The sequence below is a fragment of the Periplaneta americana genome, chromosome 1, assembly GCF_040183065.1.
Source record: "Periplaneta americana isolate PAMFEO1 chromosome 1, P.americana_PAMFEO1_priV1, whole genome shotgun sequence".
Classification (NCBI taxonomy): domain Eukaryota; kingdom Metazoa; phylum Arthropoda; class Insecta; order Blattodea; family Blattidae; genus Periplaneta; species Periplaneta americana.
The window spans coordinates 4966655-5105000 of NC_091117.1; the positions used below are offsets into that span (position 1 = coordinate 4966655).

Genomic DNA, 138346 nt, shown 5'->3' on the forward strand with positions numbered 1-138346 from the left:
AACCTAGGATACATCTCGATAGCAAGCTCAACATGAAAAAACACATTAACTTGACAGCAAAAAGAGTAACTTCCAGAAGCAATATCTTGAAACGTCTAGGAGATATGAAATGGGGAAGTACACAAGAAATATGTAGTTACTAACTAATTGCTGTTCCAAACTACCAAATCAAAAGATTAGAAACTTTACAAAATAATGCACTGAAAATTGTAACCGGAGCAGAAACAGCACTGGAATTATATACAGAAGAGATAATAAAAAATGCATCAAAACAGTCTTAAAATTAAGCACAATAAATGATGAACTACACACAGAACAGTGTGATATTCTAGTGAAAACATAAACACTTCCAGTGGTGAGAGTCGAATTGTCACTTAAAAATATACAACTTAACTTTGAAGCACGAACTGCAGTCAAGTCTACAAATCCTCTGGCTTGAATACATGGAATATGAACCATACATTCATATGTTAGAAAAAGCAAAGAAATGAGAAACTACCTCAGAAAAAACAATTGATACGAGATATTTTTACAGATGACTGGAAAATAAACCGATCAGAAGGAACAGGAGCTGGTATGCACTGTAAACTTTTCTCTCACTACGTAACAATCAGCCTAAGTACTACAAATTTTGATGCCAAAATAGAAGCTACAGAATTTACACTGAAAAATCTTATATTCACAACAAATGAATTTCAAAGAGCAGCTTTGCTGGTGGACACAAAATCTGCTATTGCAGGGATAGCATCAAACAAAATATTGGAAATATGTGAGCTTATCAAGCAACTTATAAACACAGGAAAGAAAATAGCATTACAGTGGTTACCATCTTATGTGAACCTTCTAGGAAACGAAATAGCAGACAAATTGGCGAAGATGGAGCAATCCTATAACAAAAACATGTCAAACTATCATTCCACAGCCTCAAATCTATTATGCAAAGAAAATATGAAAACATATAGAACAAAAACAGAAAACCACATCAAAAAAATAAACCATGGGAACAGATAAAGAACAAATATCCACAAGCAGCAAGGAAAGATGCAACAACAGTGTTCAGACTCAACACACATCGGCACACATCAACATCAAGGACTCATGAGCATGCAGCATCTGTGAAGATCTAACCATGAACACAGACCGTCTACTGCAATGCAGTGCAAGAGCATAGAACCCAATTTACCGGCAGTCTACTGGGATGCAAGAAAGAATGACGTCTAACGAACAATAGTGGAAGAAAAAAAATTATCTTCGAATATTATCGCAGAAGGGACAGTGTTGTTAAAACTAAATTTATATTGCTGTTAACACAGTGTTTGCAATGTACGCTTTTGAGTGACGCTCTCTAAAATTGAAATTTTCAAAGACTTTTAATTGTAATCTTCGAGTGAATGCTAAGTGATTGTAAAATGAAGAAGAATGAATTTTCCAGATGCAACTGAGGAAAACCACGCTAAATCTCATTCGAGCTAGGTACCAGGTAAGCAGTTTGATTTCCAAGTGTTTTTAAATTTCTATTTTTACAGGATTTATATAATTTTTGTCATCATCATCATCATCATCATCATCATCATCATCCATTCAAGTAGTAGGTCTAGTGGCTGTTACAGTCTCCAACCATCTCTTGTGAGGTCTTCCAATAAGTCTTTTCCCTCGTGGTGTGCAGTGAAGCATGTCTAGGTCAGGCCTGCACAAACAGCGCTCGACGAGCACGCGCGCTCCTTCAGAGCGGGAGAGCGGTGTTTACCACTTGCCGAAACAGAGAGGAAGATACGTCAGGATGACATAGACTTGCTATAGGTAGAGGAGAGGGAAACGACCACTCAGCTATCTAGTGGAGTGCAGTGTGTAGGCCTATTCTCAGTAACTGTTTCACGTTGCTTACCTACTGCTACAGTACAGTATGGAGGAATCTAAAAGACGGAACATAACATTTAACATTTAACGATTTACAGTTCGAACTTATTGATCTTCAATGTGACCTAAGGGCTAAAGATCGTTTGAATAATACTACTAGCCTGGTTGAGTTTTACAAGACTAAACATTAGCAATAATAACCACGACTACACAGGCTGGCTGTGATAATGATTGCTATGTTTGGCTCAACATTTATATTTGTGGCTGCAAAAGGGTATCTGTCGGATACAGGGGGGAGAGCCATTAATCCTTCCCATTGAAGGCTTTAAGGAACCAACCTGGACAAATACCCAATGTCCCATCCCTACCTTCCCGTGGTGCAGCTATTAGTAAGCATAATTTTACGAGCTGAACTAAAGGGTGGGGCTACTCATCCATTAGCACTGGTCAGCTTGATGAGTTAATGACTGAATTTGGTGTAATTTTCCTCTATCCAATACCTAATTCCCTCTTTACCCTTTCCTATCCAGCCCTCTGACTGAACTCTTACTTTCTTCGACCCCGACGGCATTAGAGCATTCGAGGCCTAGGGGTTCATTTCCCTTTCCTTCCTCCTCTTCCTACTTTTCTGTTCCTAGTGCTGACCTGCTATGGCACTAAAATCGTCCTCCAGTGGTTTAAGGAGGGAAAGCTGGTGATCAACAAGATCTCCCAGCTAGGTCCAGTGGACCCATCGACCAACAGCAGGTGTGGTCCTCCAGACATTCTGGGAGTTGTGTGTGAATGAAGTAGCGACCAAAGCGTTAAAATATGGTGTTCACTTAAATCGGCTACAACTTGCCATTTAGTAATCTGTACTTCAGTGGCTAGTCATGATAATATCTTTGAAAAATATTGGAGTGCAAGAGGTCAAATGACTTTATTGTCAAACGCCTGGCATTAGAAAACAACAACAACATATTTGTGAGCAACTGTTTTCTATAATCAACTTTAATAAAGGCAGACATCGAACATCTGTAACTGATGTTTCATTACGATCAGTAGGCTACTGTTCCTTTCAGCTGCCAACAGCATAAAACCTCGTTTTGATGTACTGATAAATAAAAATATAACAAAATGATATTGTACATTTAAGTAGCTATAGAATTTCTATTACTTCTGTAAAATAAACATTTCTTTATTAATTAATAATAGTCCAAGATAGTTCTGCAAACACTGAACGGGAATTCATTTCATAAACATTCGTAATAGTACTTCCTTTTGTGTACATTTTGTACGAGATCACCCCTTCTTCCAGTCCACCCTTATACAGAGCGCAGCTAATATCTGCATTCCGCTCATGAGCTGTGAGCCGGCTCGGAGAGCGCAAACCTTGTGTAGGCCCGGTCTAGGTAGTCCGGTATGCTCCATTCTTTGCACATGCTGAAGCCAGTCTTGTCTGTACTGATGTAGATATTGTACACTACGTGTTGTTTCTAATTCGTCTGCAATGTCAGTATTCCTCTTGTGATCCAGAAGACTATAGCCAGCAATTCTTCGTAAAAATCTTATTTCTCCAGCTGCCAATCGTTGGTCATCTTGGAGTCGAACAGTCAAGACTTCACTGCCATAGCCGAGAACTGATTGTGCCAAAATTTTATATAATTTAAGTCTTGTATGTTTTAGACTTTTGTATGTAACTTACCGGTACATCATTATTAGTGACTTTCACTGGATTCTAACGAATGAGCAAAGTTGGAATAGGAACCACTTATTTTGTTTTGACTTCTCGAATTCATTGACGCTATGAGTTAAATGACTGAGAAGGGGAATTTAGAGATTTCACTTGGCCTTTGGAATCCCAGAATGTTGGTGGAATGGGTGCCTTGACTTTTTCAAGTATTTTCTGCAGTGGCGAGCTGTGGACAAAAATTAGGTGAAGCACTGCATGTTTTTATTATTATTATTATTATTATTATTATTATTATTATTATTATTATTATTATTATTATTATTATTATTTTCTCGCTGTTATTTACACTCGCTTTAACATCTCTGGTCATATCGCAAATTAATCTTCTGTGTGAAATCCGAAGGCCTGTGTACTATTGTTGAGTACTGGTCCTATTGTTGTGAATTAGATGGCGACTGTATTACTGATTTGTTATGAATATGATCTCGATGATGAATGAGGCCGATGATATTCAGGGATGTTGTGGCCCGAATTTCCTGGCATTTGCCTTATGGTTGAGGGAAAAACCTGAAAAAACCTCAACCAGGAAATTCAACCCGACTGGGAATCGAACCCGGGCTCTCTGTAGAGACCAGCATGCTGCCCTCTACACCACAGAGGTGGTCTATTATTATTATTATTATTATTATTATTATTATTATTATTATTATTATCAATTGCATATCTTTACAATATTACTCATATTATTCCAGGCTTCATTTATATGATTTCATTAATTCATTTGTTCTTCATTCCATTTAATTGCTATTATTTTAATTATCTCACTGAACTAATTTTAATAATTATTTGTGCTACTTATTTGTTGCATTTGGTCAATTGATTAATGTAGGGTAGACTATTATATTAACTTATTGTATTTCATGTCATTGCCATTTTCTCTCATTCATTCTCATCATCATTTGTTGTTTTGTATTTTGTGCTAAACTGTAATTGGCCTTCTGCTGTTGTTTTGCACGTTAATATTCTAAATAAATAAAATAAATAAATAAATTATTATAATTATTATTCCTTAGGAGAAGATGGGCTAAACATAGAACTCTTTAAATTCCGGCCATTACACTTAGGCCCTAATAATATTGAAATTCCTTACTCACCTATCGTGAAAAATGTAGGAATATATTTTGATAACGAATTAAGTTGGAATTACCAAGTAAACCGCACTTGTAAAAAAATTTGCTCGTCTATTCACTCGTTAAGTTGGTTCAAGCATTTCTTTCCCGTGCAACTGAAACAGGCGTTAGTTCAAACACTCGTAATGCCGCACTTTGATTATTGTGATGTGTTGTTCACTACAAATTACAACGTGTTCATAATATGTGTATAAGATATGTGTGCAATGTCTGACAATATGATCATATTTCACCATTTTTCGAATTTTAATCTTGGCTCTGACTCAACGATCACAGAACTTTACACTGTCTTTCTCTTTTATTTCAAATTCTGTGCACCTCAACTCCAAGTTATCTGTTGTCTCGTCTTGTATATTTATGTTCCAACCATAACCTAAATACTCGATCTCAGATCACCGGCACATTGAGTATACCTCATCATAACACTTCCTGATACTCTTCATCATTCAGTATTTCAATTTCTCGTCATTGGCTATTGTTTGTAATCTATGCTATTTTTATTACTTACATTATTTATTGTTCATTTTCTTCTTGTTTCCGCCTATCTGTAGTACAATTTTGAACCCCTGACTACGAGAATTGCTCATACAGGGGTAAATTCATTTAATTAATATTTTTGTTTTAATACTTAATATGTCCATTATTGTTTAATGTATATATATAATAGTTATTTAATATATTTTTATTGTATTTAATATATATAGTTGTTTCGGAATATGTATGATCAGACTTTCCTGTGTTAAACTCCAACGTACCTTGTTTACATGTTTCGACCTATTTATGGGTCATCTTCAGAACTGGTCGTTGTTGGTCTTGGCGCCTCTTGTTCTGTTTCCTGTGAGGGTGCGTTCGTGTGGTATAGTGTAGAGTCAAAGAGTGTGTGTGTTTTGAAGTTGAGTTGTGTGTTGAGAATTTCGTTGGGGTGTGTTTTCGTGTGTCTGTATATTTCATATTGTTCTAGTGTGTTTAGTTTCTGACTTTTTGGTTGGATGTGTAGTATTTCCATGTCTGTGTTGATGTCTCTGTGGGTGTGGTTAGCATTTGTGATGTGTTCTGCATAGGCTATGTGGAGGTGTTGTGTAATCAAGATGCATATTTTTTTTTTTTTGTATTAAATGATATCAATTGATTGATAACAAATAGATTTACGTAGTATAGACGCTGAAGAAATGGGTTTCTGAAGACAAATTTTTTTCTACTGATAGGAAAATTCTCTTCTGTGCAATATGACTTATTACTTTAAATTGTTTTATGCTCGACCATGCCGAAATGTAGTAATTATACACCTGGTAGCAGACCTTTAATGCATGTCATTAAAGTACACCTACTCATTAAAGGTCAGGTCTTTCAGCCAATGACGACTCAGGTTACAACTGTTCAGCCAATGACAGGTCAGCTTTCTACCGTTATAAAACCGCAAGTATCGATTATTCTCGGATATGCAATCGAAAGAGAATTAGCGAAAAGTCACGGAGGCTAGAAATCCAATACTGCCGCAGAAGGTTATGTTCTGTTACTATAATAATTAGCGTTAATTGTAAATAATATTCAAATAAATTCAATTTGTCATCTCGTTTTTCAATGTCTAATTTAATTTCAATGTTATCTCTGTAGGTTCTTATGGCCTAGCAAGGTCAATGTGGACATCTGTTCCTCGGAAAAAATCAATACTTTCGCGTCTGCGCACATCTCACAACATACGGGACATTGCTCAAAAATTAATAATATCAAGTTAGAAATATGGTCGAGCATAAAAAGTCGTATGAAACTCGCCTATAATGGTAATTAAGAAGCTCGTATGAAAATTATGAAACTCGCTTGCGGTCGTTTCATAAATATCCGTACTCACTTCTTAATTACCTTCATTATAGGCTCGTTGCATAATGTAGGGGAGACTGTTGTACCTTTAGCATAGTGTACCTTTGAACATTTTTTGTTTTTTAATTTTTACTGCTACCTAGAGAACTCAAAATGAAGTAGATTGTAGAGAAAGCCGCTAAGTAGCTCTGGTCGTAGTTTTGGTTTGATTTATTGCAAAGTGTGAGTTCCGTAGACAAAAGAAGTTTTTTTGGTACCAAAAGTAAACATTTCGTTCATTGATATATGTTTTCTAACACAAAACCAGATTGGATTTGTTAATATCTTTCAAGTACAGTGTGTTCCCTATCATCTGGTGAGTAATAACATATTTTAATTTCCATGATTTATTTGACTCTCTTAGATTTCGGAGCCATATTTGTTTAAACGTGCACCCTCTTGTACCTTTGAACACAAAACATCTTGTACCATGGAACATGTTCCAAATTACACGATACTATCGGTTTTTGTTTTTCTTTTATTTTAAGGTCATGTCACGAAGTAAGTCTGGAGTTAAGAGGTCCCCAATTGATTCGGATGCCTTGAAGAAACCTGTTGAAGCAGTTATTGCTTCTCCAGGAAATAAAATCTAAATCAGAGAAGCCTGCTCTGGTTTATGATTGCAAATACATTTTAAATATGATTGTCAGTTTTTACAGCTATATTCCCCCCTATATTCCATGTGTTCCAGCTTGCAAGAGTGTGTGTTCCAAGGTACATGATCCTTTTGTACCTTCGAACACATTTCATATCCCTTCATTTTATTTTTTTCCATCCTTAATAGATCTGTAAAACAGGAAAATACATACAGGAAGTTGTAAAGGAATCTTCAATAATTATTTCAAGCATTTTTTCATTTAAAAAATTTCATTTCCCAAAATTTAAAAAAATAAAATGTGAAAAGTGTTTAAAGGTACAACAGTCTCCCCTACTATTAATTTATAATATCGTATTACTAAACCTCTAAAATGTACTTTTTACTGCGTATATTTCAATTTTTAGCTCATATTTCGATCCTGCATATTTTCAGGTTTTCAGTGCATAAAGTTCCGTGGTCTAGTGATAAATATTGCTTGAGAGAAAGAAAGTGTGTGTGTTTATATGAGAGTGAGAGAGACGAAAGAAGTATCGTCCATTTAGAATTGGTAGCTAGCTTCAAATGTGATGATATCCCTACATCCCTCTTAATCTCCTCAGTCCTCACAATCGAACCCATTATTCTGTAACTGGCCAGTAACCGAAGCACTAAATAGTCTTCTTCAGCTACACTGTCAAAACATTTTCTCATATTTCGCAACCTCACTCTGCAACAGAACATGATGGCAGCTACTGGTACGCTGTCAAAACAGATTGCATGTTTATTAATAAACCTTAAAGGCTCAGTGGTAGTTAAATTAAACACATTTCTAGCTTATCTGAACACAATGACATTGTTTTCATTGGTCATATAAATGCATATTTTACCATATTTTAGCATAAAGTTATATTTGATCAAAAATGGTATAATAGTACATTATGCAACGAGCCTATAATGAAGGTAATTAAGAAGTGAGTACGGATATTTATGAAACGACCGCAAGCGAGTTTCATAATTTTCATACGAGCTTCTTAATTACCATTATAGGCGAGTTTCATACGACTTTTTATGCTCGACCATATTTCTAACTTGATATTATTAATTTTTGAGCAATGTCCCGTATGTTGTGAGATGTGCGCAGACGCGAAAGTATTGATTTTTTCCGAGGAACAAATGTCCACATTGACCTTGCTAGGCCATAAGAACCTACAGAGATAACATTGAAATTAAATTAGACATTGAAAAACGAGATGACAAATTGAATTTATTTGAATATTATTTACAATTAACGCTAATTATTATAGTAACAGAACATAACCTTCTGCGACAGTATTGGATTTCCAGCCTCCGTGACTTTTCGCTAATTCTCTTTCGATTGCATATCCGAGAATAATCGATACTTGCGGTTTTATAACGGTAGAAAGCTGACCTGTCATTGGCTGAACAGTTGTAACCTGAGTCGTCATTGGCTGAAAGACCTGACCTTTAATGAGTAGGTGTACTTTAATGACATGCATTAAAGGTCTGCTACCAGGTGTATAATTACTACATTTCGGCATGGTCGAGCATAAAAGCATTTTTTGGCCATATTGTAATCAATAGTTTTAACAGTACTCCAAGTACCGTATTATTCACACGTTTTGTATCATTAATGGCAAGAGTTTTTGTTTGCATTTGGTTATTTATTTTGGATTTCCTTTTCTTAGAAATATTTTATTATAAAATGAAGTTTGAAGGTAACTGAATTCGCCAGCAGTAAGTTGTCAAAACACAGAGGACAAAAGAATGTTAGGAATATGGCTAGATTGTTGCTGATTGGTCTCACCTTCACTCCCTCACCCCTCCCACACATGTGACACTTAAGAGGTTCCAACTACATTATTGCCAGGTATTAATTCACCCTATTAACATAGCTGTAAAATAATTAGTCACGTAGAGGACAAACGTTAGACATTTTTCATCCCTCTTTCCCCCTTCAATTTTTATAAGCTGAACAGTCTAATATGACCAATACAAGGAGTTAATATCAAAAAAAAAATTTTGTAGAATGGTTAATATAGTTTTCTAACTAATTTCTGGAAAATATTTAATTTATTTTGCGTCATATTTTCTAATTTTTATGTCATATACAGTAGCGTGCAAATTAATCCGAACAACGTAATTACTTATGCAAAAACACTCAAATGGGATAAAAAAAAGGATCTAAGACATACCTCAGTAATCTATGTGGCCTCCCTTGTTCCTAATAACAGCTCTGAGACGATTTGGCATGGATTCCACTAATTTCCCATAAATATTCTTCATTTCTTCATCGCGAAACCATACACCAATGAGGGCAGAATCATCTTCTCCTTTGTAGAACAATCCATTTTTTGCATTCTTCTTTTGCAAATTGACCACAAGTGCTCAATGGGGTTGATGTCAGGTGAGTTGCCTGGCTAGGGGAGTACCTGAATATTCTTCTTGTTGAAGAATTCTGTAGTTTTTGAGACGTATGGCATGGTGCCAGGTCTTGTTGGAACACACCTCTGCCATCCGTAAATGATTTTTGCAGCTGGGGTACGATTCTGGTTTCCAATAAGTGAATATATTTGTCAGAATTCATCATTCCCTTGATAGGCATTAATGCTCCAGGCCCTTCATGTGTAAAACAACCCCAAAACATTACTTTAGGGGGGCATTTGGGTGGTTGTTGGAGATGAGCTGCTGTTACTTTTTTGGATCCTTTCCGTACGTAAGAAACACAGTGGCCGTGGACCTCGAAATGAGACTCATCGGAAAAAAGTACATTCTTCCAGTCATTCACTGTCCAGTGTTGATGTAATTTTGCCCACATTAAGCGTTTTTTGCACATAACAGGGGTTAGCAGTTGCTTCTTAATAGGCTTACGAGCCCTTCATCCAGCTTCCAAAAGTCTACGCCGCACTGTTGTGACGTGAATATTCGCCCCAGTGGTAGCCATTAACTCGCGGGTTAAGTCGACAGCAGTTAGTCTTGGATTTAATTTACTTTTCCTGACAATTAAACGATCATCTGCAGGTGAAGTCTTCCTTTTCCGGCCACAGTTTCCTTTTTTCTGGGGTGTGATGGATCCAGTCTCCGTGTATCGTTTTATGATCGAATTAACAGTACCCAAACCGATGTGACATTCTGCAGCAATTTGCCTCTGTGTCATAGAAGAATGCTCTGCTAATGTTATGATTTTAGACCGTTTTCGTGAAGTTGTATCCATATGTGAAGACGACAGAATGTACACAGGATTGCAGTATTAAGTCTTCAACACAACTGAAATGCTAATAAGTACAAAACGATAGGCAAAATGTCGCATATTATAAAAAAAAAATGACAGACCTTCAACAATGGAATTACACGTACTACAGATGTCAATTAAAGCGGTATGAGCAGCTGTGAGGCCAACAATGACAGAAAATGTAAAAATATGTCGTGTTCGGATTAATTTGCACGCTACTGTATATATATTTTTTCTGGTATGAATACATGTATATTTCCAGATATTTTAAGTCATAGAAATCCGAGCCCCTAGTTACGATCTTTCTTTGTGAATCACCCTGTATAGTAGTTAATGATTATAATTTGTTTTTTTTTTCAGCCTGTCAACAATCGAAATTCGTTGCCACCTTTGCAACGTGTTCCATTTCAAAGTCCCAACAACAACCCAGAGACAACTGGCTCCTTCCACGACAGCCAAAGCAATCATTTGGAGGAGTTGCTGGACTCGAGGGACGAGATCATGGTGGAGAATGACTTCGAGATGAAGTCGTCCTTATCTGGAAGCAAGAAGAGCAGCAGCGACTCTGACGATATCGATGCAGACATCGACGAAGCATTGTCACTGCAGTCTGCCAAGCCCGAGCTGAGGAAGCAGCAGAGTAAAAAGGTGGGCTCTCGCCTCAACTGATTCTGGTTTTATTTTCTCCTCTCTGCTTATGATTTTGTTTCCACAAACTGTATGTCGTATTATTAAATAATAATAATAATAATAATAATAATAATAATAATAATAATAATAATAATAATACAAGATTTACAATAATAATAATAATAATAATAATAATAATAATACAAGATTTACAATAATAATAATAATACAGTGAAACCTGTTCAAGACGGAAGTGACATGGTCCTAATTTTTTTTCCGTTGTGGACAGGTTTCCGTATTATTCAGGTGTTACATTAAAATGGAATATTTTATCATTCGTATCCATGAAAAACAACATAACATGCCGCAAACTGCAAGAAGTACAAAATATTCCGTTTATTACTAATCACGTTAAATTAGCTTCCTGTCGCTTATTCAGTTGGTGAATCACTTTGGTTAAAATCTCTTTTTCTGTATAAATTTTATGGTAACTCATTCATCAGTCATTAAACACTGCTGAAGTTTACTGATCTCATTCAGTTTAATATTTAACACTGTATTACAATAATGTTCAGTATATCACTGCACATTATTAATTACCGTGATTAGACTAGGAGCCATCCATTAGAAGCCTTGAATTCTGGTTTATGTAATTTATTTCTCAGTTCAATGGCTTGCTTTGCAGAATAGATCCAGAAATTGGCATGTTCTTTGAAAGGTCATGAAGAACCCACTTCCACAACAGTTCGTCTATTTCCACATAAACAGTTGCTTTCTGGTTTCTTTTAAGTCACCAATATTGGCCGCAAGCCACTCACTCGTTATGAACTTTATCTTTAAAGTGTCACACCTGAGTTTTCCACAACTGAACTTCAATATTATTTCACATACACTTCGCTTCTAATTTTCCTTTAAGTTGATAACTTTCACTTCGTCACTTAATGTTAATGCCACATTTTACGCAACTTTTTTACCAAGAAATCACTACACTTGCGCTCTGTCTAGCTACGACAATATATGGATGTGAAGCATTGACAACCTTTGAAGGCACTCGTCTGCCTAGTCAACAGGCAATAAAATTTATGACCGACAGGCCAACACACCCTCGCACCCTCTAAAATTTTGCAAGGAAAACTTGTTTTTTTTTTTTTCCTTAGTGACCTGCATATTTCGTATACTCCTTGAAATTACACGCTGTTTCAAAATATAGTTTAAATTAAAGCAGTGGGCCCAAAATATTATTTCCGTTTTGAACAGTAGCAGGCAGTTTCCGTTTCCGCGTTGGACAGTTTCCGTTTTATTCAGGAAAAATTACACATAATACATACGAATTTCGCCGGGACCAATAAATTGTTCCGAAATAGACAGGGTTCCGGATTATTCAGGTTCCGATTTGACCAGGTTTCACTGTATAATAATAATAATAATAATAATAATAATAATAATAATAATAATACAAGATTTACAATAATAATAATAATAATACAAGATTTACAATAATAATAATAATAATAATAATAATAATAATAATAATAATAATAATAATACAAGATTTACAAAGATTTTATTGCAAGCAAGAATTAAATAATAATAATAATAATAATAATAATAATAATAATAATAATAATAATAATAATAATAATAATAATACCAGTAATACAAGATTTACAATAATAATAATGACATTGGCACACAGATTAATTAATATACCAATGAACAATGACAACTACACTGAAGAATTAAACACAATAAAATATATAGCACAAGACAATGGATACAACCCTAACATAATAGACACACTAATAAAAAAGGCAAAACAAAAACAGAACAAACCAACACAAACAGCACGCGAGAATAAATACATAACATTAACATATCACAATACCAATACTCACAAAATTGCAACTTCATTCAGAAAACTAAAATACAAGATAGCATACAAAACAATTAACACAACACAGAAATATCTAAATAATCACATTAAATATTCAAATAAATATAATTCAACTGGAGTTTAGAAACTAAAATGCAATAGTTGCCCACATTTTTACATAGGACAGACAGGAAGATCCTTTCACACAAGATACAATGAACATATTAAAGCTATAACCAAACCCTACATCACATCAAATTATGCAGACCACATTATCAACAATAATCATGACTACAATAATATAGAAACAGATATGGAAATTTTACACATCACACCAAAAAGTTCACAGTTAAACATCCTAGAACAGTACGAAATATATAAACATACAATAACATACCCACAACATATACTTAATACACAATTACAGTTCAATACCCACACATTATTCGACGTCATGATACGTCATAACACACAAACAACCAGCCCTCACCATAAGAGCAACATACCCCCATCCCTACAATCGACAAATGCACATCACAGAACTCAAGATCACCAGTAGTTCAGGAGACACTGATGAAGACGTAACATCACATCGAAACGGGCCGTCTGTCGAAGGTACCATATATACCTTTTTTAAAATTTTAACACTTTTTAACATGTGACTAAGTAATTTTATGTTTTTAACAAACAAAGTGTTAACGTGAACTTTAATCAATGAATAATAATAATAATAATAATAATAATAATCATGACTCATGTAAATTTCACAGACATTTTATTTTACTTAAAGCCAGGAATTCTACTGATAACAATCTTCTAACAATGCAATATTTTTTTAACATAGATATCGATAAATATAATCGATAAAATCAATACAACATTTATACAACACTGCACTCGAGCAGGATTCTTACTTTGTATTTTGAGTCTATTATTTAATTTGTTTCAGGAAATTATTTCCAGTGCACGTAGTAAAGTTCTTCAGACTTCAGAAGTTGAAGATGAAATCAAAGATATTGGCGACAAGTCTGATGAAAATAAGAGTGAATCCAGCAGTGATGATGATGACGAAGATAACTCTGATGTCAAAATAGAGTCTGAGAAGAAAGGTTAAATATAATATTCTTGTCCAAGCATGTTACTTTTGCTGTATTATAAAAAAATTCTGATATGAGAAGTTCGCAAATGAGAAATGTTTTTTCGAACAGTACCATCAATAGGTTTCTTACCCATGCAGTTACTTGCAGTTTGTGCTTTATCAACAGGCTATAGGAGGTTCTACTGGCACTTTTGTCTAGTTTTAATGTCTTCTAGTGTAATAATTGAAATCATGTATTTTCCGTAGTAGCTGTCCTCTTTCCACACACACCCAAATAAATTCGTAGGGATAATTATGTTTCTCAGGTTTCTTGCAAATCTTTACCATACACTACATTCCATAATCTACACAAGCCTTCGTACACTACACTAGAATAATTCCATATTTACTTACTTACTAACATTACTACGTTTATAGAAGTAGATACATTTTCCGGGCTGAGAGGCCGTGGTCTATTAGTTGGTTTTATACCAGACGTTTCGTCTGCAACTGCGGCAGACATCTTCAGTGGAGTGGTATCCGAGGTCGCAAGACTCTTCTCGGCGTACCTGAGGCAACTGATCCTGTGTCTGGTTGTGCGAGCGTATTTATAGTGCGGCTCGCGGGCCGAGGCCTGTTGTCGCTGCGGTCCGCGCCGCTTTGTTCGCTGCTCCCGTTCTGGGTTCCGTCCTTTTGTTGTAGTGGCTTCTTATCTGTTCTGTTTAGGACCGGGTACCAACACTTGTTTAGCATTACGCCTTCTTCCTTGCGATTAAAGTTGTTGTTATGTTTATGTATTTCGATCGCTTCTCTATGTAGGCGGGGGAAGAAGTGCGTCGAGAAGAGTCTTGCGACCTCGGATACCACTCCACTGAAGATGTCTGCCGCAGTTGCAGACGAAACGTCTGGTATAAAACCAACTAATAGACCACGGCCTCTCAGCCCGGAAAATGTATCTACTTCTATAGACTCCGGCCGTGAAAGCCTACACTGCAAGATTACTACGTTTGCAGTGTGAATAAATACATACAAATGTCTTTTAAGGAACCCGGAGGTTCATTGCCGCTCTCACTTAAGCCCATCATCAGTCCCTATCCTAAGCAAGATTAATCCAGTCTCTACCATCATATCCCACCTCCCTCAAATCCATTTCAATATTATCCTCCCATCTATGTCTTGGCCTTCCCAAAGGTCTTTCTCCCACCGGCCTCCCAACTAACACTCTATATGCATTTCTGGATTCACCCATACGTGCTACATGCCCTGCTCATCTCAAACGTCTGGATTTAATGTTCCTAATTATGTCAGGTGAAGAATACAATGCGTGCAGTTCTGTGTTGTGTAACTTTCTCCATTCTCCTGTAACTTCATCCCTCTAAGCCCCAAATATTTTCCTAAGCACCTTTATCTCGAACACCTTAGCCTCTGTTCCTCTCTCAAAGTGAGAGTCCAAGTTTCATAACCATGCAGAACCGGCAATATAACTGTTTTATGAATTATAACTTTCAGCTTTTTTGACAGCAGGCATTTCCCATATTTATTCTGTGTTTAATTTCCTCCCGAGTGTCATTTATATTTGTTACTGTTGCTCCAAGATATTTGAACTTTTCCACCTCTTCGAAGGATAAATTTCCAATTTTTATATTTCCATTTCGTACAATATTCTGGTCACGAGACATGATCATATACTTTGTCTTTTATGGTTTTACTTCCAAACCTATTTCTTTACTTGCTTCAAGTAAAATTTCCGTGTTTTCCCTAATCGTTTGTGGATTTTCTCCTAACATATTCACGTCATCCATATAGACAAGCAGCTGATGTAATCCATTCAATTCCAAACCATGTCCAGTAAGTCCATACAGTATTCAGAAATCAATACAACTCTTCACACTCTTCAAAATAAAATAATCAGTTGATCACAATCAACAGAATGCCTTGCCACCATGTCCAACTCTCAAATGCCAAAAACGTTCAAAATGTGAAAATATTATACAACACAATTCCATCAATCATAATATCACCATCTTACTACGTAATAACTTACACTGATAGTGGAAAATAACCCAGAGGAGGCGATGACATCATAGTTTCCATTGTTTCTATGAAATTACCTTAAAAGTTCATAAAAGAAAAGTCCTGTTTCTTATAGGATTATACCTCAAAGCACTGCATACATTTTTATTTTATTTTTTATTTATTTATTTTATTCCATAGATCTTACATGAGCAATGAAGCTTTAAGATGTGGAACAAGTCAAAATTTTACAATATTACAATTACAATTTTTACAAATTTTTACAGTTTTACAATTTAGTAATTTTCTACAATTTTTACAATTTTATAGCAAGAAATGAGTCTGCCAGTGATAAGAAACTGCGGTTATGATTTTCAGAAGGCAGAGTGGCGAGATTCTTCAGTGCTCTTCGACGTAAGAAGCCAACTTCTGCGCAGTCTGCTGTTCTTGATGGAAGGCAGTCTGTGGAAAAACGTAAAAGTGAGCTATGTTCATGCTTCCTGAGGACTGCATTTTAGCATGACTGATAAAGATTTTAGTCTACATACTTAAAAAAAATGCATTCTTCATTGTCGTATAACATATTATATCTAAGTAGCAACTAATTTTAGTTTTTTAGGTTCTAAAAGTTTGGGTCTTGGTTACTAGTGAAGGCATGGTGTTTGTTTTTTCAAAGTCATGATTAACATTGTTATCTTTGGACAGGGGCTTCAAGTGAAGTCGGTGTTGTGAAGGATCAGGATATGACTGATGCTGAACAAGACAGAGGCGACAGTGGCAAATCAAAACACAGCATCGTGGGAAACGAAAAGAAGGTGAGTGTCAATATTCATTTGTTGAAAAGGACGTCTTTTGTTTTACTTTCACATATGCGCTGTCTGTTTTTAAGAAGTGTGGTTAATTTAAAAATCATTGAGGTTAAGGGGATCAGCCTCTAAAATAATTGAAAGCATATTCACGTCCTTTTCCTCCTGCCAAGAAATTTCAGTAGTTCATTAGCTTCTGTTTTACCGTGCCAAGTCACATTTCTTTGAACGTGTAATATTTGTGCTTGACAGTCGAGAAATCTGGTAACTTAATTACAGTAGGTCTTGGATGTCTGAAATTATTATAATTATGTTAAAAAAATAGTTTCGAATCCAGTCAGCCGTGATAAAACACAAAGAGGAACAAATGAATGTGACATAATAATAATTGTGTAATATTCTTTTTTATTTTTTTATTTTACGACTTGCTAAATGTTATATATTGTTAAAATTAATTCGTGTCGCGATATGACTTTTGTTATAAGTTAAAGCGACAATAAATAAATAAATAAATAGAAAAAAAATAAATAAATAAATAAATATTCATTATTACTCGTACACAAATGTGGATGATTAATAAAAGGGAGGAGTACAGAGACAGAAATAGTTAATCTAACATAGTCTAATGAATTTATTTTAATTTCCAAATGAATCCAATTCTCTGTAATGACACATTATTATTCATTACAATTTCAAACAACTCATTGGCGTCATGTTGATGTGTGAATCGTTTCGACTATCAATTGCATTGTTGTCCGCAGACTAGGCCTCCTGGAATGAGGAAGCGATTATGAAGTAGTTAACGAGAAGGCTCCGCCTTGTTAAATTTAAATGCGGGGAGTATGAAGACAGAAATGAAAAGAAATATCAAACTTTTATTTCAAATCCCAAACATCCTTACAATCCCAAACTTGCTCACGATAACAATCACGAACAGCATAAACATTTCACGCCATTTTTTTCTGTTTCCATTTTTTACCATTTGGTCGCAGTTCAATTCAGATTTCTTGCATTTTATTTAGTGTTTTTGTCATTGTTTCAAATTTATACTATTGGCCTGGATTGGTGGATAGAATTTGGTATTATTATTACCTTAGTGCCAAGTATAACATCCCTCTCTTCAATTGATCAGTGACAGGTTTATTTTTTGGTGCTCGGAATTCTTTACTAAAATTTACATATCATTTTTTTAAATAATTTATGTAGACTACTGGACTGTACCCGAGCACGAGCATATCCATACATATGTATTCATTTCAAATGTAAATTGTAAATAAATTTGAATTTGAAAATTTGAATATTATCTTTTGAAATTCAAAAAATCATCTCGCAAATTCTCAAAGATTCCCTGCAGATTATACAGTTTCATTTATACCACTCAGAAGGCCTTAATTAAAGATATGCTAATTTTACATAAAATCTTTTATTTATAAGTATAATTTTATAGTCATCTTCTAAGATTTTATTTTATAATTGATATAATCAATGGTGCTTAATTATTACATTTTATTTTTATAACAATATTCATATTTAATTGATTATATTTGTTTGCTATTAATTTCCGGATCCTCGTGGTCAACCTTAATTAAGGCCGGAGGAATTGTTTCTCTCTCTCTCTCTCTTGTTATTAAAATTGTTTTTAATTGTTGATTTTCAGTCGAGTACATGCTCGATGCTTTAGTGAAGAAAGGATCTTGGAATAAACTATTGTGTGAAGGTTTTAATTGCACCAGATTGGAGGATTGTGGACCGACGTAATATGAGGAAGAAGAAGAAGACAAAGCTCAAGGAAGAAGGGAAGAGAAAGAAGAAGAAAAGTCGGGAAGGAAGAAGATGGTGATGTTGATGTCAAAAAGGGGTATGGATAGATAAATGAATGAATGAATGAATGAATGAATGAATGAATGAATGAATGATAGCAAGTAAAGATGTGAAATATGTTTACAACTAGAAAGAATGTCGTGGAACATCAGTGCCACATGTATAATGTTGGCAATAATGACCAAAGACATTCTACTGGGTGAGTGGATGGTCTGTGAAACACGAGCTTGAAATCTCGTGAATTCCATGCCTTGCTTACATTTCATAGAATATTCGCTCACTCAGTACATAGTAAGTACGTTTTACTTTGAGTATTACTTTTTTTTTACAACAAAATGATGTATACATGTTATGAGATGATATATTTAATATTGCTTCATTACAATTGACTATTTATATGTGTTTAATGTAATATTTTCTGTGACGGTATGTTATTCTATAGATAGGAAGTGTGACAGTTAAATTGATATAGTGCCTAAATTAACTTGTCTGCTCAAAAAGAGTTAGTGGATTTCACTCTCTGACCACTTTTATGCAAAATTGTAACTACTGTTGTTACAGCACTGAGATCTTTGTAGTAGATTTTCTATTCTCTGTGACTACTGTATAAGGGCAGATTGAGAGGAAAGTAATTAATATATTATGGGTACTTTTATTTTTCTTAAGAGATATTGTCATAACAAGTACATTTATTGATTTTTTCATCAGTATTGATAAGAGAGCATATTATCTGTTTTAATGGGCCTAATCAAAATGTTTGGTGCTTACCATTTCTAGGGTGCCTACGTATGAAATCGTTCTAATTTTTTAGTCTGACTTATATACAGTAGCATCATATTATGAAGAGTTTTACATGCCGGGAATAGTAATGGAGTGAAGAAGTTTACCCGGGACAGATTTTAAACTTTGGCTGCTCTAATCTATAAACTTAGGATATTTTCAGAGATGATGAAATCTTTAAAAATTTAATAAAATCTTGTTTGTTCCTATTTCATAATTCCTGTTTATTTTGTCTCAGGAATTATATTGTGCAAAATTGATTCAGTTCAGAATTAGATAGAAGAACTGACACTTTGCAAGAAAGATTTTATTGGAAATTACTTATAGACCTCGAATTTTAGGATGCTTCTTCCCCCCCCCCCCAAGTATTAATTGAAAAATATTAAATGACATTTACTTTTCGTGTAAAAATACGAGGGTCATTTCATAAGTAATGCACAGGTTGGTAGAACTGTGAAATGAATGCAGCAACACCAGTGAAAATTACGTCAGCTGCACTTGAAGGATTGAGGAAGAAGCACGTGTGTTCGTTTCGACCATAGCATACTCTGTGTTTAGGTAACGAGAGCTAGAACTGGAGCCTACACGTGTCTCGGGTACTGTGACGATTGAAGATCAAAGATCAACCTCGAGCACAGAAGGCCAGTGCTATACTGCCTGCGCTACATAGTCCGATTCAGTGAATTATATCTTTCACACAACCGTTATTAGTTATTTGTACAGGCCTCCTTCCTGTCCCTCGTTTGAAGATTCACATGTTCTGTATGTTGTTATCGGACAAACATTTTCTTTCGATATTTTCTTATACTGAGTGTTCAGTTCAAAATGTGTCATGGCTCGCTGTATGCCGTCATGTGGCTAGCCGATGAGCCTAGAGAATTCAATCTTCCTACACTTCCGCAGCTCAGGTGTATAACCTATGAGGTAGAAGTACGGCGTTCATTCTGAAGAGTACGTACCGATACGTAGGTAACGCTTGTAGTGGCAGGAATGTGAACTGTTTGGAAATACGTACTGTCGGGATATGGGAAGAGGATTAAGACGATTACTTACGTATTTGTTGACATTAACTTCGACGGTCAACGTGGACACGGAACATTTGATTTGTGTTGTGGAATGTTACCGTACGCAACCCATGATAACAATTAATACCCTGTGTACGACTTGCCGGCGCAAAACGCAGTTCGAAAGAGGTTATGGTAGCACACAGACCGTACAGACCGCCATCTGTTGCTACGACGTTCAAGTTATACCGTACACGTTCTCAAGTTCAGATTGAAGAACGCCTTAAATAATAGGCAACTTCTCTAGCATATAAGCTGAAACTCGCTTCAAATCGGTGACCCAACAACAGTGACGTCATGACACACTTTGAAATGAACACCCAGTAGTGTATGTGTTATCACAAATGGAAAGTTATTTTTTTGTATAACAAAAACTAAACAAATTGAAGAAATGATATTGAATCTGGGTTAAGATTACAGTGATGTTTATGTTTATTGAAAGAGAAAATATTAACATACAATACATATATTAATATTGTAATACGATGATAAATTTATAGTCTTAGGATAGAATTTTTATATAGTGCTGTCAACATATTCATAGACCAGTGATATCATGCATCAGTAATGTAGATGGAACACGTTTAAAAGTGGCCAGGAGATCGGTATGCCCTTATTACACTGAACAATTTACAGTACATCTGCTTTCCATATGCAGAATGAGTGATGGCAGAGTTCACGCCCAAATGAAGGTATGAGAATTTTCGCGATCATATATAATGTGTTTACTTCACTGAATATTTTCATGTTTATAGATTTTTTTACTATATTATAATATAATAGCGTATTTATGTATATATTAATATACTGTCATCCTCTGAGGAGTTTAATGCTGAGAGGAATGCGGTTCCGACTAGTCTAGCGCGGTACTGGAGTGGGAGGGAACAGTGACAGCGGCAGTCTGGAAGGAAGTACAGTCATACTGAAAACATTCGCCCAGTTTACGAGAGCAGTATGCCTATTAGTTTTCTAACGCATTTTTGGCGAGATAGAGATACAACCATTCGTACTTATGTGTTCAGAGAAGGAAAGTATTGTAGAAAATTTTATTTATTTATTTATTTATTTATTTATTTATTTATTTATTTATTATTTATTTATTACTTATTTATTACTTATTTATTATTTATTTTGGTGAAATTAAGGCCATCACACCACCAGAAATACAAATACAATAAAAAAAAATCATAATACAACTACAATAATATAAATGAAAAGAAGAATCATACTACATAACATTTATTGATTAGTAGAATTGAATTAAATTTGTGAAGTAATCAATTTAAATATACTGTACTGCTGAACTCACTTGAGAAGTAAAACTACTTGATTTGTAATTTAAGATATCACCAACAAATGACTTTCGCATGACATTATAGGAATCTGTTTTTCACGATACCAATCACACATATTCTAATATTCCAATAGAATAAAACCAAAAAACTTTTCCACAGCATGTTTCCTTAAAAATGACTTGTAACGGTGAAATATTTAACATGAGTAATTCATATAATATTAACATAGCTAACATCAGGGAGAAGACAGAAGACTGCGTATTTTTGGTCGATCAATACTTCCCACTCCGCTCGGCTCGGCTTAGCTGTAGCAACAAAAGAATCTACCTGCAACCCCCCGCACCGATGGCAAGAATACCTCAGGTCCAGCGCTAAACTCGTCGGAGGAAGACAGTACTTCAAATAGATTTAGCAATAGGCCTACTCTTTTTGTTGCTAACCTCCAATCGAAGTTAAGCTAACTTAACCTAAGCTAATTCAGAAAGAGCAAATCTTACAACAAGATCCATGGTTTAAATGTCTATGGGCAATTATTCTAAGGCAAAAGAAACATTTATTTTGTATATTGGCATTAAAATAATCCAGAAATGCATATAGAGTGTTAGTTGGGAGACCGGAGGGAAAAAGACCTTTAGGGAGGCCGAGACGTAGATGGGAGGATAATATTAAAATGGATTTGAGGGAGGTGGGATATGATGATAGAGACTGGTTAATCTTGCACAGGATAGGGACCGCTGGCGGGCTTATGTGAGGGCGGCAATGAACCTTCGGGTTCCTTAAAAGCCATTTGTAAGTAAGTAAGTAAGTATTGGCATTAAAATTTTCTTGTTTGCATTTAAGCAATATATTTTTAAGTACCTATTTCTGTGGTAGACCACATTTTTATTTTCTCTGAATAATTTCGTTGTGATGTCTCTCACGTTTAGTCCTTCGATCTGAGATTCTTGGGTTCGAACTTGGCCAAAGGACGTGGAATTTCAAAGGGCCATAAAATCTTAGCTTGGCTCCTCTGGGAAGGAAGTAAGGCAAAGGGCTGCAGACAATATTTTACATTCATTTCTTGCTGAATAAAAAAAAAAGAAACAAGAAAGATACTGAATAATTTCGAGGGAAAAATTGTTCCGGAGCCGGGTATCGAACCCGGGACCTTTGGTTTAACGTACCAACGCTCTACCACTGAGCTACTCGGGAACTCTAACCGACACCGATCCAATTTTTCCCTCTATATCCACAGACCTCAAAATGGGCTGACAACCGTCAAGCAACCAACTTCGAGTGCACAATTTAAGTCACACGAAGTTAGTGTGCACTCGAAGTTGGTTGCTTGACGGTTGTCAGCCCACTTTGAGGTCTGTGGATATAGAGGGAAAAATTGGATCGGTGTCGGTTAGAGTTCCCGAGTAGCTCAGTGGTAGAGCGTTGGTACGTTAAACCAAAGGTCCCGGGTTCGATACCCGGCTCCGGAACAATTTTTCCCTCGAAATTATTCAAATCAACTTTACAGGGAGTTATACCTGAAATCTTGATTTGCAAGAAAGATACTCTTTCAGCTTTCCCAATAACGGGACTGCCTCAATGGACAAAGCATAACACACAGGCCCAGTTTGTTCAACCTTTGTTAAATTATAACAGTGTGTTATTCCATTTTAACTGTAAACTTAACAGTTGAAGCATTTCTTCAACTACTGTTAGTACTAACAGGCTGTTAAAACCTATGTTAATTTAACTGCCCAATTTCATGCAGTTAAATCATTTAACTCTCTGTTAGCATAGAAGTATCCAATATGGCTGGTGTGTTAGATGCTGAACTTATATATCTGGATTATTTAGAAAATGATATCCATGAGGGGTTGATTTCTGTGATTTGACAGACCAGAAGTTCATACAAAGGTATAGGCTATTTTCTGCCAAGCCTCACTTTTCGCTTTCAACTTAGATCCGTTTGTTTATTCTCATTAATTGGTTTATACTGCGAAATAATTTCCAGCAGAAGGTTTCTTTCGAACGAAGAGAAATTAGTCCCACTATTTCTTTTTGTTCCAGTGTTTTCCATTTCATAACAGCAATACCAATATGCCGCTCCACGCTATTGTGATACAGACGAGGAAAGAAGCAGAAATCAAACCTGAGAGAATAGAAAGACTTCTATCCTCTCTGAATCAAACAACGGAAACAAGCGAGAATCGCAATTGTCAGAGTTCAGAAAACAGAAGTGAGCCTATACTTGATTATAGGTTATGGTTAAACTCTAGAATCTCTGGTCCTAACAGAGAGTTAACAAACTGAATGTTAAAATGTGAAATGTAAAGTTGAAGAAACGCAATATTTTTAACAGCAATTCATACTTTTAACTTACAGTTAATTAACGCTATGTTAGGTGCATTTTAACAAAGGTTGAAGAAACTGGGCCACAGAGTGAAAAAAAAAAAAAAAAACAGACCACAAAAGAGAAATGTGGGGAACGAACAAGAAAGGGAAATTAAGTACAGGAAGGATAAGAGCGTACATATAACAGGCCAAGCATAATAAACAAATGGATTAGACGTTCAGATAAAAGATCTTCCTCTTTAGGACAGACAGTTCGAAGTATTGTTGAATAAAATACCGGTACTATCAGTACCGTTGCTTCGTCCATATTTCTGAACAAGATTCTTATTCCATCCTTAAATATTGTGTATGATCTTGGAAATTTTCATACGTGCTGTTTGATTGTTATACTTTAGCTGGCATATTATTCCAGTGGTAGTGGAAGAGTGGCATCAGAGACTTCTGGCCAGTTTTAAATTCTAGACATATAGTTTCGTTACAATTTTAGTAAATATGGAAGCAGTAAAACTTCAACTTTCACAGCTGTTAGAGAAAATTTTGTCCCTTGGGTATTTGTACAAAACTTCTTTCAGATCGGCACCAGTGGTGTGTTGTTCACATTCTGTGTTGTTGCACTTTCTTATGGTGATGTGTGTAGGCGTGAATGCCATGACTAAGTGCACTAACTTTACATTGTCCAAGCACCGTACTTCGTGTGATTAACTTGACTACTAGAAATGTGCTTCACAATATCCTTTATATACAGACTTACAGGAATACAATGTTCTGAAACTGTTTGTTAGTTCCCATTTTCGACGACAGAGTACAAATACCCACAGTTTCCTAGAAGTTGTTTGAAAACTCGCACATTGACACAGTGTTGGGTTGTATATGTGCACCACCTAAAACTGTACTTTAGTCCTAAACTCCGTACAGTTCTCAAGATCTCGATTTGTAAGTAGTGTGAGTTTTTTAAATGTTATGTTATGTACAAGACACAAAATATATAGTCATACATTTATAAGAAAATTTAATAATAGTGACATTTTCATATTGAAGATAAATACTTTATTTTTTAACAGTTTTATAAATAGTAGTAATGGTCAGGGCAGTTATTTCGAATTGTTTTATTTGTTATATTTTTATATTTTATCATTGTTGAATTGAACAAACATCGATGTTATAATTTGTAAGCAAGGAGCTTTCCTACAAAATGCTGCAAATAAATACCAAATTGACTCGAGGTGGCAACTCAGGTATGCCGTTAATGCATAAAATCATGATTTGTGTTCGAAAATCTGTGTGTTACTCTTGAGTTTTTTGTTTTTCTTTATTTAACTCTTATCCATTCGCCCTTTTCTGTTTTTTTTTTTTTTTGTTTCTTCAGATTTTCTCCTTTTATCTCCTTTTTAACTCATGCTGCTAATGATAATAATAATAATAATAATAATAATAATAATAATAATAATAATAATAATAATTTTTATTTATTTATTTATTCATTTATTCATTCATTCATTCATTCATTCATTTTATTTATTTATTTATTTATTTATTTATTTATTTATTTATTTATTTATTTATTTACTTATTTATTTATTTCTAATATTAATGTGCAAAACAACAGCAAAAGCCAATTACAGTTTACCACAAAATAAAAAACAAAACAAAACAGAACAAATGATTATGAGAATGAATGACAGAAAATGGCAGTGAGATGAAATACAATAATAATAATAATAATAATAATAATAATAATAATAATAATAATAATAATAATAATAATAATAATAATAATAATAATCCTCAATTTTTTTCTTTCTTTTTTTCCTGAATTTCTTTTTCTTTTGTTTTGTTTTTCTTTATTTAACTCTTATTCATTCGCTCTTTTCTGTTTTTTTTCCCTGTTTATATTTTCTCTTTTATCTCCTTTTTTAACTCATGCTAATAATAATAATAATAATAATAATAATAATAATAATAATAATAATAATGATAATAATAATAATAATAAACCTAAATTTTTTTCTTTCTTTTTTTTTCCTGAATTTCTTTTTGATTTGTTTTTCTTTATTTAACTCTTATTCATTCGCTCTTTTCTCTTTTTTCCTGTTACTTCATATTTTCTCCTTTTATCGCCTTTTTTAACTCATGCTAATAATAATAATAATAATAATAATGATAATAATAATAATAATAAACCTAAATTTTTTCTTTCTTTTTTTTCCCTGAATTTCTTTTTGTTTTGTTTTTCTTTATTTAACTCTTATTCATTCGCTCTTTTCTGTTTTTTTTTCCTGTTACTTCATATTTTCTCCTTTTATCTCCTTTTTTAACTCATGCTAATAATAATAATAATAATAATAATGATAATAATAATAATAATAATAAACCTAAATTTTTTCTTTCTTTTTTTTCCCTGAATTTCTTTTTGTTTTGTTTTTCTTTATTTAACTCTTATTCATTCGCTCTTTTCTGTTTTTTTTTCCTGTTACTTCATATTTTCTCCTTTTATCTCCTTTTTTAACTCATGCTAATAATAATAATAATAATAATAATAATAATAATAATAATAATAATAATAATAATAATAATGATACAGCAAATAGATAACTAGTATGAAATTTGGGGTAGATAGTTTATTATGTATTTCTCGCAAAAGTCTCAGAACCATTTGGTGTTCTTACAATATTTTGTTGGAAGGTTCCTGAAATGAAAATTGTCCCTTATTGAGACATTTGTGTTTTATATATACAAGAAATACTTTTCTTTATAAGGCTGGTTGTATTTAGTGAAAATAATAATTTGAATATGACATTTAGTTGCATGAAACATTGATATCAAGGAAAATTCGGAAGTATATCCATTTTATTGGTGATATTAGTATAACAGATGAGTTAATTGGTAAAAGACACTTCTGAACTGTGTTGTGTGTATGTGCTGATTTGTTCAGATCTGAACCTTTCACAAAATCATATTCACTGTATTTTTATTTTCGTGCCTACAGAGAAATGTTGTCTTCTTTTTTTACCCTGTTTATTGAACTCGAGGCAACTGCTCCCTTCACTTAAACTGAACTTGAATGTGCTTAACATTCACCCGATGTGTATCGGATATGATCAGTCTGTCAGATTCGTCACTTGTATGTAATACAGTTCAGTGGTGTCATTACCCCAAGTCTGGTTAAAATCGTTTCATGCTACTCAATATTTTTAAACCACGAATTATGATGGTCTGTAATGAAAAATGCTCATGTTTTTACATTATTATAACAGAAAGTTCAGATTTCTTAAAGTCTCGTGTACATCAGAAACAAGTTTTACTCAGAAAACATTGTTAGTTATGTGTACTACTGGACGATGACTGAAGCTTTAATTGTACTTTATAAAAGGCTGTATCGACGACTCTGTCCAGAATGTACACTGAAGTGTCCTTCTCCTTGGTTGATATGACCAATTGAAGATTTTAGAGAGAAATTTCTGTAACTATGAGTCTGACATTCGGGACCATTTTGCTTGAATACATAAAATAGTTCATTTTGTGTACCGGTATTTTTATTTTTATCACTGTTTACTGTATTTGTGTATATGAAGCTTCTTCTTCTCAGTAATTCAGTTTTAAATAGGGCTGTCATGAAACAAATTGCAGAAATAGAATGTGACTGTTTCCAGATAAATTATGCCCAGAGTTCCTATTACAATTTTTCAATATGGGGTCATAAAATTACGTACACCATGTCCTTTGACAGTAATGTAAGTATGTCTTTGCAGAATCTGAAGAAGATTATTCATTTCACTCCTCAGCATTTTGGTATTTAATTCAAACCTTAATTGGACTGAATGAATGACACAAAGAAGAAATAAATCAAAACACACGTTTAATATTTAATATTTTAGGGACACATTCCTTGACTCTTTTACCATCTTAACCTAACATATACCAATTTCCTCCTATTTATATATTCATCCAGGTCTCATTTTATAATAAAAATTTGGTAATTGACAGATGAAGGGATATTTCTGACGATTTGCATGATTGCTGTAGAGAAAACTGTGTTTGAAATTTTAATGAAACGTGTTAGATTTTATGATTCTTTTCATCGTTTTTTGTTATATTGTATTTATATATGTAGCAGTGTTCTAGCATATTAAATTAAGAACATAACATTGGTAAGTCATAATTTTAAATTTCGTATAAATATTTTTCTAACCACACCATTTTATGGTTTTAGGTATGTTGGGTTAAATCATTGTAATCTTTTGCAGCTGTAATTTAGAAAAGATCAATAGTCATTCATAAAGCATCAGTAATTGAATAGGAAAGCGTAAAAACGTTTTAAGCGCCAAATTAAAATTTTACAGGAACAGAAAAAGAAATAATTGATGCATAGCATCGTAACATTTTTCACAACCTCCTAGGTTCTGCAGCCTAAATTGAAGGTTTACTTTCATTTTCAACCAACAGAGTTCACTAAAATATGAAAAAGGAAGCATGTGCAACGTGTTTATATTAAAATATTGCAAGAGGAAAATAAACTGCCATTTGCAATTTTTTTCCGCTTAACTATTCGATTGTGTTTCAGATTAATGAAGTGAATTTCAGAATATGTCACATGTAATTCAGATTGTGCATTTGTAATTCAGAAAACATCAATTAATGTAATTTTATTCAGATTGTGCAATAAAATCGATATTGTTTGGTACTGGTAGTCATGACAACTGGTTATTTGTTTATGTGATTGTATATTGTAAAATAATGTCAACATTGAAAAGTTTAGTGTGACCAGCCTCATGGTCTAGTGGTCAGAGCTTCTGGCTACAGTTCATGAGGTCCCGGGTTCAATTCCCGGATAAAGTACAGTTCGTCAATGGTCTGGAATTTAGGTTAAATTTAGATTTAAGACCTCTCCTGGTGCCACATAATCATGATCGTGCTATCATATCACTGGGGTAATGTAACTCCACCTTCCATGTGCTGTGCCCCAAACCTCAGAAGTGGATAAGGAGAGAAGACCAGAAATATCGAAAGAAACATGGTATGGAATTTAGATATGATACTTTCTAAATTAAGTCGGATACTTCCTGAATTACAATATTGATGCTTTCTGATTTACAGATTGAAAAATCTGAATTACAGCTGGAGAAAGTGTAGAATGACCAATGAATATGTCCTTCAGCTCTTGAATATTAAGACAGGAATATACTATGAGCGTGTATGGGCAGAATTTTTCAACGTTAACGGCTTACATTATTATTGGATATGTTGCTATGTAATAATTTAAATACATCAAATAAGAATATTGACTTAAATTTCCTTACTTGTGCAAATCAAACATTTTGCCGAATTGTGTGATAAAAATTGTACAACATTTTTGTCTCGCAAACAGTCACGTCCTATTGCTGTGTTGAATGTGTTTTGTATCATTGGCGTAAATAACGATCCCACAAACAGGAGATGAAAAGAGGTTAAAATTGCAGAAAGAACTCTTTAACTTCTCCCTCTTGAGCACGTTAATTACGTCTATGTGTTGTAATGTATGCAGTTATTCAAAAGTCACGAAATATATTAAAAAATCTTGTAATATTATTGAAAAATATATTAAAAAATAATAATGCAGTTTTAGTCATAAAATAATGGAGTTCATTTTCATACAAACTTTCGTTTCATTTGTTTCACTATCGTTGCTATGGCAAGTGAAATAAACAAACAGCAATTGAAGGTACTGTCACAGTCTAGTATATAAGTCAGGAAGCTTAAGTTGTTGAGGGTACTAGGAACAATAGACTGTGCTGATACTATTTCGCATTGTCTGTAATGAGGCGATAGTAGCGATCCTAGTGGTTAGCAACTATCTATGGATGCATATTTACTACATATTGACCTTCGTGACTGTATATACTAGACTGTGGTACTGTATCGTTGCTATAGCAAGTGAAATAAACAAACAGTAATTGAAGGTACAATACTGTCACAGTCTAGTAGCCTATATACAGTCACGAAGCTTGAGTTGTTGAGGGTACTAGGAACAATAGACTGTGCTGATACTATTTCGCATTGTCTGTAATGAGGCGATAGTAGCGATCCTAGTGGTTAGCAACTATCTATGGATGCATATTTACTACATATTGACCTTCGTGACTGTATATACTAGACTGTGGTAGTGTTGAGTGAATTAATGTTTTTTTCCCCTCCAAGTTCATAACAGAAAATAATGGGTTTTCTTCTACAAATGCGAATGGGTTTTATTCAGTGTTACTACGGGTGTAATAGAGATTGTTCCAACACATTCAGAAGATTTAGAACTCTAAATGAATTAATGTGTGTACCCTGCAATATGTCGTCATTGGGGAAGCTTGTAAACGAATTTGAAAATTGTCATTCCGTGGCAGATAAAGAAGCATGATGTGAATGCTGCAATAGTTTTACAAGAAGTCCAGGAAATTAGATAAAATTCAGAATAATTATGTAACATGCAATGTGAATGAATCAAGTTGCTAGGCGACAGTATTGATTTGTAACAGAATAAAACCCACTCTTTTATGAACAAAACTACATTATTATTTTTTTACATAAGGCCTACTTATTTCTTAACAAAGAGGGTTTAAAATTTTCGATGACTTTTGAATAACTCTGTATAATAAAAATTGCAAGTGTCATAATGTCTTTAAATAAAAATTTAGGAAGCAGGCATTATGAATGTATGACCGAAAGATTGTAACTGCCTTTGGATAACTTAGCACTCTGATAGCAAAAGTCTGAAAATAAATGAACGAAAAAATTTATAAAGCTTTAAATTTCTTGTCTTGTCATTTCTAGAAATTTGCAGTCTGCGTTGTGTGTGTAATTTTTTTTGGAATGTGTTCAGTAATACAACAGCAGCATTAGTAGTAGTAGTGGTAGTATTTTATTTTAAAATGCTTTCAAGTGAACAGGTTACACAGCATGGGCAAGACATGACAGACAAATTTTTCCTGGAGCCCTCTATTATGAACAATGTTCTTCTGTATGCCGTAAACCTACAACATGGGTTTCCCAGCTTTACTTCCCTTCCAGAGAAAGCCCTGCTAAGGATTTTATCAATCAATCAATCAATCACTGTGGCACATCAAACCTCAGAAGGTTTTTGGTCTCAATCACAATTTTCCTGCAAACTTCTCTATCTTCTGCCATGGTCCTATTTCTTCCCATTTGTTACAGATCCCTTTGAACCTGATAATTCCAGAGGAATTTGGGTCTTCCCAAAGGTCTCCTTCCATCTGGTAGTTCTTCCCAAGTAACTTTTGTGAGGGATTGTGCTTCTCTTCTTATTATATACCATAACCAGACCAATCTTCTACTTTTAACTAGTGCTAGAAATCTGGTTCCGGGTTCCAAGTTCTAATTCCCTATTCTTCCTAATTCGCCACTGTCCGTTTTCTTGAATGGGGCCAAAGAATTTTATCGCCCTTTAAAAACCCATTGTCCACAGCTGGGTTTGAAATCACGACTCTCAGTTTTAACAGCGAGTATAATAACCCATCGTAGACGATTTCGTAATACATAAATTTATGTACATTTGGAGGTTTCATAATTTTCTGAGTAGTTCAAATTAAGAAACAGCCAAAATATTGAAAGAAGCAGAGTCATCATAATATGTTTCAGAATTTTAGAATGCAAAAATACGCCAAATTACGATTTTACCTCAGGTAATCATTATTCATGACTTTGTTACACACAATTATGAACAATTTTAAGATTTACATTTCCCATAATTGCTTATAGAAGCAAATGCCAATAACTTTTTTATCATAGTCGAAGATAAGGAGGTAAAAGTGATACATAGGCTACTATCTGTCTCTAGCATTGCTTATGGACAAAGCATAATTTTGGGGGATTATAATAAGTTTATTTGCAAATTAATGTACAAATCAACGTTTGTGTAAATGTTATGTTTCTAAATATAGGCATTCATTTTCCGATTAAACTTTTTTTTAGTATGAGCAAGACTGGAACATTTTCTGTGAAGTTCATTGAGTTCACTTCATGTGACAATGAATTCAAAAGATATCCGTTCCTTTTCAAAAGTGCAGAACAAAGTGATGGTAAACGTATTAATAATGATGAAGAACCTGTAGTATGGATAACAGTGTAAGTGTTGGTGCATCTGCTATTATAGTGGGTGACGACATTCAACCTACAACTAGTACCTAACCATACAAGTGATAATAAATGCTGAAGAGGAGAAATATGAAGCATCCTACATAATCAGTGATGGCACAGTTCTCTAGTTCACACAAGGATTTTAGGATTTTGTTAACAAAAATCTACAATATTGTTTTAATATAATTGACATAATGAATATTGTTTCAGAGGGCATAATGAATGTTTGTGTATGTACCAGTATATATATATATATATATATATATATATATACATACACACACACACACATATATATACATATATATATATGTGTGTGTGTGCGTGCGTGCATGCGTGCAAATTCGAAATGAGGCAGTGGAACAAATGGACAGTGTCAAATACTTAGGGTGTACACAGTAATTTAGTTGGGGAAAAAATAGTTACAGGAATTCACCTTATGAATTTAGCAAGTGTCTAATGGACTCGTACATGGTATCAAGTTTGGCATTGTCATTATTTCGAGTTTTCGACATGCATATATTTTTATTTCCCGGAATGGCATTCCTGCCCAACTAAACCACTGGGTCTACTATAAGCAGCAACATGAGCTGCTGCCAGGAAGACAAAAAAAGGAGCATCTTCTGCAGACCTCTGGAGAAAACCAAGGAAGAGACTAGTGGAATGTGGCATTGTATGGAGCAGAAACATGGACTTTACGACGAAGTGAAGCGGGCTTAGAATTATCACAGTCTAGTATATACAGTCACGAAGCTCAATACGTAGTAAATATGCATCCATGGATAGTTGCTAACCACTAGGATCGCTAATATCGCCTCATTACAGACAATGCGAAATAGTACCGGCACAGTCTATTGTTCCTAGCACCCTCACATCTCAAGCTTCGTGATTGTATATACTAGACTGTGGAATTATGTTGTCATGTAAACAAAAGCACGTGTTGATCTAAATGAGGGGTTGGAAAGCAATGGTGGATCATTAATGTTTAGGTGAGGGGTTTGGACTTTTTCCATTGCTGGTTGTCACAATAAAAAAATTAAGACACAACGTTTCGAAGGGTGGTTCTCCCTTCGTCTTCAGGTGGAAGGAAGGCGAGAAAGGAAAAAACCTACTGTTGGGATCGTTAGTCTACATATCTGTACGTAACGATCCCAACAGTAGGTTTTTTCCTTTCTCTCCTTCCTTTCACCTGAAGACGAAGGGAGAACCACCCTTCGAAATGTTGTGTCTTAATTTTTTGATTGTGACAACCAGCAATGGAAAAAGTCCAAACCCCCCACCTAAACATTAAAAGCACGTGTATGATGCCATTGGCTGATGGAAGTGATGGAACCTTAAAACTTTTGTGCTATTTGGCGTAGGTGAAAATGTAGTTCGCTGTATATTTCGCAAAATCAACCTATCATTCAATACAATCATAAGAATCATTTTCTAAAACAATTTCAAACATTATTTAGTTATATAATTATGAAAACATGTCATAAATTCATAATTATTTAACATATAATTATGGCATATAGCGCATGCGCAGAAATGTTATGGAAGAAAGGAGAAGAGCGGAAATTTAAATTTCAGTTTTGCAAGATGGCTGCTCGCATAGAATATGTTAAGCATCGGAAAGGCAAACCGTTGAGAAATGGCGAAAAGCAAATTGTTCTAAATGTGTTCAGTAAATTCTGTGAAAAGTATCCAACATTAAGTATTCAGGATATAGTGAATTTGAAGGCAGAGTTTACTGCTGTTTTTTCACCAAGCAGTGAAGGGCATTTATCTACACCGGGTAAAACGCATAAACGCAAAAAATCTGTGACAGAAGTGCAGTGTGACGAGTTTGTGAGAAGTGTAGTGCGTCGTAAAGTCCATTACTTTTTTTGAAATGAACGAGCCACCTAAAATAAATAAAGTAATGACTTTTATGAATAATGATCCCGACTTGCCGAACTTCAAGAAGGCAAGTCTTCACAATATTCTGCAGGAGATCGGGTTTGTGAGTGTGTACAGAGAAACAGACATTATTGTTGACCGCGAAGATAATTACTGTGGCGTAGAAAGTGTGGTAGAAAGTATTTGAGGAAAATACGAGAATATAGGCGAGAGGGACGTAAGTTACATTTTCTTGACGAGACGTGGGTCGACGAAAGTGTGGTTAGATTCTACCATAAAAGCAGGCTGACCACCGGGTTGAAAAATCCAACTGGGAAAGGTAGGTGTCTCGTTTTACTTCACGTAGGAAGTCAAGATGGTTTTATGGAGGGTGGGGAGTTCATTATTGAATCAAAGAAAACCGTGGACTGTCATGAAGAGATGACCGGCGACGTCTTCATAAATTGATTGAAAGGAATTTTTTCTTCGCTTGCACCTAACAGTGTAATTATTATGGACAATGCGTCCTACCATTGTGTAAAGTTGGATCGCGTTCCCATTAAGCAGTGACTGAAAAAAAAAAAGATATGATCGAGTGGATGGATGCGAAAAGAATAGGATACAGCACGGACATGGTGAAGGACGAACTGATAGAACAGGTAAAAATAGCTAACGTTAACAAGAAGTTCGACAAATACGTATGTTGTGGATTCTATGGCAGAACAAGCAGGTTATAGTGTTAAGACTCCCTCCTTATCACTATGTATTAAATGCCATAGAAGCCGTTTGGAGCAAAGTGAAAGGGATGTTGCCCTTAATGAAGTCAGGACCTTACTAAACGAAGGTTTAAAGTTGGTAACACCTGATGTGGCGGTCGTTCATACGCCATGTAGGAGAGGAGGCGAAATTCTGGAAATCGGACGCCTGTGCGACACCATTGTTGACCGGTTCCTTATCAACCCAGCTGAGTGCAGCAGCAGCAGCAGCGGAGAAGAGGAAGAGGGGAGTTTCCTGGAAGGAGTCCGTGCCTTGTCTGATTCTGATTAGGTAGGCAATTAAAATAGATATTTTATGTCTTTCGTACATGTTAGTAGGCCTCTGATGCTCTTAACAGACCTGTTCATGACATTGGATCTGGATTGCATTCATAATTACTTACTTTAGTCTTAATCTTTCGATTTTCTCCTAAGAACGTGACCTCGACCGAGCTATGACAGTAATATACAATTAAAAGTGACAGCCACATGGCGGGTAAAGTAGTGCCGCAATTCTGTCCAATCACAGCAGCTCGCGGATGGATACCTTTTGCAGCTTTGTTTACAGTACAACCAGCGAATAGGGATTATAAAGAATGGGCACTTCGGTACCTTTGATGTAGTCGGACTGATTTCAATGACCTTCAAGCCAGCTAAAGCGTCAGATTCTGCTTTCTCCCTAGAGTTGGCGCTAACATCACACCAGCTAGCAGTCGACACAGCGGAAATATAACACATATAATTAATACATCTAGGTACATTATGTACTCAAATAAAATAAATTGGATCCATAAAATAATAAATCCGTCATTAACTGTAATGTCTAGACTCTAGAGTTCCTTTATAATGAGAGTTGAGACGTTGACCCCCAACAACAATTAAAATATGTAATGATTTGATAGCGCTGAAAATGGAAAAAACAAAACTCTTACGAGAAGTAAAACCATATACCTATATTATATTATATACAAATATTAAACGAATTCGATACTAATTTTATAATGTATTATATTATTTTATAATATAATGTATTATATCTCAAATATAAAATATTATTATTACAACTAGTTTGTCACTGAGAAATAAGGAAAAGCTGTTAACTTGAATTTATTTGAAGCAAAGCGTTACTGGATTATGCAGTAAGGTAGGCGATTTTTGGATCCTGTGCCTTAAATCTATTTTCAATTATTATCTTAGCGTATGCTCGATTACACTACCTCTAGCGCTTGAAAGTGGAACTAGCCGCTGGCGCACAGAGAAACAAAACACAGGAAAATTCGCTCAGTGTCCATTCTTTATAATCCCTATTCGCTGGCTACATGGCGGATAAAGTAGTGCCGCAATTATGTCCAATCACAGCATCTCGCGGATGGATATCTTTTGCAGCTTTGTTTACAGTACAACCACATGGCGGTGGTACAACATATTCTTAGCCCGGAACAAATTCCCCCCCCCCCACCTCGCTGTTATTTATACTCCCTTTAACATCTTTGGTCATATCGCGAGTTAATCTTTGGTTGAAATCCGAAGGCCTGTGTACTATTGTTGAGACTGGTTCTATTGTTGTGAACTAGATGGCGACTGTATATGTATTACTGATTTGTTATGAATATGATTTCGGTGATGAATGAGGCCGGTGATATTCAGGGATGTTGTGGCCCGAATTTCCTGGCATTTGCCTTAGAGTTGAAGAAAAACCCTGAAAAACCTCAACCAGGAAATTCAACCCGACCGGGAATCGAACCCGGGCCCTCTGCGTAAGAGACCAGCATGCTGACCCCTACACCACAGAGGTGGTCCTGGGACAAATTATTTACTTAATATTTACATATGTGGAATGCTTTGTATGGAGTGTGGCATTGTATGGGGCAGAGACATGGACATTACGAAGAAGTGAAGAGAAGCGAATAGAAGCATTTGAAATGTGGATATGGAGAAGAATGGAGCGTGTGAAATGGACAGACAGAATAAGAAATGAAGCTGTGTTGGAAAGAGCGGGTGAAGAAAGAATGATGCTGAAACTGATCAGGAAGAGAAAAAGGAATTGGTTGGGTCACTTGCTGAGAAGAAACTGCCTACTGAAGGATGCACTGGAAGGAATGGTGAACGGGAGAAGAGTTCGGGACAGAAGAAGATATCAGATGATAGACGACATTAAGATATATGGATCATAATATGAGGAGACTAAGAGGAAGGCAGAAAATAGGAAAGATTGGAGAATGCTGGGTTTGCAGTGGGAGGTCAGTTCTTGGGCAGAAAACTATGAATGAATGACTTTTTATGCGTTCGTATGCTCGTGATAAGAATACGTATTCATGAATTAATTCATTTTATCATCCTGTTATGTTCACTCCTCCGCAAGAAAGTCATTCTGTGTTTTTAATGACTGAAACATTTCATCATTTAATTTGTGCACAAGTACATTTCGTAATGCTGTTTCGGGATACTGTGTAGGATACTGCAGTAGAAATAAATGAAATTGTCCACACCTGTGGAGTAACGGTTAGCGCGTCTGGCCGCGAAACCAGGTGGCCTGGGTTCGAATCCTGGTCGGGGCAAGTTATCTGGTTGAGGTCTTTTCCGAAGGTTTCCCTCAACCCAATATGAGCAAATGCTGGGTAACTATCGGTGCTGGACCCCGGACTCATTTCACCGGCATTATCACCTTCATCTCATTCAGACGCTAAATAACCTAGATGTTGATACAGCGTCGTAAAATAACCTACTTAAAAAATAAATGAAATTGTAAACATAAATGCTCCACCTCTATAACCATGTATAAAAAATGGTTGAAAAAACACCTTGGTGCTGCAGAGAGACACTCCAGAGTCCATCAAGTCTTCTTTGATTCAAGCTTGTTTTGTAATTGAAGACCTCACTGGAATAAGGGGTAACCAATAAATCTATAATACACATTTCAGGAGAAAAGAAAATAATTTCAGGGTTATATTTCTTTACATCTATATTTACTACGAGAACTGTTTGATTAATCAAGGATACAAATTTATTTAGCTATTGGATGCAGTAATTTATTGTTACGAATGAATGCTTCAAAATTACTTTTTGAATTTAAGTCACATATTTCATTACCTTGATGTTGCATTCTTTTTCTGGGAAGATCTTCAATTATGAGTAAAATATAAAGCACAGCAATTTCTTTACATCTTCTTAACCCTTAAATTAACAATGTAACCTATAGGATACAACAGGTTAATAGGCTATATGCTATAAATATAATTGAACTGGTAATGGAAATTACGGGAAAACGGCTGAACGGATTTTAATGAGTGACCCCTCATTTTTATGCCTGGCATCCAAAGTTTTTCGGAAAAGTAGTAGTTTTCAGTGAAATGTCAATTTTCCTACATAATTTTCCTATTTTCCGAAATCCATCTGTTGTCAGTTTTGAGAACTAATTTTATTCAATCACGGCCGACTTGATTGAATTTCAGAACAAAACACACACTACAATAAACAATAGGCTATTACACGAAGGCCATGACCTACAGGATTGCCGACATATTTAGAGCTCAATTCAATTTGTTATTAAAAACTGATTCTGCAGTGTATAATTTTCTGAGTACAGCTGTGTGTTGGATAATCAAATCTACGAAACTTGAGGTGGTTTGATGACATTATTACCATTATAAATTAAATATTATTATAGTTAATATCGTGATGCATCTATTTTTCATTAAGTGTACATAATATTGATGCTATATTGATCACATGAACGTGAAACGTTTTGTGGTTATGTAAGTAAATGTAGAGAATATCTTAATTTAGATCTTCATTTCTATAATTTACTAAGTGGCTGCTATATATAACTACAAAACTTAAGTAAGATAATAATATTGTTATTAAAAATCAAATATTTTTATACTTATTAACCCAATGGGGTTGGGTCATTTTCATATACTTAATGACGGCGTAGTGTAGATATTGATATGTGTCATTGTCTTCAGTATTGGCTCGAGAGAGCGCAAAAATTACAGTTCCTAAGGAAAGATCAAAAGGTATTACTTACTGATAAAATAAGAGGCCTAGAAAATTTTGTAGTCTCCAGATCATTTCAGCAATATCTCTTAGTAGGATAAAAAGAATTTACGCTCTACATTCCAAGTTCTACATGCAGCAGCTATACGAAAATGCTATTGTTTGAAAGCTTAGCAAATCTGACATTTTTTTAAGTTTTGCCTACAATCCACAATGACCTGAAATAGCTACTGCTATCGTCCTGACATTGATACTTGCGTTTTCGCGTTGAAACTCAAAAACTGAAGTTGGATAGGTTCAAGAAAAAGTATTTGGCCTAAAAAAATCCATTCAGAGGGAGTATGTTTCATTATTATGGAAGCAAATAACTATCAAAAAGACAAGTATTCTTCATTGAAAATAAATCTGAAAAATTTTTATTTGAACGTCTAACGAACTTAGTTTGCAACACTATTTGCTGCACAAGCCACTAGTATGCTATAATCTTAATAGAACAATAGAAAAAAAATTGGTAGGAAAATTAAAATTTCACAATACTATAATATTTTACAACATATTATAAAAATATGGACATTGCGATAGTTGTTTTCTTTACGGTCCGACACGGTTTAATAAACTAGAGTGAGAAATGAAGTTTTGCCAAGTTAAGTTAAACATAACATTCATGAATGCTGTAATGACAATAGAAGAAAAAGCACTGATTCAATATGAAAAACTTATTAGATTACCAGGAAACAATTGGCAGTCATACAGTCCTCTCTGTAGATTGAAAACTCAAAAAAGTTTCATATCCATTGTTCAAGAATTAAATCAGAAAATCAATATCCCGAATTTAAAAGAAAACTTACAAATTAAACCAAACCCTTTAACTCTATTAAATATAGAATATAATCTGAATTTAAGAGAAGAAATACTGAAATCAGAAGTAAGCACTGAAATAATGAAACAATTGTCTTTAGAGACAATTAATATTAGGTACCCTCCACAAAACTGGCTTCATTTATACACCGACGGATCCTTGATCTCCAGAGAACAAGGTGCCGGTGCAGGTGTTACGTGCTGTCTCTTCTCACTTTATAGATCTCTTGGATATGGAACAACAAGTTTTGATGGAGAAATCATTGCAATAAGTGAAAGTCTCAGGAACAATAGTCAATAGTCTGTAAACACACACTTTCATCTCAAACAGCAGAAATAACTAAAATGCTCTCTCAATTAATATCACTCAATAAAAGAATTATATTCCAATGGATACCATCCCATTGTGGAATCCTGGGAAACGAGAATGCGGATGCTTTAGCAAAGAAGGGCAGCACTGCTACTTACAGACCTGTTACTAAATCTACGTATTACTCTGTGAAAAGATTTATTAAATCTACATACTTAGACTTCAATAAACAAAATTTGATAACACAATCCCAAGGGAAAAAATGGAACTCTCTGCATCAAAATCCACAGTTAATTCCCGATTTACCACGAAAATCGTCTGTAGCTGCATTTAGATTGGCAACAGGCCAAACACCTGTATAGAATTGGAATATATCAGTCCCCTAACTGCCCATTGTGCAACTCAAACCAAGAAATGGATTCGGAACACCTCAAAATCTGTGCTTCATTGGCTGGCCATGATAATATCTTTGAAAAATATTGGAGTGCAAGAGGTCAAATGACTTTATTGTCAAACGCCTGGCATTAGAAAACAACAACAACAACATTCAAAAAATGACTTTTGCAGGAATAGAGAGGGGAGTAAAACGTATTTTAAGGTAGAAAATGAGGGATGGAAATAAATTCCTATGACAGCACTGGTTACTACTACTACTGCACGGAGACACACGAGGCTGAACTTCGCGGATCTTAGTTTGAGTCCAGATGCGTACTGCTGTTTTCTTTGTGCTCTGATTGCCCTTTTCTCGTTGCATGTGGTGCTCCTTGCGAACGACCGACCGCCCGACCGGTTCTGCAGATCGTGATAGAGTACGTCATAATGCGAGCTGTTTACATAACAGCCAATCATGTGTGCTGGGTCGTGAGGAGAGAGGAAGCAGGCGAACAAAGGAGAGCTGGAATACTAAAAACACTGCAAACTGTTTAATTGGCGCAACCAACGTAATGGGATAGCCGCGCTATATCGTGATGGATTAGGACAGCCAAGGGGTCGCGAACCACACACGGACCGTTGTAGCGCTTCTAACGAATCATGGGTTTCAGAAACAAGATTCATGCTTTGCTATGTTACCTGCAACCATTTTAATGTTCTAACGCGTATTTCTACAGGGACATCATTTTATTTTTACTTCAATTTTTATTGTACCTGTGTTTCTAAATGTACTCGACTCCCACCCCTTTCACTAATGTCCTTGCTAACGTCAGTCAAACAAACTTACGGCCGCTGTTGCTAGCAGTGAAATAAATAGTACAGGGTACAGTGTGTTTCAGAAATATGTTGCATTTTCTATAGAAGAAAAAGCTTATATTATTGAAGTTTATTTTAGCACAAGTATCGTGTGTAGCATAACTGAATTTATCTGTGTGGACTGAGCACAAGTGAAGATTAGAGTTACCGAAAGTACGGTACCCTATAATATGGTACGGTACTTAACAACATTATTTAAACAAGAGTTTTGTTTTACTGTTTGTAGGTATGAAGGACGATGATGGAAACTGGAATTACAATGTAACCGAATGTGAACAACAGTTTTTCTTGTTTTTTTTTTTTTACAGAATTTCCTGATTATATCATTACGGAATATTTTCGTAGAAATGTCATTAATCTGGTAGATAAATTTAGAGCAAACGAGTGTACAGAAAGGAAGAAAAGTGTAAGATGACCAACAAAGGTGACATAAGATGCTGTAGAAGATGCTAGAGAAAGGATGCAGCGAGGTCGTAATAACTCGGTCAAGAAGTTAGCTGTAGAAATTGGGGATTATTACGGAAGTGCGCACAAAATTCTCAGGAATAAATTAAGTTAGTAATATGCTGAATAAAGTAGATATTACATAATGTATATAACCGCCAGAAGACTTGAGTTTGTGAAAAAAATTGTTACTATTCTACTGTTTTCTGATAAAATACTGTAAAGTAATGACCAAACTGAAAATCGTAATACTATATTTCCCTGTAACATAAATGGATACAGTACTTTTCTCTCCTCCTATAGCTAGTAAAATGATTTGTTTACACATTGCACTAGCAACTCCAAACTCCTGTAATGGAAGGTGATAACAGTGTTTCCGAGTATAGCCAGGTTAATGTTAAAAATGTTAGTAAAAATAAAGTGATGCCCCTGTATCTAGTTACTACGTTGCATTTTCTAACTTCCAATCTCCTCTGTCCACGGTAATTCTTGGACTTTCTGTCTTTCTTCTTCCAGTTGAAATCCAGTCAAAAGACACACATAATAGTACATTATGCAACGAGCCTATAATGATAGTAATTAAGACGCAAGTATGTTTGTTTATGAAAGGAGCGCAAGCGAATTTCATAATTTTCATACGAGCGTCTTAATTACCATTATAGGCAAGTTTCATACGACTTTTAATGCTCGACCATATTTCTAACTAGAAATTATTCATACGTATTCATTTTATTTGTATCTGACAGAAGATCGGAAGTGACCTTGTTCATAGCTCGTGAATTGTGAGATGTGCGCAGACGCGAAAGTATTGATTTTTTTCCGAGGAACAATAATGTCATTGACCTTGATGTAATGCAGAGAATTGATTTAGAATTGAAAATCGAGATGACAAATTGAATTTATTTGAATATTATTTACAATTAACGCTAATTATTATATTAACAGAACATAACCTTCTGCGACAGTATTGGACTTCCAGTCTCCGTGACGTTTCCCTCGTCTTTCGATTGCATATCCGAGAATAATCGAAAACCTGAACTTTAATGAATAGGTGTACTTTAATGACATGCATTAAAGGACTGCTACCAGGTGTATAATTACTACATTTCGGCATGGTCGAGCATAAATAAAATTACTTACTGTGCACTCAAGTAAGAAGATAAACTTCAGTTTTGTGTTGCGCATAAATTGTATTTCATGATCCCAGAAAAAAGAAATACACCCGTCACCAGGGCGGCTAACCCCCCTTGAGCCGATATAACAACAGTTATATTTAAGTCTACTGAGTTATTTTATTTTTATGATTTCTGACTTTACATAACATGTAGATCACCAAAGCGCTCGCTAGGGATGAGAGTACATCTCTTGAATACCTAGAAGCGACCGAGTGAAGCTATAATAGGAAAAAAAAAATATTATTACGATGTACCAAAGTACATAGCCTATATTTCCGTGCAGAAATTCTGCGTCATCATATGATTATGGATTTATTTATTTATTTATTTAACCTGGTAGAGATAAGGCCATCAGGCTTCTCTTCCCCTCTACCAGGCGATTACAACTACAATATTAGGAATACAATTACAATTATAATTACAATTAATATTAAATTTACAGATACAATAAAATCAAAGTACTAAAAGATTAACTGATTAATAAAATATATTATATATTTTATATTTTATATATTATATATTTTGATGTACCGAAGTACATATGATATTTCCATGCAGATATTCTGCGTCATCATACGATGAAAGAGTGATGGAACGGAGAAAAATTCTCTCCGGCGCCGGGATTTGAACCCGGGTTTTCAGCTCTACGTGCTGATGCTTTATCCACTAAGCCACGCCGGAGAATTTTTCTCCGTTCCATCACTCTTTCATCATATGATGACGCAGAATATCTGCATAGAAATATCATATGTACTTCGGTACATCAAAATATATGATATGCGTAATAAATCACTTTGTGATTTAAGACGGCGCCCATACCGTCGGATCCCGGCCAACCAGTCACTCATTCGAGTGCACCTCAACACATGTATGGACTTCGGTCCTGCGTTCATAGACATCTATGACGTAGTGGAGAGGGCGGGCCGCTAGAGGGAACCCAAGAGATGGAGCTTAATCTGAGACGATTCTAACCGGCGTCGGGGTTGTATCTGGCGTGGCTTAGTGGATAAAGCATCAGCACGTAGAGCTGAAAACCCGGGTTCAAATCCCGGCGCCGGAGAGAATTTTTCTCCGTTCCATCACTCTTTCATCATATGATTAATAAAAGCTAGACAGTTTATTCTAAAAGTTAAGAAGAGATAAGCATTTCTTTTATTGTTTGAGTACAAATTAAACCTACTCTACGCAGTAAGAAAATGCTTAATAAGCTTGCTTTTGAACGCTAATAAATTCCGACAGTCTCTGATGTCACTGGGTAGGATATTCCACAAGCGCGAGAGCGAGATTGTGTATGATGATGAATACGATGATGTCTTATGTGTTGGTATGGCTAGTATGCGGCTATTTTGCGTGCGTGTGAAGAGATTATGGTATGATGACAGGTAAATGAAACGGAAGGCAAGGTAGGTAGGTGTAGAGGTGTGAAGGACTTGGAAAAGGAGAACAAGAGAATGAAAATTTCTACGTTCGTTAAGCCGTAGCCAGTTTAGAATTTGGAAGAATGGGGTAATGTGGTCAGCGCGACGGACATCGCAGACGAAGCGAACACAAGAATTATGAACAGGTTGTAATTTTTGCGACTGGTTGACATTGAGGTCAGTCAGTAGAAAATCACAATAATCGAAGTGGGGCATTACTTGTGTTTCCACTAGTATTTTCTTGAGTGATAGCGGAGTAATGGATGAGTGGAACAGAAAAATTCTCTCCTGCACCGGGATTTGAACCCGGGTTTCAGCTCTACGTGCTGACGCTCCATCCACTAAGCCACATCGGATTCCCATCGAATCCTCTCAGCTTAAGTTCCACCTCTTGGGTTCCCTCTAGTAGCCTACCCTCACGCACTGCGGCATAGATGTATGACAATGGCATAATGTCCACACATGTGCAGAGGTGCACCCGTTATGAGTGACTAAGTGGCCGGGATCCGACGGCATAAGCGCCGACACACGAAATAGTCAATATGAAAAAAATAAAGATTTATGAGGGACTTTAAAATAAAATTAGGTTGTATATAATATGTTGCTTGTCAGCGATGAGCGATGTATGCAATGGAGGGAGAAAGGAACTGACCACCCTACCCCACTATCTCCAGGCTTAGTTGCCTCATGAGCGATGCCTTATTGGTGTCACTTATGAGGTTTAAACCTGTCTTCGACTAAACAACAACATTTAAAATTAAGTAAACTATAGACTGGGACTAGTTCTGTCCAGTAGCGTAATACTATTTGTCAGCAGCAAAGATTTAAATACTTTTTGACCCTGACTATTCCTGTCTTGTGACAAAGAATTTGATGATTGGGTATTGATTGAAGTAGATCGTGTCGTGATGGGAAACTAGGAGTGTAAGGTGGGTAGCCAGACAATTAGGCGCGGAAATATTTAGAATTTCATATACCGTTGATTTTATTAAACCTCTTATGTCACTGTACAGAAAATAATTTTTCATGAAGGAGAAAAATGTAATTAAATACCACATAATGTCATTTATGTTCATCATATTCACCAAAGTTTTCTACCGTATTACTTCATATTCTTATGTAGATCCATTGATTTTTAATTAATTTTTTCTTCCTCCTGAAAAATTATTTTCTGTAAAGTCACATAGGAGGTTTCATAAACTCAACGACGGTACATTATAGTCGGCAGAGTGAATGGAGCTCTGATCGCTAGAGCTTACTATTATTATTAGTATTAGTATTATTAGTAGTAGTATGGGAAATGCGTGTTATTATTCGGTTGAGAAGCTCTTATCATCCAGTCTGCTGTCCAAAAATCTGAAAGTTAGAATTTATAAAACAGTTATATTACCGGTTCTTCTGCATGGATGTGAAACTTGGACTCTCACTCTGAGAGAGGAACATAGGTTCAAGGTGTTTGAGAATAAGGTGCTTAGGAAAATATATGGGGCTAAGCGGGATGAAGTTACAGGAGAATGGAGAAAGTTACACAACACAGAACTGCACGCATTGTATTCTTCACCTGACATAATTAGGAACATTAAATCCAGACGTTTGAGATGGGCAGGGCATGTAGCACGTATGGGCGAATCCAGAAATGCATATAGAGTGTTAGTTGGGAGACCGGAGGGAAAAAAACCTTTGGGGAGGCCGAGACGTAGATGGGAGGATAATATTAAAATGGATTTGAGGGAGTTGGGTTTGATGATAGAGACTGGCTTAATCTTGCACAGAATAGGGACCGATGGCGGGCTTATGTGAGGGCGGCAATGAACCTTCGGGTTCCTTAAAAGCCATTTGTAAGTAAGTAAGTAGTAGTAGCAGTAGTAGTAGTAGTAGTGATGGTGATGGTGATGGTGGTAGTGGTGGTAGTAGCTTTATTTTATTCGGTATAGCTAAGCCATAAATGGAAATCATTTGAGCGAAAAGAAACAAAACATCAGGGATGTCTTTTCTACATATAACACATATCCTTTCCCATGTTTGGCGCTTTAGAGAGGACTGAACTGTAACAAATTCACTGAATGACGATTTCATAATAATACGACTTTGGATTTTCACTGAGCTATTTTTTTATTCTGTCGCTACCATCACAATTAATTGTTGGTATGTTTCTGAGACATCCTGTACATACGAATATTGTTGTTGTTTAGTCAACTGTGCGAAGACAGGTCTGAACCTCACAAGTGATTCAACAAGGCATCACTTATGAGGCAACTAAGCCAGGAGATAATGTGGGTATGTGGCCAGTTCCTTTCCCCCTCCATCGCATACATCACCGACTAGCTACATACTATACTAATCAGATTTCAGATGTATACAAAAAATTGTTCTTCCTCTGACACATACAGTACTGGGGACTTGCACAGGGAATTATTTTCTCAGAGAACAATTTAAAAATGCCGCTCTATTTTCAGCAAAGAGTAGTATTTCCTTCATTTCAATTTTCTATTGTCTCTGAAGTCACGTTCCATCTTACTCGAAGAAAAATAATAGACTGTCTCTTCAAACTTTTCTCTTTCTGAAGGATATTTCAGCAACATATATTCAATAGAGAACAGATATTTTGCGGTTGAATACCAGACACTGACACTTCCATAGATATAGGCATATAAAATGAAAATCCGAGGGATATCTGCGGACAAATGATTAATCCGGGGACGAATTTTGTTCAGGGACAAAAATCAAATTTCGGGAATTTTATCGGAAAACGGGGACGACTGGTAACCTTAATTATTTTATGCTCGACCATGCAAAAATGTAGTAATTGTACACCTGGTAGCAGCCCTTTAATGGACCTCATTAAAGTACACCTATTCATTAAAGTTCAGGTGAAGATCAGGTGAAGGTCAGGTCAATGTCAGGTCAAGGTCACGTGAAGGTCAGGTAAAGGTCACGTGAAGGTCATTTCAAAGTCAGGTCAAGGTCAGGTGAAGGTCATTTCAAGGTCAGGCGAAGGTCAGATCAATTTCAGGTGAAGGTCAAGTCAAGGTCATGTAAATATCTGGTCAATGTCAGGTGTAGGTCACGTGAAGGTCAGGTGATGGACATTTCAAGGTCAAGGTCAGGTGAAGGTCAGGTCAAGGTCACGTGAAGGTCAGGTCACGTGAAGTTCAGGTCAAGGTCAGGTGAATGTCAAGTGAAGGACAAGTCAAGGTCAGGTGAGTCAGTTGAAGGTCAGATCATGGTCAGGTCGAGGTCAGGGCAAGGTCAGGTGAGGCCAGGCCAAAAAATTTTCGAAATAAAAAAAAATTCAAAATTTTTTAAAAATTCCAAAAATTTTCGAAATTCAAAAAAATTTTCGAAATTAAAAAAATTCTAAATTTTCGAAATTTTCAAAAATTGTTTTATTTCAAAATTTTTGAAAATTAAAAAAATTGCATATTCAAAAACCTTGAAATTTAAAGGAATGTCAGAATTTTCAAAATTCAAAAAAATTTTAAATTTTCAAAATGTTAAATTTTAAACAATTAAAGAAGTTTCAAAATTCAAATAATTATCAAAATTTTTCGAAATTCCAAAAATTTTCCAAATAAAAAATCTAAAAATGTAAAAAAATTGCAAAAGTTCTCAAAATTAAAAAAAATTACAAAAATTTTCGACATTAAAAAAAATCGAAAATTTCGATAATTTTGAAAAATTGTTCAAATTCCAAAATTTTTCAAAGTTAAAAAAATTGCACATTGAAAAATTTTGAAATCTAAAGGAATATCAGAATTTTCAAAATTTAAAAAAAATTGAAAAATTTTTCAACAATTTTCAAAATTTTGAAAACTAAAAAAATCTAGAAATTTTCAAAAAATTTTCATACCAAAAATTTTCAAAATTGAAAAAATTCCTAATCTGAAATTTTCAGTATTTTCGAAATTAAAAAAATAAAAATTAAAAAAAAAATGAGTATTTTTAGGTTGGGTTTGGTTACGATGGGTTGGGTTATGGTTAGGTCAGGTAAGGTCAAGGTAAGGTCAATGTCAGATGAAGGTCATTTCAATGTCACGTCAAGGTCAGGTGAAGGTCAAGGTCAGATGAAGGTCAGGTCAATGTCAGGTGAGAGTAAGGTCAAGGTTACGTGAAGGTCAGGTAAAGGTTACGTGAAGGTCATTTCAAGGTCAGGTAATTGTAAGGTCACGTCAAGGTCAGGTGAAGGTTATGTCAATGTCAGGTCAATGTCATGTGAATGTCAGGTCAAGGTCACGTGAAGGTCAGTTCAAGGTCAAGATCAGGTAAAGGTTATGTCAGTGTCAGGTGAAAGTCACGTGAAGGACATTTCAAGATCAAGGTCAGGTGAAGGTCAGGTCAATGTTAAGTGAAGGTCACGTGAAGATCAGGTCAAGGTCAAGCTTAGGTGAAGGTTAGGTCAAGGTCACGTGAATGTCAGATGGTCAGGTGTAAGTCATTTCAAGGTCAGGTCAAGGTCGTGTCAATGTCAGGCAAAGGTCAGGTAAAGGTCACGTGAAAGTCAGGTAGTCAGGTGAAGGTCATTTCAAGGTGAAAGTGAAGATCAGGCGAAGGTCATGTCAAAAGGCACGTCAAGGTCAGGCGAAGATCAGGTGAAATTCAGGTCAAGGTCAGGTGAAGGTCAGATGAATGTCATGTGAAAGTCAGGTCATGGTCAGGTCAAGGTCAAGTCATTGTCAGGTAGAGTTCAGGTCCAGGTGCAAGGTAAGGTGAGGCCAGGCTAAAAAATTTTTGAAATTAAAAAAAATTTCAAAATTAAAAAAAATTGAAAAATTTCAAAATTTTTAGAAATTGCAAAAATTTTCGAAATTAAAAAAATTCTAAATTTTCAAAAATTTGAAATATTGTTTAATTTCAATTTTTTTTTGAAAATTAGAACAAATTGCATATTCAGAAATTTTGAAATTTAAAGGAATGTCAGAATTTTAAAAAATTTTCAAAAATTCAAAAAATTTTTAAATTACAAAATGTTAAATTTCTTTTTAAACATTTAAAGAAATTAAAGCAGTTTCATAATCCAAACAATTTTCAAAATTTTTCGAAATTCCAAAAATTTTCAAAATAAAAACATCTCAAATTTAAAAAAAATTGCAAAAAGTTTTCAAAATTAAAACAAATTGCAAAAATTTTCGACATTAAAAAAAATTGGAATTTTTTGAAATTTTGAAAAATTGTTCATATTCCAAAATTTTTCAAAATAAAAAAAATTGGATATTGAACAATTTCAAAAATTAAAGGAATGTCAGAATTTTCAAAATTTTTCAAAATTCAAAAAGTTTTCAACAATTTTCAAAATAAGAAAAATATATAGAAATTTTAAACAAATTTTGAAAATACCAAAAATTTTCAAAATTGAGAAAATTTCTAATCTAAAATTTTCAATATTTTCGATATAAAAAAAATTTGTAAATTCCAAAAAAAAAAAAAATAAAAAAAATTTAGGTTAGGTTGGGTTAGGGTTGGGTTGGGTTATGGTTGGGTAAGGTCAAGGTCAGGTAAAGGTCATTTCAAGGTCATATCAAGGTCAAGGTCAGGTGAAGGTCAGGTCAAGGTCAGGTGAAGGTCAGGTCAAGATCACGTGAGGGCCAGATGATCATTTCAATGTCGGGTCAATGTCAGGTGAAGGTCAGGTCAAGGTCAGGTCAATGTCAGGTGATGATTATTTCAAGGTCAAGTTAATTTCAGGTCAAGATCACGTGAATGTCAGGACAATGTCAAGAGAAGGACGGGTCAATGTCAGGCGAATGTCAGGTGAAGTTAGGTGAAGGTCAGATCAATGTCAGTTGGTCAGGTCATGGTCAGGTCACGGCAAGTTCAACGTCAGATCAGGGTCATTTGAGGCCAAGCCAAAAAATTTTCTAAATTCATAAAAATTGCAAAAATTTACCAAATTAAAAATTCTAAATTTAGAAAATTTTGAAAAATTGTTGGAATTTCAAAATTTTTGAAGATTAAAAAAATTGCATAATCAAAAATTTTGAAAATTAAAGGAATGTCAGAGTTTTCAAAATTTTTCAGAATTTAAAGAGTTTTCAACAATTTTCAAAATTTAGAAAATTAAAAAAATCTATAAATTTTGAAAATACCAAAAATTTTCAAAATTTAAAAAATTCCTAATCTAAAATTTTCAATATTTTCGAAATTAAAAAAATGTGAAAATTTAAAAAATATATGAACATTTTTAGGTTAGGTTGGGTTGGGTTATGGTTAGGTCAGGTAAGGTCAAGGCCAGGTGGAGGTCAATTCAAGGTCAAGTCAAGGTCAGGTGAATGTTATCTCAAGGTCAGGTCAAGGTTAGGACAATGCCAGGTGAAGGCTAGGTCACAGTCACGTGAAGGTCAGGTCAATGTGAGGTCAAGGTCAAGGTCAGGTGAAGGTCAGATCAATGTCATTTGATTGTCAGGTTATGGTCAGGTCAAGGTCAGGTCGAGGTCACGGTAAGGTTAAAGTCAGGTGAGGCCAGGCCAAAAAATTTTCGAAATTGAAAAAAATTCAAAATGTTCATAAATGAAGAAAATTTTGAAAAATTTCAAAATTATTGAAAATTCCAAAAATTTTTTAAAATTAAAAAAAATTGGAAAAGTTTTCGAAATTTAAAAAAAAAAATTAAATTTGCAGCTTACAGCCGTAAAATATATGGACGTATTCAACATTATTTTCCTCCATTACTGAATCTTGTACAATAATTAAAATTGGTATATATGTATAACACTATCCTTGTGATATATATTTATTCGAATTATTTAACAGCAGCTGATGTATTACACTCATGAACAAAAATAATATTTTTACGATTTAAAAGAATTATTTATATATTTCTTTTTTTTTCAAAATTCGTAATGTTGGTAGTTCACTGCATAGTGATGAAGCGTTTCCCTCAAAACCTATGAACTTGCTAACGTTTTCATGTTCTCTCCCTTTTATTTTATTGCTGAAACTGATGTTTACAATATCATGCTCTTTCAGCTACATTCCTTAATAAATATTTTCTGTTAGAAGAAAAAACTGATATTTGACCATTTTTTAAGTGAATTTATTTTTCATCAGACAACTTATCAAAGATAGAGAAGTGATCTTGCATCATATTTTAGATATGTCATGCATAAATACACACAAAAAATGTCATGTCAAAATGTTGGGTAGTTTTTTAGTTATGTGGGAAACGCTTCATTACTGCACGGTGAACTAATTTTGAAAAAAAAAAATTGTAAATAATTTTTTTAAATCGTAAAAATATATATTTTTTTTTCATATAGCAGAAGTACAGTGTTTTACACATACTAATTTTCATTATTGTACAAGATACAGTACTGGAGGAAAAAATGTTAAATATTTCCAAAATTTTACTGCTGTAAGCTGTACCTAACCCCTTAATCAGTCTCAAGAAAGAAAAAGTCGGGGTAGATTGTGTCGGTAACATCCGCTGGCCTTTATTACGTGGATGCGTGTTGACAGTAAGAGGTTTGGAAAACATCGGTCTATGACTTAGCAACCATAAAGATAATGTTCTCCTCTTTTATAAAATTGTCAAAGCGTGCTAATTTTGTAAACATGAATTATTATTATTATTATTTTATTATTATTATTATTATTATTATTATTATTATTATTATTATTATTATTATTATGTTTCATAGCTATAAAAACTCTTCGCTGCCAAATTCAGGTCTTCTTCCAAACGCAAATTTAAATGTCATGTTTTAACATGGAACATTTAATTAGGCAATTATTCGGGGGAAAAGTCCGTTACCAATATTCTTTAAATATTCTACGCGCATCTTGCTGCTTAGCAATCCGTACATATCATTATTGTTAAATCAAATGAAGTTTGAATATTTTCATACAGTATACAGAGTGATTTATGAGGATTTACGAAGCTTATTTCCGAAGACATTCTGAGCAAAAAAAGTCATATAAACATTTGTCATAATCTCGATATTTTCAGAATTACACTAATTTGATATTGTTTGTAAAATACCTTTTTCCTTTAGTTTTAAGGGTAAAAGAATATTACAAATACAGAATGAACTATTCAGAATTATCACTTCTTTAATTGACTACTGTTTTTTATTGGGTTATTTTACGACGCTGTATCAACATCTAGGGAGTCCGTATACGCCAGTTTCTATCTGATTCTTTCCCAATTCACTGCGGGCTAAAGCAGGGAGATGCACTATCACCTTTACTTTTTAACTTGCTCTAGAGTATACCATTAGGAAAGTTCAGGATAACAGAGAGGGTTTGGAATTGAACGGGTTACATCAGCTGCTTGTCTATGCGGATGACGTGAATATGTTAGGAGAAAATCCACAAACGATTAGGGAAAACATGGAAATTCTACTTGAAGCAAGTAAAGCGATAGGGTTGGAAGTAAATCCCGAAAAGACAAAGTATATGATTATGTCACGTGACCAGAATATTGTACGAAATGGAAATATAAAAATTGGAGATTTATCCTTCGAAAAGGCGGAAAAATTCAAATATTTTGGAACAACAGTAACAAATATAAATGACACTCAGGAGGAAATTAAACGCAGAATAAATATGGGAAATGCCTGTTATTATTCGGTTGAGAAGCTCTTATCATCCAGTCTGCTGTCAAAAAATCTGAAAGTTAGAATTTATAAAACAGTTATATTACCGGTTGTTCTGTAGGGTTGTGAAACTTGGACTCTCACTTTGAGAGAGGAACAGAGATTAAGGGTGTTTGAGAATAAGGTTCTTAGGAAAATATTTGGGGCTAAGAGGGATGAAGTTACAGGAGAATGGAGAAAGTTACACAACGCAGAGCTGCACGCATTGTATTCTTCACCTGACATAATTAGGAACATTAAATCCAGACGCTTCAGATGGACAGGGCATGTAGCACGTATGGGCGAATCCAGAAATGCATATAGAGTGTTAGTTGGGAGGCCGGCGGGAAAAAGACCTTTGGGGAGGCCGAGACATAGATGGGAAGATAATATTAAAATGGATTTGAGGGAGGTGGGATATGATGGTAGTGACTGGATTAATCTTGCTCAGGATAGGGACCAGTGGCGGGCTTATGTGAGGGCGGCAATGAACCTCCGGGTACCTTAAAAGCCAATAAGTGAGTAAGTAAGTAAGTAAGTAAGTATCAACATCTAGGTTATTTAGCGTCAGAATGATATGAAGGTGATAATGCCAGTGAAATGAGTCCGGGGTCCAGCACCGAAAGTTACCCAGCATTTGCTCGTATTTGGTTGAGGGAAAACCCCGGAGAAAACGTCAACCAGGTAACTTGCCCCGACCAGAATTGCTTCGTACAGATTTTGTTTTTTCAATTTTAAATTAAAAATGACATCATTCTTACGTACTTATCACAAGAATTGTTACAAATGATACGACTTCTAGCAACTTGATTCTTTACAGTTTGATTATGCATCCTAATGTACAGTCTTGAAGAATTTACAAAAGTGGCGTGATTTGTAATAATTGTTGTGATAAGTGCGTAAGAAAATGTAATTTTGTAGTTAAAAAAAAAAAAAAAATCTGTAGGAATCAAGTCTGGAATTCACAATACCCTTAATTCGCGGGTGCTCGTGTAAAGGGGGTTAAGTATGATTTCGCTAAACTGGAATAAGTATAGATTTCAACGCTCCACAATTACTTTTTTCTTGTGTTAAAGGGGTTAAATCATTCTTCCGTCCATGATGCAGTTACAGTACTCCATATTTTGTGACAAAGGGGTTTTGTTCAGTACAAAAGGAGAGAAGTTTACATACCTTACAATTCGACTTAACCCCACTTACACGAGTACCCTTAATTTAAGTCTAGCTGGCGAAGTGTAGAATAGAGTTGTTTTTTAGTAGCTAACTGAACGGAATATTTGTCAATTTTATATGTGAAATTTTGACGATTCCTTAATCTCCCGTATTTTGTTCAAAAAGTTGGCAACCCTAATGATGATGATGAAGGTACAGGTGCAGTACTCTTGTTTCCACGCGTTAATTCGGGCGTTGTTGGGCCTAGATTGTGCAGCTCCGCTCGCTCTCACGATGAGGCAAGCGCCCACGACCCACTTCCTAGCAGCTCTCAGTGCTGCGCGGACGGCCGCGGCCACCAGACCCATGCTGCTCGTCCTCTTCGTGCTGCTGGGCGCATCGCAGGGGGGCGCTTCAAACAGTGAGTACAAAATGCTGCATTCTTATACATTCCTGAACTAATGAAGATCTGTAACACCGGTAACTTTGGTCAAATCTATCCATATTTGTTTAAATCATTTTCATTTTTCATGGACAGTTCAGACTAGTACAAAAGTCAATTCACAGTGAAGAGCAAAATCCACTTGACTTTGTACAGGGACATCATTTTATTTTTACTTCCATTTTTATTGTACCTGCATTTCTGAATGTACTTCACCCCACCCCTTCACTAATGTCCTTCCTCCCGTCAGACACACAAACTTACGGCCGCTGTTGCATTCAAAGTCTTCAAGCAGTGAAGTAAACACTGCAGTGTATAGTGTGTTTCATAAATATGATTGCGTTTTTCATAGAAGAAAGAACCTATATTAATAATATCGTACTAAAAGATTATATTCAAGAAACGATAAAGTCCACACCTGTGGAGTAACGGTCAGCGCGTCTGGCTGTGAAACCAGGTGGCCCGGGTTCGAATCCCGGTCGGGGCAAGTTACCTGGTTGAGGTTTTTTCCGGGGTTTTCCCTCAACCCAATATGAGCAAATGCTGGGTAACTTTCGGTGCTGGACCCCGGACTCATTTCACCGGCATTATCACCTTCATATCATTCAGACGCTAAAAAACCTAGATGTTGATACAGCGTCGTAAAATAACCCAATAAAAAAAAAAAGAAACGATAAATTCAATTTCATAGAATATGCTTCAAAATGTTTTTAATAATATGCGTACTGAATTGAAGCCTGCATTGTAATGAACGGCAACCATTTTCAGCAACTTGTTTAAAAATTCGGATTAGCTTTTTTTGAATTGAGGTGGCTAGAAGCAAAGGAATGCTAGTGACATTTGTAATAACATGAGTTAAGTGCATCCAGTGTAAGCAAAAGTATCTAAAATTTTAGTGGCAAAGGGATATTTTAATCGCATCAAACATTAAAATTTAAATAAAAAATTTCACCGTTTTTACAAAAGCTTAAATATTTAAACCCCATTTTCTCAAAAGTAACTTAAGTGCATTTACAGCCCTTTACTTATGACCCCCTCAATTTAAATGCACTCTCTATATTGTATGATAACATCAATAATTAATATGCTAAATAAAGTAGACATTACATAACGAACATAGCTGCCTGAAAAGTTGAGTTTTAGAAAAAAAAAATGTTACTACTCTACTGTATTTTGATAAATTTCGTAAAAGTGATGATCAAACTGAAAATCGTAATATCGTATTTCCCTACAACATAAATGGATACACTACTTTTCTCTCCTCCTATACCTAGTAAAATGATTTGTTTACATATTGCACTAGTAACATCAAACTCCTGTAATGGAAGGGGGCAACAGTGTTTCCGAGTATAGCCAGGTTAATGTTAAAAATGTTGGTAAAAATAAAGTGATCCCTGCATCAATTGTGCCAGCATTGTTAACACGTCTGAATTAAATTAAACGCTCCTGAACTGAAAAAAAAAATGTATACAGAATGATTCAATAAAAGCGTGCAAAAATTACACAGATCTGCGAAGCCAGATTAAGGAGATACGAGCTTACACATGTCTATCGATATCGATTTCTGTTTCCATATTAATTACATTTTTTCTTCTTTTGTGCGGAGGAGGGACCCGAAGGCTTGCACTGCAGCCTGAGACTTACTGTGCTTACCACTCCTATTCTGTGAATGATTGGGTAGCCGAACGGCCGAACTCTTGTGCAAGTACAGCACGCCGCACCGTGAACTTAACTCGGGTCATTGTATGGATGATGATACGTGAATTAATGATGGCGAATTGATTCCAAGGTCCAACACCGAAAATTACTCAGCAATTCTGCTGCAATTGGTTGAGGGAAAACCTTGGAAAAAACTCCAACCAGGTAATTTGTTCCAACCAGGATTTGAACCCGGGTCCGCTCGTTTGATAGCCAGACGTGCTGACCATTACTCCACAGGCGGACTTTACTTATACAGGGACATCATTTTATTTTTACTAACTTTTTTAATATTAACCTGGCTATACCTTCAGAGAACCGGAAAACCCGTTCGCTACCCCCTTCCACAACTGGAGTTCGATTATACTGGCGTAAAACACAAACAAATCACTTTACTAGGTATAGTAGGGAAGAAAAGTACTTCATCTGTTTACGTAAACTAGGAAATATAGCGATTTTGAATTCGATAATTTTAATTAGGATTTTTATTTAATCAAAATGCAGTACTGTATTAACAATGAGTGTTTTTACTCACGAACTGAGCTATCCATGCGGACGTATTCATTATGCCGTGTATATTATACTGTCTACAGCACATAAGCGTACAAAATAGAGAATGGAGTTAAATTGAAAAATAATAATAATATGGATATTTAAACACATTTTTGAAGATGGTAGCCATTCATTTCGATACAGGCTTTAGTTCTTTTTTGCATATTATCGCACTATAGACTATTGCATCTAATTCCAATTACCAGTTTCGTCCTTCGTACTAGTAACTCATGTTGAAATAATTCTGTACCTACTCTATAAAAGAGTACCTTATGTACTGTAAATTCAATCTTCACTTCTGCCCGACCCGCATAGATAAAATTACTCAGACATGTTATCTACTGTCCGTCCAAGTGGTTATGTCGTAGGATCGTAGAAAGGAGGGAAATCACGTGACAGTTAATTACTTAACGAGGCCCTTTTATTTAAGTTATTTTAAACAGTTGTATAAAATTACGTAGACGTCCAATTCCTAACAGAAATTAATGTTTTCAGAAAAGAGCTAAGACAGCCCTGCTTTTACAGAGGGCCGTGCAGAAGCAGGTGGGGGAAATCGGGATGCGACGTAGGCAAACGGACAGTACCTGTGCGAAAATATGATTCAATATTAAAATTTCTTTCGTCACTGGAAAACGCGAACATATTTCTGGAACGTACTATACTCAGTAACTCAGTTCTGTTTACTATAAGCGGCCTTGATTCTGTTTGGAAAACAGTTGAAACTTTATTAGCAGAAGGGGTGGGAGTGAAGTACATTAAAAAACTCAGGTACAATAAAAATTGAAAGTAAAAATAAAATGATGTCCCTGTATTTAATACCTATTTACACTTATTTACACAAATTATTTACATTTATTTACACTATAATATTTACATTTATTTATACAAATTATTTACATTTATTTACACTTAATCTTTACATTTATTTAAACTTAATATTTACATTTATTTATACAAATTATTTACATTTATTTACACTTAATATTTATATTTATTTACACTTATTATTTACATTTATTTATACAAATTATTTACATTTATTTACACTTAATATTTATATTTATTTAAACTTAATATTTACATTTATTTATACAAATTATTTACATTTATTTACACTCAATATTTACATTTATTTACACTTATTATTTACATTTATTTTTGCAATTTATTTACATTTATTTACACTTAATATTTATATTTATTTAAACTTAATATTCACATTTATTTATACAAATTATTTACATTTACTTACACTTAATATTTAAATTTATTTATACAAATTATTTACATTTATTTAAGCTTAATCTTTACATTTATTTAAACTGAATATTTACATGTATTTATACAAATTATTTACATTTATTTACACTCAATATTTACATTTATTTACACTTATTATTTACATTTATTTTTGCAATTTATTTACATTTATTTGCACTTAATATTTATATGTATTTAAACTTAATATTCACATTTATTTATACAAATTATTTACATTTACTTACACTTAATATTTACATAGAAGAAGAAATGTCAGAAGGAAGTGAAATAGAGAGAGGAGTACGTCAAGGATGTCCTTTATCACCTACTCTGTTCAACATCTACTTGGAGGATTTAGTGAAGAACAATTTTCAGAACATGGGAGAAGTGATAGTAGGAGGAAGAAGGGTAAAAACGTAATACGGCAAACGCTAAGCTCCGCCCACGACCCCTTCCACTTTTCCCCTACAAGCTCACCACACACTCTACGTGATAGGCTAGTGTTGTGTCGAATGCACATTTCATGTGGGTGGGGATAACTACCCCTACTGGCGTTCGCCGTATTACGTTTTCGCCGGAAGAATAATAAACTGCATAAGATTTGCTGATGATATGACGTTGTTAGCAGAAGAGGAGATGATACTAAGGGATATGCTACTGGAGCTAAATGACAGCTGTGAGCAGTATGGGATGAAGATAAATGCAAACAAGACGAAGATCATGGTCATAGGAAGAAAAGTAAAGAAGGTAAACTTGCGAATACTAAATGAGGCAGTAGAGCAAGTGGACAGCTTCAAATACTTGGGGTGTACTATAAGCAGTAACATGAGCTGCTGCCAGGAAGTCGAAAGGAGGATAGCAATGGCAAAGGAAGCTTTTAATAGAAAAAGGAGCATCTTCTGCGGACCTCTGGAAAAATAACTAAGGAAAAGACTAGTGAAGTGCTTTGTATGGAGTGTGGCATTGTATGGGGCAGAAACATGGAGTAGGACGAAATGAAGAGAAGCGAATAGAAGCATTTGAAATGTGAATATGGAGAAGAATGGAGCGTGTGAAATGGACAGACAGAATAAGAAACGAAGCTGTGTTGGAAAGAGTGGGTGAAGAAAGAATGATGCTGAGACTGATTAAAAAGAGGAAAAGGAATTGGTTTGGTCACTGGCTGAGAAGAAACTGTCTATTGAAGGATGCATTTTAATGAATGGTGAACGGGAGAAGAGTTCGGGGCAGGAGAAGATATCAGATGATAGACAACATTAAGATATATGGATCATATGAGGAGACGAAGAAGAAGACAGAAACTAGGAAAGATTGGAGAATGCTGGGTTTGCAGTGAAAGACCTGCCCATAAATGAATGTTCGTTTACGGAGATGGCTCGGGTTCGATTCCCTGTCGGAGTAAGTTACCTGGTTGAGATTTTTTCCGGGGTTTCCCCTCAACCCAAAATGAGCAACTTTCAGTGCTGGACCCCAGACTCATTTCACCGGCATTATCACCTTCATCTCATTCAGACGCTAAAAAACCTGAGTTGTTGATAAAGTCTCGTAAAATAACCTAAAAAATAATAAAAAAAAATATGCTGTATTATATTTCAGATTTGCTCCAGTAACGTCTTGTGACGTAGAACGAATATTTTCAGAGTACAAAATGTTCTTTGTTATTTGTTATAATGAGGCTAGAATCATAATTGTATACTTTGCATGTTATTTTTATGTCTATGGGTAAATTATTTTAGATTGGGAGTTACGAAGTTTATAATTACAAATTACTGTTTTTTTTAATGTTATTCGTTTATTATTTTCTTGTTCTAAGGCCGTGGACGATTAGAGCACAAGTTTGGTTACCAGTCGGCTGTACACAGGGTACGAATTAAAATTTCTGATGAGGGGGGAGTTATAAAATGTTATGTTTTATTTAACGACGCTCGCAACTGCAGAGGTTATATCAGCGTCGCCGGATGTGCCAGAATTTTGTCCCGCAGGAGTTCTTTTACATGCCAGTAAATCTACTGACATGAGCCTGTTACATTTAAACACAAATTAAATGTTATCGACCTGGCTCGGGATCGAACCCGCAACTTGGGCATAGAAGGCCAGCGCTATACCAACTCGCCAACCAGGTCCACGGTAGGGGGGGGGGATAGATTTCTAGACAGAGAATACCACACATAAAACTATTATTATCCTCATTCTATACGGCTCAACGCTTGGTCGCACTGAGTTGCTTGTCTTGCATCTTGGTCATAATAATAATTATATCCACGAGCAAGTTTAAGACAAGATGTGTAATTCCTAAGTTATTGATTGTTGTTAGCTTGCCGATGATAATACATCAATATTATTTTCTTTGCTTAATTTATACTGTACTTTATAAAGTATACTTGTAAGGTAAAAGGTAAAGGTATTCCCGTAACATGCCATGAAGGCACTTGGGGGGCATGGAGGTAGAGCCCCATGCTTTCCATTACCTCGGCATTAGAATGAGGTGGTGTGGTCGGCACCACGCTCTGACTGCCTTTTACCCCCGGGAAGGACCCGGTACACAATTTTATAGGAGGCTGAGTGAACCTCGAGGCCGTTCTGAAAGTTTGGCAACGAGAAAAAAATCCTGGCACCACCTGAGATCGAACCCCGGACCTTCCAGTCCGTAGCCAGCTGCTCTACCAACTGAGCTACCCGTCCGCCGAAGTATACTAGTATTGAAACAATTCTATTTTGTAAAGGTTGTTAGAAGTTATCATCCAGTCTGCTGTCCAAAAATCTGAAAGTTAGAATTTATAAAACAGTTATATTACCGGTTGTTCTTTATGGTTGTGAAACTTGGACTCTCACTCTGAGAGAGGAACATAGGTTAAAGGTGTTTGAGAATAAGGTGCTTAGGAAAATATTTGGGGCTAAGCGGGATGAAGTTACAGGAGAATGGAGAAAGTTACACAACACAGAACTGCACGCATTGTATTCTTCACCTGACATAATTAGGAACTTAAAATCCAGACGTTTGAGATGGGCAGGGCATGTAGCACGTATGGGCGAATCCAGAAATGCATATAGAGTGTTAGTTGGGAGACCGGAGGGAAAAAGACCTTTAGGGAGACCGAGACGTAGATGGAAGGATAATATTAAAATGGATTTGAGGGAGGTGGGGTATGATGATAGAGACTGGATTAATCTTGCACAGGATAGGGACCGATGGCGGGCTTATGTGAGGGCGGCAATGAACCTTCGGGTTCCTTAAAAGCCATTTGTAAGTAAGTAAGGGTTGTTAGAAGTTATCCCTGGCAGGGATGTTAATATGAATTTATGAGAGGAGGATAACTTTCCAACAGGGGGGAAATCCCTCCCTAATTGTCGCTCTCGCTCGCTGTGTTCGTTGCATTTGTCTTTCGAGTCTCGTCTCGTCCATCTCGTACGCTTCGAGTCTCGCTCATCATTCTCGAAATAGCATTTGGTCGGCGTGGAAAGATTTCGTAACTTTGAATAACATACATCATTGAAATAAATAACATTATAAATGTTTAAATGAGACAAAAAGACAAAACAGAACAGTATCTTAGTTATCAAAATGTTCTGGTTCTCTTATATGATATTACCTATCGTTATATAAATAAAAAAGAAACAATTCTGAAATAAATTTGTATTTCTAAGAAACATAAAACATTACATTAATATCTTTTTATTTGAGATTGCACACTTGATTTTAAAGATATGAAAAGAAAATTCCTAGCCTTTTAATAAGGGCCTAGTGTCCACGCCTGTGGAGTAACGGTTAGCACGTCTGGCCGCGAAACCAGGTGGCCCGGGTTGAGTTTTTTTCCGGGGTTTTCCCTCAACTCAATATGAGCAAATGCTGGGTAACTTTCGGTGCTGGACCCTGGACTCATTTCACCGGCATTATCACCTTCATTTGATTTAGACGCTAAATAACCTAAGAAGTTGATAAAGCGTCGTAAAATAACCTACTTATACTCTGAAAGGTAGAGATGATGTTTAAAATAGGCTACTTGATTGTTTATACATATATAACAGTTGTCATAGCAGATAAAAGTTGGGTCAGGTATAAAGAACTGCTGACTTTGGGACTTCGGGAGATGATCAATATCGAGTCTCGGCGTCTCGAAACACACTTTACGTCGAGGACGCGACATAATACAACACTGTTGTGAGGGTTTTCGGCTTTGCGGGCGCTGTTAGTCTCTTTTTCTCGATTGTTGTTCATCTCTAGTAGAGATATAGTCCAAGCTCACACAACTTAATAGTTTTGGTACCAGATTCCTAGCTGTGATTATGACAAACAGATGTACACAGACCAGCGAAAAGTGACATACGGTAGCAAAAAAAACATTTTTTTTTTTTCGGTATGAGGAATGGTGGTACAGTGCATCAGTTATTCATAGATTTCAAAAAGGCATATGACTCGGTTAAGAGAGAAGTTTTATATGATATTCTTATTGAATTTGGTATTCCCAAGAAAGTAATTAGAGTAATTAAAATGTGTCTCAGTGAAACGTACAGCAGAGTTTGTATAGGTCAGTTTCTGTCAGATGCGTTTCCAATTCACTGTGGGCTAAAGCAAGGAGATGCACTATCACCTTTACTTTTTAACTTTATTCTAGAGTATGCCATTAAGAAAGTCCAGGATAACAGAGGGGGTTTGGAATTGAACGGGTTACATCAGCTGCTTGTGTATGCGGATGACGTGAATATGTTAGGAGAAAATCCACAAACGATTAGGGACAACACGGGAATTTTACTGGAAGCAAGTAAAGAGATAGGTTTGGAAGTAAATCTCGAAAAGACAAAGTATATGATTATGTCTCGTGACCAGAATATTGTACGAAATGGAAATATAAAAATTGGAAATTTATCTTCTGAAGAGGTGGAGAAGTTCAAATTTCTTGGAGCAACAGTAACAAATATAAATGATACTCGGGAGGAAATTAAACACAGAATAAATATGGGAAATGCCTGTTATTATTCGGTTGAGAAGCTTTTATCATCCAGTCTGCTGTCGAAAAATCTGAAAGTTAGAATTTATAAAACAGTTATATTACCGGTTGTTCTTTATGGCTGTGAAACTTGAGAGAGGAACATAGGTTAAGGGTGTTTGAGAATAAGGTTCTTAGGAAAATGTTTGGAGCTAAGAGGGATGAAGTTACAGGAGAATGGAGAAAGTTACACAACGCAGAACTGCACGCATTGTATTCTTCACCTGACATAATTAGGAACATTAAATCCAGACGTTTGAGATGGGCAGGGCATGTAGCAGGTATGGGCGAATCCAGAAATACATATAGAGTGTTAGTTGGGAGGCCGGAGGGAAAAAGACCTTTTTGGAGGCCGAGACGTAGATGGGAAGATAATATTAAAATGGATTTGAGGGAGGTGGGATATGATGTTAGAGACTGGAGTAATCTTGCTCAGGATAGGGACCGATGGCGGGCTTATGTGAGGGCGGCAATGAACCTCCGGGTTCCTTAAAAGGCAGTAAGTAAGTAAGTAAGTAAGTAAGTAAGTAAATAAGTAAGTAAGTATGAGGAATGGTGAAAAGTTGATTTCCTCGAAAATCTCCAATAGGTTTCTCGCAGCACCACATTACTTTCGCTAGTCCCTAATGCGTGGTGTAGTGAGAAAATAAAACCAGGAGAATCGTACAAGGAAGAGGAAGAACAAGTGCAGTAGCAGCAGCACGAAAGCTTTCCTTGAACGCAGCCGTCGCCGTTACGCAATGCGAGGACTTCGCTGATTGTCATCAACCTGTAACTCATAAAAAATGGAGACTTTCCCAGCGTTCGTGACGACGGCTGGCCCCTCCCTTCCACTCCTGTGAATAATTTCCAGATTAATGTCAAAAGATTAGGCGGAAATCCGTCTGCTATTATGCACACATCAGCAAGTGCGGCGCGCTTCTTAGACGGGCAGCTCTGTACATACGTGTTGCTACACCAGCTCTAGTCTGGACTGGTCCTCTATTGGTATCAGCTGATATCAGTTGTATCACTGCTCTGAAACTTTGATACCACGCTCATGCAATGAGGCCCGCGTGTTCTGTATACGGTCTATTCCATATGAAATAGATCAGTAAAAAACCTCGCATTTTTTTAATACTCTAATTTTTTCCCTACTTATACAGGGACATCATTTTATTTTTACTAACATTTTTAATATTAACCTGTCTATACCTTTAGAGAACCGGAAACACCGCTTGCTCCCCCCTCCAAGACTGGAGTTCGATGATACTGGCGTAAAACACAAATCACTCTACTAGGTATAGGAAAGAAGAAAAGTAGTTCATCCATTTACGTAAACTAGGAAATATCGCGATTTTGAGTTTGATAATTTTCATTAGGTTTTTCTTTAATCAAAGTACAGTGCTGTATTAACAATAAGTGTTTTTACTCACGAAGTGAGTTATCCATGCGAACGTATTCATTATGCACTGTATACTGTCTACAGCACATTAGCGTACAATATAGAGAAAGAAGTTAAATTGAAAAATAATTATAATATGAATATTTAAACACAATTTTGAAAATGGTGGCCGTTCATTTCGATACCGGCTTCAGTTCTTTTGTGCATATTATCGCACTATACACTATTGCATCTAATTCCAATTGCCAGTTTCGTCCTTTGTACTAGTAACTCATGTTGAAATAATTCTCTACCTACTCTAAGTACTGTACATTCAATCTTCACTTCTGCCCGACCAGAAAATATAAAATTACTCAGACATGCTATCTACTGTCCGTCCAAGTGGTTATGCCGCAGGATCGTAGAAAGGGAGGAAATCACGTGACAGTTAATTACTTAACGAGGCCCTTTTATTTAAGTTAAATTAAACACCTGTATAATATTACGTAAACGTCCAATTCCTAACAGAAATTAATGTTTTCAGAAAAGAGCTAAGACAGCCCAGCTTTTACAGAGGGGTGAGCAGAAGCAGGTGAGGGAAATCGGGATGCGACGTAGGCAAACGGACAGTATCTGTGCGAAAATATGATTCAATATTGAAAGCTCTTTCGTCACTGGAAAACGCGAACATATTTCTGGAACGTACTATACTCAGTAACTCAGTAGTGCTTACTATCTGCGGTCTTGGTTCTGTTTGGAGTTGGAACTTCATTAGTAGAAGGGGTGGGAGTGAAGTACATTAAAAAACTCAGGTACAATGAAAATTGAAGTAAAAATAAAATGATGTCCCTGTACAAGGTGCTGAGAAGAGTCCATTTTCAAAAATATACTATCGAAAGTCAAACGGTTTTCGTATTATTGAGCGACAAATTTAGCGTATTTTATAAAAACAAGCCTCTTTCAGCGCTCAGAACTCTGGAACCATTTACTGCAGAACATTGAACGGGAGCTTGTTTTGAAGCTGACATTTGGTAGGTTATGTTGAGAAGTAATTCTTATTTTTATTGTACACAGAGAGACAGATAATCTGATTTTACTTGTTTTTAGGCTTTTTGATCATTTGTAAAAATGTAAAAAAATTTTGAGAAAAAACCTTGCATTATTAAGAGGGATTCGGCATTGTTTGCTTAGTGGCTCGGCAATAAGTTTCGAGGGTATTAAATAAATTATTTTCACACGCCTAGACTTGAACGGCGCAATACCGCACGCACTGGCCGAGAGCTGAAGATAAGCGTGCGTTGGGCGTCATTTTACTCCTGTGTTTATGAAAACTTGTGATGAAGCTAGCCCAGCTATGCGCTACTAGACGAAACATCACGTGTTTGTCTCCTGGCCTTGCTTACCTCGGCTAGCTCCCGCCTCACTGTCAGCTGGTTACTTCACGCGCGTACTATTTATTTTTTTTTTATATATTTTCAGTACTTTCTTATCAACATACCATCAGTAAAAGATATGTATTTATTTGTACTTTCAATGCGAAATCTAACCATTTATTTTAAAAATATTTTTTCGTTGCGAAAGGCGTCATAATGAAGAAAAATCTAAATTTCTCCATTTCCATAAAAAGTAAGAAAAACTGTTTACATGTCAATATAAACTTTAACTTCTCAGCATCAAAATAAACCATGATTTTGATGATTGGGTGAAATGGTTTCGGAGCCACAACAGTTTAAATTTGCTAATTATATGATCATACGATAAATTTAAATATTATTAATTTAAACACTATTAAGTTCTGATCCCTCAAACTTTGCACAGAGCATTATATCACAGTTGTCTACGGACAGAAAAAGTTTCATTGTATTTAAAAATTGCAAGGTCAATTTTCTCTATATTTCGGTCGATTTGAGATTGAATAGCCCATATGCTCTTCTCTTGTGTAGATGATTCCACGTTAAGAAAAAAGTATTTGCTTCACGGGCCTTGTCTATCTAATACTTTGTACAAGCTATGTGGAAGGTTGACGTTTCTATGGCAACTGGTCATTTGATGGAATAGCCCCATATGCCGAATGTTTTTTTTCCCCTTAATGTTGTTGTTTTCTAATGCCAGGCGTTTGACAATATAGTAATATGCGTTACAAGAGCGGTATGTTGAAGTTTTAAAGTTCGAGGAAAAGTTTGAAAAAGCGAAATGTAGTTGAGCTTTTTTTAATTTCCGAGAATTGAAAGAAAACATACCGCTCATGTATCGTACATTATTTTGTGCGAAGATCGTTTATTACATACCTGAAAGAGGAATTTCTAATTAGTTGCAATGAAATCTCCATCTTGGTTTCTGTTCAATGACGGCAAATTTGCAAAACAAAAATATCTATCTTCAACATTGTTGCTTTAAAATGTTTTCTGCGTTTACTATACACAGCAGACCGTGATATACGTCTGTCTTTTTTCCCCCAGTCTATGATGAGTCTGGAATCTTGTTGATTTTTTCACGGCTTCCTGAATGTTACTTGCTTCACGAATGCAGTAACTTTAGTGGAGTTGTAGAGTTTACTTAATTTTTGCAAATATTTAAAAACAATAATTAACAGTGCAATTTAGGTGAAATTGCAGTGGTAAGTTTCCAATTTATAATTATTACTATATTGAACGTCTCTAAAAATAATATGTTAAAAGCCTAAAGCAGTAAAATCAATATGTCACTTAAGCGGTAAGAAGAGGGAAATTGTTATGTGTGTTAGGTTGGGAATACTGAATGTGGAATTTTACATTTTCCGCGGATTGGTTTAGTGCGGAAACCAAGCAAATACGCACGATCTCGCACAAAAAGTATTTGCTTCATGGGCCTTGTCTATCTAATACTTTGTACAAGCTAAGTATGTGGAAGATTGGCGTTTCTATGGCAACTGGTTATTTGATGGAATAGCCCGATATGCCGAATGCTTTTTTCTTAATGTTGTTTTCTAATGCCAGGCATTTGATTATAAAGTCATTTGACCTCTTGCACGCCAATATTTTTCAAAGATATTGTCATGGTCAGCCGCTGAAGCACAGACTTTGAGGTGTTCCGAATCCATTTCTTGGTTTGAGTTGCACAATGGGCAGTTAGGGGACTGATATATTCCAATTCTATGCAGGTGTTTGGCCAAACAGTCATGGCCTGTTGCCAATCTAAATGCAGCTACAGACGATTTTCGTGGTAAATCGGGAATCAACTGTGGATTATGATGCAGAGAGTTCCATTTTTTCCCTTGAGATTGTGTTATCAAATTTTGTTTGTTGAAGTGAAATCCTCTACCTATAGTGGTACGAAAATTTAACCACCATGTCGATAGATCGGGGCTTATATATGGATTTCTTTTGCATCTATAAATTATGCACGTGTTTATGGGATTCTGAGCCTAAAGACTACTCAAATAGACAACTTCGTGGAATGGCTACAACAGAAAGTAAAGGGAAAACCACTCCATTGCGGATCGTAGTTTTGTAAAAAAATCGACAGATTGCTATGCTGCGTATCTTTACGTGCAATCCCTCCTGAACAGGTGCATAGAAGGGAAATACAAGGAGAACAAGGGAAATACAAGAAAAAACAAGAGAAATACAATGATAAGAAGAGAAATGTAATGGGAGAAAGGGGAATGCAAGAAGAACAAGGGAACAAGGGAAATATACTGAGAATAAGCGGAATGCAAAAAGTGTAAGAGGAAGACAAGGAGAACAAGGGGAAGATAAGGAGAGCGAGTAATACAAGAAAAACGATGGGAAGACAGGGATAACAAAGGAAATATATTGAGAACAAGCGGAATACTAGGAGAAGAAGGGGAATACAAAGTTAACAGGGAGAATACAAGGAGAACAGGGAAAATACAAGTAGAATAAAGGGAATCTAAGGAGAATAAACGGAATACAAGGGGAATACAAGGAGAACAAGGGGAATATAAGGAGAATAAGCGGAATACAAGGAGAAGAAGGGGAATACAAGGAGAATAAGCGGAATACAAGGGGAATACAAGGAGAACTAGGGGAATACAAGGAGAACAGGGAAAATACAAGGAGAAAAAGGGGAATATAAGGAGAATAGGGGTAATATAAGGAGAATAAGCGGAATACAAGGGGAAGAAGGGGAATACAAGAACAACAGGGAGAATACAAGGAGAACAGAGGAAATACAACTAGAATAAGGGCAGTATAAGGAGAATACAATGGGAATACAAGGAGAATAGGGGGAATATAAGGAGAATGAGTGGAATATAAGGAGAATAAGGGGAATACAAGGGGAATACAAGGAGAACAACGGGAATGCAAGGAGAACAGGGAAAATACAAGGAGAAAAAGGGGAATATAAGGAGAATAAGGGGAATACAAGGAGAATAAGGGGAATACAAGGAGAACAAGGGGAATATAAGGAGAATAAGCGGAATACAAGGGGAATACAAGGAGAACAACGGGAATGCAAGGAGAACAGGGAAAATACAAGGAGAAAAAGGGAAATATAAGGAGAATAAGGGGAATACAAGGAGAATAAGGGGAATATAAGGAGAATAAGGGGAATATAAGGAGAATAAGGGGAATACAAGGAGAACAAGGGAAATACAAGGAGAGCAGGGAAAATACAAGGAGGAAAAGGGGAATATAAGGAGAATAAGTGGAATACAAGGAGAACAAGGGGAGTACAAGGAGAACAGGAGAGGTTGCATTGTTATGTGGCGGTCAATTCCAAGTTACATCCCCATTCGTAGTGAGGAGAAACACTTAGTAACACATCACAATAACAATACATTGCTTTCGCTGTGCTTTTCGAAGAGGACTCAAAGTTGTATCATCATTGAAAAGTGAGCATCTTCTATATGTACCAAGCTTGAGGTATTTTTTCAGTTATTAATTCTGGAAAGATTGGTGTAGAAGAATGTTTCAAGTCTTCATAATTTTTTTCCGGTAGCCAACTACAACGCAGAACTGCACGCATTGTAGCCTATTCTTCACCCGACATAATTAGGAACATTAAATCCAGACGTTTGAGATGGGCTGGGCATGTAGCACGTATGGGCGAATCCAGAAATGCATATAGAGTGTTAGTTGGGAGGCCGGAGGGAAAAAGACCTTTGGAGAGACCGTGAGGTAGATGGGAGGATAATATTAAAATGGATTTGAGGGAGGTGGGATATGATGATAGAGACTGGATTAAACTTGCACTGGATAGGGACCACTGGCGGGCTTATGTGAGGGCGGCAATGAACCTGCGGTTTCCTTAAAAGCCAATAAGTTAGTAAGTGAGTACATGACTGGTTAAACGAAAAGTATGTACCAGCCAATCATGTAACATTTACAAAAAATAGATGAAAGGGTAGGAATTTTCAGGTAATTTTATGATGACTGTAATACACGGATAATATTACTTAAGTGCTTGTTTTCAGATTCACTGCAGAGCACTGCTTGCTATATTCGCTTGGAGACGGCAGAGGGGTTCCTGGAGTCCCCCAACTACCCGGACAGCTATCCCCCCGGTTTCGACTGTTGCTATGATATCGCCAGGCTCTCCTCCAGGCACTGCGGGGTCAAATTTCACGGTACATAGCCTACTTTAATATTACATACTTAATCTCAATATATTTCTCCAAAAATGTCTATTCTTCTGTCTTTGAGTTGCTAGGCAACGGGTTATTTTTTTACTGAATTACCGCTGCTGTTTTGAAGCCAATTTATTTATTTATCCATGACCATAACGAAACACATGCCTTTACTAAATACTTTTGCGTTTGTAAAGTAGGCTTTTATTCAACATTACTTTATTCCACTAGTGAGATAAAAACTTTACCTCACAGTTTGAACTTTATCTCACAGTTCATTAGTATTTTCCTAGTACCCGGGCACACACGTATACTTTTCCATTGAACTATTACTCAAGAAGTTAATATATTAATTACTAGATGTCACTACCTCTACTTCTTTATTACCATTTCTTAAATATACATACACTCAATCTCCTTCTCTTTTCTCTATGTGCTACGTCGTAATTTGTACATTACATCCATATCCATATTGTACATTGGTCAGTAATTGAGACTCGTTCAGACATGGTTTCTTGTAAATAGTTCTCTTAATCTATCACAAAATATTTCAATATCCGGTAATTTCATCACTATAGAATTTTGTTATTGTAAGTTTAATTTGTAATTTAGTAAATTCAAAAATATTCTTTGTTCTTAATTTCTATGATAAAATGTCTAGCTTTCATTAATCAGGTATTCTTGTCGTACTTTAATTTTTATTGTAATTGTAATTGTAAATTTAATATTAATTGTAATCTTATTGTTCATGTTATAGTTGTAATCCCCTGGTAGAGGGGCAGAGAAGGCCTGACGGCCTTATCTCTACCAGGTTAAATAAATAAATACTAATACTAATACTAATATCTAATATGCATCTTTTTAAAATTTTGTAATAATTTACCTTGTGGGATGCGAGGAGACTTGAATCTACGAAGTTGGGTTTATAGGATTTTAAAACAACACGCGTTAGCCAACTGAGCTAAACACACACGATGATTAATTAAGTTTTAATATTCCTCTTAAGTTCACAGAAGTAAAATGTGAAATTATTTTAATCACATTAGTTCCGTGAACACTTCTAAATAATCCCTGAAACTTCAAAAAGACGAAAATACACCTTTAAAGTGAAAAAATATATATTAAAATTATATAATTAATTATAATTTGTTATTTATACAACGCCTTAGATACCATTCTTCACTAATCATGGCCTCCTACATCATGACCTACCTAGTATACGTATCGATTCTAAAATCCATGCCATGGTATGTGATTACATGAGGACTTATTTTCAACATATTTTCTTTTATAAAACATAATTTTTCGTTATGGTCATGGATAGAATTACGTATGGTACTTGTGAGCGTGATCTTTATTGCGCTCGTGTAATTTAAATCTTTCCACTCGCGCAATAAAGATGCACTTACCTCACAAGAACCATAAATGACTATTATTATTTTGCTAATAATTGTAACATAAAATACAATATATACAGAAAAACTTTAGCTCGCCCCTGAAAGAGTAGAACTCGTGCTCAGGGGCGGATTCCTGAATTGAAATTAATAATTATACAATACAATTTGTCTTATGTCTACTATGCAATTATAGTATATAAATTTAAATTTACAATTTTTCAATTTTTATAAAATCCATACATAACTTTTTAAATTTAATACTACAACTATTAGAATTGACAAGATTAGGATATTTAAATATAAATTTGTTATATATTCTTGGGCCTAAATTACTACTATGATTAAATACTGTAACAGTGTTGCATTTTGGTTCAAACAATTTTAAAGAATTCATACCTTTTGTTTCATAACTATGAGAATGCAATTCAAAATTATTTCGATTTTTATGTATGAATTTTATTAATACAATATAATAAATTTGTCTTACGTTAAGTACATTAAAGTCTAAAAACAAATTTTGAGATGGAAAATCAATAGGTTTATGAAGACAATTTTAATTATTTTCTTTTGTAATAAATAAAGTGGATTAAAATTAGATTTAAATGAGCTACCCGATCCTACAATTCCATACATAATTTCCGATTGAAATAAACTTAAGTATATTGTGCGTAATAAACTTATTGACAAGTAATTCCTCAATAAAACAAAATAATATACTATTTTACGTAATTTATTACAAAGGTAATTAATGTTTTGGTTCCATTTTAAATGATTATCGAAAATTATGCCTAAATACTTACCTTCAGAGGACTCTTTAATAATCGGACATTTACACTGTATAAGACAACAATCAGAATTATGTAATTTGATACTTAATATAGATGTAGGAGGTTTGTTACATTTTTCGGATAATGAGAATGAAATAATTATGGTTTTATTTTCGTTGATAGAAAGATAATTTATGTCAAACCATTTTTTTTATTAATTTAAGTCCATTATTTGAGTTATTATATGCATCATACCAGGTTGATAGCCTGCTTTAAATAAAAATGTGCTACTCTTTTGTCTTTGAGTTGCTAGGCAACAGGTTATTTTTTTTACTGAATTTTCGGTGCTGTTTTGAAGACAATTGAAGCGTGTAATTGCATAATGTGTGTTGTATGCATTCACTAGAAATGTCAGTACGTTTTGTAATAATTTACAGCGGAACAGTTGACGATCGTTCAGACGGCAGAGGATGAGGGCTTCTGTCAGACGGACTGGCTGTCAGTGGACTCGTGCGTTCCTGAAGGGGGCAGCAGGTTCTGCGGGAACCTCACTGGCACCACATGTGAGTTCATCTCTCCAGTCGCGAAACACTGAATTTTAACTGCTTTGCTGCTTATACATGCATAAGTTATTTATACTTTTAAAACGTGTCACAGAGTTTTGCATACGTTAGTATGTTTGTAAACGGCTTGCATTGTGGGTATATGAATATATTTGTGTTGCTTCTGACCTTCAGAATATTTAGTCAAGTTGTTGAACTCACTATTATACAAAAAAAAAAAAAGCATTAATTCTAAAAAAAGTCCTTTTCTTTTCTCGTGAATATAGACTTTGTTTAAAAAGTACCACTATATTACATATACAGAGTGTTAAAAAAAGTATCCAATTTTTAGGAGCTGATAATATGCATCAAAACAAGAAAATAATGTCTAATAAACATGGGTCCTAAACACAAACTTGTTCAGAGGAGGTGCTGAATGTGACGTCCATTCATGGCAATGCATTTCTGTGCCCTACAATACAGCAGACTACCAGATAATCATACCGCAGTTGACACCCCTGGCGTGGAATACTGAAAACAAAAGTCTGGTTGCAGATATGAGCGGGGTTCAGCAGAGATGATGATGTGAATTTTGGTAATCAGCATGTGTGGGCTGATGAAAATCCCCCTGCAGTTGAAGAAACAAGGCATCAGCACCGATTCTCAACCAACGTATGGGCAGGCATTCTTGGTGATAGATTAATAGAGCCATACGTGCTACCACAGAGATCAAGTGGGGCTCGTTATCAGGACTTTCTTATTAACGTATTAAAACAAATGTCAAAGAGAGCGTCATCCCTTACGCTGAAGGGCAGAGGAATGCATTGCCATGAATGGACGTCACATTGAGCACCTCCTATGAACAAGTGTTCAGATCTCAGAAAGTATGTGTTGTAGGACCCATGTTTATTAGACATTATTTTCTTGTTTTGATGCATACTATCACCTCCTAAAATTCGAATCGCGGTCGGGGCAAGTTACCTGGTTGAGGTTTTTTTTCCGGGGTTTTCCCTCAACCCAATATGAGCAAATGCTGGATAACTTTCGGTGCTGGACCCCTGACTCATTTCACCGGCATTATCACCTTCATATCATTCAGACGCTAAATAACCTAGATGTTGATACAGCGTCGTAAAATAACCCAATAAAATAAAAAATAAAACCTCCTAAAATATTGGTTACTTTTTTTTAACATCCTGTATAAAGAGTGAACCATAAGTAATGTCATTAATTTCAGGGCGTTATTCTTTGAGATATTTCAAACAAAAAGTTTAATATAATTTTACTTGTTTTTGCTTCCTTTTCGAGATAATTTGTTTTATATGAAACATTTCATAGCGTGTTTTGGGAAAGCCATTGATTGAATTCCCAATATGCTCAGCCAATTTAAGAGAGCAGTATCTTATGATAAAAAGTAATTGAAAGAATTTTAATTTTCTCCTTAAAAATGTGCAAGTTTCTTCTCAGCCAGTGACCCAGCCAATTCCTTTTTCTCTTCCTGATCAGTTTCAGCATCATATATTTGTCGTGTTTTAAAATCCTCATTCATACAATAAAATATTTGCAAGGCATTGGAAATATACTAGTACCACAGTCTAGTATATACAGTCACGAAGCTCAATACGCAGGGAATATGCATCCATAGATAGTTGCTAACCACTAGGATCGCTACTATCGCCTCATTACAGACAATGCGAAATAGTACCGACACAGTCTATTGTTCCTAGCACCCTCACAACTCAAGCTTCGTGACTGTATATACTAGACTGTGCTAGTGCCTATACAAAAATGTGATCTTAACAATTAAGAAGACAGATTAAAAATGAAATATTTCAAGGAGCAAAAATGAGGTGCCTGAAGAAAATTGTTGGCTTTATTCTGTTGGGCCAGAAAAGAGGTTAAAAGTATTAGACAAACTAAGTTGAACAAACACAGCGAAAGAATTGAACAGAACAGGAACCGAAAACAAATTATGAGATGCCAACCTAAATAAAGAGAAAAGCGTCTACACCTGTGGAGTAACGGTTAGCGCGTCTGGCCGCGAAACCAGGTGGCCCGGGTTCGATTCCCGGTCGGGGCAAGTTACCTAGTTGAGGTTTTTTTCCCGGGGTTTTCCCTCAACCCAATATGAAAAAATGCTGGGTAACTTTCGGTGCTGGACCCCGGATTCATATCACTGGCATTATCACCTTCATCTCATTCAGACGCTAAATAACCTAGATGTTGATACAGCGTCGTAAAATAACCCAATAAAATAAAAATAAATAAATAGTCACGAAGCTCAATACGTAGGGAATATGCATCCATACATAGTTGCTAACCACTAGGATCGCTGCCCCGCCCCGGAACAATTTTTCCCTCGAAATTATTCAAATCAACTTTACAGGGTGGTGTAGGGGTCAGCATGCTGGTCTCTTACGCAGAGGGCCCGGGTTCGATTCCCTGGTTGAGGTTTTTCAGGGTTTTCCCTCAACCGTAAGGCAAATGCCAGGAAATTCGGGCCACAACATCACCGGCCTCATTCATCACCGAAATCATATTCATAACAAATCAGTAATACATACTGTATACAGTCGCCATCTAGTTCACAACAATAGAACCAGTCTCAACAATAGTACACAGGCCTTCGGATTCAACCAAAGATTAACTCGCGATATGACCAAAGATTTTAAAGCGAGTATAAATAACAGCGAGGGGGAGGGGAAACACTTCACAGGGAGTTACACCTGAAATGTTGATTTGCATAATACACGTCACTGTTCGTTAACAGAAAACCACAATTTAAGTCACACAGGGTTAGTGTGCACTCGAAGTTGGTTGCTTGACGGTTGTCAGCCTACTTGGAGGTCTGTGGATATAGAGGGAAAAATAGGATCGGTGTCGGGTAGAGTTCCCGGGTAGCTCAGTTGGTAGAGCTTTGGTACGTTAAACCAAAGGTTCCGGGTTCGATGCCCGGCCCCGAAACAATATTTTCTCGAAATTATTCAGGTTAAAAAATATTAGACAAACTAAGTTGAACAAAAACAACGAAAGAATTGAACCGAACAGGATCCGAAAACAAATTGTGAGATGTCAACCTGAATAAAGAAAAAAAACTAAGAGCGAACTGAAAGAACACAGTGTAGGAAAGAATTTAAACTGCACATATAGTGATAATAATAATAATAATAATAATAATAATAATAATAATAATAATAATAATAATAATAATAATAATCATCGTAAGTTTCTATCCTTCTTTTGAGGAGATTACCGAAATATCTCTTTCTATTTTAAGGCTTCTTGTAGATTTTTTTTAAGAGATATCCCACGAATGTATAAACATAAGTTTCTCTACCTGCTTTGGTAACTTACGATATGTGAGACAATATTCATACATTTCCAAATTCTCCCCAAAATTTCCTTATTTCTCGTGTATTCAGATTTATTCGTCCCATGAGACACACAAAACAAATAATTAAAATATCAACAGAGAGGTGGCCACCGGCGTAGCTCAGGCGGTAGCGTGTTTTTATGCTGATTCGGAACTGCACTCGGGCGTGAATACGATTTCAACTTGTGTTGATTACCTGGTTGGGTTTTTCCGAGGTTTTACCAACTGTAAGACCAATGTCAGGTAATTCGTTGCGAATTCTCGGCCTCATCTCGCGAAATACAATCTCACTAATACCAAAATAACGTAGTAGTTGTTACGCTTCCAAGACGTTAAGTCCATTGAAACCATGTCCATATGACTTACTTCCTCTACTATCTTTGTCCACTTTTATTTATGTCCAATTTTATTGAAGTCCACTTCTATTTATGCCCACTTTTTTACTGTCCACTTTTATTTAATACTGGATCAGCAGTATTGTTAGCTTCCTGTTTCATTGTTCATTGAAATTATGGAAACGGCTACCTACTTTCCTCTATAGAGTGCATTGAACCACAACCATAGATGAAGCAAAATTGATCCAGTCTAAAAAAGGAAAACCTTTGCTATTGTAAAGTTTTTGTTGTCATCATCATTCATACAGAAGTAATGGGCAAAAGGGATACTGGAGATGTGAAAAGAAGATATGCTTGGCGGGCATTTGAATGTGCGACACCCTATTAAAAGATCGTACCTACAAAATTTAAATCGAGTAGAAGAGATTGTTCGGAATTAGAAGCCCTTCAACGAAGAAGTAGGCCTACACATCAGAACTTACCTCAAGCTGTATGAAGATGAACAGGCAGAAGAAATTGAGTAGGGAATTGAAGTAAATTTGTAGATGGACATAATATATTTTACAATCATGTAGTGGACGTAAAAATGTGGACATAAAATTTGTGCAATTGGACTAAAATAAAGTGGACATATACTTCATTGGACATATATTTATGGACATAGTGTAATGGACATAATAAAATGGACATTAAAATTGTGGACTTTATAAAAAGGACCTAACGTCTGTGTTTCGTTGTTACAGCATTATTAAATAACCGACAATAAACAGAGAGGTAGAAGAAGGCGATTTAAAATCACACCATATGGACTCACACAAAACATATGCGGATTATAAACTTTATAAGTGTGTAAAATTCATTGTCCAGATTGAGGAATACGAAAAATATTTTGAGAAATGTCTTATTAAAAAAACTGAAATATACTCATTATAAAAATTAATTCTCACAGACTTTCAACAGTCTGGTACCTAGAACGCTACACGATTTGCATTACTTTCTAGCAGCAAGCCCGTGGATTCCAGAGCAATGAAGTCAAGGTTGCGACTCGCCCAGGAGCGATCCTTGCGCCATGAGGCCTTGTCATTTACCGCGTTTTCATTGTCTTTCATGCCGCATAGCCATTGTCTCTTTGCTAACATTTTTCTCGTTTCATTCACCTTGTCTCTTCCATTCACAACATGAAACGCACTTCGTAATATTTCTACGGAAATGTACGATGTAACGGACTCCATTGTTCAACTATTTCTTTTCTAAAAATTGCAAACAATCTGAACCTTCTTACTGCACGCTAATGAAATGTCAGACGTGTAATCGAACTGGATTAGTTTTATCCAGCTGTTAAGAACTCGGTTGATTTCGCCAATAAAGCTGCTTCCATGATACAGCGACTAACAAAAAGTAATAACAGTAAAACTGTTTTTACATACCATGATTCATCACCGCCTCAATCACCAATATCATAAACATTAATCAAAATCTAAAATCAGTTACCTGAACACAAGCCATCTACAAACACAATATAGAAACAGAAACGCAACAATAGTAACCACGGCCTACTGGTATACGCAGCGAATAGGGATTACATGGAATGAACAGTGAGCCAATTTTGCTGTTTTGTTTTCTGTGCGCATACGCTCCGAAGGCGATTAGTTCCACTTTCAAGCGCTAGAGCTTAGTGTAATCGCAGTCACGAAGCTCAATACGTAGGGATATGCATCCATAGATAGTTGCTGACCACTAGGATCGCTACTATCGCCTCATCACAGACAATGCGAAATAGTACCGGCACAGTCTATTGTTCCTAGTACCCTCACAACTCAAGCTTCGTAAATACTACAGACTGTGATGTAATCGAGCACACGCTGGAGTTCTTCGACAATAATTGAATATAAGAGTTGAGGCACAGGAGCCAAACATCGTCTATCTTGTTGCATAATCCAGTAACGGCTTTGCTTCCAATAAATTCAAGTTAACAGCTTCTTTCATATTTCTCAGTGATAAACTAGCTGTAATAATAATTTTATGTTTGTACATAATAAATTATATTATAAAACAATATAATTAATTAAAAGTACAAGTCTCCAGGTATCAAACAAATTTCAACAGAATTAATTCAAGAGGATGAAAGCGCATTATCTAACGAAATTTATAAACTTGTACTTGCTATTAGGGAAAAGGAAATTGTACCAGAACAATGGAAGGAGTCCATAATCGTACCTATTTTTAAGAAGGGGGACAACACTAACTGTAGTAACTTTCGAGGAATATCACTTTTGTTGACGTCATGCAAAATTTTGTCCAATATTCTTTTGAGAAGATTAACTCCGTACGTAGATGAAATTATTAGGGATCATCAGTGCGGTTTTAGGCGTAATAGATCGACTATTGATCAGATGTTTTGTATTCGACAGATATTGGAGAAAAAATGGGAGTATAAGGGTACAGTACATCAGTTATTCATAGATTTCGAAAAGACATATGACTCGGTTAAGATAGAAGTTTCATATAATGTTCTTATTGAATTTGGTATTCCCAAGAAATTAGTTCGAGTCCTCCCTAGGACTCGCGTTACGGAATGCGCGCTGGTCCGAGTCCTCATGGGGGAAGAAGTTTTCACATGAAATTTTGGCCAGTGTATGGGACCGGTGCCCACCCAGTATCGTGCTGCACTTGGGGAGCTACGATAGGTAGCGAAATCCGTTTGCGAATGCCAGCTATAACGGCTGGGGGTCGTCGTGCTAACCACACGATACCTCCATTCTGGTTGGATGATCGTCCACCTTTGCTTCGACATGTGGGCGTGAGGCCAGCAGCCGGCTGGTCGGTCTAGGCCCTTCACGGGCTGTAGCGCCACGGATTATTATTTATTTATCTAATATATTCGATTATTTGTCACCTGCAACTACAGTGCATACAATTTATCTTTCCACATTAGCGAAAGTAGAGTGGAAGCGGCAGTGCACAGCTGCCCACACGCTGCTCGCTATGTCCTCGGTTATGAGTAGGGCTAGGATTTTGATGACCTATAAATCATAAAATATGTCCTAAAAACAATGCATTTATGATCTAAAATTCTTTCAAAAATGCCCTTAAAATGGCCTAAAAATTGATCTTACATAATTGGCTCAGTAGGAAAAGTGGTTTTGTATTGCTTATTATTTAGATTTGTAATTAAATTAAATTTTACATAATTTTTGTAAGTAGTACACTTTAATTAACTATTTTACTTTATGTAGTTTCCATGTATGATCGTTCACCTCTGCGTCTGCATGTGGACGTGAGGTCAACAATCAGCTGGTCAGTCTTGGCCCTTCATGGGCTGTAGCGCCATGGATTTACTTTACTTTTAGTTTCCATGTAGTCTACCACAAGGCCACTCTTATCCGGAATTAGCAGGTATAGAGGAGTCTATATTAAAGGGGTGGTTGGACTGATCCATTACATGGGGGTGTACTGCGTTAAAATGGCAATAATTGTGTAGAAATACGATTAAAATATCATATAAAATAAAGGATATTAATGGACAAAATATGTAAAGAAAATATCAAAGGAAATACACATTATCTTACATTAATAATGGGGATTTATGACCAAAATTAAATGAAAATGCCTAAAAAATGACCGAATAAAACAAAAGATGCCCTTATGAGTTAAAACAGGCAAAAAATGCAAAAAAATGACCTAACAAATGTGTCTTAAAACATTCAGTTTATCACATAACATATAAATATTAAAGCGGCTATGTTTCTGGTCTACTAGAAAAAGATGCAATTTCATCAAAATCCTAGCCCTAGTTATGAGTCTAGAACACGCGAAATAAAACATAGAAAGGACGATTTCTTACAACATTTGAAATTGTGAAAGTGCTAAAAATAGTAATATGCGTTACAAGAGCGGTATGTTGAAGTTTTCATGTTCGAGGAAAAGTTTGAAAAAGCGAAACGTAGTTGAACTTTTTTAATTTCCGAGAATTGAAAGAAAACATACCGCTCGTGTATCGTACATTATTTTGTGCGAAGATCGTTTATTAAATACCTGAAAGAGGAATTTCTAATTAATTGCAATGAAATCTCCATCTTGGTTTCTGTTCAATGACGGCAAATTTGCAAAACAAAAATATCTATCTTCAACATTGTTGCTTTAAAATGTTTTCTGTGTTTACTATACTCCAGCAGGCCGTGATATACGTCTGTCTTTTTTTCCCCCAGTCTATGGAATCTTGTTGATTTTTTCACGGCTTCCTTAATGTTACTTGCATCACGAATGCAGTAACTTTAGTGGAGTTGTAGAGTTTACTTAATTTTTGCAAATATTTAAAAACAATAATTAACAGTGCAATTTAGGTGAAATTGCAGTGGTAAGTTTCCAATTTATAATTATTACTATATTGAACGTCTCTAAAAATAATATGTTAAAAGCCTAAAGCAGTAAAATCAATATGTCACTTAAGCGGTAAGAAGAGGGAAATTGTTGTGTGTGTTAGGTTGGCAATACTGAATGTGGAATTTTAGACTTTCCGCGGATTGGTTTTGTGGGGAAACCAAGCAAATACGCACGATCTCGCACAAAACATTTCCATCCACACGTTGCAGCTCTGCTTCTGAAATATTGGCTACTTCTCGTTTCTAGCAATTCTGTAACATTACGTAGAGCTGAAATGCTGGTAGCGAAGTGTTGGCACGCCTTTTTCAGATGACCCTGTATCTGTTCGCAGTCCAGTACTTGTTCCAGCCGGGCTCCAGGGCTTTGCGCCTCATCTTCCACAGCTCCCAGCAGGGTCCCGGCCCTGGGGCCACCTACAGGTACCGCCTGAGGTACAGCCTCCTAGACGACTGCACGGGACTGTTCCAGGAACCAGCGGTGTCCCTGATCCCTGGGGAGGCGGGCATGGCCTGCTACACCAGGATCCCTGAGAAGAGGGGCTCCATCAACACGCCCTTCTTCCCGGACTTCTACCCGGACAACCTGGACTGCGTCTACGAGTTTATCAGGCACGTAGAATATTCTGGTAAACAGGGTTAGTGAGTGACTGATAGAACTACTTTTTACGTAAACTTTGATCAAGTATAGAGTGCCAACTATTTGTTGACAGTGCAGTCTTAGCCACAAACGATTAGGGAAAACGCGGAAATTCTAGTTGAAGCAAGTAAAGTGATAGGGTTGCAAGTAAATCCCTAAAAGACAAAGTATATGATTATGTCTCGTGACCAGAATATTGTACGAAATGGAAATATAAAAATTGGAGATTTATCTTTTGAAGAGGTGGAAAAATTCAAATATCTTGGAGCAACAGTAACAAATATAAATGACACTCGAGAGGAAATTAAACTCAGAATAAATATGGGAAATGCCTGTTATTATTCGGTTGAGAAGCTTTTATCATCTAGTCTGCTGTCAAAAAATCTGAAAGTTAGAATTTATAAAACAGTTATATTACCGGTTGTTCTGTATGGCTGTGAAACTTGGACTCTCACTTTGAGAGAGGAACAGAGATTGAGGGTTTTTGAGAATAAGGTTCTTAGGAAAATATTTGGGGCTAAGAGGGATGAAGTTACAAGAGAATGGAGAAAGTTACACAACACAGAACTGCACGCATTGTATTCTTCACCTGACATAATTAGGAACATTAAATCCAGACGTTTGAGATGGGCAGGGCATGTAGCACGTATGGGCGAATCCAAAATGCATATAGAGTGTTAGTTGGGAAACCGGAGGGAAAAAGACCTTTAGGGAGGCCGAGACGTAGATGGGAAGATAATATTAAAATGGATTTGAGGGAGGTGGGATATGATGATAGAGACTGGATTAATCTTGCTCAGGAAAGGGATCGATGGCGGGCTTATGTGAGGGCGGCAATGAACCTCCGGGTTCCTTAAAAGCCAGTAAGTAAGTAAGTAAGTAAGTAAGTAAGTAAGTAAGTAAGTAAGTACAGTCTTAGACAAAAAACATGACCGGCTGCCATACGCTGAGTCTCCTCTGGAAGACTTCGGTTGATTTCGTGAGAACTTCGGTTTACACGTGAAAGAATTTCTTATTGATGACTTCGCTCTGTTTTTCCTTTGTTTTGTTTGTTCTTTTTCTGTCTGCTTAGACTAAATATCCTGAAGAAAATAGGTGTGCAGTGGAAAAAGAGAAGGTTGTTCAGTAATCTTTATATGAAACGAGTCAAAATCTGAATAGGATAAGAAATGTCAGAAGGAAGTGAAAAAGGCAGAGGAGTTCGACAAGGATGCCCTTTACCACCTAGCTTCTCAACATCTAACATGGGATTTAGTGAAGAACTGTTTTCAGAACATGGGAGGGGTGATAGTAGGAGAACTAGAATAAGCTGCATAAGATTTGCTGATGATATGGCGTTGTTAGCAGAAGAGGAGATGATAGTGAGGGATATGCTACTGGAGCTAAATGACAGCTGTGAGCAGTATGGGGTGAAGACGAAGACAATGATTGCCGAAAGAAAAATAAAGAAGGTAAACATGTGAATACTAAATGAGGTAGAGTAATGGGGTGTACTGTAAGCAGTAACATGAGCTGCTGCCAGGAAGTCAAAAGGAGGATAGCAATGGCCAAAGAAGCTTTTAATAGAAAAAGGAGCATCTTCTGCGGACCTCTGGAGAAAGAACTAAGGAAGATACTAATGAAGTGCTTTGTGTGGAGTGTGGAATTGTATGGGACAGAAACATGGACATTACGACGAAGTGAAGAGAAGCGACTAGAAGCATTTGAAATGTGGATATGGAGAAGAATGGAGCGTGTGAAATGGACAGACAGAATAAGGAATGAAGCTGTGTTGGAAAGAGTGGGTGAAGAAAGAATGATGCTGAAACTGATCAGGAAGAGGAAAAGGAATTGGTTGGGTCACTGGCTGAGAAGGAACTGCCTACTGAAGGATGCACTGGAAGGAATAGTGAACGGGAGAAGAGTTCGGGACAGAAGATATCAGATGATAGATGGCATTAAGATACATGGATCATATGAGGAAACAAAGAGGAAGGCAGAAAATAGGGAAGGTTGGAGAAAGCTGGGTGTGTAGTGAAAGACCTGTCGGGCTCAACACTATGAATGAATGATCTATTTATTTATTTTTTTATTTTTCCACTTATTTATTTATTTATTTACTTATGCATTTATTTATTTATTTACTTTTTTACTTATTTACTTATTTATTTACTAATTTATTTATTTATTTACTTATTTATTTATTTACTTATTTACTAATTTATTTATTTATTTACTTGTTTATTTACTTCTTTATTTATTTATTTATTTACTTGTTTATTTACTTATTTACTACTTATTTATTTAGGCTACTTATTTACTTATTTACTACTTATTTATTTACTTACTAATTTATTTTTTTTAATTACTTATTTGTTTATTTATTTATTTACTTATTTATTTATTTACTTATTTATTTACTAATTTATTTATTTATTTATATACTTATTTATTTATTTACTTACTATTTATTTATTTACTTATTTATTTTTTAATACTTATTTGTTTATTTATTTATTTACTTATTTATTTATTTACTTGTTTATTGACTTATTTACTACTTATTTATTTAGGCTACTTATTTACTTATTCACTACTTATTTATTTACTTATTTACTTATTTACTTATTTATTTAATTACTTATTGATTTATTTATTTATTGATTTATTTATTTACTTATTTATTTATTTATTTACGTATTTATTTATTTACTTAATTACTTATTTGCTTAGTTATTTATTTATTTAGTCATTTATTTATTTATTTACTTATTTACTTAATTACTTATTTACTTATTTATTTATTTATTTATTTACTTATTTATTTATTTATTTACTTAATTACTTAGTTACTTATTTATTTATTTATTTATTTATTTACTTATTTATTTATTTATTTACTTATTTACTTATTTATTTATTTATTTGCTTATTTATTTATTAATTTATTTACTTATTTACTTATTTATTTATTTACGTATTTACTTATTTACTTAATTACTTATTTATTTATTTATTTATTTATGTATTTATTTATTTATTCTAATTTTTTTTCGGGACAGACAGGCAATTCAGTTTTATTTCATAACGAAATACTTCGTCTACTTTTCACATTTGCTGTGTGAATAGGTCTAATGTGTCTAAAATTTGTTGTTAAAGATATCAGCATTATCTCGCGTGTTTTGTTTCAGACCAAATCCCTTCATTTGCGGCATCAGAATGCGTTCCATGAAGTTCCAGCTAGAGCCGTCTACGACGACGCCGTTCGGGGGCGCATGCGCAGATTATCTCCAGGCTCCTGGCTGTGGCTTCTTGTGTGGCTCCATAAATTTCTCTTGTAAGTTAATTCAATCAACACGTTTTCTGTATATTTAATTTCACAATACATTTTATCTTTCCCCGATCGCGGATGTGTAACAGACGCGACAATGCACAGCTGTACAGATGCGAGCGAGGAAAGATAAAATGTATGCACTGTATTATATTCCATGTTTGTTGAAGAAGAGAATCGCTAGGTAAACTGTATGACTTGTCTTTTATTGCACTCACTGATCTGCAGTTGTGCACGATGTGTACGTGTACAGTCAGCCTGTTTTCACTTTGTCATTTTTGGACAGGTCTGAACCGAAAATTTCTTTAGGTTAGGTATGGATTTCTCAATTTATTTTTATTTTATTTACGTAACTGTTTGGTCCACCAATTTTTTCTTTATGTTAGGTTTGGTTTCTCAGGTCATTTTTAGTTAGTTTACATGATATCTGGGTAAGGTTCTCAGACGTCCCGTTAAATACGGGTTTCGTCCCGTTTTTCGCTAATGCGTCCCGTTGTCCTGAGAAAAGTCTTCGGGACAGCTTTCCGTCCCGTATTTTAGAGTTCTAAACCGAGCAAAAACGGAAAAGTTACAATGTCTTTTTATATTATAAACTAGCCGTACCCGTGCGCTCCGCTGCACCTGTTAGAAATAAATATAAAGTAATTACATAATTAAAATAGGACATTTGATCCAGGGAACATTCGTGTTTGATAGAAGGATAAATCGTTTAATATGTTACTTAATTTAAATTGCATCCAAATAATTAAAATGCGATCATTTTGGTCCAGAGACACTCATTTGGTGCAATGACAATTCCTTTAACATGTTTCTAATTTTTATTACATGCAACCACAGTTTAATGAAGATTGACATCATTTAGATTTAATGTGTATATTTTATTTTACTTGTTATAGGTTTCCATTGAATTATGGTAATAACTTAATTTTAACCCTTGTTTTCTACGTATTCAGTAAATGGCGCTTGGCCCACTATGGTTCTGAACCCTTCAAATAACTTAAATTATATTATATTATATTATATTATATTATATTATATTATATTATATTATATTATATTATATTATATTATATTATATTATATCAGAAGTTACTGTAATAACATTATAGCATTATATCCATCTAGAGAAACTACACTTTCCAATGGTGAAATAATAATTAATTATACAAATCGGTTAATTTAGCTTCCGGTATTACTTCCTACAAACACAGAAACATTCTCTGTAGGCTATGTTTCATAGCTTTCGATTGTTGCTGTCCAAGGCCCCTTATAGACGAAGTCATTTGTTTTTATCTCAATACAGCACCTTAGATGGCGTTGTTATTGTAATTTTAAAACTCATTTATCTCATTAAATATCAGTCCTATCAAAATTTTATATAGTATAAAACTTATCGGAAATCATTTTAAAGAAACTTTTATGCAACATTTTTCACAAAAATCAATAATAAGCGAGATATTTCGATTTATTTAATTCAGGCCCCCTTATAACCGCCCTTTTAAATAAAGTATTTTGAATGCCATATAGCCTAAAATCTAAGTTACAACGAACTTAATTTATATTCCAATTTTCATATACATCGGTTCAGCCATTATCGCGTGAAAAGGTAACAAACATACAGACAGACATAAAAACAAAAATTTCAAAAATGCGATTTTCGGTTTCAGGGTGGTTAATTGTATGTGGTAGGACCAATTATTTTTGCAAATCGAAAATTACCAGAAAAATTTCGGCTACAGATTTATTATTGGTATAGATTACGAACACCACACTTCATCATTGCATTGTAGATGGACTATTATGAAACAATATTATTGTTGAGTTGTTAATTTCTCAAGGCGGCTGATGGCAACACCAAACGTTTAGATGAAGTCTGGGTGGATCTTTTTAAAAGTACTGAAGGAGAACTCTCAGATTTTAAGAGTTCATTATGTGTATCCTGGAACAAATGCGTATGTCGAAAGATTAATTTCTCTCATGAACGGTCTTTGGACTGATGAGAAAAATAAATTGTCTGTAAAAACAGTAAAATCAATCCTTATTGTAAAATAATTCTTTAGTGAGGGTTGTGTTGCTTTACATGACATGATTCTTGAAAATAAATATTTGTTAATTGAAATTCATTCTTTAGAGAAATATTGCAAGACCAAGGCGGATTGATTTATAAGAATATTGTCACTTGAGTAACTTAGTATATTTATAACTATTTCTGTAATAACTTAGTAAAAACAGTTTGAAAGCTACTTACACAAGGAAGCTGAAACTTAATGCAAATATGCTCCCTAACAATTCTGTTTATTTTTTATTTACTTGCCCTTAGTAAAGTATTTGTGTTGTAAACTTTACTACACACATACTTTGAAAGATCGGCATATTGTATGTATGTATGTATTTATTTACACTGCAAGTGGGCAAGCACCTGGTGGCAGTTTTATATACAATATTAACAATACACAATAAAATGTACAATACACAATACAATTTTACAACACATATACAATTTTATACACAATACAATAATAACACACAATATAATTTAACACAATAATAATAAAACATAAATAAAATACCTAATTTTACATTACAACCTACATTATTATGTATAGGCCCTACATAAGTTTCAATAGTCTTTCACTTTACTCTCATCTCACTCACTGTAGTGGCACTATGACGCATTTCACTGACACTTCAGCACACATTTCACTGACACTCTGTAACACATTTCACTGACACTATAGAACACATTTCATTGACGCTATAAATTATCACTGATCGGAACTGTTCACTGCACTGTAAAACCATAACTTCACTGACTCACCTCGCTTCACTGATACAACAGTTCAAATAAGTCAAATAATTGCATCCTTATGCATACTTATAAACAGAACTACATTTAAACTAAACATTTCTAGTCTAAGGCCCTCTTACACGCTATTTTTAAATAATTTACAATTCAAACCAAGGAAGTAACTCGTCAGCCTAGATAAATACATGTCACCTTAAAAAATTAAATGTTGAATGTCACCTTAATTTTAATTTTCACTTTATATACAACTTTTTAAATTATTCTTGAATCTCCTTAAAGAAGGACAGCCCTCAAAGACCGCTGCAGGTAGGTCATTCCAATCATTTATAGTTCTATTTAAAAATGAGAATTTACCTACATCCGTTTTCTGTTTCCTACATTTGATTTTAAAATCATGATCGTTCCTACCATAGTACGTTGGCTTTTCTAACCGAGCCGTTATGTCTACCCATGCTTTCTGACCTAGATGTGCTCTATACAATGATGTTATTCTAGTTTTCCTACGTCTGTTTTCCAAAGTTTCCCATTTAAGTTCTTTTATCGTATCGTTTCCATCTTCTCTTTTACCTTTAACAAATTTAGCTGCCCTATACTGGATTCTTTCTAAGGAATTTATCTGATATATTCTATAGGGATCCCAACACGTAGTTCCGTATTCCATTAACGGTCGCACTAACGTTATGGGTGGGCATACTAAAGTTACTCAGTGAAAACTGGTAAGTGTCCCGTATTTTTTTTCCAATATGTCTGGGAATAACAGTCTAGGATTGAAATGTACGAGTATTAAGAAAAAAGTAGCGGGAAAATGGTTTTAGAAAAAATGGAAGTGAATCTTTTAGACGTTTACTGATTGTTTATTTTTAGTTTTAAAAACATCGCCAATTATTTAACCGAATAACATTTTTCTGTTTTTTTTTCTCACATATTATTTAATTACCATTAATAATAATAATAATAATAATAATAATAATAATAATAATAATAATAATAATAATAATAATGTATCAAATATGAATGAGGTCTCGCCCACCTCATTGCATATTACTAGTCGATTTGTTTTATTACCATTAAGTACGAGAAAAATTCGTACCGGCACCGGGAATCGAACCCAGGACCTCTCAGCCATAAAGTCATTTAATATGCGCTCCTGTATATATATGACGTGTATCGTCTTAAATGCAGGCAGTAAGGCCGTAACATAATACTACGAGAGGAGTTCGGCCGGCGTCGTGGATCGTGTCCCGGCATGGCTCAGTTGGTTAAGAGCACTCAGCGCGCACAGCTGAGAGGTCCTGGGTTCGATTCCCGGTGCCGGTACGAATTTTTCTCGTACTTAATGGTAATAAAATAATAATAATAATAATAATAATAATAATAATTTCCTTACTTACAAATGGCTCTTAAGGGACCCGGAGGTTCATTGCCGCCCTCACATAAGCCCGCCATCGGTCTCTATCCTGAGCAAGATTAATCCAGTCTCTATCATCATATCCCACCTCCCTCAAATCCATTTTAATATTATCTTCCCACCTACGTCTCAGTCTCCCCAAAGGTCTCCCAACTAACATTCTATATGCATTTCTGGATTCGCCCATACGTGCTACATGCCCTGCCCATCTCAAACGTCTGGATTTAATGTTCCTAATTATGTCAGGTGAAGAATACAATGCGTGCAGTTCTGTGTTCTGTAACTTTCTCCATTCTCCTGTAACTTCATCCCTCTTAGCCCCAAATATTTTCCTAAGCACCTTATTCTCAAACACTAATAATAATAATAATAATAATAATAATAATAATAATAATAATAATAATCGCTCTAGTCATCATCTTATAAAAAGATTAGAGAAACACATGGCCTCTTCTGATCTCGAAGGCTAATATTATTTCTCCTTCCAGTCAGAGACAATGCAGAAAGGGGATCTTCTAAGTACAGTGGTAAATGTATAGAATACATGATGATGATTATGATCATGATGATGATGATGATGATGATAAGAAAGAATAAAGTTATGTGTAAGAATTAAATGCAATTTGAATGACAGGGACAGCCATGTACCAACCTGGAGCGACCAGCCAGAGGTTCCACTTCCACTCTGATGACGTCAACAGTCTTCAGGGGTTCCTTATTGCGTTCGAGCAGGTCTACCACTGCTGATAGCGAAGAATGAAGCCAAAGCTCTCCATGAGGTAATCCAGCTATTAATAGTACGAGTACATTAAGAAGCAAAGTGGTATAAGTGCATTTCAGTTACTTTTGAGAAAATGTGATTGAAAATGTTCAAGCTTTCGTAAATTCCTTGGAGTTTTGATTTCAAGTTTTAATGTCTGATGTTAAAAGATATATCCCTACTAGAATTTGTTTATGTTTTACCTTACCCTGGATGCATTTAACAATTTTTCTTAGAAAGGTTACTTGTATCCCTTCGCTTCTGACCCACTCAATTAAAACTGTACCCACAACTCTGCTTCGTGTCTCTTTCCATTAGAATATTTAGTACGAACGACGTGGGGCAGCATTACCTTGTTGTTGTTGTTGTTTTCTAATGCCAGGCGTTTGACAATAAAGTCACTTGACCTCTTGCACTCCAATATTTTTCAAAGATATTATCATGACCAGCCACTGAAGCACAGATTTTGAGGTGTTCCGAATCCATTTCTTGGTTTGAGTTGCACAATGGGCAGTTAGGGGAATGATATATTCCAATTGCAGTAGTACCTACAACATCGGCTAGCAAATGAAGATTCTAAGACGCAATCGTCCGTAAAAAATTGTGAAATTTGTTTCATCAGTATATATGAAAAGAATACATGTACCCAGACTATTGAAACAAATCTGTCAACAGTAGCTCAATACGTAGTAAATATGCATCCATAGATAGTTGCTAACCACTAGGATCGTTACTATCGTCTCATTACAGACAATGCGAAATAGTGCCGGCACAGTCTATTGTTCCTAGCACCCTCACAACTCAAGTTTCGTGACTGTATATACTAGACTGTGGTACGAGTATTACCATAGGTGCCCACAGTTCCATTGAGCTTAACGAATGTTGGGTAATTTCTACGCGAAAAATTAATCTTATCGTACATGAGTGTACTACTCTATTTTTCAGTGAGAACAGATGTTGTAGATATATATCTAAGCCTCCTGGAATATTAAATTCGTAGATAAAAATTTGAGAAAATAAAGACCTTAGACTGCCTTCGTGGTCTGTTGGTCAGCATGGTGGCTTGCAGATCCGAAGGTCCCGGGTTCGATTCCCGGGCTCAGCTCCCGGTGAATTTTTTTTGAAGAAGAAAAATTACCTGGGTGTCTAGAGTCTGGAATTTTGTATGATTGTGAGTGTGCCGGATTAATATTAATTAACCAATCGTCAAAATATAGAAAACCATTAGAACTGTCGCTGGGCAGTAACCTGAACACACGTTTCAGCGTCACATTGTTGACAAGTAACTCCATCTGTTAGCACAACCATAAAGCATCTAATAGATGCTATAGAGTTACCAAAGCTTCGCCTCGTTGCATTAAACAAGTGAACATCTGAGTTTGATGTAATATAACGCTTGGTCGTGAAATACGTAAATTATTATGTATTTGTTTTGAAAATTATTATTAATACCTCGTGTTTTTCTGGATATAGCACATAAGCACTTAAAACCTGTGTATAAAAACAATAAAGAAATAAATTAATCATTGGGCCACGTTTAGAAATTAGCAGGTTTTGACAATTTGTAAAAAATAGAGACTTATGTTTGCTAAGTCAGAGCCTGACTGTTCAAGCAGGAATTTATTTTTGCGGTGTTAAATTGAAGGAACAATTGAGGCGTTCCCTGGAACAAGAACTTAAGTACGAAATCTTGACTTTGTGATAGAGGGCATCAAACATTTTATCACAGTCTACTATATACAGTCGCGAAGCTCAATATGTAGTAAAAATGCAAACATGAGTAGTTGCCCACCACTAGGATCGCTACTATCGCCTCATCATCGCAGATCTCTCTCCTAGTAGACGACAAAATATGTTACACTTTCGTTGTGTTCTTTTGGAAAAATTAACACCTTCCTTCCATTATTGAAATATTAAATGCATAAAGTTTTTAATTTATTATTTTAATGAAGTATATTAAATTCCACCATAAACTCGAAGATACCTGCAAGAAATAGGTTTATATTTTTGTTTGTGCAAAACGAACTGAAATTTACTATAATCGCTTCACTCATTCAAGATTATAGCGATAATGAACTATGAAACCATAAATATTAATTTGCATTTCCCTTTACAACAACAATAATGGAAATATGAATTAATGGAGTAACTTACGTGTACCGGTACTTGTAGTGTAGGCTTACGCAGTTAACAAAGTGGGATGAGGTTAAGCAATAATAATCACACCAGAATTGGAAATAAAACGTGATCAATAAATTTCATTAAAACAAGCTTAATTTTTCTACGTCTCTAGTAAAATATTATTATGCCAATTATTGTATTTTAGCCATTAACATTTTCATTACAACCAATAACGAACATTTCACAAGCATCAATGTGAAATACGCAACGAGCTAACACTCGATGGAAATACGACACAGTCCAAAGTCGACCGTGGACAGTCTATTGTTTCTAGTTGCTAACCGCTTGGAGCGCTTTATCACGAGATTTGCAAAAAATCACCTCAAGCTTCGCGACTGTATATAGTAGACTGTGATTTTATGTCTAGTATAAATGCATTGCGCGAACGCTGTTCAAATATTTCTAGAAAGTGCTGTGTTTCCTGAAGAGAAATAATATTTTGTCAGGAGAGAGATGTTTTTTAAGGATTCAAATATGTATATGCTGGAAACGAAAAACGACATAACATACATTAAGATATTCCAGAATACGTCTCTCAATTGTCTAACTTTGTTTTCTTTTTTTTGTCATAAACTGCTCATTTTGTGCTTAAATATCCGATGTGTCTTTTTCAGTAGTTAGGGCCGATTTCACCAAAATGTTACTAATCCACATTTAACTTAAATACGGAAGTTAAATCATATTTAATTCGTTGCATTTCACCAAACTAATACGTATTTAAAATAAAGTCAATGAAGTTAATTTTATTCTCAAATTAAGTCACCACAGCCTTCGGAATCATCGTAAAATAGTAATTTCGAAGGCCATGAGCCCTGTCAATGTAGCCAGCAGTCTTTGTAGTAAGTTCATTTGTTACATTACAACAATAAACTATCATCGTAAGTGGAGGTAATATAAATCTGTTGTTCACGTCACTTCAGTTGCTTTATTTTAGGAAACAGGGGATTGATTAAACATTTCTTCAATAAATATATAATTTAAATAAAATTACGAAGTACTTTCCTATCAGTTGGAAATTCAAACTCACCTTCTATGCTATGCAGAGGATGCAATGTTTGTGTATTGTTTGAACTAAACCGCATTTTCAAATCTGTTTCGTCCGTTGTATTAAAATAATTTCCTCTTTTGGAAATGATCCTCACTCGTCTTGGTAAGAAATCATCATTTTCAAATATCAAACTCATCAATGTCCTCGCCATGTTGAACATTATTGTTGTTAATACAGGATTAATTATTTAATTGACAAAATATTGACAAATGAACTGAAATGTAGTTTAATTAGAGCTTAAAGCCAAATTTGTGGTGGTGAAATGCATTGTCCCTTTAAGTCTCAATTAAAAAGACATTAACAAAAGAGTATGAATTTTATTATAAATATAAATCATCATCATCATCATCATCCTTCACGAATTAGGCCTCTGTAGACCTGTTTCGGCCCCATCCTGGTCGACGATGTCCTCTAGGTTTATACCGCATCATAATTTTTGGGATTCTTGAATTTTCCATTCTTCTTACATGATCTAGCCAACTGAATTTGTATCTGCTGATTTTTTCTTCTACCGACTCTACTTCTAATTGTTCTAAAATTTCTTCATTCCTTTTTCGGTCTGTCCTGAAAAATTTCATTTCCGTTGCTTTGATTCTGTTCATGTCTTTTTCTTTAATGTCCAAATCTCGCTTCCGTATAAAAGGGAGGGTAATGCTAGTGTATTATATATTTTTATTCTTGTAGATTTTTGTATTAATTTAGCTTTTAATGTATTGTTTATTATTCCTAGAATTTGTGTAAATTTGGTAATTTTCTTGTTCACATCTTTTTCATTTTGATAAGATATTTCACAACCCAGATAATTGAAATTTTGTACTTGCAAATCAAGCTTTCAGGCATAACTCCCCGTAAAGTTGATTTGAATAATTTCGAGGGAAAAATTGTTCCGGGACCGGGCATCGAACCCGGGACCTTTGGTCCGATGCCCGGCCCCGGAACAATTTTTCCCTCGAAATTATTCAATTTTGTACTTGTTGGAGGCATTGGTTTATTGTGTATTATCTTACTTCTGACTGGGTCTTGTCCTAAAAATGCCATTACTTTTGATTTTTGTGCTGAAATTTCCATCCATATATATTTCCATAAATATAAATATAAAATTTTATTATAAAACAGATACAGAACCGAAAATTGAAACATTTAACTACACATTTCTCCTTTGCATTGAACAAAAACTCTTTAGAAAATTCTGGCCAGTTCAGATGTGTTTGTATAATTACTTTAATGCAAGGCCTTCTGTGTGTCTCTATTTCTATTGTTTCCAAAGCAAAGTCCTCGTAACGCGATAATATTTCAAATCGATAGCGACTTCGACTCGGCATTTTTTTTGCAGCCCACTACTACTACCACCATTACCATAAAAACCACCACCTGCATTCCTGCTACTCATTATACTACCACTTCTGTCACTTCTACTAAAGTTCTGCACTTCAATTCCAAGCAATAGTATCTCTGTCAAATTGAACTCTTGGCAAAGGAAAATGGTAGACTGTCATAGTCATGCGAAAGAATGATTTGAGTTATTTAATCCGTTGTTAAATGGTTGCTATGTTTATGTGTTAGAGCGTCTGAAACGATCTCTTATTATATATAGCACAATTTTTGTATGGTTTAGTTAAACTGCGTCCTTTTTTTTACAGATCACCACTTCTACATGGATTTGAATCAAAGCGTGGAGAGACTAGACGCAGCGAAGCTGGGCGCTTCCTCACCATTGCACCAATCTCTATTTTTGTATTTATTTTTATATACATCGCAATAAGGTAAACGACTGTGAAAGAATACCATATGAAGAATCACTTTATTTTATATTTGAGTTACCATTTATTTATGTATACTGGGTACACATAATTGTTGTAGAGTTAGTTCAAAGAAGAGTACAATTTTATTTATAGTGTAGTTGAATCAACAACGAGAAATAGGGCCAATCAAACGTATTTCTTCTCTTCTATAGCTCGTGGTGTCCAATCACCCACGAGTGAAACAATCTGTAATATGTTTACCACTATTTGCTATGATAGTTCAGGCTTTCATGGTGATTATATTCAGAAAAAGACTTTTGGGTATTTTATCATGTGCTGAAACTTCCATATTATGCGTTCCTATTTTCAAAGGATATTAAAATTAAGATGAAGAATGGTTTCATATTGAGCGAGATATGGATACCGATTCTACATATTCTTAAAAAAAATGACACAATTAATCGAATTCCTGTAACTGCATGAACTTTTTTTATGCTGTTCGTTTGTTATTGTGGGCATGATTGGGATTGTGAGAATGTTAGGGATTTGTGAGATAAGTTCGACATTTAGTTCAATTTATGGCAATTTATCTTTATATTCCCGTAATTTAAATTTAACAAGGCGGAGCCTTCTCGTTAACTACTTCATAATGGCTTCCTCATTCCATGCGGCCTAGTCTGCAGACAACAATGCAATTGATAGTCGAGACGATTCACACATCAATATGACACCAATGAGTTGTTTGAAGTTGTAATGAATACTATGTGATTACAGAGAATTAAGTTCGTTCGAAAATTATTAATACTGCAGTTAAGTATTCTATACATGTTAAATTAACTGTCTCTATTTTGATACTTCCCGAATTTATTAATCACGCCAATTTGTGTATGGATAATAATTAATTCATTTTGATGTCACATTCATTTGTTTTCGTTTTATGCTTTATCAGTGCTGGCAGGATTAGGAACTAGTTTATTTTAAACACGCCATAATTTTATTTTAGTCTTCCAAGGCCTACTGACAACATAGAATGATTTCGACGTTTATGGAACTAATTTAGTAAGATGTAGGCATATGTATAACTTTGCCGATATCCAATACATCAAATTCTTTATACAGTATATGAGGTGTGTTAGGTAATCAATATATCTATGTTTTATTTATTTGGCCTTCATTGTTTGAAACTATAATATGTAAATGAAGTTTCTAAGGATCCCGTGCCCAATTTTTTGGGGTAGTCAGGCGTAAATGGGCCAATGAAGTAGACGGTCTTTCATGTTTAGTTACTAATCTGAAGATGAAATATATATGCAGTTCTGAGACGTTGGATATATCTACTTTCAGCACGTGGCGTAATATCCAAGAATGTTTTTTTCTGAAGCATTTTGTTTTGTTAGTAATTTTCAGTAAGTTTTATTATTTTTATACAATACTCAAATACGGAGGATTGGAAATGAAACATTATATGTGTCATGGGGATGCTAGTTCTGTAAAATTATTTGGTTGTACACTGAACGAGTTAAAAATCTAAAGGTAATGTTATTGTCGAGCCCGGCATTAGTTCAGGTTCTCGTGTTATTAAAATTGAAGTCCCCACCTGTGGAGTAACGGTCTAGCCGCGAAACTAGGTGGCCCGGGTTCGAATCCCGGTCGGGGCAAGTTACCTGGTTGAGGTTTTTTCCGGGGTTTTCCCTCAACCCAATACGAGCAAATGCTGGGTAACTTTCGGTGTTGGACCCCGGACTCATTTCACCGGCATTATCACCTTCATACCATTCAGACGCTAAATAACCTGAGATGTTGATACAGCGTCGTAAAATAACCTCAAAAAATAAATAAAATATGGCGAGGTACACATGTTTCCTCCTGAGATAAAAAATATATAAAACTAATAACATGGATCATATGAGGAGACAAAGAGGAAGGCAGAAAATAGGAAAGATTGGACAAAACTAGGTTTGCAGTAAAATAATAATAATAATAATAATAATAATAATAATAATAATAATAATAATAATAATAATGATTTATTCTCTAACACTCAACCAGGAGTAAAACTGCGTTACAAAAAACACTATACATTTACAAAGTACACTACAATTTTATACAGAAAACTGAATAAGATAATAATAATAATAAAATGTATACAGCAAGTAAGTAGAAATCAGACATAATATATAACATACAGAAAGAAAGAAAGAAAGAAAGAAAGAAGCATAATAAAATGTGAACAGCAGGTCAAAATAAATGAGACATACAAAGTATAAAAAATAAGACAATTGAAAGACCTGCCCTTGGGAAGAACACTAAATTAAAAATTATCATTGGTAAAGCATTCACTTCATTATTTTGTTTTATTTGATTATACATTATCCATACATTTTTATTTCATAGCATTAATAAAAATAATACACTAAAATAGTAAACTTACTGCACTTTATATGCTATACCACGGCCTCCTTTATTATCTATGGATGACTTCATTGTCACAATCGATATGTGTATAGTCCTCACATCTCGCTGGACAGCATATACTCTCTGACCTTCTTCCCACATTCCTACGATAAGTGCACGGGTCATCTCAGGCATATAACATTATATATTTTTATAAAATGTATTATCAATAGATAATTTATTCAAAGCCTACACAAACAAGCTGAATGATATTCTGCTAGTAGGTTCACAATGCCTTCTGTATATCGGTACGTCTTTTGTTTCCCATCCAAAGTCTTCGAAGACGATAATAATTGAAGTCGATATTGATTTCGACCTCGAATGCTAGTGAACGATTCTGTAGGCTACTATTTATTACATTCTTGTTTGAAATAAACATTGTGAAATGATCATCTGGCACATATAACGTTTCGTTTGCCTTCCTTCATATTGTTTATTAAGATATGTAATTCTAGTCAAATATTGTAAAGTTAAATGTATTGAATTTGCCATTAGTTTAATAAAGAAGAAGAAATCGTGTGTAATTTATGCAGAGATCATGTTTATAAACCCTTCTGAATATTTCGCCAACAGATGTCATCAGTGTACGACTCAACAATGGAAGAAACATTCAGATCTCAGCATCATGCACAGAACATCTGACTTCTGTATGGAAAGGACGCATGCTTCTGTGTATCAGCAGAAGAATTATAACCGTTACATTATTTTGTTCTTTAAATTGATTCTGTCGTGTTTATTGGGGAAGAAAACTACATTAATTGTTTCCAGTAGGTCTACTTCTTTATTGGAGAAAATATTGTATTTTAATTGTTGTGAGGCATCATGAATAGATTGAAATATTAACAACAAAAATTGAGTTTGAGACGATCGGCGAGATATTCCAGTTTGAGTTAGAATTAGAAACGAGATAATTTTAGACAAATGGATGTTCAAAATTGAGATAATTTCTGACAAGAAATGGATGTTTAAAACTGAGATAATTTCAGACAACAAATGGATGTTTAAAATTGAGATAATTTCAGACGAGAAATGGATATTCAAAACTGATATAATTTCAGACAAGAAATGGATGTTCAAAACTGACATAATTTCAGACAAGAAATGGATGTTCAAAATTGAGATAATTTCGGACAAGAAATGGATGTCCAAAATTAAGATAATTTTAGATAAGACGTGGATATTTAAAATTGAGATAATTTCAGGCGAGAAATGGATGTTTAAAATTGAGATAATTTCAGACAATAAATGGATATTGAAAAATGAGATAATTTCAGACAAGAAATAGATGTTTAAAATTTAGATAATATTATACAAGGAATGGATGTTCAAAATTAAGATAATTTTAGGCAAGAAATAGATGTTTAAAGTTGAGATAATTTTAGACAAAAATGTATGTTCAAAACTGAGACAATTTCACACAAGAAATGTGTGTTTAAAATTGAGATAATTTTAGACAAGAATTGAATGTTCAAAATTAAGATAGAAATGTAGGTTTATAATTGTGATAATTTTAGACAAGAAAGGGATGTTCAAAATTAAGATAATTTTAGACAAGAACTGAATGTTCAAATTTGAGATAATTTTAGACAAGAAATGAATGTTCAAAATTGATATAATTTCAGACAAATGTATGTTTAAAATTTAGATAATTTCAGACAAGAAATGGATGTTTAAAATTGAGATAATATTATTCAAGGAATGGATGTTCAAAATTAAGATAATTTTAGGTAAGAAATAGATGTTTAAAGTTGAGATAATTTTAGACAAAAAATGTATATTCAAAATTTAGATAATTTCAGACAAGAAATGTGTGTTTAAAATTGAGATAATTTTAGACAAGAATTGAATGTTCAAAATTAAGATAATTTCAGGCGAGAAATGTAGGTTTATGGTTGTGATAATTTTAGACAAGAAATGGATGTTCAAAATTAAGATAATTTTAGACAAGAAATGGATGTTCAAATTTGAGATAATTTTAGACAAGAAATGAATGTTCAAAATTTATATAATTTCAGACAAATGAATGTTTAAAATGGAGATTATTTCAGACAAGAAATGGATGTTTAAAATTGAGATAATTTCAGACAAGAAATGGATGTTCAAAATGAGATAATTTTAGATAAGAAAAGGAGGTTTAAATCTAGTATAATTTTATACAAGAATTTAATGTTCAAAATTATGATATTTTAGACAAGAAATGAATGTTCGACATTCTTTATTAGCGTTTATTGCTTCTCGTACTGGGTTTCGCCTGTGACCTCCTGCATGTTTCTTTTAACACAGAACCTGTTTCTACAAATGTGCGATACCACAATACTATGGAATCGTATTTAGGTACATTACGCACACCATACTCACGTCGAAATTCCCTTTGAACCCTTTTAACACTCTCAAATTCAGCATACCAAAGAACACATTGTGCCCGCTGTTGATTTGTAGTAGCCATTTTAATCATCTACGATTTTCAATGTCCCTTCAGATTATGCATTGTTGGTTGTCATGGAAACTCCCTTCTTTTAATCATAATATAACCAGCAAGAAATTTTTCCTTCTATCATAATAGCTTTATAATAAAACTAGTGGCTTGTGCAGCAAATGCTGCAAACTAAGTTCATTAGACGTTCAAATAAACATTTTTCAGATTTATTTTCAATGAAGAATACCAGACATTCTGAAAGTTATTTGCTTCCATAATAATGAAAGATACTCTCTCTCGAGCCAATACTGAAGAGAACCACGCATATAAATATCTACACCACACCGCCATTAAATATATGAAAAAGACTCAACCCCACTTGATTAATAACTATAAAAATATTTGATTTTTAATAATATTATTATCTTACGTAAGTTCTATAGCTTTCAGTAACATATACTATATAGCCGCCACTCAGTAAAATATAGAAATCAAAATCTAATTTAAGTTATTCTCTACATCTACTTATATAACCCCAAAACGTTTCACTTTCATATCATCAATATAGCATTAATATATAATTAACGAAAAATAGTCACATCATGGCATTAACTACAATAATATTTCATTTCTAATAGTAATAATGTCATCAAACCACCTCAAGTTTTGTAGTTTTTAATATCCAATACACAGCTGTACCCAGAAAATTACACACCACAGAATCGAACCTGTAAATTATTTTTAGTAAGTTAAGTTTTTAATAACCAATTTAATTTGAGCTCTAAATATGTCAGCATTCTTGGAGATCATGGCCTTCGTGTAATATTGTTTACTGTAGTGTGTGTTTTGTTTTATTCTGAAATGCAATTAGCTAGTTCTCAAAACTGACGACAGATGGATTTTGGAAAATAGGAAAATTATGTTGAAAAATGGACATTTCACTGAAAACTACTATTTTTCCGAAAAACTTTGGATAACAAGCTTCAAAATGAGGGGTCATTTATTAAAATCCGTTCAGCCGTTTTCCCGTAACTTCCATTACCAGTTCAAATTATATATATATATATATATATATATATATATATAGAAATTAATGTTATCCGTATCCAAACGGATGAGACTATATAATCACTCTTTTTGGCATTTACGAAGAAGATCGCCTAAATTAAATTTACGATCTAATGTTGATAACCTGTATCTTTTTTTGTGCGAGATCGTGCGTATTTGCTTGGTTTCCGCACAAAACCAATCCGCGGAAAGTCTAAAATTCCACATTCAGTATTCCCAACCTAACACACATAACAATTTCCCTCTTCTTACCGCTTAAGAGACATATTGATTTTACTGCTTTAGGCTTTTAACATATTATTTTTAGAGACGTTCAATATAGTAATAATTCTAAATTGGAAATTTACGACTGCAATTTCACATAAATTGCACTGTTAATTATTGTTTTTAAATGTTTGCAAAAATTAAGTAAACTCTACAACTCCACTAAAGTTACTGCATTCGTGATGCAAGTAACATTAAGGAAGCCGTGAAAAAATCAACAAGATTCCCTAGACTGGGGGAAAAAAAGACAGACGTATATCACGGCCTGCTGGAGTATAGTAAACACAGAAAACATTTTAAAGCAACAATGTTGAAGATAGATATTTTTGTTTTGCAAATTTGCCGTGATTGAACAGAAACCAAGATGGAGATTTCATTGCAACTAATTAGAAATTCCTCTTTCAGGTATGTAATAAACGATCTTCGCACAAAATAATGTACGATACACGAGCGGTATGTTTTCTTTCAATTCTCGGAAATTAAAAAAGCTCAACTACGTTTCGCTTTTTCAAACTTTTCCTCGAACATGAAAACTTCAACATACCGCTCTTGTAACGCATATTACTATTATCTTTTTGTTTATTTTAGAGATAATAGTTTGTAAAAACTTTTTACTTCATTTTCATTCTTGTTTGACCTCGCCAGTATTCGATACCAAGGCTCCGGCGTACAAAGGCGATGAAGTCCTGTCGCCAGCTGGCCAGAGGAATTCCTTTGCTACATTCTCTGTGCAGTATAATTACATTTTAATCCGCTGCAGGAAGTGAAAGCTCTTTGTGCCAAGGTTTAGGCAGTTTCATGGAAGCGTTCCGACTGGAGGATGTCCTTGTGGTTGCTATGGAGATAAACAGGGAAACCCACCGCTCGTGCGGCATTTAGCATTTTATTCTACAAGCGTGCACAGGTAAGAGTGTGTTATAGAGTGACTGAGTTCATCTAGAAACCAGAAGGAAGTTAAACATCTAAACTGTGAGTATTTAAACTTAATGTGATTCATAACAACGTATGAAATCTGATATACGACAGTAGATCGCTCATTTAACAGTAACAACATTTAAATCAGACGATTTACTATGTGTAACTTTATTTACACCTGCTGTACAGGGTGATCCATTTAGGAAGACTTAAAATAATAACCCTGTAGCATCAGAATTGTTGCTATTTATTTTTGTGTAATCTGTAAACACATTATAGAAGGATAAGAGTTTTGACCACATTAGATTCAACGTGCCACCATTGCGTACACACAGGCTTATTTCTCCCTGTGTGGACAAACATCTCAGATACAGTTTTTCCCAAAGCTGAGACAATCTTTGCTTTAACAGTATCAATATCCTTGGGTCGCTATGCGTAGACAATCATTCATTCGTAGTTTTCTGCACAAGAACACTTCACTGCAAACTCAGCATTCTCCAATCTTCCTTTTTTTCCGCCTTCCTCTTTGTCTCCTCATATGATCCATATATCTTAATGTCGTCTATCATCTGATATCTTCTTCTGCCCCGAACACCATTCCTTCCAGTGCATCCTTCAGTAGGCAGTTTCTTCTCAGCCAGTGACCGAACTGATTCCTTTTTCACTTCCTGATCAGTTTCAGCATCATTCTTTCTTCACCCACTCTTTCCAACATAGCTTCCTTTCTTATTCTGTTTGTCCATTTCACATGCTCCATTCTTCTCCATATCCACATTTCAAATGCTTCTATTCGCTTCTCTTCACTTCGTCGTAATGTCCATGTTTCTGCCCCATACAATGCCACACTCCACACAAAGCACTTCACTAGTCTCTTCCTTAGTTCTTTTTCCAGAGGTCCGCAGAAGATGCTCCTTTTTCTATTAAAAGCTTCCTTTGCCATTGCTATCCTCCTTTTGACTTCCTGGCAGCAGCTCATGTTACTGCTTATAGTACACCCCAAGTATTTGAAGCTGTCCACTTACTCTCCATCCTCATTTCGGTTTACTTCTTTTTTGTTCGATATGAATGAATGAATAAATAAATGAATTAAAAAATAAATAAATAAATGAGTGATTGAGTGAATAAATAACAAATAAATGAATAAGTTAATTTTTAATAAATTAATAATAGATAAATGAACAAGTTAATATATAAATAAATAACAAATGAATAAGTTAATATATAAGTAAGTAACAAATAAATAGGTTAATTTTAATAAATGAATAATAAATACCGGTAAATGAATAAGTTAATAAATAAATAAGTTAGTGAATAAATAAATGAATTAAAAAATAAATAAATAAATGAGTGATTGAGTGAATAAATAACAAATAAATGAATAAGTTAATTTTTAATAAATTAATAATAGATAAATGAACAAGTTAATATATAAATAAATAACAAATGAATAAGTTAATATATAAATAAGTAACAAATAAATAGGTTAATTTTAATAAATGAATAATAAATACCGGTAAATGAATAAGTTAATAAATAAATAAATAAATAAGTTAGTGAATAAATAAATGAATTAAAAAATAAATAAATAAATGAGTGATTGAGTGAATAAATAACAAATGAATAAGTTGATTTTTAATAAATTAATAATAGATAAATGAACAAGTTAATATATAAATAAATAACAAATGAATAAGTTAATATATAAATAAGTAACAAATAAATAGGTTAATTTTAATAAATGAATAATAAATACCGGTAAATGAATAAGTTAATAAATAAATAAGTTAATGAATGAATAAATAAATAAATGACAAATAAATGGGTGAGTTATTATAGAAATAAATAAGTAAATTCCGGAATATTTATTATATATTTCTCGTGTTAAATGTTACTGTACGTGGTTAACATGTTTCGGTCTGTTATTGACCTTAACACGAGAAAGACATATAGACTAATACATATTCCGAAGTGATATAGTGTTAAAAGTTGTGTAATCAAGATGTATAAATAAGTAAATAAATAAATAAACAAGTGAGTGAATTAGTGAATACAATAGACGTCCTAAAGAATATGGAACACTGCCTATACGTTTATTTTCTGTACGACAGGGAACGCAGAATAGAGATGCTAATCTGCAGATATCTTGTTTGATCTGTATTGTGGCTATTCCATCTCATCTATGAACCTTAATATCTTTGTTAAAGCAGCTCTCATTGGCCGGTGCGGATGGAGCGCTGGACAGGGAAGGTTGCCGTGGTAACGGGCGCCAGTGCAGGGATCGGGGCGGCCATCGCGGCCGAGCTGGTGAGGCGAGGCCTGCGGGTTGCCGGGCTGGCAAGGCGCGTCGACAAGATTCAGGTATGGTGAAAGGAACTTCTGTCATCGAAGTTTAGGACTCATTTTCCATTTTTCCCTTTGGGTAGGTACGGTCTGGATGAATCCTAACCATTTCCCCCTATTACTACATATTTTAGTGGATTACAATGATTTTATAATTGTTAGGTTGAATTTTCTTACAATTAATTATCATTTTTATTAATATTTCGGCACCTATAGTCCCGTCGCTCTAATTTCCGGCAGCCAATCGCGTTGCAGGTCGGCTACATTTAAACGTGTGCGTCTTGTGATTCGCTGATTCATTTCTTAAGGCTCGATAAATACTTAATATAATCGCCCGCCATTTTAGCTCTTTCGTTGGCGTTCGCAGAAAGCACACGAAGACGTTATTTGTCGCTCAATTATTTGCTGAATTACATTGCGTTTGATTTATTATCATAGGAGCTACGACATGATAATGTTTAACGGCGTGGCAAATAGATTCCTCGTATGGTGGCTTGGCAACGTAAGAACAAAAATGGCGAACGATACTACCTACCTAGACTTTATAGAGCCTTCACTTTCTAAGACGTAAGCAAAGAGGAGGAGTCACGCCGGAAATAACAGCGTCGGGACTATAGCACTGATTTTACCTGCTTTCGTGATATTTGGGAACAGTTGGCAACATTGGAAACAAGGATATAGGAACTAATTTTACCTGAACCCCACTATAACCCACCGCTAGATTTATTCAATTAATTTGGTTCGATCCCTGGCGTTAACCTGAATGATACTTGTGCCAACAACTTAAAAAGAAAAGAAAAACAACAGAATTGTCCAATCGGTTTCTGTTTACACCGTTTTAGGTTTACATTATCCATTCTTTCAGGAAGGAACTTACTTACTTACTTACTTACAAATGGCTTTTAAGGAACCCGAAGGTTCATTGCCACCCTCACATAAGCCCGCCATCGGTCCCTATCCTGAGCAAGATTAATCCAGTCTCTATCATCATATCCCACCTCCCTCAAATCCATTTTAATATTATCCTCCCATCTAGTCTCGGCCTCCCTAAAGGTCTTTTTCCCTCCAGTCTCCCAACTAACACTGTATATGCATTTCTGGATTCGCCCATACGTGCTACATGCCCTGCCCATCTCAAACGTCTGGATTTAATGTTCCTAATTATGTCAGGTGAAGAATACAATGCGTGCAGTTCTGTGTTGTGTAACTTTCTCCATTGTCCTGTAACTTCATCTCTTTTAGCCCCAAATATTTTCCTAAGCACCTTATTCTCAAACACCCTGAACCTATGTTCCTCTCTCAAAGTGAGAGTCCAAGTTTCACAACCATACAGAACAACCGGTAATATAACTGTTTTATAAATTCTAACTTTCAGATTTTTGGACAGCAAACTGGATGATAAGAGCTTCTCAACCGAATAATAACACGCATTTTCCATATTTATTCTGCGTTTAATTTCCTCCCGAGTGTCATTTATATTTGTTACTGTTGCTCCAAGATATTTGAATTTTTCCACCTCTTCGAAGGATAAATCTCCAATTTTTATATTTCCATTTCGTGCAATATTCTGGTCACGAGACATAATCATATACTTTGTCTTTTCGGGATTTACTTCCAAACCGATCGCTGTACTTGCTTCAAGTAAAATTTCCGTGTTTTCCCTAATCGTTTGTGTATTTTCTCCTAACACAAACGATTAGGGAAAACACGGAAGGAACTTACATTTCTTTTGTTTCCAGGAACTCGCTCAGAGTTTAACCGACGCTCCTGGGACGCTGCACGCCATAAAATGTGACCTGTCCAAAGAGGAAGACATATTGTCCGCCTTCTCGCAGATCGAGGAGTTGGGAGGCGTCGATATTCTAATCAACAATGCAGGAGTCTTGTTCGAGTCTCTTCTGTCACGTACGTTAAACGAATACTCTAGGGTTTAACGTTTAAAATTGTATAATTCTTAGTCGCAAAAAGACACCCACAATATGATTTATATTATTATAATCATCATTAAATAAAGTAATAATCAATTTAGTTATTTTAGAGTTACCTTAGTTTTCCTACAGTCTTTCTTCCGTTAGTTTTGTAGTTTAAGTTTCATTGTATCAGGTTGTTATCCAACATCAGCTGACGCCACTTCAATTTTTATTTATTTCACTAGCCGTACCCGTGCGCTCCGCTGCACCCGTTAGAAATAAATATAAAGTAATTACATAATTAAAATAGGACATTTGATCCAGGGAACATTCGTGTTTGATATAAGAATAAATCGTTTATTATGTTACTTAATTTAAATTGTATTTGCATAATTAAAATGCGATCATTTTGATCCAGAGACACTCATTTGGTCATAAAAATTATTTTAGGAAATACAGGAAACGAATGTACAGAATAGCCTATCAAGTTTTCTGTGCATAAGAAGCTATTTTAATCTTACCTGTCCTCGATTCACTCAGAAGTTACTGTAATAACATTATAGCATTATGTCCATCCAGAGAAACTACACTTTCCAATGGTGAATTAATAATTAATTATACAAATCGGTTAATTTAGCTTCCGATATTACTTCATACAAACACAGAAACATTATCTGTAGGCTATCTTTCATAGCTTTCGATTGTTGTGTCCAAGGCCCCTTATAGACGAAGTCATTTGTTTTTTAATTCATTACACGTCCTTAGATGGCAGTTATTTTAAAATTTAAAACTCATTTATCTCATTAAATATCAGTCCTATCAAAATTTTTCAAGGAATAAAACTTATCGGAAATTATTTTTAAAGAAACTTTTGTTATGTAACATTTTTCATAAAAATCAATAATAAGCGAGATATTTCGATTTATTTAATTCAGGCCCCCCTTTTAAATAATGTATTTTGAATGCCATATATCCTAAAATCTAAGTTACAACGAACTTAATTTATATTCCAATTTTCATCGGAATCCGTTCAGCCATTATCGCGTGAAAAGGTAACAAAGATACAGACAGACATACAAACAGAAATTAAAAAAAAAGCGATTTTTGGTTTTAGGGTGGTTAATTGTATATGTTAGGACCAATTATTTTTGGAAAATCGAAAATTACCAGAAAAATTTCGCCTACAGATTTCTTATTAGTATAGATTAACAACAAAAAATATGCCAAAATCTCTTGTAATTGTGTCACGTGTGATCTTATCTGACACATTGCATGTGAAAAATTGAATAAAATCATCATATGATAAACATTTAGGGCCGTATTCATAGACATTTTTAGCGCGGGCTTCCGGTGGATGATCAGCGTTTTTCGTATTCATAAACCAGTGTTAACGATAGGATATGATTTGAATTCTGTACTAGTAACCAGTGGATAGCCGGGGCTAGCTTAGTACGCTCGTAGCGCGTGCTGCGAAATGTCTATGAATAGCACCCTTATAATTTGAAACATTTAAGTAAGAGATGACCAGTTCTATCGGTTCTCTCGTCGACTGCTAATATCGATTGTACTCATGAATCAATCGTATGTAGTTACGTGGTAATTTAATATAAATTTAGAATTTGATAAGTTTCTGTAAGATTAAGCAGTTCTATCGGTTCTCTCGTGTTCATGGTCGACTGATGAAGTCGATTGTACGTAGGGATCAGTTGTATGTACTTACAGCGTAATACGGTAATGGTTTAGAAATTGATACGTTTAAGTAAGAGCCAGTCGTTTGTGGTTATGTGGTAATATGATAAACATGTAGAGTTTGATACTTTTAATTAAGATATGTTGACCAGTTCTACAGTACATATATTTAAGAACTCAAATCATAGATTATCTATACTAATAATAAATCTGTAGCCGAAATTTTTCTGGTAATTTTCGATTTTCCAAAAATAATTCGTCCTAACATATATAATTAACCACCCTGAAACCGAAAATAGCTTTTTTGACATTTTTGTTTGTATGTCTGTCTGTCTGTCTGTATGTTTGTTACCTTTTCACGCGATAATGGCTGAACGGATTTCGATGAAAACTGGAATATAAATTAAGTTCGTTGTAACTTAGATTTTAGGCTATATGGCATTCAAAATACATTATTTAAAAGGGGGGCCTGAATTAAATAAATCGAAATATCTCGCTTATTATTGATTTTTGTGAAAAATGTTTCATATCAAAAGTTTCTTTAAAAATAATTTCCGATAAGCTTTATTCCTTGAAAAATTTTGATAGGACTGATATTTAATGAGATAAATGAGTTTTAAAATTAAAATAACTGCCATCTAAGGCCGTGAAATAAGAAACAAATGACTTCGTCTATAAGGGGCCTTGGACAGCAACAATCGAAAGCTATGAAAGATAGCCTCCAGAGAATGTTTCTGTGTTTGTATGAAGTAATATCGGAAGCTATATTAACCGATTTCTATAATTAATTATTATTTCACCATTGGAAAGTGTAGTTTCTCTAGATGGACATAATGCTATAATGTTATTACAGTAACTTCTGATATAATATAATATAATATAATATAATATAATATAATATAATATAATATAATATAATATAATATAATATAATATAATATATCATATATCATATCATATCATATCATATATCATATCATATAATATAATATATGTAATGTAATATTATATAATATAATTTAAGTTATTTGAAGGGTTCAGAACCATAGTGGGCCAAGCGCCATTTACTGAATACGTAGAAAACAAGGGTTAAAATTAAGTTATTACCATAATTCAATGGAAACCTATAACAAGTAAAATAAAATATACACATTAAATCTAAATGATGTCAATCTTCATTAAACTATGGTTGCATGTAATAAAAATTAGAAACATGTTAAAGGAATTGTCATTGCACCAAATGAGTGTCTCTGGATCAAAATGATCGCATTTTAATTATTTGGATGCAATTTAAATTAAGTAACATATTAAACGATTTATCCTTCTATCAAACACGAATGTTCCCTGGATCAAACGTCCTATTTTAATTATGTAATTACTTTATATTTATTTCTAACGGGTGCAGCGGAGCGCACGGGTACGGCTAGTAGTAGTAATAATTGTGAGAGTAATAGTAATTACAAAAGGACAATAAATTTTCTCAATGCAGTAAAAATGATAGAGTAATAAAATGTCAGTTCTGTTGTTTGCGGTAAATGTCTCTGGCAATGTTACCAGAATCCAGTTGCAGTTAGCAACTGTTCGTAAGTATGATCATTACGACATTCAATTTTTTCTTTTATTCGTGAAATATTCTTAAAAAAACGCAACTCCCGATTTTGAAAGTCCTTACATAAATTCAAAATCAGACGTTACAGTACTACAGATAAACAGATCGGTTGTTGTTGCCATGGCAATAAGTTACGGAAAGTTTATGGATTTTAGCGCTAATTCTGATATTGCAAACAGTCAGCTGTTTATAATAAATGCAAAGGTCTGGAAACTTACTGAGAGAAACGGCGACAGGGGCTACTCAATTTTTCGACAATTTTATAGTTACTATGGACAGTTAAATGTTTATATTCTGCTATGGTGACTCAACATTGTGCGAAATTTGAGGGGAGATTTCGACTTGTGCTCATAACCTTGTAAATCTGATGGAGCTTGAATTGATGTTTCACTTGTTACAGAGGGCAGCACCGTCGAATGGCGCAGTATGTGGGATGTTAATGTACTGGGTCTGTCCATCTGCACACGGGAGGCCTTTCGGAGCATGCGCGAGCGGCAGCAAGACCATGGCCACATGATCCACATCAACAGGCAAGTTAAAAACCCGCTATTGGCGCTAATTCTACTGCGAAATTCATGGACTTAAAGCAAAACGTTTCTGTGTAGGAAGAAATATTTTGTCTAAGTGGTAGGATTTTTAATCTTTCATTTGTTAACGGATGAGAAAACGAACATTTAGTTCTTATGTATTAGTTATTCTTTTGTTATGTGTTTTTGTCCATGATTTCAATAGAAACAACAGAAAGTCGAAGGAGAATGTGTGGTTGCCATAGAGATACATTTATAGACTGCGATGATGATCTTTCTTTTTTCTTAATTGTACCACAGTCTACTACATACAATCACGAAACTTGAGTTTTGAGGGTGCTAGAAACAATAGACTGTGACGGTACTATTTTGCATTGCCTGTAATGAGGCGATATGAGCGATCCTAGTGGTGAGCAACTATCTAATGGTTGCATATTTACTACGTATTGAGCTTCGCTACTGTATATACTAGACTGTGATGTAAGTTAAGTTGCTTTCCTCGCAGCATCGCAGGGCACTACGACGTCGGCAAGGAAGGCATGCACATGTACTCCGCCACCAAGCACGCCGTGACGGCCCTCACGGAGGGGCTGAGGCGCGAACTAGTGGCCCTGCACTCCAACATCCGAGTCACTGTGAGTCTCCGTCAAATATCTTACTTCTCTTCTCGTTCCTCTTTGTAACCTTGTATTCTGTATCTTTTATTTCGTTTCTTGTCTTCTTTTCCCTTTCGCTCTTTTTTTCTCTTTGAATTCCAGAATGTCACCCCGGAGATTTAAGATATTTTAAAACTAATAGCCTAATATAATAAAATTTATGTCTATATCTATATATATAATTTGAACTGGTAATGAAATTATGAGTAAACGACTGAACGGATTTTAATAAATGACCCGTCATTTTGAAGCTTGGAACCCAAAATTTTTCAGAAAAATAGTAGTTTTCAGTGAAATTTCAGTTTTCCTACATCATTTTCCTATTTTCCAAAATCCATCTGTCGTCAGTTTTCAGAAATAATGGCTTTGAGAGAATAAAACAAAACACAAACACACTACAATAAACAATATCACACGAAGGCTACGACATATTTCGAGTTCAGATGGCTCAGATTCTCTGACATCATAATACCAATATGTCGATCTTCATTTGTATAACTTTTTCAGAATGTTTCTGTAATATTGGTTATTAAAAACTTCAAGATTTACTAAAAAAAATTACAGGTCAGATTCTCTGGTGTGTAATTTTCTGAGTACAGCTGTCTGTGTATTGGATATTACAAACTACAAAACTTAAGAATGTTTGATGACATTATTACCAATAAAAATGAAAAATTATTATAGTGAATGCCATGATGTGAGTATTTGTAACTTATTATACAGATTGATGCTTTATTGATGATATGAAAGTGAAACGTTTCGGGGTTATATAAGTAGGCGTAGGGAATCTCTGAAGTTAGATCTTCATTTCTATAATATTTACTGAGTGACGGCTACATAGTAGTCTATACAAAACTTAAGTAAGATAATATTGTTATTAAAAATCAAATATTTTTATAGTTATTAATTAAGTAGTATAGGTCTTTTCCATATATTTAATGAAACTCAAGAACTGAAGATGTATAGGTTCAATAAAAAATATTTAGCACAAAGAAAACCATTCAGAGGGATATATTTCGTTATTATGGAAGCAAATAACTTCCAAAATGTCAGTATTCTTCAATGGAAATAATTTTGAAAAATTTTAATTTGAACTTCTAATGAACTTAGTTTGCAGCATTTGCTGCACAAGCCACTAGTATTAGTATATTGCAATTTGGTATGACTTTTCAGTAACTAAAATAACTTCTGTTATGTAGATAGATTTTCAGGTAGTTTCATTGAAGGATGGTGGTATACCGCCGATCCTGATTGGTTGAAATTTAAACCGTCTGAATTTTCAGTCTTGATTGTTAGAGTTAATGAGTCAGCTGCGCTGTATTTTTATTACTACATTTCAAGTTTTGTTTATATATTATTATTTCTGTTTACTAATATTTACTGATTTTCTTCTTGCTTCTGTATTGTCTTCTTTTATTTTCTTTTCCTTCATCTCCTTCTCTCCCTGTTATTCCCTTCCTCATTCTGTATTTTCTTTTCTTCTTGTATTTATAATCATTTAAAGTTTGTGTGACTGCAACCTGTGTATATTTTTGTGTAGCTTTACTTTGTATATAGTGTATTTTTTCTGTTTATTTCTATTATTGTATTTGTATTCGTGGTGTTGTGGAAGAGAAGGCCTCATGGCCTTAACTACACCAGAATAAATAAATAAATAAATAAATGAGTGAATAAATAAATAAATGAGTGAATAAATAAATAAATAAATAAATAAATAAATAAATAAATAAATAAATAAATAAATAAATAAATAAATAAATAAATAAATAAATAAATCAGTGAGTGAGTGAATAAATAAATAAATAAATAAATAAATAAATAAATAAACAAACAAATAAATAAATCAGTGAGTGAGTGAGTGAATAAATAAATAAATAAATAAATCAGTGAGTGAATGAATGAATAAATAAATAAATAAATGAGTGAATAAATAAATAAATAAATAAATAAATAAATCAGTGAGTGAGTGAATAAATAAATAAATAAATAAATAAATCAATAAATAAATAAATAAATAAATAAACAAACAAATAAATAAATCAGTGAGTGAGTGAGTGAATAAATAAATAAATAAATAAATCAGTGAGTGAATGAATGAATAAATAAATGAATGAATAAATAAATAAATAAATAAACAAATAAATCAGTGAGTGAGTAAATAAATAAATAAATATATAAATAAATAAATAAATAAATAAATAAAGCAGTGAGTGAATGAATGAATGAATAAATGAATAAATAAATAAATAAATAAATAAATAAATAAATAAATAAATAAATAAATAAATAAATAAATAAATAAATAAAGCAGTGAGTGAATGAATGAATGAATAAATGAATAAATAAATAAATAAATAAATAAACAAATAAATAAATAAATAAATAAATAAAGCAGTGAGTGAATGAATGAATAAATAAATAAATAAATAAATAAAGCAGTGAGTGAATGAATGAATAAATAAATAAATAAATAAATAAATAAATAAATAAAGCAGTGAGTGAATGAATGAATGAATAAATGAATAAATAAATAAATAAATAAATAAATAAATAAATAAATAAATAAATAAATAAATAAAGCAGTGAGTGAATGAATGAATAAATAAATAAATAAATAAATAAATAAATAAATAAAGCAGTGAGTGAATGAATGAATAAATAAATAAATAAAGCAGTGAGTGAATGAATGAATAAATAAATAAATAAATAAATAAATAAATAAATAAAGCAGTGAGTGAATGAATGAATGAATAAATGAATAAATAAATAAATAAATAAATAAATAAATAAATAAATAAATAAATAAAGCAGTGAGTGAATGAATGAATGAATGAATAAATAAATAAATAAATAAATAAATAAATAAATAAATAAATATTTTTATCTCCTCTTTCTGTATTTTTCTTCTCGCCCTCCCGCATTTTCTTCTCCTGTTTTTCTCTTCCTTTTATATTTTCTCCTTCTGCTTTCCCTTCTGCGCATCTTTCTCCTTTCCTCATTTTTTTTCCAGTTGATTCCTTCTCCTGCTAATTCCTTCCCTTCGTATTTTTCTACTTACTTTCTTGTTTTCTTTCTTTACTCTTCTTCGTGTTTATATGGAAAGTAATAAAGCCTCTTAACCCACAGTAATGGAACACAACCAAACAAGCGCGAAAATCAGCAGTTTGACTTCGAGGAGAAGGAATTTCTATACGATACTTTGTAGTGATATTTTATACTAATTTTCAAATGCCTCTTACAAGATACCGCAATGTGACAGCAAATTCCCAGTGTCTGCTGTATAGTTTTCATTTACTAGAATCTGCTAAGATATTCAATAAAATTCATTGACGTCATGATGGCATGCTGGTTGCAGAGCATCAGCCCGGGCTTGGTGGAGACGGAAATGTTTCTCGTTGGAATGGAGAGCATCGACGCCGAAGAGCTGTACTCCAAGTGGCCAAGCCTGAAGCCACAAGACATTGCAGATGCAGTGGTGTACGTGCTGGGCACCCCTCCTCATGTGCAGGTAGCCAAGTTTACGATCACAGAGAAATTGTTTTATTTTTTTTTCAGAATGCTTTTATAGATCCAGAATTTCAAGATTTTAAATTGATATCTTCATATTAAAATTCAATAGTTTGAACGTCATTGAAGTCCTAATTACTATTTAACCCTTAACCTGGCAAAACTTCATTTCTCACACTACTTCATTAAACCGTGTCGGACCGTAAAGAAAACAACTATCGCAATGTACATATTTTTATATGTTGTACAATATTATAGTATTGCGAAATTTTAATTTTCCTATCAATTCTTTTTGTGCGAGATCGTGCGTATTTGCTTGTTTTCCGCACAGAACCAATACGCGGTAAGTGTGAAATACCACATTCAGTATTCCCAACGTAACGATTTCCCTCTTCTTACCGCTTAAGCGCGACATTCATTTTACTGCTTTAGGCTTTTAACATATTATTTTTAGAGATGTTTAACATAGTAATAATTATAAATTGGAAACTTACCACTGCAATTTCACCTAAATTGCAATGTTAATTATTGTTTTTAAATATTTGCAAAAATTAAGTAAAGTCTACTACTCCACTAAACTTATTGCATTCGTGACGCAAGTAACATTAAGGAAGCCGTGAAAAAATCAACAAGATTCCAGATGCCGATGTTATTACTGCAATATGTTATATAAATAATATTGTTAAAATATTAAAATGAAAAATAAATCATTACATAACCTTACCGTTTGTTTTAAGTTCGCATTTATAGACTGGGGGAAAAAAAAGACAGACGTGTATCACGGCCTGCTGGAGTATAGTGAACACAGAAAACATTTTACAGCAACAATGTTGAAGAAAGATATTTTGGTTTTCCGAAGTTGCCGTCATTAAACAGAAACCAAGATGGAGATTTCATTGCAACTAATTAGAAATTTGTCTTTGAGGTATTTAATAAACGATCTTCGCACAAAATAATGTACGATACACGAGCGGTATGTTTGTTTTCATGTTCTCGGAAATTAAAAAAGCTCAACTACGTTTCGCTTTTTCAATCTTTTCCTCGACCATGAAAACGTCAACATACCGCTCTTGTAACGCATATTACTATTGTATCGTTCTATTAAAATTATAGCATATAGCCTATTAACCTGTTGTATCCTATAGGATACTTTGTCAATAATTAAGGGTTAACAAGCCTATCTCTAGATGGGCAGCAAAACGAACGACAAATCAACATGGCCATAATGCCCATATACAAGGGTTAGTTGTGCATAATTATTACAGAATAACCCAACTGGATCATCAAAATTCCAAAGATGAAAAATATTCTCAACAATATTTCATAATTAAAAAAATAACTATTGGGTTTTAAAAAACACGCAAATTATATATTGATATAGGCCTACAGGTAGTGTTTAGTTTAATTAAAACAAATGCTGTGGGCACAGTCAGACAACACAAAACAAAAGTACAGATTAAAAATAAAATTGAAATTAAGATTAGAAGTGAAGGGTTCCTGATTGTATATTAAACATGTCAGTTTTTGTTTCCAGAGGATGTGTATTCTGAGGAAAAAATGTTGAAATATAGTAAAATTATATTGGCGAAGTGTGTATCTCCCCCCACTATAATTTTGCCCGTTTTTGCTTCCTTTTCGAGTTAAAAATTGTTTTACATGAAACATTTCATAACGTATTTTGAGAAAGCCACCCACTGAATTCCCAATATCCTCAATCAATTTAAGAGAGCAGTGTATTGTCATTAAAAGAATTTTAGTTTTGTCCTTTAAATGTGCAGAAATTTAATCTGAACAAACGCAACTTTTCATTTGCAATATTATATTGCGATGCAAGCGTGGTCAGTGCATTATAACAGAATCGAGGAAAAGTCAGAGAACTCGAGACGAAGTCGATTCTTGTTTTTCCGAGAATCTATTACGCACTTAACACATGTATTGCATACTACTTTTGGCCGATCTTAATAAAAAAATAAATTAATATTACTTACTTACTTACAAATGGCTTTTAAGGAACCCGAAGGTTCATTGCCGCCCTCACATAAGCCCGCCATTGGTCCCTATCCTGAGCAAGATTAATCCAGTCTCTATCATCATATCCCACCTCCCTCAAATCCATTTTAATATTATCCTCCCATCTAAGTCTCGGCCTCCCTAAAGGTCTTTTTCCCTCCGGTCTCCCAACTAACACTCTATATGCATTTCTGGATTCGCCCATACGTGCTACATGCCCTGCCCATCTCAAACGTCTGGATTTTAAGTTCCTAATTATGTCAGGTGAAGAATACAATGCGTGCAGTTCTGTGTTGTGTAACTTTCTCCATTCTCCTGTAACTTCATCCCGCTTAGCCCCAAATATTTTCCTAAGCACCTTATTCTCAAACACCCTTAACCTTTGTTCCTCTCTCAGAGTGATTAAACATTTTTAATTTAAATAAATAGTTTGTTTTTGGACGCTAACATTTTCATGTGCGATCGCCATTTGTTATTTGTCGATAAGTGTCATTCATTGTTATTATTCGTATTTATTGATAGGTGTCATTCATTTGTTATTATTCGTATTTGTCGATAGGTGCCATTCATTTGTTATTATTCGTATTTGTCGATAGGTGTCATTCATTTGTTATTATTCGTATTTATTGATAGGTGCCATTCATTTGTTATTATTCGTATTTGTCGATAGGTGTCATTCATTTGTTATTATTCGTATTTGTCGATAGGTGCCATTCATTTGTTATTATTCGTATTTGTCGATAGGTGTCATTCATTTGTTATTATTCGTATTTGTCGATAGGTGTCATTCATTTGTTATTATTCGTATTTATTGATAGGCGTTATTCATTTGTTATTATTCCACGGCGATTGTGAAAATGTAATAAAATAAATTATACAAAGTTTAGTTTTGTTTTCAAAGAAGTAGGTAGGTGACACATTAATTATATAGTAATATAAATAAATAAAATAACATATAGAAAATTTTTGCAGGTAACACATTAATTGTACATCAGTGTAAATAAATTGCATACTTGTAGAGGTTAATGTTTGAATACGTATTTTACTCTGTGGATGTTTCCGCGTTCAGCCACGACCTCACGAGTGGCGCTCAGAGCAACAACCGGAAGTCATCAGAAATGGTTTCCACGTTTACGTCTTATCTACATTAATTTCTGTTTTGTTACAAATCTCCACTCCAATAAATTAATTTAGAAAGAGTACAGGTACAATAAGACATTTTTATTTCCTTATGTGGTGCGATGTTTATTTGATTTATTTACTTACCGCACTGTGTTGTAAGTATAACTTACAAGGCCTACTAACAACATCGATAAGGTTGTTAAAAAACACGATCTGCCAAATAGGAATTTTACAATGTTACACGGTATGCAAGTTCAGAAAAAAGTCTGGTTTTTTGGGCCTTGTCTAGTACATTGTAGAAGCTTTGTGGTAGGCGGGCGTTTCTATGGCAACTGGTCATTTGATGGAATAGCTCCATATTCTCAATACTTTTTTCTTAACGTGAAATCCACTATAGACAGTATATGTAGCCTATAATTTCTACAATTTTATAGCTGGTATAGTTTCATAAAGGGAAGTTAGGTGCAAATTTCATTTCTTGGGTTTGCAGTCCATACCTTCTTCTCTTTTGTTTCAGATCCATGAACTGACGATAAAGCCAGTGGGAGAAATCAACTTGTGATCAGAATCTCGTCTGGTTGAAACTCAATTCTGATGCAACTGATGCAGATCCTGCAGTTTCTGAGCAAAAACATCATTTTTCAGGATACTCCACAGCGAAAAATCACATGGCGTCAGGCCTCATGATCTTGGTGACCATTCTGTTGTGCCACGAAGACCAATCCATTCATGGAATTGCTGGTTCAAGAAGTCCCTCACTCCTACACCAAAATGAGGTGGTGCTGCATCCTGTTGCCATACCAACTGCATATCGGCAAAACGAGGGCTGTTTTCAAAACATGATATCGGAAAACAGTTGACGCACGAACATGGTTGCCAACCCACCACTTATTACACAGCTATTCGTTTGTTCATCTGTATATGTGTACAACCATGAATGAATATATAATAGGATGCGAAACTTACTGAGTTTCCCGTAACACATACTACAGGCGCTGTTGTAGAAATTGATCTTGCTGCCACCTGTTGGGAGGAGGGGCGTTATTACATCTAGCAGCGCACCAAGTAGCGAAAAGAGTAACTAATTACTCCAGGCATTTAGCAGCGCACCTGGTGACGAAAATGTTAAACTGTGCAGAAAGTATTCCCTCCCACCCTCATCGATATTCGAAACTAACCCAATTTAAAATAAGACATTTACAATTTTATTCCTCACACCATATTCTACTGAAAATTCTTACCGGAGCCAACAGGAAGATAAAAGATACGATCTATTTTACACTAACCAATTAAAATAGAACCAGACAGAAACAAAAAATAAAGAAAAAGGTTAGATAATTGGGATTGTATTCTTTGGGTATTTATTGTACAGCACAATGGAAAAGTCTGCAAGAACTACTTAGATAGTTCAATTTATTATATTACTATTACTTTACAATACATTCAACAACACTATTTTTACAACGTCCATAAACACCACTGCTTACATACACGTAGTATCACTTTATGTTCACTTATTAGCAAGTTTCTGTCTGCCATCTCGTCTCTTCGAGCAATATCTCGAACAGATAAATAGAGAACTCTGGGTAACGTACCCAACACGTAGTTCTAATGTTCACCACTACGACGTTGGGCGCTGATCATCTTATTTCAGCCCCCCGCCGCCAGATGGTGCTGACCGCAGTTTCAGATCCTATTATATATTTATCCATGGTACAAGTATGAAACCTAAGAATGAATGTTGGGGAAAGCGACTTTTGACCCACCTTGTTTTTTTAGAAAAATCATTAATATTTATTTACAAATCATATTTAATACTAAATATGGACAAAAACAATTAATACTAGCCGTACCCGTGCGCTCCGCTGCACCCGTTAGAAATAAATATAAAGTAATTACATAATTAAAATAGGACATTTGATCCAGGGAACATTCGTGTTTGATAGAAGGATAAATCGTTTAATATGTTACTTAATTTAAATTGTATTTAAATAATTAAAATGCGATCATTTTGGTCCAGAGACACTCATTTGGTGCAATGACAATTCCTTTAACATGTTTCTTAATTGTTATTACATGCAACCATAGTTTAATGAAGATTGACATATCATTTAGTTTTAATGTGTATACTTTATATTACTTGCTATATGTTTCAGAAGTTACTGTAATAACATTGTAGAATTATGTCCATCTAGAGAAACTACACTTTCCAATGGTGAAATAATAATTAAACAATTAATTAGCTTCCGATATTACTTCATACAAACACAGAAACATTCTCTTAGGCTATGTTTAATAGCTTTCGATTGTTGTTGTCCAAGGCCCCTTATAGACGAAGTCATTTGTTTTTATCTCAATACAGCGCCTTAGATGGAGTTGTTATTGTAATTTTAAAACTCATTTATCTCATTAAATATCAGTCCTATCAAAATTTTGTATAGAATAAAACTTATCGGAAATTATTTTTAACGAAACTTTTGTTATGTAATATTTTTCATGAAAATCAATAATAAGCGAGATATTTCGATTTATTTAATTCAGGCCCCCTTATAACCCCCCTTTTAAATAATGTATTTTGAATGCCATATAGCCTAAAATCTAAGTTACAACGAACTTAATTTATATTCCAATTTTCATCAAAATCCGTTCAGCCATTATCGCGTGAAAAGGTAACAAACATACAGACAGACATACAAACAAAAATTTCAAAAAAGCGATTTTCGGTTTCAGGGTGGTTAATTATACATGTTAACACGAATTATTTTTGGAAAATCGAAAATTACCAGAAAAATTTCGGCTACAGATTTATTATTAATATAGATTATAAGTATTTTCGTTGAAGTCCCGAAATCGATTTTTTTAGCATTAAACTACTTCTCTTCTATATTTCTTGTAATGATAGAGCAAAACGTTTCTCCATATTTCTTTGGAAAACAAGCGATCCAACCCATCAGCAAACGTCTCTCCTGGCAAGCCACTTCTGCCTCCTTATCTTTGTGACGTCACGCTCGTATGGTGTTCCGTCCCCCGTGTGAAAGAGGCCTGATCCTTCTCCAAGTGTGTTAATGAATTCCAGGCACCCTCGCATCTGATAAGTGTCTAACAGCTGCCACTTGAGAAAGGACGTCTTGAGTGTGGTCAACATTCCTCTTGTCGATAAAACAATCTCGGCTTATAATTGTATGTAACAAGAAAACGGTTCCCATGGTGACACTACCCTCGATTAAACTAGCCTGGAAACGGGTCGCTAGATATACTAACCCACTCTCAGCTGGGATGCCCACCTTGGGGGCCATGGGCCGCATCTGACTCGCAGTGTAGTCTAAATTCATTTGCTTAATTACAATTTATTTCTTCTACAGTCAGTTGTTTTTTCATTTTTGTTGTATTTAACGTCTAGTTTCATGAGGCCGTGGAAAAAAATAACACTGTCGATATATTAGGACATACAAATTAAGTCCTACATTACTTACTGGCTTTTAAGGAACCCGGAGGTTCATTGCCGCCCTCACATAAGCCCGCCATCGGTCCCTATCCTGAGCAAGATTAATCCAGTCTCTATCATCATATCCCACCTCCCTCAAATCCATTTTAATATTATCCTCCCATCTACGTCTCGGCCTCCCCAAAGGTCTTTTTCCCTCCGGTCTCCCAACTAACACTCTATATGCATTTCTGGATTCGCCCATACGTGCTACATGCCCTGCCCATCTCAAACGTCTGGATTTAATGTTCCTAATTATGTCAGGTGAAGAATACAATGCGTGCAGCTCTGTGTTGTGTAACTTTCTCCATTCTCCTGTAACTTCATCCCTCTTAGCCCCAAATATTTTCCTAAGCACCTTATTCTCAAACATCCTTAACCTCTGCTCCTCTTTCAAAGTGAGAGTCCAAGTTCCACAACCATACAGAACAATCGGTAATATAACTGTTTTATAAATTCTACATTATAGAATTTCATTAATTAATGTCTCTCAACCTATTATACAGAATAAAATTGTTGTTAGTGCATTCCACGTATTTTTTAATCCTTCAACATATTACTGTGAAAAATATAGGGAAGGTGGGATTTACAAATCATTTATTTCTCATGTTAATCCCTATTTTCATTAATTCTTTGATAGTTTTCTACCCAAGGGAAACCCAGAATTCTCCAATTATTCCTATTTTCTGCTTTCCTCTTTGTCTCCTCATATGATCCATATATCTTAATGTCGTCTATCATCTGATATCTTCTTCTCCCCGAACTCTTCTTCCGTTCACCATTCCTTCCAGTGCATCCTTCAGTAGGCAGTTTCTTCTCAGCCAGTGACCAACCAATTCCTTTTCCTCTCCCTGATCAGTTTCAGCATCATTCTTTCTTCACCCACTCTTTCCAACACAGCTTCATTTGTTATTCTGTCTGTCCATTTCACACGCTCCATTCTTCTCCATATCCACATTTCAAATGCTTCTATTCGCTTCTCTTCACTTCGTCGTAATGCCCATGTTTCTGCCCCATACAATGCCACACTCCACACAAAGGACTTCACTAGTCTCTTTCTTAGTTCTTTTTCCAGAGGTCTGCAGAAGATTGTATTGTATTGTATTTATTAACATTCCATGGTATTCATACAGTGCTTACAGCTAGAATATGGAACAAGTCAAAAAACTTAATACTATTATAAAGTCTTAATTTATAGTCACAGTCTAGATGAAATATATACAGACGAGATTTACAATATAGTCTACTAGTACAACACAAAGTTTTAGTATCAATTTCATGTCATGAATTCACCTACAGAATAGAAGGCGTGAGAAATTAGGTACTTCTTTAATTTGGTCCTAAATAATCTTATGTTTTGAGTTTCATTTTTTATATCGATAGCGGGGCTATTAAAAATGTTTACTGCCATATAACGCACTCCTTTTTGATAGCACGATAGACTTGCCGATGGAGAATGAAAGTCATTTTTTACGTGTATTTATGCTATGAACTGTTGAATTAGTTACAAAGTTTTCACGATTACATACGAGGAAGATATTAATGAAAAGATATACTGACAAGCCATGGGCATTATTTGTAGTTTTTTTAAAATAGTCCTACAAGATTCCCTAGATTTGGCACCTACTATTATTCTAATTACCGGTACTGTTTTTTGTAATAGGAATGTACTGTTACTATCTGTGGAATTTCCCCAGAATATTATTCCAAAACTCATTGCCGAGTGGAAGTATGCAAAGTATATTGTTTTTAAGATATTGATATTTACTATCTTTTGCATAGATCTAATAGCAAAACAAGCTGAATTTAGTTTGGGGGTAATTTCTTTAATATGATTTTTCCAATTTAACACATTATCGATTTTTAAGCCAAGAAATTTGGTTGTTGTTGTTTCTAATAGTGATCTATTGTTAATTATTGCGCTAGAAATTTGCGACGTTGAATTTGGACAGGATTTAAATTGAAAAAGCTCCTTTCTCTATTAAAAGCTTCCTTTGCCATTGCTATCCTCCTTCTGACTTCCTGGCAGCAGCTCGTGTTACTGCTTATAGTACACCCCAAGTATTTGAAGATGTCCACTTGCTCTACTGCCTCATTTAGAATTGGCAAGTTTACTTTTCTTCCTATGACCATGGTCTTCGTCTTGTTGGCATTTATCTTCATCCCATACTGCTCACAGCTGTCATTTAGCTCCAGTAGCATATCCCTTAGTACCATCTCCTCTTCTGCTAGCAACGTTATCATATCACGAAATCTAATACATTTTTTGTACATTATGCAACGAGCCTATAATGGTAGTAATTAAGACGCGAGTATGTTTGTTTATGAAACGAGCGCAAGCGAGTTTCATAATTTTCATACGAGCGTCTTAATTACCATTATTGTCAAGTTTTGATACGACTTTTTATGCTCGACCATATTTCTAACTTGAAATTATTCAAAAGTATTCATGTTATGGTTATCTAAGTGAAGAGCGGTACTGACCTTCTAAATTGTGAGATGTGCGCAAACGCGAAAGTATTGATTTTTTCCGAGGGACGAATGTCATTGACCTTGATATAATCTAGAGAATAACATGAACATAATCTTGATATAACCTGGAAATTGATTTAGAATTGAAAAACGAGATGAGAAATTGAATTTATTTGAATATTATTTACAATTAACGCTAATTACTATAGTAACAGAACATAACCTTCTGCGACAGTATTGGATTTCCAGCCTCCGTGACTTTTCGATAATTCTCTTTCGATTGCATATCCGAGAATAATCGATACTTGCGCTTTTATATTGGTACGATGGTGATTTCTCATTGGCTGAACAACTGAAGTATAATGAATAGGTGTACTTTAATGAGGTGTATTAAAGAGCTGCTACCAGGTGTATAATTACTACATTTCGGCATGGTCGAGCATAATACTACATTATGCAAAGAGCCTATAATGATAGTAATTAAGAAGCGAGTATGGATATTTATGAAATGAGCGCAAGCGAGTTTCATAATTTTCATACGAGCTTCTTAATTACCATTATAGGCGAGTTTCATACAACTTTTTATGCTCGACCATATTTCTAACTTGATATTATTAATTTTCTTTGTATCTGACCTTGACCAATGTCCCGTATGTTGTGAGATGTGCGCAGACGCGGAAGTATTGATTTTTTCCGAGAAACAGATGTCCACATTGACCTATCTAGGCCATAAGAACCTACAGAGATAACATTGAAATTAAATTAGACATTGAAAAACGAGATGACGAATTGAATTTATTTGAATATTATATACAATTAACGCTAATTATTATAGTAACAGAACATAACCTTCTGCGACAGTATTGGATTTCCAGCCTCCGTGACTTTTCGCTAATTCTCTTTCGATTGCATATCCGAGAATAATCGATACTTGCGGTTTTATAACGGTACAAAGCTGACCTGTCATTGGCTGAACAGTTGTGACCTGAGTCGTCATTGGCTGAAAGACCTGACCTTTAATGAGTAGGTGTACTTTAATGAGGTCCATTAAAGGGCTGCTGCCAGGTGTATAATTACTACATTTCAGCATGGTCGAGCGTAAAATGTAATTTAATACAGTGTGGACTATAGCTGTGTCCACTAACCGCAGTGAGAGGGGTGGTCTTCTGCCTTGGAGGTCACCGTCTCGTCCCGATCCTGGGCAGTCTCCTCAACGTCGTGGGGGCGTCCTCCCTCACCATTGATCGACAAGGCTGACCTTGAACACCGTCGTCGTATCTGGAGGGCGGAGCCTCCGCCTCCAACTTTAGCCTGGGTTCGTGACCCCACGCCCTCCGCAAACAGCGTCAAATCAACAAACGCGGGCTCAGAGACGATGTTCTTCCCACACCGTGGAGAGCATATCGAAATTTACTATTGGAGTTATATAAAATACGTACATCGCCGGACAGTGTTTATGAAACATAGTTAGATATACTTACTTACTTACTTACTTACTTACTTACTTACTTACATACTGGCTTTTAAGGAACCCGGAGGTTCATTGCCGCCCTCACATAAGCCCGTCATTGGTCCCTATCCTGAGCAAGATTAATCCATTCTCTACCATCATATCCCACCTCCCTCAAATCCATTTTAATATTATCTTCCCATCTACGTCTCGGCCTCCCTAAAGGTCTTTTTCCCTCCGGCCTCCCAACTAACACTCTATATGCATTTCTGGATTCGCCCATACGTGCTACATGCCCTGCCCATCTCAAACGTCTGGATTCAATGTTCCTAATTATGTCAGGTGAAGATTACAATGCGTGCAGTTCTGCGTTGTGTAACTTTCTCCATTCTCCTGCAACTTCATCCCTCTTAGCCCCAAATATTTTCCTAAGCACCTTTTTCTCAAACATCCTTAACCTATGTTCCTCTCTCAGAGTGAGAGTCCAAGTTTCTCAACCATAAAGAACAACCGGTAATATAACTGTTTTATAAATTCTAACTTTCAGATTTTTTGACAGCAGACTGGGTGACAAAAGCTTCTCAACCGAATAATAACAGGCATTTCCCATATTTATTCTGCGTTTGATTTCCTCCCGAGTATCATTTATATTTGTTACTGTTGCTCCCAGGTATTTGAACTTTTCCACCTCTTCAAAAGATAAATTACCAATTCTTATATTTCCATTTCGTACAATATTCTGGTCACGAGACATAATCATATAAGTTAGTTAGATATATCGATGTTTAATAGCAAACAAATATATCATATTTCTGATAAACCCTACTTTTAAATTACTAAAATTTAAATTTGAATGGGGACAGTTTTAAAGGATACTGAGTTCAATTGTCAAATTAATTATCTTTTTCTTTGTTTCTAGATTTTGTGTTCTTAAAAATCTCTGTAGTTATCTGAACAAAATTAGGGGAGAGTCGGGTAATATCGGACAGTGCGTTTCTTTCATCTACCACCATATGGTAGTACCTGAATGATATGGTTACGTTTCTCTATGCGACATCACAGAAACGTAACCATGTCAATCAGGTACTATCATCGTGTGGTAGATGAAAGAAACTCACTGTCCGATATTACCCGACTCTCCCCTATGTATCTTTCACAGATGTTCTATAATTTGAGATGTAGTTAATTCCCGATTTACCTCGAAAATCGTCTGTAGCTGCATTTAGGTTGGCAACAGGCCATGATTGTTTGGCCAAACACCTGCATAGAATTGGAATATATCAGTCCCCTAACTGCCCAATGTGCAACTCAAACCAAGAAATGGATTCGGAACACCTCAAAATCTGTGCTTCAGTGGCTGGTCATGAAAATATCTTTGAAAAATATTGGAGTGCAAGACGTCAAATGACTTTATTGTCAAATGCCTGGCATTAGAAAACAACAACATAATTTGAGATGTGAAAGGAACTTAATGTCTTTTTGTTATTTAGTTTTATTTAGTACTAAAACTACACACCTGCATTTTACGAAAGGTATTTTCATAACTGGAGGGTAGCTGCGAATAGACTATATTGAATAACGATGAAAGAGTAATGGAACGGAGAAAAATTCTCTCCGGCGCCGGGATTTGAATCCGGGTTTTGAGCTCTACGTGCTGATGCTTTATCCACTAAGCCACACCGGATACCCACCCCGGCGTCGGACAGAATCGTCTCAGTTTAAGTTCCAACTCTTGGGTTTCCTCTAATGGCCGCCCTCTGCACTACGTCATAGATGTCTATGAACGTAGGATTGAAGTCCACACATGTGCTGAGGTGCACTCGTTATGAGTGGATAAAGCATCAGCACGTAGAGCTGAAAACCCGGGTTCAAATCCCGGCGCCGGAGAGAATTTTTCTCCGTTCCATTACTCTTTCATCGTATGATGACGCAGAATATCTGCATGGAAATATCATATGTACTTCGGTACATTAAATAATATATATTGAATAAGCAGTCACGGACAAGGGGTGGTCCTCCAGCGTGAGTGTTGAACGAAGGGCTAACAACCCATCACCGAAAATAACAGCTTGTTGTGAAACCCAAATATAAACCTCGGAATGGGACTGATTCTTTGGCGCGACCACAGCAAAGGGATTTTACTTGAAGCAAATAATGAGATAAGTTTGGAGGTAAATCACGAAAAAATTAACTATATGATTAGGTATCGTGACCAGAATATTGTACGAAATGGAAATATAAAAATAGCAAAAATATCCTTTGAAGAGGTGGAAAAATTCAAATATCTTGGAGCAACAGTAACAAATATAAATGACACTCGGGAGGAAATTAAACACAGAATAAATATGAGAAATGCGTGTTATTATTCGGTTGAGAAGCTCTTATCATCCAGTCTGCTGTCCAAAAATCTGAAAGTTAGAATTTATAAAACAGTTATATTACCGGTTGTTTTTTATGGTTGTGAAACTTGGACTCTCACAGGCCTATACATTTTTAACCCTTAATTATTGACAAAGTAACCTATAGTATACAACAGGTTAATAGGCTAATCTATATAATCTATATCTATATATATATATATATATATATATATATATATATATATATATATATAATTTGAACTGGTAATGGAGATTACAGGAAAACGGCTGAACGGATTTTAATAAATGACCCCTCATTTTGAAGCTTGGAACCCAAAGTTTTTCGGAAAAGTAGTAGTTTTCAGTGAAATGTCAATTTTCCTACATAATTTTCCTATTTTCCAAAATCCATCTGTTGTCAGTTTTGAGAATTATTTTATTCAATCACGGCCGACTTGATTGAATTTCAGAACAAAACACACACTACAATAAACAATAGGCTATTACACGAAGGCCATGACCTGCAGGATTGCCGACGTATTTAGAGCACAATTCAATTTGTTATTAAAAACTGATTCTGCAGTGTATAATTTTCTGAGTACAGCTGTGTATTGGATATTCAAATCTACGAAACTTGAGGTGGTTTGATGACATTATTACCATTAGAAATTAAATATTATTATAGTTAATATCATGATGCGTCTATTTTTCATTAATTTTACATAATATTGATGCTATAGTGATGATATGAAAGTGAAAAGTTTTAAGGTTATGTAAGTAAATGTAGAGAATATCTTAATTTAGATCTTTATTTCTATAATTTACTGAGTGGCTGCTATATATAACTACAAAACTTAAGATAATAATATTGTTATTAAAAATCAATAATTTTTAGCCTATACTTATTAACCCAGTGGGGTTGGGTCTTTTTCATATACTTAATGACGGTGTAGTGTAGATATTGGTATGTGTCATTGTCTTCAGTATTGACTCGAGAGAGCGCAAAAATTACAGTTCGTAAGGAAAGATAAAAAGGTATTACTTACTGATAAAATAAGAGGCCTAGAAAATTTTTTAGTCTCCAGATTATTTCAGCAAGATCTCTTAGTAGGATAAAATGATTTTACGCTCTACATTTCAAGTTCTACATGCAGCAGCTATACGAAAATGCTATTGTTCGAAAGCTTAGCAAACCTGACATTTTTTTTAACTTTTGCCTACAATCCACAATGACCTGAAATAGCTATTGCTATCGTCCTGACATTGATACTTACGTTTTCGCGTTGAAACTCAAAAACTGAAGTTGGATAGGTTCAAGAAAAAGTATTTGGCCTAAAAAAAATCCATTCAGAGGGAGTATGTTTCATTATTATGGAAGCAAATAACTATCAAAAAGACAAGTACTCTTCATTGAAAATAAATCTGAAAAATTTTTATTTGAACGTCTAACGAACTTAATTTGCAGCAGCATTTGCTGCACAAGCCACTAGTTTGCTATAATCTTAATAGAACAAAAGAAAAAAAATTGGTAGGAAAATTAAAATTTCACAATACTATAATATTGTACAACATATTATAAAAATATGGACATTGCGATAGTTGTTTTCTTTACGGTCCGACACGGTTTAATAAACTAGTGTCAGAAATGAAGATGTGCCAAGTTAAGGATTGAACATCGAGGATTATGTAACTCCCTCTAAAATCCATCGTCCCCTGCTGATTTCGAACCCGCATTATCGCATGCGAGGTCTACCATGGTGACCCTGAAATACAATCTCAGTTTTTTTTAATAAGATGCCCTAGGTTGTGCACAGTTGTGTCTCTCCCAGCCTCGACGTGGTGCAAGACGAACTCTTCTAGAGCTTCTGTTTGCGCAGAGCAGTCACCAAGCAACCCTATAGTGTAAACAGAGTAATAAAACAACACGATAACGAACGCGCTCTCACGTGTTGCCAGTTTTACTAAATCTATTTCTAGAGGAAATGATGTGAACTCAACATCTGTATTTTCAGAATTTTAATTTCATAAACAGCATGGAAATGAGAATAAATTAATTGATTAACTCGGAACAAGTATTTTATTTTATTTTATTTTTTTATTTTATTGGGTTATTTTACGACGCTGTATCAACATCTTAGGTTATTTAGCGTCTGAATGAAATGAAGGTGATAATACCGGTGAAATGAATCCGGGGTCCAGCACCGAAAGTTATCCAGCATTTGCTCGTATTGGGTTGAGGGAAAACCCCAGAAAAACCTCAACCAGGTAACTTGCCCCGACCGGGAGTCGAACCCGGACCATCTGGTTTCGCGGCTAGACGCGCTGACCGTTACTCCACAGGTGTGGACTTTTATAAAAAATATAATTATATAGAGATTACTTACTACCCTGATAACAGAACTTTTCTTCAGCCCTGCTTATCACGTAAAGTGCTTCATATCTGGTTTACAAGCAAAACATATATTAAGTAAAAAATATTACTTCTCAGAAAAATGCGTGTAGGCGTATAATGTATTTATAGGGCCTAGGCTAGCGATTTTGAGGTTAATGTAGTAAGTACGATTCTATGGAATAATAAGGGTGTAATTGATGTTTTGTTATTTGAAGTGTTGTAGCCTATCAGTGAAGAAGTGTGTTGTGTCAGTGAAGTGTGTTGTATTAGTGAAGTGTGTTTGTATCAGTGAAGTTTTATAGTTTATAGTGGTAGTGGAAAGTATTACTTACTTATAAATGGTTTTTAAGGAACCCGGAGGTTCATTGCCGCCCTCACATAAGCCCGCCATCGGTCCCTATCCTGAGCAAGATTAATCCATTCTCTATCATCATATCCCACCTCCCTCAAATCCATTTTAATATTATCCTCCCATATTCGTCTCGGCCTTTCCAAAGGTCTTTTCCCCTCCGGTCTCCTAATTAACACTCTATATGCACGTCTAGATTCTCCCATACGTGCTACATGCACTGCCCATCTCAAACGTCTGGATTTAATGTTCCTAATTATGACAGGTGAAGAAAACAATGCGTGCAGTTCTGCGTTGTGTAACTTTCTCCATTCTCCTGTAACTTCATCCCTCTTAGCCCCAAATATTTTCCTAAGAACCTTATTCTCAAACACCCTTAATCTCTGTTCCTCTCTCAAAGTGAGAGTCCAAGTTTCACAACCATAAAGAACAAGCGGTAATATAACTGTTTTGTAAATTCTAACTTTAAGATTTTTCGACAGCAGACTGGATGATAAAAGTTTCTCAACCGAACAATAACAGGCATTTCCCATATTTATTCTGCGTTTAATTTCCTCCCGAGTGTCATTTATATCTGTACAAAGTATTTGAACAGTGAAATGTTTTTGAAGTGTTAGTGAAATCAGGATAGTGTCAGTGAAATGTGTCGTAGTTCCAGCGCAGTGAGTTGATAGAGAAATAAGTGTAGTGCTGAAAGGTACTTGTGCAGGTATGAACGTTTTAGTTCGAACTTAGGGTTAAGATACAGATTAGATTTACTTTAAATGTTATTTTAAGTGATCGTGCTTCATTTAATTTAGGATACTCCTTGTTAATATTATTATACTGTTGTTATTAAATGCTATGTTTTATTTAACGACGCTCGCAACTGCAGAGGTTATACCAGCGTCGCCGGATGTGCCGGAATTTTGTCCCGCAGGAGTTCTTTTACATGCCAGTAAATCTACTGACATGAACCTGTCGCATTTAAGCACACTTAAATGCCATCGACCTTCCCCGGGATCGAACCCGCAACCTTGGGCATAGAAGGCCAACTCGCCAACCCGGTCGACTATTATTCTTATTATGATTATTATTATTAATTGTATTTAATTTTAATTGTCATTGAGTGTAATTAGTTACCATTGCCACTTGGTATTTACCCATTTGAAGTGTGAATAAATACATACATACAAACTTAGAATTTAAAAATTAAATACACATAAAGAAAAACATCTTACTAAAAATAACATTTGGGAATTCAGTTTTGTTAAAATCTTTCAAAACGCTTTTTTCTCAGAGGTAATATTTTTGACTTAATGTGTTTTGCTTGTAAGGCGACGATATAATAGGTAGACTATATAGACGACACTTAGTGGGACTCACATGATGGGATGCCGGCACGACGCCAGGTCTGCACTTGCAAGATGATAAAGGACAATGGGAAAATATCTGTAGCTGGGATACGAACTAGCGACGGTGCTCGCCACGCAGTATGAAGGTGGGGGTGTTCGATTGTTGCAGCGGATGAGGAGCGGAGGGAGGCAGCACGTCTGTGTACATTGGAGCGTGGTGGGAATATAATGGTGAAGCAGTGCGCAGTCTCGCCCGGTCTCCTACTACGTGATGACGTCACGCGGGAAGCATTGCAGACTCTCGCAGCTTGCTAGCTTAGCTTAGCTCAGCTCCGTAAGGTTTTGGAAGTGGGTTAGGTTAATTGATTATGAATACCAAGAAGCTGTATTAACTAATCCCTTCCCTACTAACGTCTTGTCAGGAACGTGATGCGCTACCAAAGCATAACCGTCTAGACATGACGTCTTTGTGACCCTGCGACTTTTATTGACAGTTTTCATTCAAGCTGTCAAATGCAGTTTTTTCAAGCTGTCTATTTAGAGGGTTGTTGTATGTTGTAAAACGATATTTCGTGAAGAAGAGGAGTTATTTTCCTCTAAATATACGCGAAAGGTTTTCCAGAATTCTAACTGTTTGAATAAAAGTGCATTGAAGTTCTGTCCTTTATTCCAAGTGGAATGAACAAAGTTTAAGAAAGGGAGTCAGAATCGAGGTCTTGTAAGAGTTATTGGCAGTAAAGTGACATGACAGAAAAGGTCTGTCTACGAAGCACAACATTCACATGGTCAACGTAAAGGAAAAAAGGGTAACAATGAAGGGGAATAAACAGTGGTGAAACTGAAGGGCGTAATAGAGTACATAACATTATGTTGTGGGTTGACTGTCAGGTCAGCGTCAGAATGAAGTCTTATATCCCTTCTCCATTATGGGAAAATACGTAAAAAAAACTATAGAAATGTTTCTTCAATATAATGTTTATGGTACTTTTCAGCTTTTCAATGTCTACGTAATTGCATGTAAGACCGTGAAGGGAAGCAAACCCAGGAAGGAAAGGATCTATACAAATATTCGACTAGACCTGGAGGCAGGCATTTTATAGAGGGTAACCTTGCCTAACTGCAGTGTTAGTGAAAGGGGATGGGATGCTGGAGTTACGACTGTTGGGCTTATTCCCCCCCCTCCCGTCATATACCTACCACCCACAGAAAAAGAAGCCAGCGAGAACCTGCAAAGTTTGTAAATCTCACAAGAAAGAAGCGAAACAACATGGGAGTGCAAACAATGTTTTGTACAGGAGTCTTTCGACGCTTACTGTTCAAATTGTTATCAAATTATGAGTATAATATCACAATTTGCAGTAAAAGACCCATGTTTATTGCAAACGATCTCCACCTTCCTTTAAATACCGCTTACCGCACACCACCAATTCACTGTCTCCGCGTGGAGATTTAAATAGAGATTCCAGGCAATAAACCCGTCCTTTTAAATCTTACTGCATGAACTTAAAGGTAGCAACAAGCAAACTTTAGAAGAGTCAATAATGAACATTTGTTAAAGGCAGGTGTCTAATTAATTACGTTCATTCTGGTGTACTGCTTTCGTTAGAAGATATCTTAAGTTCATGGACTTAACTCGGTTTGATACATTCAGGATGATGGACAGAATACGTTCTGAATCAGACCTTCGATTTCAGGCTGGCTTTAAAGAGGTTAAAAATGTGAATTGCAACAAATGTCAAGTGTAGCATGATGAAGTGTCCCTAAAAGAAGGCAAATTCGGAAAAAACGCATTTTCGATAAAATGTGGACTTAACGCGTTTTGATTCCGAGCTCCTCAAATACGTTAAATAAAGTTTCATCGTCAACATTTTTACATTACTTAAAAAAAACACACACAACAGTTTTTCATTCCAGTGATTCTGCATATTTCTTTTAGTAAAATGCTCCTGCACACAATTTTAATAACTGAATACTTTTTTACACAAATTAAGTCCACAATTTCCACATCTGACATTAATTTTCGTAATGTGAACGACTTTCTTGTTAGCAGTTAGTACTTGAAATAGACCTTGATTCACCCTCACCAACCACTTCTGTATTATCTTCCTTACTACCACTCTCTTTCTTCAACTCCGCCGGTACATCAATTTCCAATAGCACTATAATATCACTTTCACCCAAAACATTAAGGCTGCTATTATCCACAAAACAACTCATGTCTATGTTCTGTAACTCTGAATACAACTAGATTTGAATAAACACCAATAAAGAAAGAACAAATTTACCAACTCAAGCTTCTACACTGCAAGTAGGCCTAAGTGGAAAAGTGGAGAATTGAAACAGTACACAACTTTAACGGCATTACAAACAGTTACAACAATGGACAAAAATCACAGAATTCAAACTTGAAAATGTTTAAAAGTGTAGGTCATATGAAATGCCAAGTGTAGGTAAAATCTGTCCACTAACAAATATACTTCAAATTATTAGTCTGCTATACGAGTATTTGAAATGTAAAACAGAACACATGTGTGTATACTTTTATCATGTTAGAGACAAATAGAGTAAAGGTGAAATCTGTCAGATTTCATTAATTAAAAAAAAATTAGAAAATAAAAACGGTGGGCAATTTTTTCCCAACCGTGATAATGCTAGGGTTAAGCGAGAAAATAATTATTTTATGCCCATTGATTGACGCCTTTTTGGTCCTCTATTGACATTCGAGACAATTGAATCCTTCCATTTACTGAAGCCTTTTCTGTCTGGAAGTTGTTAAAAGATACCACATCTTTAACTTTTTATGAGACATGTAATTAAGTCCTTTTAGCTTAGAAAGTTTTGAAGAACTATGAGAAAATTATTCCCTTCTGCGGAGCGACTCATATGTGAAAAATTTTAACAATATGATACACAGGAACATACCAGTTAATAGTTATTATAATTATATAATTGCTGTAATTACTCACGTTTCGTTATTTAGGTCTAATGCACTATCCTCTAATACATGTTCGTCTGAATTGGTTTTGGAAGTGGCCTGAATAGTACATGGACTATTGGCAATGATGTCATGAATTTCTTTTCTCCTTCTCCGTTTTTCACATCTGTCCAATCTCAGATTATCTGTTGATTTTCGTTTCAAGCAAGACTGCGCCAGAACTTTTGTGGGTACAGCGTCTACTTTCAGATTACGACTGTTTTTGGTTCATAATTTAGGAGTTTCTGCTTTAAAGGTACCGGTACTTCGTAACTTGACTCCTCAAAATGAAGTGAACATATTCGAGCTGAAACAACATTAAGTCTTAAGATTTTTACCCCCTTTCTTTTCCCTCAAAGCAATCTAGGGAATAAGTCAATAAGTTTAACATGAAAATATATTTTGCAAATGAGTTGCGAAGCAAATAAAATTTAGTAACATGCGAGAAAACTCATCGTGCTGTAAATTGACTTCATCCTCCCTTCTACAAGCATGTCTTGCCAAGTCTTCATTCTTCGGAAACCTGTAATATTTTACGTCAGTTCCTTTTGTTTTTCGATTGTAACTCAAACAACCAGATACTGCTCATCCAGGCATACTAATAGCATGTGTCACATTAATAGCATTATTGATACAAGAATAACATTCAATATATTATATATAAACAAAGAATTAACACCGTGCACGTACACACAACAGCTGTCTGTTTTGTTCCTCGAGCACTGCGGCGTGAATTAGCGCGCCGCTGCTGCTTCCCAAGTGACGACATGCGCAGTAGAAAACGAGTTTGAGTCAACCGTCTGCTACACCATTATATTCCCACCACGCATTGGAGTGGCAGGCTGGCTCCAGCGGGCCGGCGGTGTTGTCGAGTCTGCGACCCCCACCACCAGGAACACCTTTCTGTTTAGCAGCATTACTATCAATATCATCAGCAAAGTAATCTTCTCCCCAATGTCATAAACATAATCCGCTTAAACTGCAACACCATTGCCGTCAATGATATCAACAGCGTTGTTCTCTTCATCACAAGGACGATAAGTACCACTGTTAACATCGACATACCAGCAACAAGATAAACATCATTATCAATATTATCATCAATTACCGTACTGTCAACTTCATCAACATTTTCAATATCAGCATCAACATATCAACTCATATAAATTGAGGGAAAGAAGGCAGAGGACGGACACTGGAAAGTTTTCTTTTCTCAATCGTACTATCAGGGACTGGAATGCTTTACCTGCATACTTACTAAAGGCTTTACCAACAACCAAAAAAGTATTTAAAAATAGGCTTAAGGACCTTACTAATAGACGGTAATTATACACAGTATTTAAAGGGTGTAAATGATATGTTGTTATTGAAATGTTGTATCAGTGAAGAATTATGTTGTGTCAGTGAAGTGTGCTGTGTAAGTGAAACGTGTTCCTGTCAGTGAAGCTTTATAGTTTATAGTGGCAGTGCAAAGTATTTGAACAGTGAAATGTTTTTGAAGTGTTAGTGAAATCAGGATAGAATCAGTGAAATGTGTCGTAGTTCAATTGCAGTGAGTGAGTTGACAGCGAAATTAGTGTAATTTGAAAGGTACTTGTGCAGATATGAACATATCATTCTCGCGGGTTTTAGTTCGATCTTAGTTTTAAGATACAAATTAGATTTATTTCAAATGTTATTTTAAGTGATCGTTTGATTTAATTTAGTATATTCCCTGTTGTTGTTGTTGTTATTATTATTATTTTTATTATTAATTATTGTTAGTATTAATTATTAATATTATTATTAATTGTATTTTTAATTAATAAGTTTATTATTGTCATTATTGAGTGTAATTAGTTACCACTGCCACCGGGTATATACCCACTGCATAATAAATAACTGAATAAATACATACATACATACAACATTGGCACAAGCATCATCCTCATCAACATTACCGAAATCAACATCAATATTGTTAAGATCAGTACCAAAATTTCCAACATGAACATCAACATTGTTAACGTACTTAGGGACTAATAAAATAACATCGGTTTCAACATTGTCAACATTTCAACAACAAATCATCTCTGAATCTACAAAATCGCATGCTATTTTACGCATCTCTATTACGACCTCTACTGCTTTATGCCTGTCCTGTCTGGGAAGGAGCTGCAATAAGTGAAATTAAACACATCCAGTCATTTCAAAATAAAGTGCTACGAATTTCACTCAGTTCTCCTTGGTTTGTCCGTAACAGCCAACTACACAGATAAAATGGTATTGATACAATCAAACAGTTTATTCATTCACAAGCTGAGAAGTTCTATAACAACCTAGAAAATGTTCCAGGCGCCATCCATTACTCTCTCGGAAGGAAGTCCACATTTCCCACCAATAAAAACGTTTACACAACGGAAGCATCAATAAAGTACTTTATTGTACAAGCTCTAGCATCATCAACTCAATAGCCGACTTCCAATGGACCTCATATTATAATCAAAATTTATCATCACACCAACCTATGTAAATAATTATTTATTAACAATTATATTTGTTTATTGAGGAGTCCAGTCTAGGCTACCCTCAATTCAGTGTCATGTATTGTATTTATATTTTTTTTAGAAATGATCTGTATAGCGCTAAATGCGCTGATCGATCAATAAATTGTTAAAAAAAAAACAGCGTTGTTCTCTTCATCACAAGGACGATAAATACCGCTGTCAACATCGACATACCAGCAACAAGATAAACGTCATTATCAATATTATCAACATCAATATCAATATTATTAACTACCGCACTGTCAACATCAGTATCAACAACCTCATAATCAAAATTTTCAATATCAGCATCAACATTGACACAATGCATGAGCCTGGCGCATTTGAGCACACTTAAATGCCAAAGACCTGGCTCGGAATCGAACTTGAACCTCGGTCACAGATGGCCTGCACTCTACCGACTGCGCCACTCAGGTCGATATTGATATTGATTATATTGATGATGTTGATACTTTCAATGTTGATGTTGAAACAGTGGTGTTGATATTGGTAGGCCTGATCTTGATGAGGATGTTGATACGATTGCTGAAAATGTTGATTCCGATGTTGTTATGCTTAATAATGAAGGTGTTGGCAATGTTAGTATGTTAATATACTGATGCTGATTTGGAAATGTCGAGAATGTTGATAAAGATGATATAGGCAATGCTGGTGCTGATGGAAATAATATTGATTATGATAATGATGATGATTATGAAATATTGGCAATAATAAGTACATTCAAATCTTTATGCTCGACCATGCCGAAATGTAGTAATTATACACCTGGTAGCAGTCCTTTAATGCATGTCATTAAAGTACACCTACTCATTAAAGGTCAGGTCTTTCAGCCAATGACGACTCAGGTTACAACTGTTCAGCCAATGACAGGTCAGCTTTCTACCGTTATAAAACCGCAAGTATCGATTATTCTCGGATATGCAATCGAAAGAGAATTAGCGAAAAGTCACGGAGGCTGGAAATCCAATACTGTCGCAGAAGGTTATGTTCTGTTACTATAATAATTAGCGTTAATTGTAAATAATATTCAAATAAATTCAATCTGTCATCTCGTTTTTCAATTCTAAATCAATTTCCAGGTTATATCAAGACTAATCTTCATGTTATTCTCTAGATTATATCAAGGTCAATGACATTCGTGCCTCGGAAAAAATCAATACTTTCGCGTCTGCGCACATCTCACAATTCAGGTCAGTTCCGCTCCTCACTTACATAACCATAACATGAATACTTATGAATAATTTCAAGTTAGAAATATGGTCGAGCATAAAAAGTCGTATGAAACTTGCCTATAATGGTAATCAAGACGCACGTATGAAAATTATGAAACTCGCTTGCGATCGTTTCATAAACAAACATACTCGCGTCTTAATTACTACCATTATAGGCTCGTTGCATAATGTACTAGTGGGTAACGGACTAGTCTGACACTAGTAGTAGTAGTAGTAGTAGTAGTAGTAGTAGTAGTAGTAGTAGTAGTAGTAGTAGTAGTGGCAATAAGTAATATTAATAGTAGTGCTAACAGTAGTATTTTATTTGAAGACACTTCCATTTGGAGAGATTACTCAGTGTCAAAATTCAACGTGGACGAGGAATGACCAGCAAAGTTTGCCTGAAGCCCTGTATGACGGGCAGGGTTATTCCACGCCCTGTAAATCCATATCACGCGCCTTCCAGCGAAAGCCATGTGAAGGATTTGTCATCTTATAGGCAGCTACAACATTCCTGGACACTCCTCATCCAGTTCCTTGGCTTGTGGACAGATGTCTGCAGAACAAAAACAAGTCGTGCGACTTGAAACGTTTCTAATGAACAAAATGGACAACACTAGAGCGAGCACATTAAACAAAGACTGCAGTGCATCCGGGAGCCTAGAAACATGAAAGTACTTACATGTATAGATATTGGCTTGGTAATAGTCAATCGACTGGAGACTTTCA

The 138346-nt window shown here is 34.9% G+C and overlaps 3 protein-coding genes across 6 annotated transcripts in view; all 3 read left to right on the plus strand.

Moving 5' to 3' along the window:
* LOC138701283 (X-linked retinitis pigmentosa GTPase regulator-like) overlaps positions 1 to 21651 on the plus strand; it is a 50934-nt gene extending 29283 nt beyond the window's left edge. Inside the window, exons 11-15 of the mRNA XM_069828055.1 lie at positions 10764 to 11051; positions 13856 to 14015; positions 16376 to 16477; positions 16703 to 16812; positions 18461 to 21651. Of these exons, the coding sequence (XP_069684156.1) occupies positions 10764 to 11051; positions 13856 to 14015; positions 16376 to 16477; positions 16703 to 16812; positions 18461 to 18484 (684 nt within the window). The 3' untranslated portion in view covers positions 18485 to 21651. The remainder of the gene's footprint in view (positions 1 to 10763; positions 11052 to 13855; positions 14016 to 16375; positions 16478 to 16702; positions 16813 to 18460) is intronic.
* A 32584-nt stretch (positions 21652 to 54235) lies between these two features.
* Positions 54236 to 94768, plus strand: LOC138701347 (bone morphogenetic protein 1-like). The gene is made up of 7 exons (XM_069828179.1): positions 54236 to 54419; positions 69718 to 69870; positions 72472 to 72597; positions 80999 to 81275; positions 84474 to 84619; positions 89462 to 89606; positions 94457 to 94768. The coding sequence occupies exons 1-6, from the start codon at positions 54293 to 54295 to the stop codon at positions 89572 to 89574; spliced, it is 942 nt and encodes a 313-aa protein (XP_069684280.1). The 5' UTR covers positions 54236 to 54292; the 3' UTR covers positions 89575 to 89606; positions 94457 to 94768.
* Positions 94769 to 101506: 6738 nt separating this feature from the next.
* On the plus strand, positions 101507 to 120410 carry LOC138701403 (dehydrogenase/reductase SDR family member 11-like). 4 transcript variants are annotated; one of them, XM_069828454.1, is made up of 7 exons: positions 101507 to 101664; positions 103880 to 104033; positions 105755 to 105920; positions 109624 to 109753; positions 110256 to 110385; positions 113762 to 113914; positions 117563 to 120410. In XM_069828454.1, exons 2-7 carry the CDS (start codon positions 103902 to 103904, stop codon positions 117605 to 117607), a joined length of 756 nt encoding a protein of 251 aa, XP_069684555.1. In that variant the 5' UTR covers positions 101507 to 101664; positions 103880 to 103901; the 3' UTR covers positions 117608 to 120410. The 4 variants fall into 4 exon arrangements, with proteins under 4 accessions (XP_069684555.1, XP_069684395.1, XP_069684465.1 ...); XM_069828294.1 differs by having other exon boundaries at positions 101510 to 101664; positions 103883 to 104033; XM_069828364.1 differs by having other exon boundaries at positions 101606 to 101729; positions 103883 to 104033.
* The last annotated feature ends 17936 nt before the right edge of the window (positions 120411 to 138346 follow it).

Coding starts and splice junctions, on each gene's coding strand:
- LOC138701347 (XM_069828179.1), top strand. CDS start 54,293: ATGAGGCAAGCGCCCACGACCCACTTCCTAGCAGCTCTCAGTGCTGCG. Junction 72,598..80,998: donor GAACCTCACTGGCACCACAT/GTGAGTTCATCT, acceptor ATCTGTTCGCAG/TCCAGTACTTGTTCCAGCCG. Junction 84,620..89,461: donor TGGCTCCATAAATTTCTCTT/GTAAGTTAATTC, acceptor TTTGAATGACAG/GGACAGCCATGTACCAACCT.
- LOC138701403 (XM_069828454.1), top strand. CDS start 103,902: ATGGAGCGCTGGACAGGGAAGGTTGCCGTGGTAACGGGCGCCAGTGCA. Junction 105,921..109,623: donor GTTCGAGTCTCTTCTGTCAC/GTACGTTAAACG, acceptor CACTTGTTACAG/AGGGCAGCACCGTCGAATGG. Junction 110,386..113,761: donor ACTCCAACATCCGAGTCACT/GTGAGTCTCCGT, acceptor TGCTGGTTGCAG/AGCATCAGCCCGGGCTTGGT.